The following is a 144179-nucleotide window of genomic DNA, read 5'->3' as shown; positions in this document are numbered from 1 at the left end:
GTATATTGGCCTAATATTGTGTTCAGCCACTGTCCCTGAATTTGGATATATTTTTGTACTTGAAATATCATTATTCAAAATTTTAAAAATTGATATAATAGCCACATAACCCACCTTGAATTTTTAATTATTATTATTATTTTAATTGGCAAACTCTATGTCACATCTCACCCACTTGATTATAAGTTTCTGGATCACAGTGGCTTCATCTTAAAACACATTTTTGTCACAGGCCATGATTTCTATGCCCAATGCTTCAAAAGAAAGGTCAATATTCAAAAGATCAGAGTTTGGAGCAAAGAAAGTTTTATTGATCAAGAAAGCCTAGTTAGAGATAATGGGAGAACTAATTCTCAAATCCATCTTAAGAGACTCTGGAAACCAGCCATCTTTTATTGTAAGGGAAGGGCAAGGGTGGGTGGTGTCCACAGACATGTGGGCATCCAAAGGGAACCTAGGAAGAGTGGGAAAGTTCTAAGTCCCTTTGTTCCTTGTTGGTTGGTCCATTAACCCTCACTGATCTGAGTCCAGTTATGGAGACTCCTGTGATTATTTTGTGCATATTTCCCCACTTCTTTGCTGGCAAGGGAACTGCTGAAGCTTCGAGTGGAATTCCTTTAGTTAATTAGCCAGTCTATAGGAAGAGCTATCAGCCTGAAGGCCGTGAGGGAGAGGAAGCATTTCATATTGTTACATTTTCATCTCTGAGTACCTTTTACACTATTCTCCACAGCATAGGTTGACTTAAGCCAGTTTCGGATAATTGGACATATGAAGTAATGAATTACTGAATTTTGATAATTATTAGATATTCACATTCATGACCCTAACCCCAAAAAGAAAATTAAGTTCATCATGCATTTCTTTTTAAAGTCAGATTTTTATTTCCTGAAGAATTTATGTCCTTCTATATTAATATTTTCTAGATTTTAAGTCATATCACATATGCATGTGTATATATATATATAACAGTTAAAATAGAAGAACTGAAATCAATGCTTCCAAAGATTCCATTAAATAAGAATATTATATAAATTCATAATGATAGTTTGTAGCCATTAAAACAGTGGTGACTATTTTTAATGTCCTTGTCAACTCAACTTCATCTTTGCCCCTCCACCATCTAGTGGAGAAAGCAGAAGTTTATTCCCATAATCCCTTTCCAGAAATGTTTTAAGGTAGATGTTGAAGGCAAAAAGCAAAACCCTTGTTTTCTAGAGGCAGTTGCCACAGCATCTTGTGGCTTGGGAGGCCCCACCTGAGGTTCACCCACTTCAGTGCTGAGGCACCCAAGGTCTTTGGCAGCTTTCAGTTGCTCCTACACATCCTCTTCTGAACCCCTCTTTTGGATATTGAGATATGACTGCAATCACTAGAGTCACTTTTTAAAAAATTATTGTTCAAGTACAGCTGTCTCCACTTTCCTGCCACCACTTTCCCCCGCCCCACCCACCCCTATCTCCCATCCTTAATCCTTTCCCCCTTTGGCTTTGTCTATGGGTCCTTTATACATGTTCCTTGATGACCCTTTCCCTTCTTTCCCCCTTATCCCCCTATCCCCTCCCTTCTGGTTACTGTCAGTTCATTCTGTTATTGTCAGATTGTTCTTTATTTCCATGTCTCTGGTTATATTTTAATTTTCTTTTTTAAATTTTATTTATTTATTTTTAGAGAGAGGGGAAAGGAAAGATAAACAGAGGGAAAGAAACATCAATGTGTGGTTGCCTCAAGCACCCCCAACTGGAGACCTGGCCCACAACCCCTGACTGGTAACTGAACTGGAGACATTTTGTTTCCTAGGCCAGCACTCAATCCATTGAGCCACACCAGCCAGGGCTCTGGTTATATTTTGAGAGTCAGGTTCTTTACAATCTTCTCACTTCCAGCTTAATGTGGCCTTCCTAGTTTTCTTTCATTCTCCCTTCCCATTGAGCAGCACTTAAGCCTGCAACTTCTTACATCTTTTTCTACTCCAATTTCCTAGACTAGCTCCTGCACTTCTGATTGCATCTCGAATGCTTCATCTAATTTTATCATACATTTATATCTGAGAATGTGGCAAGATATTCACCATACATTATTAAGTGGAAAAAATTACACAAGATATAGAGTAGTTCACATAAAATGGTACTGGTATCTCCTTACCTTTATTTGTATTAATTACAACCAGTGAAAACATCCACTAATTGCTAACAGTGCTAATGTTTTTTTCTTCCTTTTTCTACATTTGAATAATTAGCATGGAATAGTTGTACAATAAAAATTGAGAGGGAAAATGACACTTAAATATATTAAGACGCAGTTTAGTATTATTTGTATTAGTATTATATATAAGTATGTATTTTAATATATTAGTATTATATATAAATACATATTCATACATAATTGTTTTAACTTAGAGAAGTAACTGTATGCTGGGAAATGTGCTAAAGTACAATATTCAACCTAGATCAGCCTGAGAGTAATAGATGTCCATTGATGTGTACCCTTGTAGCATTTTCAATTTACTTTGTGCTTCTGGACATAAATACTTTCTGTGACATACGAATGATAGATTAAAAATATATCATAATTTTAGGAACACATAAAATATTGATTTTTGGTAATTGTAGAACAAATATTGATGAATGACAGTCCTGAACTCACATATTTTCTTAGAAATACTCAAATTATTTATTTCACTTTAAGAAATTGAAAATAAGTATCTTATGATTAATTTGTTTTGGAATAGAAGCAAGGATATATATATATATGTATATATATATACATATATATATATACAGCCATATATATCTGTGTGTGTATATATATACACACACACATTATATATGTACATATATGTGGCTTTTTTTGTTTCATGTACATTATTAAAGTCAATTTTGTTTATTTTTCTTTCAATTAATTTTTTGGTAGATGAAATAATAATCTGGTAGCCTTTGGGTCCCTTTTTTTCAGTAAATAAGAACCTAAACCAAAAATGTCTAAAAACTATAGGTTTTAAACAGGTGCCAAATTAAAAACAATACAATATTTGTCATAATATAGTTCATTAAAAACTTAAACTTCTACTTTTACTAAAATCTAATCAGGCAGATATCTCTGAAAATATTTCTAAAAGTTAATTTCCTACAGAATCAAATTAAGTCAGAACACAATTATATACATTATCTTTTTCAGTAAAACATTAAAATTTTGACTAAATCATTTGAGAACAGATATTTTACATTAATACTTACAAATGTTTCCCATTTTTATATATATTTTTTATTTTTAGAGAATTCTTCCAAATATCTTATTTATAGCTACTTTGCAGAATAATTTCATAAGGGTTTTCACAAAATACTAGACAGATTTAAAAGAAAGAAATGAGCAAAAATTCAAAAGAATCCTACTGTACTCTAAAAGAGTAAAAAGGGCTATTGTAAGTGAGGTATTATTTGCAAATACCTAAGGGGTAAGAGGGGTAATAAATTCTCCTTTGTGGCTGAAGAAACTTGAGATTTTAGCAAGAAAGTACTTTAACAAAGGTAAGTGTAGGAGTTAGTTGAAAAGCAACATAAATGTATTCCATGTCAGAAACATAGTTGAAATAGATTTTTCTTCTTCTTTAGGAGAAACAGCCAAAGTAGCAACCTGAAGTGATTCATTCGTGGAAACATCTGGGTACTAAATTAATTGTGTTTGTGTGTATGTATGCAAAGATATTTTGCTAATACAGCTGAATAAATGCTAAAGCCAAAATTAATGTAGAATTAAAATATAAGAAAAACTAATGAGTTAAATCAACAACAGTGTATGGTAAACATATCCTCAAGTAGATATGACTTACCCAATTAAAATAAAAATTTTTAGATGTAAGGATCATCATTTTAACCAACTTTATTGTAATAAGACTTATAAAGTTCTCAAAATATAAATATTAAACTGAATTCAGGAAGAATCATGCCAACATATCTTAAGAAGTTTGTTGTTATTGGTTTTAATGAAATGATAATAGGCTTTTCAACTGTCGTTAGAAATGCCTACTCATGATTTAGCATTATGCTCTGCCACGCCACGGAATCCAAGTCGGAACTTTTATCCTATTGCCCGTATGACACACACCAGCAAATTCATAAGTATAGGCAGAATCAGATGAATGTCCCACCATTAGATTAAAATCACCACGACTCAGTGGTTTTTATTTTGCGTAGTGAAAACTGCAACACTCCTTACATAACTGCTGACATGCAAACAGTTTACATAAGTTACTGTCTCTGAATGTCTATTCAGATAGCAAGGGCAGTATCTCCATGTTTCAACTGTTTGACACAATGATGGATTATTTATTTACTGAACAGCACTGGTGGCCAGAAAATCTGATTTCCATGCATGAAATCCATGAAACCTCAGCCACTGAACAGTTTCTTTTACATGTGGCAAAGGTCACCTATCAAGGGATTTTCTCACGTTTTGTGTGATTGGTCATGCCTCATTTCCTTCAAGAAAATATGATTTCCCTAAAGTCTGTGCATTTTCAAAGACTCACAAAAGGCCCAGAAAGTTATTTCCTCTCTGTTTGTGATAAGCACCGAGTATAGAGGCTAACCTACAGGGAATGACAAGCAACTGTTTGTAGCTAGAAACCATATTTAATCCTATCATTAGGAAAGCTTTAACACTCACCAGGTATAAAAGGGCTGCAAAATTAGACACTTAACCTTGTCGTTTAACTTTGCAGAGTTTAATCACATTCAAACTTTAATAAATATATTCCACAGACCTGCCCCTACATATTAGAAAGGATTTGTTTCAGTTAACATTTTTCAAATTTCAAGTCACTTGGTGAAGGACTGTGTGAAGATTTGGCTACTTAAAAAAAAAATCACCATTTCCATTTTTGATCTGAAAAAAATCATTGAGAAAGAACGGTAAGGGATCATGGTTTTTAGTAAATTTTTTGAGAACAATACATATGAAACATGATGAAAATCATGAGCAAATTAAAGGAAACTTTAATTGTTTGCCTGAAAAGAAATAATGAAATAATGCTTGAAGATTAAAAAGAAAAAAAAAGACCTAGTATCCTAATATAATTATGTTTAGGAAATATTATCTGGGTCACAGTTCAGAAGTATTTAGTGCAAATGTCCCAGATCTCTCAATGCTGCACGGAGGTTCTATCTGAAAACTTCCGAATGTCAGACGGCTACTGATGACCCAAAGCACATCCAATCCTCCCTCACAATGCCCATATATTCAATTCAGGCAGGTGATGCGGGGAGGTCAGGAATAACCTCTGAGTAGTAGTGCTATTGTGATACATTATGAAGACAACAATGATACAGAGTAGGCAAAAAGATATGGTAAGTGATATGTATGTATCATTTACTTTGTATGTAATTTTGAATTATAATTTTGAATTATTTTTCATAATGAAGGCATCCCTGTTATCTAAGATTTAGGCACTGAAATCAAACCATACCTGGATTTCTTTCTGTTTTTAACTCCCTTAAATAATGAAACATTCATTTGTCTGCCCAAGAGTATTCAATGTTCCACTGGGAGGACAATGAGTAAGAGGTTGGGAAAAGCATACCTTGTATACATGTTTTCACAAGTGTGTGTGTGTGTGTGTGTTTGCATGTGTGCTTTCCATTAAGTTAATATTAACTTGTACTGAGATCTTCTTAGGAATGAAGGATGTAATTATTGGTAATAACTATCACAGTTAAAGTTGGGTATAGACAAAGTGGTACAAAAATAACAATAAATTTCCGTAGGGAGTTGCAAAACAAAATCAGTTTTATAAACAGATAAATGCACTATCTTACACACTGACATTAAGATATGAGCAAAATGTGTTAATATTCTTTATTTCTTTCAGTTTTAATTACAACCAATTTTGTAGAATTTGTGAATCACTCTTAATTTCTTTATTTTATAAGTTATGGATCCTCTTTGTTCACTAGCTATTTTGATGTACTAACGTTAATAAAATTATGTAAATGCAATATATTTTCATATACATATACACTTACATATATACACACATATCCTATCTTTACTAAAATCTATATGTTATTTATGTGTGTGTACATTTGTGTGTGTGTATACAGAACTTACGACTAAATAGCAACTCAAGAAAATTTAATTTCTATAGAAATACAATTTTCAGTTACTAATTTTACTGTGTAATTAGTAATTAAACTATGTAATTAAACTGTGCTGGCAAAAAAATATTTTTTAACTGACTAGACCATATATAAATATTTTCTGGCTTAGTCTTAATATTAAAATCAATTATAGAAATATTTAAAGTTACATTTTTGTTAATTGTTGTATATAATTCAGTGTAAAATATTTCTGACATCTCTCCTAAACCTTAAGATCATATTATTTCTGAGTCTTTTTACAATATTTTCATTTTTTGATGTAGAACTTCTGTCAAACATTGCTCATTTCAGAGAGAAGAGAATATGGAGAATTTGCTACAAATAATAAGAATATGTCTTTAAACTATTTTAAAATTCACGTAGTTCAACTATATATCCTTAAAATTTTAAATGAATAATTCTGATGGCAAATTATATTTCTACCTAATGTTTAAATATTTGATGCCATTAGTATTTTAAATTATAAACAAGTGTTTTGTCATTGCCATTATGAAATAAAATGCAGTTTACACAGCTACCGATGACATCCCTGGACTATAAAAATGTACCTTTCTTTTGAAATTATAGATAGTATATACAGACTTATGGGTTCTCTCTTTTATGATTATATGGTATATTTGAGATACACATTCCATTATAATAAATCACATTAATATTTAAGCTATATAGATTTATAAATACATACTTTGACAGTTAAATGGCACAATTTTATTAGTTGTGCTTTAAGGACCTACAAAAGTGTTCATCCAAAGAACTATTTGGTATTTATTTTCCAGTCTATTTTTATTAAAAGTAGATTGACACTCTTTTTGTGCTTTATTTACTTTTCATATTATGAACAAAGGAACATTTCTTAAATGACCAGTCCTGTTCAATGAATTTTGGAAGTAACACTTATTACTTGTTAGAAATTTTGACAGTTTAAGGATTACAAAAGTCAATTCTTATAAAACCAATATCTAGATTACTTTTGAAAAGAAATCTGTTTAATTTCTACTAACTACTACAGAATTAATTTTTAATGTTTTAGTGTAAGAAGATGACTATATTTAAAACATTTTACTGTTTTTATTCTGTAGTTCATCTATTTAACACATGAAATAAAATATAATTTCTTTTTCAAAGTAATGTCGGTCACTAGAATTGATCATTAATTGTACATAAATGAGAGCAATGCTTAGTAATTTGCTGAGCATTTAAAAACAGAACTACTTAGCTTCCCCTTATCACTTGTAAGTATCTAGAGGTCCACAAGTGGGGCTGCCCCCATGGAATCCAGCGTGAAGCCCTGAAGATGAATCTGTGGAATAGCTCCACACTGCAGCTCCTAGCGCCTTACCCTCAGTGTCCTGTAAATGTTGGAGGCCATGGAGAACCAGTGAATACAGAAAATCTAAACTCTGAGAGAGCATTTGTTGTTTGGATGTTATAAATTTCAAATGAAGATGCATTAAAAAACTAGGCTGATTGTCTTCCTGGAGTGGAGTCGAGTGAGTTCTTTATATATTTTGGAGATCAGGCCCTTGTCTGAGGTATCGTTGGCAAATATGTTTTCCCATACTGTTGGTACTCTTTGTAATTTGGTGCTGTTTTCTTTAGCCATGCAGAAGCTTCTTATTCTGATGAGGTCCCATTTGTTTATTCTTTCCTTAAGAACACTGAAACACCAATCCAAAAGAATCTGTGCACCCCAATGTTCATAGCAGCACAATTTACAATAGCCAAGTACTGGAAGCAACCGAAGTGCCCATCAGCAAACGAGTGGATCCAAAAACTATGGTATATTTACACAATGGAATTCTACGCAGCAGAGAGAAAGAAGGAGCTTATACCCTTTGCAACAGCATGGATGAAACTGGAGAGCATTATGCTAAGTGAAATAAGCCAGGAAGTGAGGGACAAGTACCATATGATCTCACCTTTAACTGGAACATAAGCAATAGAAAAAAAAAGCAAACAAAATATAACCAGAGACATTGAAGTTAAGAACAATCTAACAATAGCCAGGGCGGGGGTGGGGGGTGGGGGCGGGGATAGTGGGAAGAGGGTATTACAGGAACTACTATAAAGGACACATGGACAAAACCAAGGGGGAGGGTGGAGAGGGGGGAGGGAGGTGGGTTCACCTGGGGTGGGGTAGAGGGATGGGGAGAAAAGGCATACAACTGTAATTGCATAACAATAAAAAAAAAAAAAAAAAAAAAAAAACTAGGCTGATTCAATTGCTACAACTAAATACAAAAGTAAAAAAATAAGAACACCAAAATTCCCGACATGCAAAAATTTCCCTCTGGTGAAAATAAAAAGTCTAGTGCATAAAAGACAAGTGGAATTCAATTTTCATAATCATTTCTGCTTCACTGAAAAAATGCAGAGTTCACTTGAGAAAAATGCAAAAGTTTTCATCAAATAAATGTAAAATATGCTAATATAGTGATTGTAAAGTCAAGTGCAGATGCAGGCTGACGCTAGGGATTGTGATTTCTAATGTTACAGTTTGTGACAAAGATCAGGATTATCTGGTACAGTAATTAGGTGCCCTTTTTGTTCAAGCTCAACAAAACGATCTGTTATATTTCCCAATGCTACCATTCCCTTTTCTTTTTCTTTTTTTGTTCATTTCTTTATGGATCAAAGTTTTGGGATTTCAATAAATAAACCTAAAAACTCAGCATTCTAAGAAATATTTCTGGTTCACTTATGTTAGATTATCAGATTTTTCTGTGTTATTGTGAATTAATATAATGCTCTTATTTAAGCATAATAAAGTCAAAATGCTATTATGATAACTGTGAAATAATTGAAATCATGTTACTTCATAATTATTCAAACCCCAATGCTTGAATCATTTAAAATAATATAAATGAATAAAGAAAGAAATTGCTTTTGGTAAAGAGATTTGGGTAATAGTCTCAGACCTGTCAATGTGGAGGACAAATTATAGGTGACTATAGATGAATAAAATTAATGCTTATTTCAAAATATAGAGGACATCTGGTAATTTAAATTTGGAGTCTTAAATAGCTTATTACACTGAGAACAACTCTGGCTGTATGAGTTTCTATTTTAAGGAGCAAAGAAACATAAACCTACATTCTGGGAACTGGGAATAAACTAAGTGAAAATATTTCCTGATTACAAGATACAGAGGGATAGTCACACAACCCTGGTATCCCATAAAGTTCTATAAGGCAACAAATTAATCACATACCTAAATCACTCCCAAGAACACTGACATTGTCCAAACTCTTAAGGTTTAACTTCTTTGGCTTGGTGAATATTCAAGCACAACCACACTTTTTCCTATCCATTGTTTCCTAATAGATTTCCTCCACTGTAATCAAGTCACACCCATTATTTTTTCTCTCCACGAGTGCCTTTGATTTTGTTGTTATAAAATATATATAGTGTTTTAAGTTTCTTTCAAGCTTTTTTTCATCCTTTGCAGAAGTTAAGCTATAAAACAACAGAAACGTTGTCAGTGTTCTTGACCAATGGACTTCCATGACCAGAATAGTGCTTGGAATATTTAGGTGGTTAATGTGTTGTTTCATTGATAACAATAAAGGAAATATTATAATCAATCAAAAGTCATAATAATAGCCTTATAAATACAACAGTTTGGTGAGTGCATCCCATGTGCAAGGTTTCTAATTTACTCTTTAGTTCTGACAATGACTGTGGGAGAATAAGGCCACTCTTCCTTAAAGCCCTATGATTAATTTGACAGTAATGTTTGAAGATATCATATACATGGTCACCTGAAACCTTACTTCTTATTCTTTTTGTGTCTCAATGTCATGTTCTTAGCTTTTATTGATAGTTGAATCAAGAAATGACTTTTTATATTTTCTGCAAAACTGGTGAACTCACTGTTCATCACAACATGGATATTCCTTTTGTATAAGGTCCCCCACGAGAAATTCCTTTAAATATAGGTACTAGAAAGAAAGTCATCTCTTGAAGAATGGATTGTTTTTAATTATGTTATTTCTTTATCTGACATGTTTGAACTAAATTGGATACTTAATTAAAATAAGTCTACTACCCAGTTGGCCAGTATATTTGCTTGTTTCTATTATGAAAATAATAGCTATCACACTTTGAGGAGTTACTACTTGCCAGGCATTACGCCAAGTGCTTTACCTTCATTATTTCACTTAATCTTCACAACAACCCCCCGAGGCATTACCTCCATATTTCAAGAGTGTGAAAAGAAAACAATGGCTAAGAGATATGACTAGGTAGTAACTCAAAAGCAGGTCATCCTGACTCCCAACATCATTGCTCTTAAACTTGACTCTATATTAACATTTTGCATTTGGGTATTTGATTGTATTCAGTGTATTTTAAGCTCATACAGATACAAATACATATATATGTTTACATATAATTGTATATTTATGTATGTAAATTACATATTTATGTATATATATTTTATATATACATACACATATATATACACACACTTTTTTATTAAGAGACATATTAACAAATACATAGTACCATAGGGTCAGAACAAAGAAAAAGCAAGTTAAGTTTTAGATAGTGGGACTTTCATGTGACTTACTTTCTTCTGTTATGTTTACCAGAATTTTATTCATTCAATAAATGAAGCAATTAGAAAACATAAAATCTTTATTGCAAGGTGGAGGGGTTTTAACTATAACAACAAAGTGAAACTGAGGCTGAGGTAGGGAATGTATGGTGCCCTGGGTACTGGACACTACGCCCCGGAACTCTGGGATTTGGATGACCTACTCCATCATTAATTTTTCAGAGGGCAAGCAAGGCTCAGTAGCCACCAAACCTTACCTTCTCTCAGTGTATATAGCAAAACGGAGGTCCTGAGGGTCACTAAGGTCAGGCTGGCTTTGGCTCCACTGCCATCCTGGAGGAGGGCTCATCTGACTTTGATCCTGCAGCAACCCAGAATTAGTCCATTGCAGACCCCCATTGCTCTGAGCCTCAGATCTTCGGCAGAGACCTGAACCCAGAATGACTTTATTACTCTTGATTAGCAGCATCTAATTGTGATGTTACATATTTCTCTATTACCACAACTCACCACGAATTATTATTGCTCTCTTTACTACTAGAAATTGAATCATAGTGCTTTAAATATAATCAAATTACAGAAGAAATTCCAGAAACCTCAGGACCAATTCTGAAAACTAATACTTAAATTTCTAGTCCTCTAGAACCACTCTGGGTGCCAAAATATGGATTAATCAGGGCTTTACAAAAAAAAAAGAAGAAAGAAAACAACAAAGGGTAATGTCTGTGTGTGTATGTGTGTGTGTGTGTGTGTGTGTGTTAGAGGTGATTGGGGGAGAGGAGAGAGAAAGAGGAGAGAGATTGAGAACTAACCACATCAGGTGCAGCTGAAATTGGGTGTGAGCAAAAAAAGATGGGTTTTAGAGTTTCAAAATCTGTATCTTTAGCCCTGCCAATGCTGTCTCTGAGCCGTTAGTCTACATAGTCTAATAATCATCTCAGAGGTGACATACCCTTATTAACAACACATTCTTTATTTTTCCTATCTGCTTCCAGCATTTTCTTTATTAATGAATGACACCAATGTTTGTCAATTTGCACAGCTTATTAAATGGGAATCATTCCAATTCTAGTCTTTGCCCTGTACAGTGTGTTCTCTTGGCTTTACCTTCAATATGCATCCTAAACCTGGATGTTTTTCCTCAATTTTGTTGCTGTCATTCTATGCCAATTCATTATCAATTCTTGCTGAACAAACTAAAATAGGTTGTAAAATGAGCATTTAAAAGTGTGAATCAGATCTTGCTGCTCTTGTGCTCAAAAGAAGCTAATGTCTTTCCATCACGATCTCAACAAAAGTCAAACTCTGAACATAATCTGACTCTTTTCTGACCCTGGAAAATCCTCTACTATCTCTTCTCATTCCCTCATTTGTTGTACTCCACTCATATTTTATTACAATGTCTGCTTAAATGTCACCTTCTCAGCAAACCTCCCCAAGATCCTCTTATCTAAAATTGTCCCTCCTTTCCTGACCTCCTATCACCATATTCTATGCTTCACCCTGTTTTAATGGTTTCATAAATTTGTCAATATCTGGCATTATATTATACATTTGTTTATCTGTTAGTTTTCTCTCATCAACAAACTGTGGTGCTTCTAGCCAAGAAGGCAAGAAAAAATATAGCAATCAGACAAGGAAAAAATACAAAAGACATACAAATTGCAAAGGAGGAAGCAAAACTGTCATTTTTTGCAGATGACATACATAACGCTTTTTACATAGAAAACCCTATAGACTCCACAAAAAATTACTCAACCTAATAAACGAATTTGGCAAAAACAGTGGGATACAATGTCAATACTCAGAAATCAAAGGCATTCTTGTACACCAACAATAAAATATCAGAAAGAGAAATCAGGAAAAAAAATCTCATTAGATACAGCAACAACAAAAATAGAGTACCTAGGAGTAAACCTAACCAAGGAGGTAAAAGACTTGTACTCAGAAAACTACACAGCCCTGAAGAAAGAAATTAAGGAAGACACAATCAAATGGAAGCATGGACCATGCTCATGGATTGGAAGAATTGACATCATCAAAATATCCATACTACCCAAAGCATTTTATAGATTCAATGTAATCCCTATTAAAGTACCAATGGCATCTTACACAGATACAGAACTAACACTTCAAAAATTTATATGGAATCATAAATGACCCCAAATAGTCACAGCAATTTTGAGAAAGAAGAGCAAAGTAGGAAGAATCACAATACCTGATATCAAACTGTATTACAAGCCCACTTTAATCAAAACAGCCTGGTACTGGCATAAGAACAGACACATAAGAACAGTCTATGTGTCTGTTCTGGAACAGAATAGGGAGCCCAGAAATAAACCCATGTCTCTATGATCAATTAATATTTGACAAAAGAAGCAGAAGCATAAAATGGAGTAAAAATGGCCTCTTCAACAAATAGTATTGGGAGATCTGGACAGCTATGTGCAAAAAAATGAAAGTCTCTGGTTGCTGCCAGAGGGAAGGCGGGAGGGGATAATGGAGGGAAAGAGGGGAAGGGTTTTCAGGAACAACTATAAAGGACACATGGACCAAAGCAAGGGAGGATGGAATCAGGGGAGGGAGGTGAGGATGGCTGGGGTAGGAGAGAATGGTGGGGGGTAAATGCAGGTAACTGTACTTGAACAACAATAAAATAATTGAAAAAAATGAAACTAGATCATCAACTTACACCATACACAAAAATAAATTCAAGGTGAATAAAAGACTTAAATATAAGTCATAACAACATAAAAATCCTAGAGGAGAACATAGACAAGAAAATCTCAGATATTGCATGCAGCGATATTTTTACCAATATGTCCCCTAGAACAAGGGGCATAAAGGAAAGAATAAACAAATGGGATCGCATCAAAATAAAAAGCTCCTAATTGGCTAAAGAAAACAGCATTAAAATGAAAAGAGAACCAACTGTATGGGAAAACATTTGCCAATGACACCTCAGAAAAGGGTTTGATCTCCAAAATATATAAAGAACTCATACAACTCCACTCCAGGAAGGCAAACAACCCAATTAAAAAATGGGCAAAGGTCTTGAAAAGACACATCTCCAAGGAGGACATACAAAGGGCCCAGAGATATATGAAAAGATGCTCAGATCACTAGCCATCAGAGAGATGCAAATTAAAACCACTATGAGATACCACTTCACACCAATGAGAATGGCCATTATAAACAAATCAACAACCAACAAGTGTTGGAGATGATATGGAGAAAAGGGAACCCTAGTGCACTGTTGTTGGGAATGCAGACTGGTGCAGACACTGTGGAAAACAGTATGGAATTTCCTCAGAAAATTGAAAATGAAACTGCCTTTTGACCCGGCAATTCCACTGTTGGGATTACACCCTGATTAAACACTGATTAAACACTGATTCAAAAGAACCTATGCACCTCAATGTTCATAGCAGGACAATTTACAATAGCCAAGTGTTGGAAGCAACCTCAGTGCCCATCAGTAAATGAGTGGATCCAAAAACTATGGTATGTTTGCACAATGGAATACTATGCAGCAGAAAGAAGGTGCTCCTACCCTTTGTGACAGCATGGATGGAACTGAAGAGCATTATGCTAAGTGAAATAAGCCAGGCAGTGAAAAGCAAATACCATATGATTTCACCTTTACCTGGAACCTAATCAACAAAACAAACAATCAAGCAAAGTATAACCAGAGACAGTAAAATTAAGAACAAACTGACAGTTACCAGAGGGGAAGAGAGATGGGACAATGGGGGGTAAGGGGAACAGTTTTCAGGAACATGTATAAAGGACACATGGGCAAAACCAAAGGGGTCTAGAATCAAGGATGTGGAATGGGGATCGCTGGAGTTGGGGGAGGGAATGGTGGGAAGAAAATGGAGACAATGGTTGAATAACAATTAAAAAAAACACCCCCCCCAAAACTGTGGTATGTGTGCACAATGGAATACTATGCAGCAGAAAGAAAGAAGGAGCTCCTACCTTCCTCCACAACATGGATGGAACTGGAGAGCATTATGCTAAGTGAAATAAGCCAGGTAGCAAAATACAAATATCATATGATCTCACCTATGAGAGGAACCTAATGAACAAAACAAAGAAATGCGCAAAACAGAACCAGAGGCATGGGAACAAGGAAGAGACTGGCAGCAGCTGAGGGAGAGGGGGACAGGGCTAAGGGGGAAAATAAGGGGAAGGGGCAAACCAAGGAATATGTATAATGGACCCATGGACCTGGACAATTGGGTGGGTGTTGACTGTGGGAGGGGAGGGGTGGTGCCTGGTGTGGGGGCAGGATAGGGAAAAGCAATGGAAGAAAATTGGGATAACTGTAATAGAAGAATAAAAGAAACACAAGATATTCATTTTTGAAAAATTTAAAAAATAAAATAAATACATTGGAAACAAGGGAGGGAGGTGGGTTTGGCTGGGGTGGGAGGGAGGGGTGGGGAAAAAATGCAGACAACTGTAATTGAACAACAATAAAGTAATTTAAAAATAAATAAATAAAATAACAATAAATACAAATAAAGATTTTAAAAAAATAAAATAAATAAAATAAAAACATGTAAGCTTTATAAGGGCAAATTTTGCCTTACTCTTGTCTTTAATAATTATGTCTAAAAATAAGACTCACATACAATTGCTCTAAATAAATAGTTTCTGAGTGAAAGAATTGCTCTTGAATTTAGATGACTGCAATAGAGTTTAAGAGGAAAATTTAAATATTAGAGCATATTTATGTATAACATGACAGTAATAAAAAAAAGATTCATTCAAAAATATCCTGGATATTTTTTCAAAACATGTAAGCAAAATATTTGGAGTATGTAGTTACCTTAACAATTAACTTACAAAAATTATACAATGTTAAATTTTAATAATAATGTGATTATTCATTTATACAGACCTTTAAGTACTAAGGTCTTTTTACCTAAACAATCAAGTAAGGATGAAATGTCACAATATTATACATACATGTGGTATGTATTTGTTTATATTTGTTTTATAAATTAAAATATACACTTATAAAACTTCTTTACATGTGTATTTCTTATTTTAAGGTAAAAAATGTACACAATTACTCCATTGTTTTAATTTTTTTCTTAGTAGAATTACTTTTTATTCCTTTATTCTTTTAGCTCTTTTTTATATCAAAATGTTGGCATCTTAGACTCTATGCAATTTTACCTCAATAAGTATGTGCTAAATACATTTAATTAAAGACAATAGATAACACTAAAGTTTGAGGCAGGTTTTATGCCAGTCTTCTTATATTAAAGTGTCCTTAAAATAACCCATATGGAGATCAAAACAAACTGACACCAGAAAACATTCCTCTGGTTTTAACAGTGTAAATTTTCACTTGAATTCATAGCTTATTATTTGACATTCTCAAGGGGAAAACAACAGCATTTTAATGTTTATTTGTAGTGCAAAAGAAAAAGTGGATGTCCTTATATGTAACCTTGACATTGAACTTATTAAAATAGTCATTATTATTATGTTGATATTTGGCTCCTGTTTGTAACTTAATATTTATTGAATGAGCAAATAAATAAGTTGGAAAGGAAAAAATCTTCACCCTTTGCCTTGTGAGTGGTCTAAATTCCATCCAACCCAATTTTGGTGAAGTAGCTGGAGTAGCTAGACAAGTATTCTAAAAATTGTTCCAAACAGTAAATTTCAGACCTTTCCTTAACAATTTCATAAAATCATCAAAGGCAGTCTTCCTATTATAAAGTTAACCTAATAGCCTATTTTTGCCTATTGTTTACCCAGTCTTCTGTTTATTCTTAATTATATGGTTTTAGACAATTTTACAGTGTATCCTTGGCTCCCCTGAATTCAATCCCCTGAATTCATAGGAATGCTGTTTGAGAACCCAATGGTTCGAGATGGTAGACGTTCAAGAACCAAGGTTTGACGGTATATAAATTTTTCTCATAATAGAAAAAATTATATACACCTATAGTTCCAGAACTTAAGGTGTATCTTCTTATTAAAATTTAATTCTTCTTTCCTAATTGTTGTTATTTTTATTTCTCCTTCATTGTCAACTATTCATCAAAACTTTTCCTGTTTAGGTCTATAATCTGCATAAGTTATCAGTGAGATCAGATATTGCAAATCACATTTTTTTCAAAAGGCCTGTCTCCTCTCTGATGCATACCCAATCTGATTTCTGCTATTAGTTCAGCTCTTTTTTAGCCTAATTTGATTTCAGGATCCATTTAACTATTAAGTATTTCAATATTATGTTCTGTTATATTCCTCCAAGCACATTTTTTTTTCAAATTGAACTTATTTCTACTTTTTTTAAAAAGCCAGGGAGAGAAGCTGATAGTTTTGAACAGCCCTCGATGCTATCTTCAGCCTCACGGTGTAGCATCATCACCATCTTACATCTGCATAACACCGTCCTGCACAAACCTGCCACCCCATATGTTGCAGCATGCGAGGAAATTACAATGGGCTCGAATTTGGATTTCAGTCAGAGACATTCCACAGGAAAAAATACTGCTTAAGCCAACATTTAAATCTTTGCTTAGAGCTACCATCACTTCAAAGAAAAATATAATGAGAATGTAAGCGTGAGCCCCCAAATTAAATTGCCACATTTTTTTTTCCTTTTGAAGAGTTTGTACTGTTCTTGTTGTGATTCCTTTCTGTTGGTACTGGCAGTTGCCAGATGGGCTTTTTTTTTTAATTTAAATTCTGTATTTTGTGGCAGTGTTGCCCATTGCATCACATTCAATGCCAGCTCTTTTTCCTTTACAATATATATACTTGGCACATCCATAAATCACTAAGAATCAGAGACAAGAAACTTACATAAGGGAAAAACAAAAGTATACATTTCTATCACTCTAATATTAAGAGTAACTGAAGCGTAGAATGGTTATTAAAGAGAATCTTTGAAACTTGCTCTATGTTTCAGTCACAACCAGTGGATAAATACTGTTCACAATATACCCCCAAATAGTGAAATCTAGCAGAAAATAAGCTGTTACAGTGATTCAGTGATACAGAGAACAAGGATAACTAGAAAAACAAAGTTGATATGCCGCAGTGCCGATTTGTCTCTGTTCCCAGCAGGAGCAATAATGGGCAGACACTGGAAGGGAGAGAGCATTAGAATTTAGAAATGCATTTACTAAGAGCAAAAAAAAGTATTCAACTTGAAAATGTAAGTAAAAAAATTATCCATTCTGTAAAAATATTTTTTCTTATTTGAGTATGTTGACATATTAATATTTATTTAAAATGAATAGAACATATTGTGGTACATATATAAATAGTTTTCAATAATATTCTTTAAATCTAGTTTTGTAGACCAGTTAATTTAAAAGTTAAAACTATATATAAAGGCGTGTTCTGATAGCCCAACACCAGTTTTTTTTTGTGTGAGCAAATCAGAGCCACAGCTGGAATCCACGTTGAGTAAACTGGCTTGTCATTATATTCTCAGGTACTGAAAATTATTTCTTTTTGCAATGTATTCAGTCCAGTGGCCAATGGTAAGTACACCTCAATTCTGCCTCTCATCTTCAGATAAAGTACTGGCAATTTAAATGTTTTAGAACATATTTTGCACGGAAAGCAGAATCATTGGCCTCCGAGCAGGAACCAGATCATTGTAAAAATCCATACTCTAATGTGTGTATACTCCTTAGCAATTACTTTCACCGTTGCCTTCACCCACTCCTTCCCAAAACTCTCACTTCCTAGAGATACACTTTTCTCTTTTCAAAACTCAAATGATTCTCTGACTTGCAGAGGCAAATTTAGATGCTTTCTTCTCTGCTTTGCCATTTCATTTCTATTATACCTCTTATCTGCTTTATGTATTTCCTTTTATTTATTTTTTACTGACTTCTAATTTATTTTTAGAGAGAAGGGATGGGAGGGAGAAAGAGAGGGAGAGAAACATCAATATGCAAGAGCAATATTGATCAGTTGCCTCTTGCATGCCCCGAACCGGGGGCCTGGCCTATAACCCAGGCACGTGCCCTGACCAGGAATCAAACCAGAGATCTTTGTTTGTAAGCTGGTGCTCAGCCCCTTGAGCCACACCAGCTGGGGATATGTATTTCTTCTTAATCACATTAAAGTATAAGTATTAATGAGAAAAGGCAAAATATGTTTATCTTCATATTTGCCAATAATAATTTACTACATAGTAAGAGCTGAGTAATAACTAGTCAGTGCAAAATATGTCAATAAGTAAAGTTCTTGCATTTACCACTGCTTTCAATATATTGTGTTTTATAAACAGACCAGAGGAAAATATGTGAGCATTAGAGAAGCTTCAGGGACTAATGATTAGGAAATCATTAATCAAAGCCACAGTGCTTTGATTAATAATAATAATTAATGATTAATAATAATAATAATAGGCTAGAGTCATAAATATGAGGCAGAATTTCAAAAGTAAATGTTGAATAAAAAGTAAGTTATAGGTTATTAAGACAGAAAATGATCACTGAACTTCAAAATTACTACCTAAAATCATCAAGAATATTAATGTAAAGGAGTAAACAACAAAGAAAAAAAAAGGTAGACATTTGCCCACTTGATTTTACCATTGTTAAATATGACAATAGGGAGAAACAATGAAAACTATCATTAATTAAATACCATGGTGTTAGAACTTTGGAGTGATAAAGCTGACATTATAAATAGTGACATTAGGAGACTAAATTTGTTTTAAAAATGAGTGAATCATTCATAGTGAAATAGTGTGTTTTTGGTCAAAAACTAACTGCGTAGGTAATGCTTTTTAATTTTTATAATGAAATGACAAAAATAGTAAAAGAAGTGTTGTCCCTGTAATTGTTGCTCTTTAACTAAAGAAGAATTAATGTTCATGTTTCAAAGTTTCTACAAGACTTTGTCACTCTATTCTCTCCACTGTTGCAGACTCCGGCTTACGAAGCTCTCCGGACAATGTGGGGAGAATGAGACAGAGCAGGAGCCTGACAGTGCGTTGAATAATCGGGCATCTTGAACCATCTAGCTGACCACTGAGAAGGACAGTTAAGTAAGATTGAAAAAGGACGATGGTACTATAAACCTTGGAAATTTTCTCAGGTTTGGTAAAATGAGGCAGCCAATGCTTCTCTTTGCACTTCAATTGTCCATTTTTCAAGTTTTTCAAAATCAAGAGAAAGACTAAAAAGTTGAAGACAGTGTTTCAACACAATATAGATAATATTGACATGTCATTTCTCCTTTATGCAGATTTGTCCCAAAAGCCCAACGAGGTCTGCAACTAAAAGAGCAGAGCAAAACTTCTGTACTACAAATAAATGGTTTGTGAGATTTTATTAATATTTTATGATTTAATGGCAAATTAATCCTTAATGACTTCTTTGGTTCGAAGGTCAGTCTTATAATAATGAAATGAAAAGAAAAAACTCCATTCACCATTTGCCCTCATAGCCCCAGTTGCCATTTTCCTTGACTTCTAATTACTTTATAGTTAATAAAGGAAAAATAAAACTTTTGCTCACAGCTCAGGGTTTGAACTCATACTGCTGATTGTAGTACTTGATCTGAAAAGGGAAAAGCTAATTACAGCTTACAAGCAGTTCTAAAATTATTTTATTTACTTGGTGACTGATAAAAAATCTTGTACTCTGAGGAATAAATGAAAGAAAATTGAATTGAATTTTGAGTAGCAAAGTTTAGTGTACATAATGCAAATATATTTTTAAATGGAAGAACCACTAAATGTTGATTGTTATATATCTGCAAAAGAAGGAGAAATTATGCAATGTTTAATAATTTAAGTTAAAATATGTAAAAATTGCTTATAAAGGTCCCATGGACAAAGCCAGAGAGGGGAAGGAGTGATGGGTGGGAAGTAGGTGTGGGCGTGGCAGGAGAAAGTTGTGGCAGGAAAACGGAGACAACTGTGCTTGAACAACAATAATTTTTTAAAATATAAATCTAATGGGTGAAGAAAAAAAGAATCACGCATGGTTCACTTTTTAAGATGACTTTTATAAAGAGGAAGGCTTCCAAATTTGTTCCTAAATTAATAATGGGATGACCATCTTTATATATGAGTTAATGAGTTATAATTAGAATAAGATCAGAGTAGTAATTAACACAAATTTACATATAAACACTTAACATCCTATACCTAATATAGCTACATCTTTAATTAATTAATGTAATTATCTAAAACTGAATATTAGTATATGCAGTTTTCTCAAAAGTATGTCTCCTCAATTTTACACAGCACTATCATATACACTATTTATACACTATCATAAAACCCCAAAGAAAACCTGAAGATGCTATCAGAAAGACCTTTGTTCTATTGAATAAAGTGATAGAGAGAAATACAACTTCATGAAATTGATAAGATGTAAAATAAGAGGAGTTAACTTAAATATAGCTGACATTCAATTATCTAGTATTCTCCCTTATCTTTTAAAATAAATTAAGCACTTTGCATTTACAGACAATCTTGTGTCGACAATTCATTTACTCAAAGTTTCTCATCAAGTGCATTTACAACATATTTTTCTTGCCCTGACTGGTGTGGTTGAGTTGGTCAGAGCATCATCTCATTCACCAAAAGGGTGTAGGTTCTATTCCCAGTCAGAGAAGGCTTCAGTCCCCCTGGATAGGACCCTACAAGAGGCACCCAAAGTTTCTCTTTCTCCCCCACTCTCTCTTTCTCTCCCTCTTTCTCTCCCTCTTCCTCTCCCTCTAAAAGCAATGAAAAAATGTCTTAGGGTGAGTATTAAAAAAAATAATGTTGCAGGGGAGAGGTTAATCAAAAATTTAACCTAAATTAGAGTATTTTTAAATGATAGTAATTTTACTACATTGAGTAAAGATGTGAGAATCATGTGAGTCAAATCAGAAGACCTAATGCAACATGTATTTTAAAGAGTAAATCACTATTTATCTATGTTTCCCCCTAGAAATGGTTCTTCTCACAGAGAATAGGAGGGTAAAACAAGAACAAACAAACAAAAAAGCAAACAAAAGGAAGTCTATACAATCTTTCTTGTTCTTATTCTTCTCTGTGTGACCTGATCAGTTCCCATCCCTTTCCTGGAAAGTTCCCGTTACCCATTTGTTAGGACAGCCTCTTCATTCCCACTGGGGGCCATGGTGCCCTTACTCACATCGTCACGGCCAGTACTCTTCCCCCAGGAAGCCTCAGAGGGCTCTGAGGGCAATACTCATAGCTTATTAATATATGTATTCCCGCAGAATATATGATTAAAATTATAACGGTAGGAATTCTCCTGTTAAAAATGAATGATTAATGTTTTCAGTGATTAAAATAATGTGATTAATGACTTTCCTGGGCAACAGAAATATTGCAAATTACTTGGAGTGACTCTAATGATAAAATTAAGGACAAGACTTACATGTATCATGGTATAACACTGGAAAACATGTTTACTGAGCCAGGAATAGACACAGTTTCTCCTAAATCATATTTCCTAGGTTTCGATCTCTTTCTACACATTTACAGTTCCTGCATTTTCCCTAGTAATCAAATAATAAGAGAGTTGATCATTAGCATAAGTGTCAAGATAGAAAAGTGGAGTAGTAGACACTATTTAATTTGGTATTTTTAATATATGTATTCAACAATATGCAAAAGATTTCTAGGTTCATACTAAGATGAAATTTTAAAAGGAAAATTTCATAATATTTTAAAATTCTATGGTAATATAAAATGAATTGAAAATCCCCTAAATGGTAGTCAATAAATACTTCACATCTGTTATTCTAAAATAAACATGTTATTACAACAGCACCTATTTAAACTATAACTGAAAATTAGGCTAAATTCTCTATCTGTAGTTCAGCATATACACATTGGGGGAGATAAAAAATACAAGAGAGACAAAGAATGAACATCTCAATTCCCACGTCATCTTTGTGTGGTGATAAGCCCCTCTGGTATGCACGTTTTAGATTTGTGAACAATCCCTCCATTGCATCTGACAAGTAGCTGCTGGATGGCTGTGGCCTGCTGAGACAGGCCAAGGGCATCTTAGTTTTGGTCACTCAGCCATCTGGTTTCCAACTAAGTTTTCAGATTTGTGGTCATCTTGAATTTAAGTGTAACATTTCAATCCATTTCACAGAAAAAAAATATACCTAAATCAGTCCCTCAGGGATAGTCAGATCAGGTTTGTGTCAACTGAAAAGTGGAGTACTTAAGGGGCTGAGAGAAGTGAATGAAGTTCACGGAGCTTTCTTTTATTTCATCTATAGGAAAAGAAATGATGATCAATTTCCATATGAAATGTATCATTGACACTAAAATATTTCACTTTAAACCATCACAAATTGCTCACGATCTTCATTTTGAAGTGTGGAGATCATTATAAAAACATAGCAAATTAAAAAAAAATCTTGAGGTTGTCTCAATACCTCAAATCATCCAACAGTGCGGACACTGATGCGTCAGTGTGAAGAAGAGAAACAGCAGACCTAGATGACTGTTGTCTGCATACCCTTAGACAAATGCAGAAGCAGGGTTAAGAATTGAATATTATGTGAGAAATATGCAAAGGTACTTTCATCAGTCTGCTTTTTGCACACTCACCCCTTCTCTCCTTCTCCCCCACTCATGTATGGTGCTTAGTGCTTTGATTCTACAGAATGTCCCTGCACAATATTGATCCTGATTTGAACACGATTAATTGAATTACAAGTTAGATATTGAATGTGATTCTGGAAACACATTTATATTTTTTAAAGAAGGCAAGTTTACTTTACTGTGGTAAAATGTAGGTGTTGCAATACACAGATAACATCAAGTTATGTTACCAAACCTCAAGTTCCCCAAACTTCAGAGTATCACCTCCCCTTTTAATACCTGGAGAACACAGGTCCTCACACAAAGCCTTCTTCCTACCTGTCAGCAGGATCCAAGATTTCCTCCTTCACTCCTTCACTCCTTACCCTTTCCCCTTTCCTCCCTTCCTCTGACATAACTCATTTTCTATTGCTGAACATTCCCCGAGTAACCTCATTAACTCAGATGGATTGCTGTCATCTCTTGTGGATCGCTGCCCTAGGCATCTCTTTGGGTCAACTGTTACATTTTCACATCTGCTTTCCCCTCCTACTGCAGGTCTCACTGGTTTAATTTTCTCTAAACAGAACAAAGTAGAACTAATAAACCTTTCTGAAATCTTAATGAAACTGCAACCTTTACAGTGTAGTGAAGAAATGGTGAAAAAAAAAAAAAGAAAAGAAAATACAACCCTGTGAGTTTACCAGTATGGCCATAATTGCCACGTCTCTCTCTTTTAAAAAAATATTCTATTTATTTATTTTTAGAGAGAGGGAAAGGAAAGGAGAAAGAGAGGGAAACATCAATGTGTGGTTGCCTCTCACGTGTCCCCTATGGGGGATATGACTTCACTTGCAACCCAAGCATGTGCCCTGACTGGGAATCGAACCCACAGCCATTCGATTCGTAGGCCAGTGCTCAGTCCATTGAGCCACACCAGCCAGGCCAGTGCCATGTCTCTCTTTGACTCCTTGGCCTGTCAGTATTTTCAAAGATCTTACTACTCACAGTGCCCATGTGCAGGAGCTTATTCTCAAGCCCACTTTATTCTTATTCAAGGCCCACTGTTGCAGCCAGAGGAATACTAAAAATTTACTTACATTATTCTTTTAAAAAATTGAACTGTATCCCCCAAATACACAAAGATTTAATTTTTAGATGAAAGGGCCTGCACTGCATTAACTCACTGGTAAAGCATCTGATAGTTGTCCACTTGCACTACATCTGTGTAACACCACCTTCCCCCACCCCACACACAACCACCCATCTTCCCAGAACTGGGCCAAAAACAAATTGTCAAATATGAATTTTATCTAAGTTCATAAAGACTTTTATATGATCTTCAGAAGGAAATTCTATAGTCAACTAATTTAGAGCCCACTCTCATAACAGGGAGAGCATCATAGTTCTTTCCAGCAATAAACATCCCTTCTGCAAACAGACAAAAATATTTAAATATATATAAAAATAGTGCATTACCAATGTGTACTCAGCATTTTAAAGCCATGTTTCATTGTGATATTGTTGCTTATTGCCTACATAATTTTCAGGCATAAAAATACATATGCACATACACATATATGCTATTTACTGGTGCTATGATTCCTTTCACTTTTCCTTTAATTTGTGGTTAAAATGATCAATGTATTTAGACAAAAGGCAAGATGTTCACATCGCTTTCTTTGGTAAATGGGAATTCATTTTGTTTGAATTTGTGGCTGAGTGTCTATGTTGCTTCAGGGACTCTCGGGATTTTACAATTATTGCTTCAAGTGAAAATTGATCAAGGTTGAATATCAAAGGATATAGAAAAAACCTTTTAAATAAATTTAGTTTTAGAAACTTCAAAAGTATACACTAGTAGGTGCTATTTCTACTTAGGATTCAGTATCTATTTCTTAGTGTTTGATAACATTCAGGTTCATGAACAATAATTGATATGACAGTTGAGGTTTCTATTAGGAATATCAGCTGATAAATATATCTTTATAAAATGTAATGGTTTCCTGAGTGGTGGGGAGAAAATGGAGACAACTGTATTTGAACAACAACAAAAAATATTTACTTATGTTTCCTTTTCTACTGAATTTAATGTTTGGTTTATTTTCCTTTGTGATTTTTTGTTTGTTTGCTTACTGTAAGATGTAAAGATATAGTTATTATAGTCAGATACTTACGTCAATTGGTATTTACACCAATAATATATGAGCATTCATGTATTGTTGTTGATTGAAAAAATTCAAAGTAAAATGGGATTTTAACTTAAATAACTGCAGTGCTACTTGTTTGCATTCTGTATTATAGCTAAGCATGATTTTTTCCCTTTGAGGTAACCTACAGTTAGTCACATCATGCTGTATTGTTTCAATAGGGGTTCTATCTCACTGTGACTAAATATTAAACTATGAACATCACTTATTAAAATCAAATGGTTTTTCATGCATGCATAAGGCAATTGTCATTGGAAATTATGCAGTCATGCCTATAAGCAAATGAAAACATGACTAATATATTATATTTAAACCGTGCAAACAAAAAATAATAATTGAGTTACTAATGTGCCATCATAGGCAAAGAATAAATTGATTATTCAGCAGTTGACCCACAAGGTGTTTTTTCTTTTTTCATACTTTTGTAGAATAATATATCAAATTTGATTAAAAATCATAATATATCAATGTATTTATCCATAAATGTCCATGGAAAATCCATGTTGCCATGAATGAACAGTTTCCTTCTCATTGATATAGATATAACATGTAAATATTGTCAAGACAATTCTACTGGGGACATACGGAAAACAGGTCTTAAACTTTTTTGGTAAACAGTACCTAACCTGGATCACTCGAAAATCTTAGTTTGTGGGGGGAAAACATTTAGACTGACGCTAATAGTCAGAAATAGTCACATGCTATTGTCTCACTAATTTGTTGAAATAGGTCAGCTGTAATTTGCTACATGACATCTGTGTAGCACTACAGAGAGGAGCTGTATCTGACCAAGTTATGTGAGAAATGATATTGTAATCACCCCTGATACTGCGCGTGTAAAAACAGCCTTAGGTTGTTCTCCTAATACATCCTGTTAACACTGGTATATTGGTATTACATGAGATACTGGCAAAAAAAAATGCAGTGTTTTACCCATTAAAATCCAATTATGGAAATTACACAAATTATTTGTACCCAGGGCTGGCCCCAGGCAAAATCCTGAAATTGGCGCTTGTTCTAGGTCCTGTGCAGGGTTTTATGTTGAATATCTATGGACCCCATGACATGCAAGGTACAGAATGATAAGGGCTTAAGGTGGCACGTCTTCTAAAAATTCCAGCATTTTTATAAAAGACTCATAAAGCAAATGCTTTATAACATTTTGCGTTATCTCCATGAATGGTGTCACTACCCACTCATTTACCTGAGAGAACAAATGGACATTCTTGATATCTCTCCTCCTTCACCACCATGATATGCAATTGTTCAACAAGTGCTTCCTCCTTCTCTTCACACTTGCTGCCAGGACTTTAGTGCAGGTGTTCATAGTATTCCAGGGGACAGTAGCAACAGCCCTCTCTGCCTCATTTCTGCCTCATCTCCACCTCTGGCCTTTTCTATTCCAACCCATCATCTATAGTTCCTTCAGAGCTGTCTCTCTAGAGTACAAATGTGGCTTCACTTTTTTCATTTAATGTCAGCCAGTAGCTTCTTACACTTTCACAAAATTTCCTCAGTTACCAGGTCTAATTTTTCTCCTATATAGACCCCTCAGCTCTACAGAAAAACTGGGCCTAACCACATCCAATGTTCTCTTTCATTTCTAACTTTCCATGGTTTTTTGTTTGTTTCCTCTTGTGCTTGCTTCTTGAGTTTTATGTTTCCTCTGCTTGGGAATTCTCATCCCTTTTTCCCTTCTTGTCAGTCTGAGTTGAAACTATTCAAATGTAACACATGCTGTAGACTCTGTGTGACTGAGTACATGTTAGTCTTCGGATCTCCAGCAATTGTGTTTAAGACATTGAATGAATGAAGTAAGGATGAGTAGACATATAAAAGGAAAGACTTTTGAACAATGAACAGATAATGAGAAACCATCTAAATCCTGTCTTGGCATTGACCAAGTGCTATAACATTACAGTAAATGATGCTGTGATTAATGGTAGTGCATTTTCAAAATAAAAATAAAAATAAAACAAATATGTCTGGACCACATATAAGCATGCGTCTAAATGACCAAATGCAGGAGAGGTATCCTTGTGCTTCTACTGAAGGTAGTTTGAGTCTGTGTTGCATGGAATGGCTAAGCAGGTTAGTGAATTGTGAGTTTACTTGTTTCAAGCTGAATGGGTTCTGTGTCCACACTTCCCGGTACCCATTGTGCCCCTTATCCTTCTCCTGCTGGATCCCTAGGAGTATGGCAGCATGAGACAGACTGACATAGATAAAGGAGGGAGAGATTTGTGAGCCAGTGTTTCACAAAATCATTAGAAAAGCAAAGGAATTGAATGAGAGATTATCTATTGAATGAAGCATATCTATTGAATGTCCACTCTCCTGAGTCATAAGTACAAAGGCATGAACATTTAACAAGTTATTTAACCAAATTATTTTTTGTTCATTCAATTACATGATTCAGTGTCCTTCACTCTGATAACATAGTTACTTATGCCAATCTAGTTTGACAATTAAGAGATATAAATACATTTCTTATTATATTTCTTTTCATAATTTTTTCAGCTAAAAATATGTCATTTAGTAGTTTTGATTCAAGAAAACATAGAAGTACTAATATTTATGTGATTATTTTATTATTATTTTACTGTTGTTCAATTACAGCTGTCTGCATTTTCCCCCCACCACTCCCCCTCCCACCCCAGTCAAACCCACCTCCCTCCCCTGCTTCCACCCTCCCCCTTGGTTTTGTCCATGTGTCCTTTATAGTAGTTCCTGAAAACCCTTCCCCACAATGTCCCCTACCCCCTCCTCTCTGGCTATTGTTAGATTGTTCTTAATTTCAATGTCTCTGGTCATATTTTGTTTGCTTTTTTCTTTTGTTGATTATGTTCCAGTTAAAGGTGAGATCATATGGTATTTGTCCTTCACCACCTGGCTTATTTCACTTAGCATAATGCTCTCCAGTTCCATCCATGCTGTTGCAAAGGGTAAGAGCTCCTTCTTTCTCTCTGCTGTGTAGTTTTCCATAGTGAAATGTACCACAATTTTTTGATCCACTCATTAACTGATGGGCACTTAGGTTATTTCCAGCACTTGGCTATTGTAAATTGTGCTGCTATGAACATTGACACACTAATATTAATGGTAATTTTTGCAACTGCTAAGAGACAGATTGGATTATTCCTTACTCTACCCTTTATTTCACATGCATTCGGGTACTTACAATGTCACATATGATTATGTGCATGTATGCCCTTTTCTTTCTTCTGAGATATCTCATTTATTTTCTTACCCTGAATTCCGCCTATCATAAGTAGAGGAACAGTGCCTAACAGAAGTAGAGAAATTTTCTAGCATGCAAGGCTTGTCAAGAGAATGTGTGAAGGGAGAAGAATCAGGGGAAAAGAGATGCTTAGAAAAAGCACTATTTCAGACTAGCCTCCAGTGATTTTTCAATCATAGTCTGTAGCTTTTGCTACAGTCTTTTCAGTACATTCTTTTTAAAAATTATTTTATTGTTGTTCAAGTACAGTTGTCTGCATTTCCCCTCACTACTCCCTCCCACCCCAGCCATCCCCACCTCCTTCCCCTGATTCCATCCCCCCTTTCTTTGGTCCATGTGTCCTTTATAGTTTGTTGTTCTTGAAAACCCTTCCCCTCTCCCCCCACCATTATCCCCTCCCCCCTCCCCTCTGGTTACTGTCAGATTGTTCTTAATTTCAGTGTCTCTGGTTATATTGCGCTTCTTTTTTTGTTTTTGTTCAATACATTCTTCAAAATTGCATGGTCTTTACATTTATTGTAAAGGAACTTCTTCTGGAGAAAGTTCTCCAGAGTAGCCACTGTTTCTTTGCCCTCTCCTCACAATTCTCTGTGCCGTTTTGGACAAACACATATTATTAAGTAAGCATTTGCTTAGTAAGTGACCCTCTTACTGTTGAGGGTTACTGCTAATATAAATGTTGGACAGGGAACCTGTCTATAGTTTGGCTAAACCCCATGATCTTGACTACAGTTGTCTACGTCTGACTAAGAGCAGCTAAATTAGCTTGAGGAAAGTCATATAATCAGGCAGAGAGTGTATATTTTATAAATCAAGTTCCCAGCAATATTACTACATTTCTCTAGTGAGTTTACTTACTACTTTCCAAGACAAACTTTCACCAACTCGTCATTTTCTTCAAATGCCCCATGTTAATTTATTCTTTCACCCAAGCACCTATTCTGACAGGCTCAGCCCCTGTCATTGAACCTTTCTTCATTGATGTGAAGAGGAATTGATTGAATTTTCTTGTTTTCTCAACATTATAGCTACAAATCGTCTATGACCTGCACCCTGTATTTTCTGTTATTCTACTATTCAATGAAAGAACTTCATCTTCTCTCAAAGCTTAGTCTCTTGATTTGTGTCTAAATTTCATCCTCTTCTTTTCTAGAATGCTTTTTTTCTGCATTATCATTTCTCCTATTCCACTGGACCACTTCCATTATAGCAGACATAAAAACAACAACAAATCCTTAAACCTATACAGATCTTAAAACTAAAACTGATTTTCTGCTCTCTGACAAAGTGAAAAAGTGCATATTTGAAGCCATATTTATGTTTTCTATTATTTCATTCACTTTTCAATCCATTCTTCTTTCCCACTCTTCACTCCAATAAAACTCTGATGCTTTTGTTCTTGCTACACTAGAATGTAAGCTATATGAAGCATTACTTATATGTATGTTGTTTATAATATCAACTTCAAGTTGTACAAGGGTCCCTTGCATATAAGTAGATGCTTGCAATAATTGTTCATTAAATGCATGAATGAGTACATGCACTGAGATTTTTTAACCAAAATTAAACAGTTTATCTTTTGCAATTTTTAATATTAATATATGATATAAACTAATACATACTCAAAGAAAATTTGGATAGTAGTGAAGAGTACTTAGAACATTTTTTTACAAGTGTATAAATTTCACTGCATGGAGATTATCATTAAATTTCAGATTTTCTTTCCATTATTTTCTATACATTTGCCACACATATTTTAATACTTTATTATCACTTAATATAAACTAAACAATTATTCTTAAAAATATATGGTGAATATAATTATATGATTGTATTATGATTTATTTATGGGTATACTATAAATTATACCCACTTTTTTACTATTATAATAGACATGTCTTTCATATTTTGATTATGTCCTTAATTTAGACACCAAAAATGGTATTATTGGGTAAAGGGGAGAAATAAAAATACTTTGAAATGTTATTATGCTGCTTTCCACAATATTTATAACTGTTTCTACTCTCATAATCACACTATTGAAAGTGTCCTACCTATGAACTCTTTTGTGGAAGAAACATCTCATAATATTTAAATCAATGTTTAAACACTTAAATCTAAAATTAAAATGGTTTCTCTATATTCATTGGGTACTTTTGTTTACCTTTCAGGCTATTTTTTTGTATTTATATAACTCAGTGTCTTAACTTTCTCATAATAATTTGAATAATGTGTGCAAATATAAGGATGTTAAAATTTGTCACATTTATTTTAGTACATTCCAGTTTTTGATGTGTATTCAATTACTTATGCTGGCATACAGGTAATTTTATATTTAGTGTACACCATTTTAAAGTTTATTTCTAAAATTACTATTACTTTAAAATGTACACACACATTCAGACATTTCATTAAATTAGTTTCTATTCTAGGTTTTTCTTATTTGTTTAATTACTTTATATTAAATTTCTAGTCAACTGTAATTTCAACTGAGCTATTTAGGCATTAGAAATATCTCAATTTCATGATACTAATGTATGCAAATATGTGAATATGCTCCCTTGACCCTGAGGGTTTTTAGGAGATCGATTACCTTATTCAAAAGTGACTTTGTGTTGGAAAATGTGGGGGGAGTGGTAGGGAGAAAATGGAGACAACTGTACTTAAGTGACAATTAAAAAAAGTAAAAAAAACCAAAAGTGACTTTCTAAATCAGAATTCTCTTTCTTTGTAAAATATAAGAAGGGCTCCAAAATGAAAGGCAATTTTGCAGACAATGAAAGGAGATAACACTTGGTGGGGTGCCTCCAGTAGATTGTCCTGCAAAACACGAGATTCCTATTTTAGGAACAGCTTCCATCAATCTCCCTAGTTTTAGGATTTGTTCTCTCCTTACTTTTGAATACACAGATTTCCTCAAAACTCTGTCCCAGTAAGCTGCAAGATCACCTTTAGCTGAATGGGAGAAACTGAACATTGGGCAAAAGGATAGTACAGGGAAAGGAGGAACTGTTTGTGTGCCTGTGTGTTTGTAAATGACCCAGCAGAAGGGTTTTTATAGACAAATGGTTAAGAGGTTGTTCACATTTGCCTGTAGTTTATTTATTAATGGCCTTTTTATGGCAATTCACATGCTTATTTGTTAAAAAATTTACTGTTATGGTGACAGAGAATGTAATCTTCAAAATAATTTGGAATTAGCACATTATCAGTAATTAAAAATGAAATAAAATATAATGAATTTAAATAAGTAAGCCAGAAAATGTGACCTAATCTCCTAATAATTTCAGATCCAATGGACAGAGGAATCTCTAGTTTCTTAGCTGCAATGGGAGCTTTTTCCTGTCGCTGCCAGGAAGTGAATTCCAGCAGCAGCCTCTTTCTCTTAGTAGGCCAATCATGTCTGATTCTGCCATTGTGCTCATTGCATACACCTGCTATGGAAATTTAATATACCAAACAACATGCCTCATTTTTTCTGTTGCTTCCAATTGGATCTCATACATTTGCATTAAACTCGGAAGGCTGTCAAATTATATGCAACAATTTAGATTCAGCATGGTTTAATCACATCTAAAGATGATTAAAACAAAATTTTAATCATCCATTTTCTTAGTTTGACCTAATTTCTTAAGTCAGTGCTTTATCTTGTATTTCATTTCTACTGAATAATCTATAAAAGGAGGGAAACTTCTTTAGAAATATGTTAATATGGTAGTAATAGGGATGCAGTTGCAAGAGCTGTGCAATCATTCTCACTCCTTCTGTAGATGGCACTGTTCGTAACAGCCGCTCTGACCTCACAAGCCTCACACTTTCTCCTCACAAACATTTCTTTCTCCCTCCTCCTCCAGGCCGCTAAGCTGAGGCAAGTTGAGGCATTTAACATCTGCCTAGAGCAGAGACCCTGAAGTTCTTTCATGAACCTAAAGTTTTCTTGATGACAAAAAGTATAGATATAAAGTATAAAGAAAGGCCATTTTTTAAACAAAAAGAATTTGTTGTTTTCTGTTTTTTTGTCCTACTTTGATCACATTTTAAAAATATTATCTTTTATGTGGTTATTTCCTCGTTTGATTTAATCTGTGCAGTTAATTTTATCTCTATACTTTTCAAAACTGGAATTTTTCAAGACAGTTTTGATAGGTTTTCTTAGGCTCCACAGAGGAAGAAATGCCAATCAGCCACAAAATTAGGCGGTAGAGAGCTTTATTGGGGTTTGTGCACCCGGGTGAGGTTCCCCGGTCCACAGAGCGGGGCCAAGGAAGTCACCGTGCAAGCAGGGAATATGGTGGGGTTTTATGCACCAAATTCTGGTTGGCTCCCTTCGGAGGCTAGGGATTGGCCTCCTGGAACAAAGCAGCAATCCATCATTGGTGGTTCCCCTAGGGCTCAGGTTGCCAGGCAGATATCCCCGCCCATCCTGACAAGTTTAATTTTCATTAAATTAAAATCAGTAGTTTACCTATACCTTCAAATACCATATCAAATAATTGCTCTGTAAGGTGCAAAGGGCATAACATGAGTAGTCCAGAGGTAATAATATGTGTGTGAAAATTCATGTAAGATATTCAGCTGTACTTACATGTGGAATCTAAAGAAGAAAATAAAGGAACAAACAAAATAGAAACAGACTCACAGATACGGAGAACAGACTGCTGGTTGCCAGAGGGGATTGGGGTGTGGGGGCTGGGTGAAAAATTCAAGATACTAAGAAGTACAAATTGATAGTTACAAAATAGTCACAAGGATATAAATGATGACTTACTGTAGTCAATAATATTGTAATAACTATGTATGGGAGCCCCCCAAAACTCAGAATTCATTTATAAAAATTTTGTATTTCTTCATACATGATTAAACTTCGGTCACCTTCAAAGTACTGTCCATTTGATACAATACCCCTATTGAGAGGTTTTTTTTTTTTCCTCACTGCTCAAAACAGTTTTTAACATTTGATTTTGATGCCTTTTAGTGCTTCTGCTGTTCTTTTTCACCTCTCCCACATTAGCAAATCATTTCTCTTTGAAACTTTTTTCAGCCAGGAAACAAAAAAAGAGTCACTGGGGCCAGATCGGTTGAATAGGGAGGGTGGGGTCTGGGGTCATGCCATTTTTGGTCAAAAACTGCTGAACACTCATCGAGGTGTGGGCAGGTGTGCTCATAAATCACCCATCATGACATGGGCAAATGCCTTGAAAGAGTCTTCAAAAAAAATTCACTGAAGCCTAATGCAGCCTCTTATACCATACCAGCTGGCACACTGATGCCGGTGGGTTCCTAGAATACTCACCTAGCAGGACAAGTCTGTAGAGCAAGACGTGCCCTCCAGAAGGTAATTCTGGGATTTTTGGTGTCCCCCTCAGATAGTTCCAGGTGGGTACTGGAAGTATCTGGAGGAATACTTGGTAAAGTATAAATGATTGCCCAACCACTACACTTTAAACATAAAATAACACAAAATAATATTGAATGCCAACTCTAATTGAAAAATAAAATTTAAATTAAAAATAAATATTCAATTGCTTTAGAAAGAAATCTACTTTTGAAAATGAGATATTATACCTATTCTTACTGAATTGCCAAATAATTAAGAGAGGAGAAAAACACCCTCTCCCCCTTCTGTGCACATTGGCTCTGTGTGAAGCTTTCCTTCAGCACTTGGACAGGCCACTTACTCCTCCGCCATTGCCTGAACTTCTTGCCTGCACTCATTGCATGCACCTAGAGATCACCCAGCAGGTTGAATGTTGAAGGTCCTTTCGAATCCTTTTCTCAATAAATGCCAGAAGCATGCCCATGTCTCTATGAAGCCCCTAGTACACACAGACAATTTTAATGCCTTAATGTACCAAAGAAATTATTTCCTAGGTTTTCCTCACTGGCTTTTAATACTCTTGTAGGATGATCTAAGGCAGCGACACCAACCATTTTGGCACCAGGGACCAGTTTCGTGGAAGACAGCACAGGGCAAAGGGGAAAGGAGTCTCAGGTGAGCTTCAACTGCTCATCCTCTGTGGATGTCTGTGGATGGGGGCCTGGGCAGGGGCAGGAAAGGCAGAGCTCAGGTCAGCTTTGCTGGCTAGCCCCCTGTGAAACAGAGGGGAAGAGACAAGGGGTGGAGCTCAGGCGAACTTCACTCCTGATTTAAGGGAAAAGAGTTCAGTGCCCCTGACTAAATAGTCAGGCATTGCATGTATTAAGAATAATTGTGGCACACTGGTTGAAAATTGCTGTATTAGGTTGTCAAACAATATATATGTTTGACATATATGTATATATTATATATAGTATAGTATATATATTATATATGTCAAATATATATATATTTGTTTGATATATATATGACATGAGTTGTTTGGCATATATCATATATACAATATATGACACATATGCTGTATATATTACATATGCTATATATAACATATTGTATAATTGTATATATACAATATGACATACACATATGAGATACAAAATTGTCTATATACAATATAATAAATAATATAATATATCACCCTATACTTTAATATAGTTATATAATCATATAATTACACAATTAATATAATATATGATATATGATATGTGATATGTGATGTATGATATATATTTGTATAATATATAACTATATAATATGTTTATATAATATACAACACATTATATTAATATAAATCTATAAATTCTAATGTGTAATATATTATAAAATATGTATCATGAACTATTATAAAATCTATATTATGAATATATAATAATATGTAAATATACAATATGTAATTAATATAATAACTAATACAATCTATATTATATTAATATAGATTATACACATATATCATATATTATATATTACATAATAGCAATAATATATATTAATAATAGTAGTAATTATATATGTATGTATATATATATCTATCGCCAACACAACTATAGCCTTTCAGTGGGAATAAATCAAAATTGTACCTATTTTTTGCCAGATCATCAAAACTAAAACATTTTTTGTTTTAGTTTTGTTGATCTGACAGAAAAATTTTAGTGATTAGTTTATGTGTGCCATGAAATGCAAAAGGTTGAAAATCACCCTAAGATATGGTGTTTCCTAAGGTTTTACTCTCTGGAGGCCCAGCCAAATGTCAGAGATGCTCAGTAACCTATGTCTTATTCAGACTTTAACAGCCAGCCCTCCATTAGATCTATATATTCTGGCATAAATGATCCCCATTCTTATGCCATTGAACCCCTACCTTAATACTAATATAGAACCTTCATTTATAAATGAAAATCTATTGGCCTTTATCAGCTTATTTCTCCTTTATCTTTTCTAGAGATATATGGGCTCCATGAAGCAGATGAAATGCACTGTATTGGTTTGCTACTGATATGTGAGAAATCACCACCAATTTAGTGGGTTTAAAAACCACACGTACACAAATGCATTATCTCACAGTTTCCATGGGTCAGAAATCCCACACAACATGGTTGGGCTCTGACCAGGTTGAAATCAAGGTGTCAACTAGATAGTTCTCATCTGAAGACTCAACTAAGACCACTCTAAACTCCAACTGTTGGAAGAGTTTATTTCTTTATGGCTGCATGACTGAGGTCCCTATTTTCTGTCTGGCTTTAGGGAAGCACTACCCTCAGATCCTAGAGGCTACTATGAAGTCCATGAGATGTCTTTCTCTCTATTGGCCTTCTCATACAACCAGTCTCATGTTGACTCATGACTAATACATGATAGGTATGCAATAAAAATATGTTGAATCAGTGAATACCTCCATGATAACATTTGGACAGATTGTAAGGGCCTTCTACTTAACATTCTTGGTAGGGCTGAACTTGCTCACATTAGACTGAGTCCTGCTGTAACTAACAGTGGGGGGAGAGCACTACCTGCTGGACGCTGCAGTAAAACATATACTGACTGCTGTAGTGTGTGGTCTTTCTGTGCTAGTTCATGAAACTACCTCCTTAATTACTGAAAACAAGAGTGTATGAAATTTGAAGGTCAAGTTTGGACTCATTACAATAATAATGCCTGGAAAGTTCTCTGAAATCTAGGACATCCTGGATAAAGCAAAAGGTACCACATATCGTAACCATAAAACACCATCCTGCTATAAGAAAGATGATGCACTTTAGATGCAAGGTTTTGAGGAAAGTGAGTAGTAATTATGATAACCACTTAATTCACATTATTTCATGTCTAAGATACTATTATATTCTTCTTATTTTGCTGTGGAGAAAATTGAGTCAAAGATGGGGTAGAAGACTTGCCCAAGGTCGTACAACTAGTAATTTGCAGAGTTGGTATTTGAAGCCAGGAACTGAAACTCCAGAGCAATCCCACTCTTACTACACTGTGCATGGAAATAGTAAGAGGTAAAGCTTTTCTTTTCCCCTAGAGTAGGCCCCATTAGTATAATAGTATGCTTAATAGGGAGATGCAATTAAATCATAATTTCCCAAGACGTATCCCATAAAACACTAATAACTCTACACAGTCTGTGAAGTGAAAATATTCTAAAGTAATATTATTTTAAGGAAACCATATAATTATGATGCCTTTTAAAGGCAGTCCTGTTTCATATCAGCCATAGAAGAGCTCTTCTGCCTTGGAGGCGCCCCAAAGTACTGAAACAGAACAGTCCCACATTACTTTTACAGTGGAACTCCTCCACCCTCCTTTCAGTGTGTGTTATACTTACTGATTTCCCAAGAGACAAAACTTACTCTTGGAAGTCCTTTTTAAGATAAATCCTTAGGACACTTGAAACTTGAGAGAATTGACATGAAAATGTAAAAAAAAAGAGAATGAGGACCAGTATGTTGCACGTACATCTATTAATGACTATCAGGATTGGCAGACTGAAAACTTGTAGTCCCCACTTCACTGGTAGGCTGTTAATGCACAGAGAAACAGAGCAACATGTGGTATACTCATATGAAGTAGGTCAACAACTTAGGAACAGAGATCTCTCTGTGGGTGCCCATATGGGCTGTGAGAGGGAGAAGCAGGGCAGCTAAGAGGGAAAAATGGCTTAGTTACACACATATTTACAAGTCAGGAGGACGTAGTGCTTAAATTGGGGGATTCATTATTCCTGTAATTTTACTGATTGAAGGCATTATGTGGGTGGGTTAGTCAGTGCTGTGCTATTGCTGAGCAGCAGGTAGACAGTAGCTGCGGTTCTTTCTGCAGCAGGACAATTAAAATGTAATCAGCTTTTAAAACTGGAGGGTGAAAAATGAATACCATAAATAGACATAGATCTAAATAACTGCCTTGCGAACATACAGTCATTGCACATCTCCAGTATTCAAATAAATTCTTCTTAAAATCTGGAGAAGAGTCAGATTAGAAAAGATAATTTTTCTGATTGATCATTGCATACAAAAAGCCTTGACTTATGCATTTTGCCACAGAACACAATGTAAAAGCTGAAAAATAACCCATAGAATACGATGCTGGAAATTTCCATGTTACAGCTGCCCAGAGCACATAACAAGGAGAATGCTAGTAATGTCCAGATGCACATAAGTCTACAGGGATGCTCTCACCAGCAGCAAAATGAAAGGAATGACAATGTCAATCACATCCAGTAGACTATGTTAATGTTTTCAAACAGTTCTTTCACACTCCAAAATAGTGCTCATTAATAATGGATGGTACTGTAGGAAGAGGAGGGAATGTTACCTGCAAACGTGATGGAATTCGCTGTTCATTGCCCATCTCCTCACAACGATGAACTGCATTTCTGCGGGCCGATTTTTCTTTTGTCTTCAAAATGATTTCAAAACTTTTAAGCTAAATGAGCCTTTTTTTTTCTGAACAGTTCATATGTGGCATTAAGACACTGACTGTCTTCAGATTTCCCTCTTCATCCTACCTGTCCCTATTTCAAGTCGCCTCCTTTTAAATCATAGTTTTTGAATAGTATTGCTGAAATGCGCAAGAAAGTTCTCAAGCTTTCGAAATTGCCTTGAAATCCCGAGAGTAAAATCAAGATTGAGGGTTTTTTTTTGGTTTTGTTTTTGTTTGTTTTTAATTCTTCTTTTTCCTTCCTCTGCTTGGCTGTTCACATAGCTGTCAGTAGGGCCTGTGGACTCGCTGATATATTTGGATGTTTCGAGACTGTGCAATCAGATACCAGAACTGAAAAATCACCGAAATACGGAAAGGTTCCCAACCCCATGGAGATTAATTTTCTAATAGACCACTTACTTCAGGGAAGATCCTAATTATCTCTATTTTACTAAGAATCCACTTGGAGTCAATTTTGTATAATGACCTCCATTTTTAATGTTTTTAAGCAAATGCTTTTTTGAAATAGCTTAGAATATCACACCAACTCCCTATATTCTTTTAACATTAAAAGCTACTTTTTAATAATAATACATCCACAAAGCCATATACAGAAATACTCAGTGAATACAACTTACAGCCATAGAAAAATTATATTTATACTGATGATAATATATTTCATGTAAAAAAAGTGAATGCCAGATGAAAAGGACAATTATGTTAAGACATATAGCAATAAAAGAGAAAAAATTCTCTCTTTGGACATAGATCCACTTGCCAGTTAGTTGACAAATTCAAGTTTTACCATCTCTACAATTTATTACAGGGGTGATTCCCTGTCAGTTGGTAGTTACTTATTTCAGTAAAGTTATGTCTTATCAAGGGATGAGAGAAAATGCCTAAATGTTTAGTTATTTCAGATCCAAATAAGCAAAGAACTCATATGTGATAGGCAAAATAATTGCTCAACTTCCCTCCACTGCCAAAGTTGGTTACCTACCAAAGGAAATTAAGTTTGCAGATGGAATAAAACTTGCTAATCAGTTGCCCTTCAAGTAGGAGATTATCCTGGATTATCTGAGTGTGTCCAATGTAATAATAGGAGCTTTAAAACTGGAAGAGGTGGCAGATGAGGAAGTCAGAGTAATATCCTTTGAGAAGGACTCCACTCTCCATCACTGGCTTTAAAGATGAGGGAAGGGGGCACTGAACCAAGAAATGCAGTGGCCTCTGGAGAATGGAAAAAGCAAGGGAACCAATTCTTCCCTGGAGCCTCCAGAAAGGAACTGCATTCTGCCGTTAGCTTGGTGAGAGCTGTGTTGTACTTCCCATACAATTTTGTTTTAATTTGTTACAGAAGCTATACAAAACTCGTACATCATGTATCTGTATTTTGGGGTATAGCCCTTTAAAATGAAACAAATTATAAACCATAAAAAAATTCCAACAGATTTACACTAAAAATTTCTGACCTCAGTAAGTGTGAACTGAGGAAAGAAAAAAGAAATAAGGAGAATAGGAAAGTATTTATCTGACCTCAGGCTCTCTGAATCTGATGAGTATTTAAAACTGATTAATAGATACTTCCAAGTGTTCTTTGGAGTCTTCCCTGCTGAGTACTTCTGAAGGGCACTCCTTGTATCTACCAGGGTTCACCCAGTGAAAAAAACCAGTAGGAGATATAGGGATATATGGATTATTACAAGTATTGGGTTGGCCAAAAAGTTTGGTTTTTCCAGTAAGATGGCTCTAGTAAGCATTTAGTTGTCTTTAACTTCATCTGAAACAATTCTGTTAGATCATGTAACAGTTGTCATATCAGCTTGCATATAAAAAAATCAAAATTGTTGTAATTTTGTATGCCATTGTAATATTGAAGATGGAATAAAATACATAACATTTTGGGCATAATATGGTTTACTATTTCAAGAAAGGTAAAAATGCAACTGAAATGCAATAAAAAAAAAAGATTTGTGGAGAAGGTGTTGTGACTGATTGAACCTGTCAAAAGTGGTTTGTGGTGTCTTGTGCTGGAGAATTCTCACTGGCCAGTGCTGCATGGGCAGGAGACCAGTAGAAGATGATAGCGATCAAATCAAGACTTTAACTGACAACAATCAACATTACACCACACAGAGATCGCATCGCCGACATACTCAAAGTATTCAAATCAAAAGAAGTATAGGTAAAAATGGGAAATATTTATTTTAAGGAAAAAACTTAAAGGACTTTTTGGCCAACCCTATAATTGTGTGATTGTGGGGGCTGGCTGAACAACTGCTGAGTTAACAGAGCAGACAATCAGGGAGAAAGATCACAAGCAGATGGAAACCTTATGAACAAGGCTGGTGCCTGTTACCCACTAATGGTCCATTCTTTCTTTTTCTTGGGGAAGGCTTATGTCTTCTTTTACAGGAAAAAAAAAACTCATTAAGTCAAGTCTCTTCAAAATAGTCTGTTAAATTAAAGTCAAATGATTGTAAACTTTTACTACATCTGCAACATTCTTGCAAAGCAGCACCTAGATTCTTCTTAGATTGAATAACTGAGAGGTGTGTTTGTGTGTGTGTGTGTGCAATAAAAGTGACTGTTGTCCCTTTTCCTTCAAATTGTTGCAAGAGAATATATATATGTGTATATATACACACATATAGTAAAGGATATATATGTGTATATATATATGTGTATAATACTTTATTTATTCATTTTTAAAGAGAAGGGAAGGGAGGGAGAAAGAGAGGGAGAGAAACATCAGTGTGAGGTGGCCTCTTGTGTGTCCCTTACTGGGGACATGGCCCACAACCCAGGCATGTGACCTGACTGAGAATTGAGTGAGCAACCTTGTGGTTTGCAGGGTGGCATTCCATCCACTTAGCCACAGCAGCCAGGGCAAGAATACATTTTTTAAAGTAGGGTTAATTTACTTGATTTTTTTGTATAAACTTATATAGTGACCACAGTTGGAGACTGGGTCTTCTGCACAGAAACTCAGGTGTGAGTTTTTATAAGACGGTCAGTGAATTCCTAATTGGGTGATGGTGAACAGGGTCTATTTCTAGAGTTGAAGCTTGACAGAGCTGTACGTCTTAGGTAAGGCATCAGAGGTGACTTCAGTGAAGTTGCTCAGAGTGGTGGTGCAGCCCCTGTTGAGGTGCAGCAGTGGAGGATACCAGCCATCAGCAGTAGCTTCCTGAGCACTGAGGCTGAGTCTATGCCAGTGCACCTGGGGGTGGGGATGAGGTACATCAACACAGAGTCACAGCAGCTGGTCACTTTTCAAGGGACAGTGTGGGGCTTGCCAAAGTTGTTTCCCAATAGCCTCACTACACAGGGACAATAGAGAGCTTGGCCAGGATGATGACTCAGTAGATGGCAGTGGCTAGTTCCTTGGAGTGCTTAACACCCAAACCAATATGTTCCTTGTAATCCCCAGTGGTAACAAATGCCTTCAACCACATTCTCTGACCAGCATGGGTCTATTTTGTATGAACATAATCATCAAAACATGGTCCTTGAGGGAAGCCCCCAGGAAAAAGTCAGTGACTCAGATTCATAGATGGGAAGAGGGAATGTGTAAATACCCTCCAGGGACTTGATCTTTACATCCTTTACCAGGCAGGATAGCTTGGTGATGCAGTTCCACTCCTGGTCCTTGTCCTTGCCTCCAGCTGAACCCACTCCAACGGTGAACTCTGCCAGATGCTGTTGCCGAATCCTCCACTGAAGCTGCTGTAGCCTCACGTGCAAGGGACCAGGGGACCCCAGGCCCTCCCACAGCACAGGTGTCATCAGCTCTTTGTTGTTCTTTTGGAGAAGAAGCATGAGAATATCTTTTGAATGGTGTTTTCTCCCCCAAGGGACACATCCTAGAAGGGAATTCTTGGGGATGTAGTTTAGCCTAGAGAAATTAACACATCACAACATCATTATTAACACTCAATTTTGGATATGACTCTGCTATCCTGCAACTTTCAATCTCCCTTAGACTTCTATTCCCAAGAAGATATAGCTTCTTACTACCAAGTATATTTTGTTTCTTTTATAGTACCAGAGATACCAAGGATAATTTAAATCTCAAGTGTAACAGGTGGTCAGAGATGGTGAGTACAGTTGGCCCTTGGACAATGCAGGGGTAGGGGTATTGACCCCCCTGTGCAGTTGAAAATCTTTGTGTAACTTGAATCACTCAAAACTTGAATAACAATAGCCTACTATTAACTTGAGGCCTTACCTACAATAGTTGATTAACATATATTATGTATGTATTAAATATTGTATTTTTATAATAAAGTATGCTAGTGAAAAGAAAATGTTAAGAAAATTATAAGAAAGTGAAAATATATTTGCTGTATTTATTGAAAAAAATCTGTGTATTAGTGAACCCACACAGTTAAAACCGTGTGGTTCAAGGGTCAACTGTGTACTATGCATAGGTCTTCATAATAAACAAAACAGAAAATGTTTAAATTTCACTTTCAGTGGGATCCTATATCTTCTCTAAATTTATCTCCTTGCCACTCATCTTTTTCACTGCCCTTCTTGCTGCCAAATGGAAAGCTCCTGTCTGTGTCCCACCCAGTGGGGATCACTTTGCCCATACTTATCCCTTGGCCTGGAATGCTATCTGCAGGATTTCACAGGACTTTCTCCATTGCTTAAGTGAGATCCAGTCTATACTCACATGTGTTGTTCAGTTTTTATGTCTTCATACTACTTTATTTTTTTTCCCAAGAACTAATTACCACCTTACATTTCATTATATGTTTGTTTCTGTCGTTATTTCATGGTTTCCTTATAAAATTACAACTCCTTGAAAGGAGGAGGTGTCTCTTTTTTGCTCAACATGTACATCTAGAAACTGTCAGAAAGATATTATTCATTCAGAGGTTTAGCTTGAATGAATATGATTGAAAGTTCTCAAACATTAATGGGAAAATTCCTAGGACTTTAAATATCTTAGTATGCATAGATAACTTCAAAATTTTCAATGAATAAATATTTTACTAATGCTCACAAGATAACCAAGCCAATTTTTTCTTAATATTAAAATGATAAGGATCACAGTTAATTATATTTTGAAAACATTTTGGAAAGATTATTTACTTAGTAGTGGGAGTTTTCAATATGAGATACAGGAACTATGAGATGGACAATTTCAGAGACTTGAGTGGGATCATAGTTCCACTGCTTCTCAGCTGTGTGACTTTGAACAAAGTAAGAATCAGATTTTTCATCTTCCAGGTGAGGATAATATTGGACACACAGGTGTTAATGAGGATTGCCTGAGGCATAATAAATTGTCATTGAAAGCTGTCTGTCTGATAATGTCTCATCAGTGTAATATAGAGAGATTTCACTCATGTATTACCTCACAGAAGTTACATATAATCTCATTAAGCAGTCAGTATTTAGCACTGGCTCTCTATAAAATGAGGACAGTATTATCCTCTCATTAATTTTTTGATATTAAAAGATATGTATAATTTTATGTTTTATTAAAATATATTTACATGCATAGCCACAAAAACACTAAATTAAAATAATCTAAAAAGAAAATAAAAGGAAATGTCACTGTCAAATGACAAGAATATGAAGTTAACTATATTCTTGAAATAACAAGAACATAAATACTCACCTGGATGCCATGTCCCATCTTGCTGTGATACTGCAAGTTTACTCCTTTTGTTATGGTTCAAGTAGTATCATCACTTTTCATTCTTAAAGATATCTTGGTTCGGCTTATAATCTATATTTTTGACCTACTGCAGTTTTTGGATTATAAAATGCACCTAGATTTTAGAGGAGGAAAATAGGAAAACAATTTTTGAAGCAAAAAATGTAGTAAAATATTTAATAACATCATTTAAAACAGAAATCCTTTCCTGCTTTGACATCTTTCCACAATTACGGTAGATTCAGCAGGAGACTACGGTATACCGTATCTCTTACTACAAAATATAGTAATGACAGAACTATCCACACTGTGTCCTTCATGTTATGGGGGCACTGTAGCTGCGAACATCAGTGGATGACACACTGTCATGGGGGGATCTGCTGCTGACACTGTTATGGGGGAGATCTGCTGCTGGAGGGCCACAGGTTGTGCAACACTCTTGTATGGGGACAGCAGTGTTGCACAGCCTGTGTGGCTCTGCAACTGTTACCAAGTTACAGCTCCCATCATCCCAACTTGCCTAAGCATGATGGGAGTTGTAGTTTTGCAACAGCTGCAGGGCCACATTGACAGATGACCCTGCAGTGGAATTTGCCTATGTTAATGTTAATGGGTTTGGGGGGGACACACCAGTCACGTGATGAAGGCAAGTAGGGGAGCCCCAGGCTTTCTTCTCCTAACGTGCCTGCTCTGCCTGTACCCTCATCCCTAGCAGTATGCCTCAGCGGGGACTCGGCTCCTGCCTCCCTTGCTTCACACTGCAAGGATACGCCCTTCTCCCAGCCTAGGGCCCCATTACTGACGCCCCCCCCCCCCAGGGCTTCCTGCAGCAGTGACCCTGCTGTTCCCTCCTGTGACCTCGCTCCACTGCCGCCCCCTCCTCCCCATCCCAGCGAGCCACATAAGCTACATTTGGACTGTGAGGCGCACCCTCATTTTCATTCCAAATTTGGGGGCTAGTGCATATTATGGTCCGAAAAATATGGTAATTGAAATAAACAATATGAAGGATGGAAAGAAAAACTTAACTATAGGTGTTTCAGAGATCAAGAAGATAAAAAACAATATTGTGAATAACTGCATACCAGTGTATTAGAGCACTTACATGAAATAGATATATTAATTTAGAAGCAATGTATTCAAATTTACATATATACACACATATATATCCTGAGTAGTCCTGAACTTATTAGAGAAGTTGAATATAGTCAATATCTTCCTGCCAAGAAAATTCCTGACTGAGATGGTAACATCCAACGAATAAATGATTCAATTCTAATTTTAACATACCCCTTGTAGAGATTTAAAAAAAGATAAAAAGAATAAAAAACAGTGTGGCAATCGCAGGTTGGGGGAGTTGGCTGGTGGAGGTGGAATACGGTATAGGGAGAATAAATGGTGATGGAAAAATTAATTAATTTAAAAAAGAAATCTCACAAACTTCATGAGGCAAACATAGGTTTAATAACATTAGATAAGCATAATATGATAAAAAGAGAGAAACTAAAAAACAATCTTTCTCAGGAATGTAGGTATGAAAATCCTAAACAAAATATTGGTAAAGTAAACATATATATATCTTCATATAAAGTCAAAAGCATGATTTAATAGACATATATAACACATAATATCCCCCAAATAAAAAAATGCACATTCTGTTGAAGACCAATGTGTTTATCTCCAATCGAAGTCTTTTCCTTAATATAAGTGTACACATTAAATTTTTTACTACAGCAGTTTCATTAGATAAAGCCATGGGTCCAACCAAATTCTCCAAAATCTTCTAAACTGCATTTATCATCTATGTAATAAATCTTTCTAATATTTTATTTTCCCTAAATTAAGCATTCACCAAACAAGAAATGTTGAAGGCAGCATAAACTACTTCTGTTCCTTGCTCAGAGGATTCCAGTGTGTTACTGCGTCCTGCCTGTTCTGTTTCAACCTGGTTCTAAGTGCAGCGCTCATTTTTCCATTTTCACTGATAATAAGTTACGCCCTCGTTGTCAACATTTAGACTACTACAGAGCCTTGAATGTCGTCCTCCTACCTTTCTTCTAATCTTGAGATTCCTGAAGATTGATGTCTTTAGTACATGTTATCTGATCATCATCACTCTCTACTTAAACTGCTTTGATGGGTTTGTATCCTCTTCAGTGTAAAACCTAATCTCAACATAACACATACTGGATTTCTGGCCCCTGCCTTCTAGATATTTCTGTACACCAAGTTTTCTCAATCCAAATTACTTCTAGCACCTAAAAACCAACATATTAACTTACGTTTCTTTGCTTTTACAAACATTCCTGGCATATGCACTCAGTGAAGGTTTGTTGAATAAGTGAACACATGACTATAAAAAGTAGAATATGAAAGCATACGTACACATATGTACACTTAAATTTTTGAAAGTGATTCTTTGTTTTGACTAAATATGAGATAATTTTTCCTTTTAGTATCCTTCTAGTTTATAGTTTGAGAACTAACATATACAGTATACAATTTTTAAGGTGGACAGATAATATGGCAGTTCACTGCTGAATAAGATAAAGTATGTGTTGGGCTTCTTGTCTTCCTTTTTGAGTAGCTTAGAAACTTTAATATTAATTCTGAGCACTTGAAAGAAAAAGAAACAGAGTAATCAGTAAGAACGACACCACTTTTTGGCATGTGGTGTGCATTTGCTGAGCAGAAGCCTGCCATATGCCATACGAGCTATGCCACCCAACTTTGCCATCGTGTCAGTGAATGCAGTTCTATTCTGCAGCCAAGCCACATGGGCTTGACATGCCTTCCCCTTCAGCATTTATACAAACAGTTTTCCACTTAATTCCGCCACACATGGTATCCATAATCTGTTGGGAGGAGTTCTGCCCATTTTGTCACCTTTAACATCTGAGAGCTCTTATGATGGTGCCAAATTGATTGTTCTTCTGATTTGACTCAGATGTGAGTCATTCTGGGTGAACTTTCTAAAAGGGTTTCCAGGAGTCACTTCATCATAAAAAGTGAAACAAGAATAGGTAGTGGCACATACAAGAAATCACTCGGACTGTTGCTAATTGTGTAGGCAATTATTTTTTTACTCTTACACTCATTCATTGACCAAATTTTATTGAGCCTTCATGATGAGCCAAACACTGCTACATGCTGAGAAACAAAACAAAACAAAAAAAGAAAAAAAAAGAGGAAGAGAAATAGAATAAAGAACCTAAACCAGTACACTCCTCCTAAAGAAAGCTGGGGAATTTTTAAAAAAATTAGAAATCAATTTTTATTTCAGTTCAACTTCTCTTGTTATTTAAAAATGATTTTATTTGAAATTCTAATTTTATTTTTTATTATACAATTTTGCAATTGGAATCGATATAATTTTTTTAGAGTTGTTCAAGTACAGTTGTCTCAAACTCTAATTTTCTTCTTGCCATTTTGCAAAAGAGAAAAATTACAACTTATGAACAGAGCTGTCTTTTCCAAGGAAGAATGCCATCTATATAGCAATTTAGAAGTATAAGGAAGAATCAGGAAGTTCTGCATATATAACAAAGCAAAGAAAAACTGTGCACCCCCTTTTAATGTGAATATTTTCAGTAAAAGTCATTTTTGGGCTTTGGAAGAAAAAGAAGCATGAAAAACATTTCTTTACAGGTCTTTCATTATTTAATTTGGGGACAAAAAGAAAAATTTAAAATGATTTTTTTCTTATACATGTATTTAGGTGGTATACTTTTAAAAAGTGATGCCCTTAAAAGAAATAACAAATAAATACTTAAAACATTCTTCATCTTGAAGAAAAAATATTATATTAGTAAGTAAATGTGGGGGGGCTCCACCCGCAGAGCTCCCCCCCCCCCCGGCCACCATGAATGAGAATAAATCCACCAAGACGTGATCTGCTCGGGGACGATAGGTGGCCAATCTCTCAAAGGAGAAGGGCCAAGAGCCTTTTCCTCAATGGGCTTTTATTGGGTTCAGTTTGCACAGGAATACAGGTAAAGCTCATTGATCATTGTCAGGCAGTAAGGATCAAACAATAGATAACAAACAAAGAATGCTTAGGGCTTATTCTGAGTCAGGGTCAGTTAGCTAAAGAGCTATAAGACTTTGGGAAACAAACTCATTTCATACTTGGATCCTTATCAGAAAACTGAGGACATTCTTAGCAAAGCAGGTTTCACAGAGTTTCATGCATTCTTTCTTAGGCCTGATCTTCCCAGGGAACCTGCCCTTTCCAGCACACGGCCACACCCACCTCTGGCATTGTTTCAGGCTTAAGTCAGGCAGGGGAAGTAAGGCAGCCAAGAGATTAGGAGACTTCTTGAAGACAGAATGAGGACTCATGCTATGTCAAAGCTGAGGGGTGAGGGTCCATCACCCCCTTTTTCTATAGCTCCCTGAGTCCTTCCCTGTGGGCCTCTTCATGACCATGCCTGTCTTAGGTCATCCCTCCCTTGAGGAATCTTACCTGTCATTGGCTAACTGGTCAGGCTCAGGGCCAAGCAGGGTAAAGTAAAGTGGGAAGAGGTGGTACCCCTGCCAGGGAGATAAGCTTTGTCTACTTAGTGGCTTATGGTCCCAAGGTCTCTGACTCACCCTTAGCCATGGAGGGTTATAGCTTTTGAAACCAGGCAGGGTGGTTCCCAACAAGTAAATAACTACAGACTGAAATAATGGAATAGGTAATTTTCAAAGCTATTTTTTAAACCAAAGATGAGAATGTGTGTGAAATATCAAAAGTAACCAATGTTTATGAATGGAAAGGAATAATTTTCATAGACTTTGGCATTTGCATGCCAATTATAATTGAATTTTTGAATATAAAAACTTTGGTTACTATATTCCTGTAATCATTCACTCAATTTCAACTATGTGGGGTTTATTAAAGTTTGTCAGCATGTTTCATCATAATGAACACTGGATGGGTGAAGCTGAAGGTGTATTTTTTGTTTGAGTGTTTATTTTTCCCATCACAGAAATATTAATAAAAGTGATTGTTTAATTTTATATCTTCCAGAGGTATAATATATATAAAGATATCTGACAGTCTATTGCCTACTAATAGGTTCTTGATTATAACATAGCTAACACCATGTAAATAATTTTTAAATGTACTTTCCTGGATTAATTTTGAAATGAGAAAGCTATTGAATTCAATGAGAGATAAGAAAAGAAGTGAGATATTAATATTTTAAGAACATTATTATTTCATACAAAACCCAAATTGCTCTAATATCAGTTTGATATAAATAAAATCGAAGTGTTCTCTAGAATCTCACAATTTTGGAAACTATTGTTTGAGTAGATATTTATATTAAGAGGTAACTTTATTACACAAATGTGTAATTTCTACCTGTCTCTAGTACCTCAAGTCAATTTTATGCATGATACTAATTGAATAAATAATAATATAGGTGCCATAGACAGGAAATACTTAAGTGTGTTTAATAAAGATGGAAGCATTAAAATGAGTGTTATACACATGGACAAAATCAAGGGGGAGGGTGTAGGTGGGGGAGGGAAGTGGGTTTGGCTGGGTGGGGTGGAGGGATGGGGAGAAAATGCAGACAACTATAACTGAATAACAATAAAAAATTAAAAATAAAAATTAAATAAATAAATAAATAAATAAATAAATAAATAAAATGAGTGTTATTGGATGATAAAGCAACTTGCAATGGCCATGGCTATGGGACTGGCTAAATCAGACCTCTGTCACAGACCTTCATGAATGGTACAACTTAGTGAGTTTCTATTGCTGTTACAGTGAGCACAACATTCATGGACTTACTCTTTTTTTATTACTGTCTTCTTTCATGAATACTATTTGTCAACAAATATTTTGGTGTTGCCTAAATAAACTAATGTATTAAGAACACTGACTTGTGAATTGTGAGACTTGCATCCTTGATATTAAATATATGTTAGGATTTTGGAAAAATCACCTTCTTGGAATGTTAATTTTCCATTCTGCAACATGTGGAAACATATTGTATCTAAGGTGCTTTATATCTCTAACACTTTAAGTATATTGATGATCAGAAAGTGCTTTGTGGTAGTATTATAGTACTATTAATATTCATAATAATATCAGGTTGATACAGGTAGACACAGCTGCAACCTAAGCATTTAGAGTCTCACCCTCAATATTCAGTGTGCTAACCCTACTTCCTTTCCTTCTTTTCGCCTAGTTTTCCCTTTCTCCTTTCTTCCTTCTTCCCTCCCTCCTTCCCTCCCTTCCTTCCTTCCCTCCCTTCCTTCCTTCCTTCCCTCCTTCCTTCCTTCTTTTCTTCCTTCCTTCTTTTCTTCCACATCAGAATTTTATTTATTTATTTTTTTGTGTGTGTGTACCTGTGTGCTTATGTGTATGTGAGAAGGGACTGACCACAGAAATTTGCATCAGCCTTCCCAGTGGTGATGTTGAAAAATTTTAACCCCACATGAAGCTTTCTGTATTACTATGAAAAATTTCCTCAATTCCACACATTCTCAATACTATGAGTATCTAATTCTCATCCATAGCACACTTAGACACACAGAAAAAACTTTTTTCTATTCTTGCCTAAATTTAAATCGGATACTTTCTGCTGAATGTGTATAGATGTATCTGACGTCACATGGAAAAGGAAAAATCCAGTCATACTAGGGAATTTAAATGATTGCTACAGTAATTATTTTTTCCTGCTGTACCAGAAGTAAAATTATTGAAGAATTGAAGAGATACCTATTTTTGAAGAACTGATCAATAATTGCAGGTTTCTGAGTGGGATATGAAAGAAATGATATCTCTTTAGGACTTAATTGATTTACTGTGGTAAATATTTACATAGCCCCATTTGTAATATTTTAGTCAATATTTTGTATTTCTTTCTAAAAACTAGCAATTAATTCTTGCAAGAATAGTTCAGCTTTTAAACCATAATATAAGGAAATATTATGGTAATATATCTCTGTGTCTGTTGCCTGCCTTTGCCCTCCAATGAACCCAGGCCCATGTTTTTTTTTGTTGTTGTTGTTTTTAGGGTAAATACACAATATGAAGAATTATCATTTTTTCTGCGACCACATCCACCTGAAATAACAGTGAAAATCATCAAAAAGCCAAGAGTTTATCAATGAGAAGAGTCAGCTGGGTCTGGATTTGGAGAGTAGTAAAGGACACGTGGTAATTATTAGCAGACTCCATTCACATGGTTAAATTAAACTTAAATTAGTGTCTACCTATGTAAGGGGTGTCAAACTCATTTTCACCAGGGACCATATCAGCCTGCAGTTGCCTTCAAAGGGGAAAATTATACATTTTTCAGGACAAATAATACAAATCATGTAAGATACATATTACAATAATCAAATCAGTGGTGTATGGCCTGTTTGAAGCAAATACAAATGTATATATGTCTTGAAAATATCATGATTATATCTAATGTTTTCTTATAGTTTTCATTCATTTTGATTTTTTAACTTATAAAAATATCTTTTGCTCTCTCAGACTATTATAAACACTTAAATGTCTTTAAAAATATTTACATATGGGAACTCCAAGACAACTAATGGGTGAGAAAATGGTTCAGTTTTTAGATTTAGAAAAAGAGGTTTATTTTCAATGTTAAATATAGGAAAAAACTAAGAATTTGAGAAGTTAAATTAGTTTACTCATATTCAATGTCCCCTTGTATACTTTTACTGAATTGAATCTTAGATACATAGAATTGAATGAAACACAATCTTTGGTTTATGGGCAGAAATAAAAAACTCAAACTACTTTTTATCTATTTATTATTTTTCCCCACCATGGCAGGCCTAAATAGTTTGCCCAGGCTGCAACCACCCAAACACACAACCCTTCAAAACCAACTGCCTGCTGTCTCGCTGGCTCTCCGAGCTGTGGATGACGCTGCTGTATTGTGGCTACCACTCTCTCCTCTGTGGTTCTTCCAGGGAGATTTGACAGAAGCCAAGGATAAATCTCTTTGTGTCAGGAATCACAGTTGGGCTTCTTTCCTCTTTGTTCAGATTTATATGTGTAAGTTTTCTTTATTTCATAAAATAAACATTGGTTAGTGTAAATATTTTTAAGTGTACTTTTTGGTCTCTTCTTTCTATTTGCATTAGACAAAAGAACTCCTTCAATACAGAGTTTGACTGTTTCACTACAAAACCCTTTTCTTCCCTAAATTAATATGACAGTATTTTTAACTGTGGTATGACAAAAGAAATGGAAAACATCTGAATATGCTTTCTATGAAATTCTTGTGTACACACTGGAAAGCACCTGAATTTTTAACAGCTATGTCTTACAGTTATGAAGTAAACGATGACATAATGACTTTCTCCTCCTGAAATCAATGAAAGCTAAGTTAACCAAGCCACCCTTATATTTCTACACCTTTCCCTCAGCTCCAATTATATTCCTAGAGGAACTGAAAAAATAATTACACCTTTCAATCAGTGATGGCAGATCAATCCTACTATGCCTACTCCAGGTAAAGAGAATTGTCTTTTGATCCTGGTGAATTTCTTTTCCTTTTCCTTTATTTTTAAATGTTTATTTAATTTATTAGGATGACATTTGTTAATAAAATTATATGGTTTCAGGTGTACAATTCTATAATACATCACCTGTACACTGTACTGTGTGTTCACCTCCCCAGGTGAAGTCTCCTCCCACCACCATTTATCCCCAGCCCCCCTCTTTCCGTTTGCTAATCACCACACTATCTGTGTCTATCAGGTTTTTTTCTTTGCTTAATCCCTTCACCTGGTGAATTTCTTACTAAATTGCATTTAATATTTGTTTAAGCCATCACTAATTTATAAGTTGTCTACTTAACAAATACTTTAAGAAAAAGGTTAAATAAGTGCTCTATAATAAAAGTTATCATAATGTCTCTTTCAGCCATTTATAAACACAAAACAATACTGCTTTTCTCCATTTCTCTCTCTCTCTCACACACACATACACATACACACCACAATCTACAAGTACCAAATGCAGTTTTAATTACTTTCTGAGTGATAATTGAAATGAATTTGTAGTGATCCCCCAAAATAAGCTCTTCTGGTAAAGTTTTCTGCCAAGGGCACATAGGTGAGAGATAGCTGGCTAGCACTTGGCAGGTAGTCTGTTCTCATGAATTAAACAAACTAATTGGATAATTCTGGGTAGAAATTCACTTTGGCTTCATTAGCAACAACATCTCTAGAAGTGGTTCAGAATTCATAATTGTGTGATTTCCAAACTTGTGAGCATTTTAATGATCAATGATTGTTCTGTGCATGCTATTACGTAGTGAAAAACAGAAATAAACACCAAATAATTTACTTTTTCTATATGTCTAAATGTACCATATTTTGCCATGTATAATGTGTACTTTTCATCCAATTTTTTGAGGGAAAAATAAAGATGTGCATTTTATATGGGTAGTACCTGAAATACCTTGTATCTGTTATTGTATTTTGTAATCATTTATCATACAAAATTTCTTGTACCATAATATGTTCAAAAATAAATGCTAAACTTACTTTATAATACAAAAACAAGTATCTAAATATAAATAAATAAAAGTTGTATTAAAAAATTAAAACATTTTTTTCCCTGAAAGATTGGGCCAAAAACCTGGGTGCCCATTATGCACAAGAGTGCATTATATGTGTCTATACACAAAAATGAATCATGTATTTGAAAGGGTGAGAGTAGTTGGTTCATTATATAAGGTAAAACATTCACATCTGAGAAAAATTAACTACCATTCAACACAACTAATAGTCATAAATGCATTCATTGACAATTCAGAAAATCAGTTCAGAGTTCCTCCTATTGACTTGACTAAATGTTAGTTCACTAAAAATTTCTGCCTAAGAAAATAGCTAAACAATGTTTTCTGCTGTTAATTATGTGTATTTTAATACAACTGTTATATATTGTACATTTTAATACAAAGTTTGTTTTCAGCTTTCAAAAATTTGGTAACAAAGGGACTTGATTGATTGTTTATGGCTTCTATAAACAATTTTTCTTTCTCTTCACCAAATTCAGATATGTGAAATGAATGCATTAGTTCAAGTCTACCAGCAAAACCAATGTATGGGAGGTGAAACATTTTTTATCAAAAATACATAATATTTTGAAGTGATTTAAACCATTTTGTGAGAAACTACATGTATGTTTAAGTCCAGTTCTTTTCTGAATAAACTGTTTCTTTGCTCAACGCTATTTCTTGTACATTGAGTTCAATTGTTATATCATAAATTCATGATACACTATTTTAAACTTAATGTTTAGAGATTTATTTTTAAGGAAATGTTTTATAAATCAGTAAACATTTTATAAAAAGAAATTTTACATTTATGGAGTGCCAATTATATTCCAGCTTTTGCTATGTTTGGTAGAAAACTATTGTTCTCGCATGTCAATATCCATTTTTTCCCTTCCTCTCTGCTGTGCTTAGTCTCACTGCTCCTTAGTCTCCCCTGCTCCTTATGTCCTTTATCTAAGGGGCATTATATTCACTCTGTGGAACTCTGCATTATCCATTCTATATGCATACAGTCACTCATTCAGGGATTGGCATGTGACAGGTTCAAAGCCAATAAGGGCAGGGAAATGCAATCCTGGCACTTATGTTTCAATAGTTGGGGGATGGTAGGCTAACTTTTATACCAACCAACTACCTGAGAACAACTAAAATAGCTGGAAGGCTAATATAAAGCATCTGTTTAAAGAGACTAGGGAGTTATCAATGCAGCAAGAAAATTGCAGAAGGTGAGTCTGACATTTGGCATCACTTTCTTCTCAGATATTTGCCAAGTACAAGCAGAGAATGGGAAGCTGAGAAACTGTGCAGAAAGAGGTGGGTGAGAGGCTAAGATACAGAAGAAAGCTTTCATCAGTTTCATAAGGCTGAGGGCTCAAAATAGGAGTGGCTCTGGAGTTTTATTTGGGATAGTAACATCTGGCATAGGAATATTTTAGGAGAGAAAAGAATAGTTCTCACAAGCACAAACCAAGCTTTAAATTGACTCAGTTTCTAATGGGTTAAAGAGTGGTCCTTTAGCAGAGGCCTTGCTAATAAAGCCCCAGGGGATAGTTGGCCTATATGGAAACAGATTTGATTGTAGAACTTGGGAGAATGCTACTGGCATCTAGTGGGTAGAGGGGAGGGATGCTGCTAAGCATCCTGCAACGCACAGTACAGCTTTGTAAGACAAACAATTATCTTGTCCAAAATGTGAATAGTGTCAAGGTTTAGAAACTCTGGTTTAAGGTGATTTTTATTAACTTGAGAAGTGGAAGAAAAATTTGGAGGAATTTATCATGGGTTTCTTGAATTTATCACTACAATTTTATACTAAATTTTCTCAATCAATAATCAAATCAAAATAAAATGAAGAAACAACTAAACATTAAGAGAAAAATAAGTCATAAAAACAGGACAATAGAGATTTAGAAATTGGAATATTCAGACTCTAATTTTAAAAGAGCAGTGAATATTTTAAGAGTTTCAATGATAACCCTGGTTGGTGTGGCTCAGTTGGTTGGAAAGTAGTCCTGCTTTGTGGGTTGCAGGTTCAATTCCCGGTCAGGTCACCCGCCTGTATTGCAGGTTTGATCCCCATTCTGGGTACAGAAGGCAACTGGTTAATGCTTCCGTCTGCCATCAATCTTTCCTTCTCTCCCTTCCTCTCCCTTTCTTACTTTGTAAAAGCAATACAACAGTGTCTTTGGGTGAGGATTAAAAAAAAAACTCAATGACAAATAAATGCTGACAGAAAAAATACATGCTATATAAAATAATCAAAGAGATTCTGGAACCAAAAAATAATAGAATTCTTAAAAAGTAGATTTTCACACAGAAAAAAAATAATCAGGAAGCATTTGAACAGCAGAAGATTTGAACAGCATAATTACCTAAATTTAGAACTGAATTGGCATACATACAGACCACTGCACAAAACTGCAGAATACGCATTTGTTTCAATTGTTTCTGGTGCGTTTATAAAGAGTAACCACACACTGCTCCACAAAGCAATTAAACTTCGACAAGCTTTTAAGGATTGAAAATATACATAGTCTGATCTCTGATCACAATGGAATTAAGCTAGGAATCAAGAACAAAAAGATAACTAGAAAGTACTCATATATTTGAAAATTAAGAAGTATTCTTATTAAATATTTCACACAATGCTTGGCATATGTTAGATTTTTACATTTATTGTTATTATTACTTTGTAGTACTCAACTCTGTACTTTGTATTCTAAAGTTAAATAAAATTACATGTTCTATAGGACCACATCAATGTTTCCTTATTTTCTCCACTTTTCAATTTTGTTTCCCATTAGTTGGATCCAGTCTTAGGAAGTTTCATGCTTTGTGTAACATGATGGTTGCCTGGAACCACATTTTACATGCTCACCCCTTGGCAACTTAAGTTGATACAGACTTTGTATTCCTTAAGATTTTAGAACTCTGTCACTGTACTGGGAAACATATCCGAAGATTATATGAGTAGGCAACTTGGGAGAGGGCCATTTTAGGCCTGTTATGTTTGTGCTGCTTCTGCACAGAATCCAAGATCAGGTTTTGCCACTTTTGAAAATAAGGGTCAATGTCCCATTGATTGAATACCCTATGTTTTCTGAATGCTTGGGGTCACTTTGTTCTACTACACATGAGGCTTCTGTTTGGCACTAACATTGATTTTATTACTTGTATCCCACCTCATTTTTCCTTCTTAATTAGTTATAACATATTTCTAATTCCATTTTTAAAATCCAGAAATCTCTTTCAACATCCATGAGTGTGCAAAGATTGTATGTGTGTAAAAATGCAGCTTGGGTATATAGGACAGAGAAGTGTATGACTGAAATTTGTAATCTTGTAACTTTTTCCCCAAAATGGAGAAATTAGCTTTATATTAATTAAATTTAGCTAGGCTAGCAAATAATTTAAATATGTTGATAAAATGATTTTAAATTAACAGTAATTTTTTAAAAATGTCTCTAAATTGCTTCAAGTAATGAGAAAAGGCTTTTATTTCCATGAAATTGCATAAAGTATATCTTTTAACAATTTTCAATATTAACATAACATACCATATAATTGGTATAAAACATTGTATTATCTTTATTTAGAGATAGTAGGAGAGAGTAACAAACTTGGAATTATCACAAAGTTCAAATTAATAAAGTTGTAGTTCCTGAATTCTTACTATGTAATTTTTTAAAAACTAAAATTTGAATTTTGAGGACCTTCATTTTAAACAGATACCAGAGGGTTATTATTCACCCTGGTTTCTAACATAGACTAATCTAATACATACAGCCATGTAGAGGGCCTTCTCAAATTCAATGAGGTCACCATGTGTAAAGGTGCATTGCACTACTGAATCAGTCGAAGGCAAGACAATCTATCAAGCAAATCATTAGGAATGTGGCAGAGTTTTTCCCAGCTGTCAATTTTTCTGTGCATGTGTTACAAACATGTCTGACACTGACTATGTCTGTTGTAGCTTAACATTCATTTCCCCAGATACATTGGCACTAGAGTGAAACATGGTAGCCTGGGACAAAAATATTTGATGTTCTTAGGGTAAATCACCCCACACTGGCTACTGATAAGCACCACCACAAATCATGGCTAGTTGGCAAGGCCCTCTGCCCTAATTTGTGTTTTGAATTTTTATTCAGGCAGTGTAACTTCACTGCAAGCAAGACCACAGGCATTGTATGACGGAGATGTACAGCCAAGGAAGACAGCCATTTCAGATTGCAGAGAAATCCCTTCTGTTGCAGAGTGTCTGCACTTTTCTCCTTAGTTTGGGAAAGAAGATTTTTATGATATAACTTTTTTAAAGACACAGATTTTTTTTGAATTTCTCCTTATGATTGGATAAGGGAATTTACTGCTGGGAGTGAAGAAGCAGCTAGCATTCATTATTATCTTTAGTCATGGTTTCCATGAAAATTAATATGTAAAATCTCTATTTCATATCCTTGCTATTATTCTCTAAACATAGTTTTCTTTTGCCTGATAAAAGGAGTTCATCAGATTGACTCCATGTGAGAATATACATAGGGACGAAGTGCTGGGAGTCCGATGGAAAAAGAATGTATGTGTCAAACCCCCTCAGCCATACTGTTGACAAACCAGATCTGGTCAAGTACAGGACAGCTTGCTTTCCCACCGCGATGCCTCTCGCTCTTGAGCCACACCATTAACACTTGGCAGATCAACTTGTAACACTGACAGAAATGTTGTTGCCTATTTACTATTGCTTGCAGAGTAAACAGTCCAACAGAACTATTAAGAAAATTTGATACTCATAAACAACTTATAGAACTTTAATTTGGAAAATTAACTGAAAAGTTCTTGAATGAGAGCTATTCAAAAGAGAACCTATTTCATAGAAAATTATATTTCTTAAAAAGAGAAGGCATTTAAAATAGCATGTGATTTATTACTTACAGATATTTCAAAAATTCTAAATTTCTTTTGAATTCGTGTTAATAATAAAGATTATCTCAATCACTCTTAAAATAATTAACTTTTCTGCTCTACAGTTGTAGTTAATGTTACCTGACATGGTAGAAATGTTAGAAAATATTATAATCTGCTTTTATTTTTAAAACATAAATTATATTTTGAAACACAATTAGATTTAATCCAAAGCTGAAATAGAGTAGTTTACACAGAAAAGAAGGTCTACCTAGTAGTAATTACAACTTCACTAAAAGTTTCTTAATATTCAACTGTATGTTTTGAAGTTATTTAGAGTCGAATCTAGGATGCTATGTGTATTTTATTCTCATGTGCTTTTCATTGCATTGAGGAAAGGACCTTTTCTGCATTGTAACTGCCCTTCAGTTTCAACCTAGAAATATGACTCTAAATATAATGCAAAAGATGGTTTATTATAAGTTCAGTGAGTGTTTGATTCATGTGTCTCTTAAAAACTTGTCGGTGATATGACCAATAAGTAGTCAGTTCTCAACTTGCAGCTCCACAGTTCCGGGTGGGGGCATCCTGAGAAACGCTTGTGGCAGATGCGTGGGCAGCATCTGCCCTGCAGGCCCTCATTCTGTGGGGTACCCAGGAGTGGTGGACTTTGACTATCTTTGGTATTTTTTTTGTATCGATGCAATGAATCCAAATTGGCAACATGTTTCATATTCCCAGGAGTGAGGGGCATTGTTACCTCTTATAACAGAACAAGTAGACATGTTAAAGTAGAAAAGAAGTTAATATTTTTGTTATGTCTATTTCAGTCAAGCCAATTTTTTTCATTCTAATACAGTAAGAATAATAAATATGTTATTGTTACTTTTGGGTCATTACACATATTCATTGAAAATCATGCTTTTCAAGGTTATTAGTTAAAATAGCAATTATCTTATTAAAATAAGTTTATACTTGTTAATTTTGTTAAAATTAATAATAAAAAGTTAATAAATAACATAAATTAATTTTAGGGACAGCAAATACAAATAAATCATATTAAGAAAAATAACACAAATTTTATTTCTTTGTAGAATATGTATATGTTCTCTCTTTTGCCTTTTCCTCTTTCAGTGCATTAAAGAGTAGTGCAGTAACCCAAAGATGTGCAATTCTTCTTCCCCCGCAAAGTAAATCCATTTATTTCATTATTTGATAGTGAGAAAAAACTCAGATACTTCAGAGAAAATGCAATCCTTACAATTGTTTGAATTTTAATTGGCTACTGTATTTAGATTTTCAATTTTCCTTCTTTTTCCTTTGCCAGTTTTGAAGATAGTTCATATGCCTCCAAATATGCCGAGCCCAAGATGATCAGCCAAGTCTTGGCTTCTTTGAGATCTTAAACCCTTTAAACTCAGTCCTCTCTCCAGCTGGCAGGTCAGCAGCCCTGAGCAGACCCTGCAGGTTTCCGCTTAGTTAAGTTCCCACAAATGCAGCTCTTCTTATTCTTAGTGAGACGGGGGAAGAGTATCTGCCCCGTGAATAATTCTATCCATCTTGCATTTCTTAGCTCACTGTGTCTAATCTGCTTGGCACTGCATGCTTTTTCTTGTTTTCCTTTTATTCATAAGTGTTTGATTGACATATATTATTAAAAAACAAACAAACCCAAAATGTTAATGTTTTTTCACTCCTGAAAGCATATTTACTTCTCATGAAATCTGCAAATGTTTCACATATTTTCTCATTTTCCACTAATAGACATGTTTGACAAAATAACACACCATAGATTTACTATTCAGATGTTAACTTTTGTATGGAGATTAAGGTTACATTCTTCATGTCTAAACTCTAATTCAGACATTTACTCCTTAACGCTTCAACTGTTGTTCAAACACTGACATCTTTTCTGAGGATTACAAAGATGAGTCGAAGTAGCTAAACAAAGTTTGAATGTTTGTTTATTCTGGATATTTTCTTTAGGTCATTACTATAACCTCAACATAAAAAATAAATGGGATTTAAGGTAGCACTTAAGTCAACTAACATAGCTTGTGAATGAAAAAAACTCAGTGTTCACTGAAGTCAAGTTACATGTGTATTAGATTCAGGATGCAATTATTACTTCACTGCATATTTTTGATTTTTATACATATTTCCAAATGAAATTGCTGGTTTGAATTCATTTTGATTTGATTAGTTAGTTGATTTTTCTGTGGTAGAACTCTGTAAATGGTTAACAAAAAATGTAATAATACCATTTATTATGTGATTATTGACTTAGTTGTGAGCACAATAACAACTATTGAGTTTGGCTTTATATGTAGCAAGAGGCTCATAACAATACACTTTATTTTAAACTGACTATTCTGTATTTTAAAGCCCTCCTTCAGCTGCCATTTATTTTAGATTCATAGCTGAAATATATTTTGTTCTCCTGCACTTAGGAGAAAACCAAACATTTTCCATAATTTCTTACTTTTATTTTTTGCCCATCTGAAATATGTAGTTTGCCCTACATATTTTGTTGTCTTAATTAATTAAGGATTTCTGACTCTGGGGGTTTTAAATATCTTTAGACAAGTAAATGATCCACATCTGTGAAATTACTCTATATTTTAGATTTTATTTAATGGAATGGCAAAATGTTAGGAGGTTGGGAGAAGAAACACTGGAAAGTTATCACTGAGATGGAAAACTAGGTTCAGAAGAATTGTGATGAAAGTTGCAGGCCTTTATAATAAACTTCTGTTTAAAGCCACATTTAGCCCTGGATGCTATGGCTCCATGGTTGGGTGCCAGTCTGTGAACCAATGGGTTGCCATTTTGAATCCCAGGCAGAGCACATGCCTGGGTTGCTGCCAGGTCAGGTCCCCAGTGAGGGACATGTGAGAGGCAACCACACGTTTATGTTTCTCTCCCTTTCTTTCTCTCTCCTTTCCCTCTGTCTAAAAATAAAAAAAAAATAGAATCTAAATTCTTTTAAAGTTACGTTTAATGTTAATAAGGATGATTACATTAAACATTTCTATTTTTTAAGTTTATGAGGAAATTTTAAAACCTATTTTTTCCTCAATACATTTATCCAGCTTAAATAGCTATTTGATATCCATTGTCCCTCTGTCTCTGCAATAACCTGAAATCATAGTGCAGAAAAGATTTCATTTTTGACATCACCAATAGGAAGCTCACACCTGAAAATCTAAAATACAAAACTGAGGTGTTATAAAATCAGCTCTCAAGTTTTTGTAAAAATGTGACTTAGAGCAGAAACTTTAAAGAGAAAAATAACCCAACCTACTTATCGTTTAGTCTTCTGGAAGGTAATACATGGCACATTCAAAAGGGATGATTCACAATGGATTAATATTGGGGTTTATTTTTTACAAAGGTGTTTGCAACATTAAGGAAACCCACAAAGGATGGTGAAGCATGCTATCATTTTTGTAGAGAACTCTGTCCACCTCCATGAGTGAAGAGAAAAGGGGAAAAGTTGATACCAGAAGTGTAACACCTGTAGCTGTAGGGGAGGCCTACCTGATCCCTAGGGAGGTCTCCTCTGTGCTTAGCTGACAGCCAGGCAGTGGGAGACCCAGCCTTCTAAATACCCTTGATTGGTCTTTCTTTTTACTAACACACTATTAGTAGTTCCCATGGACCAAACCAACTGGAAGTCAGAGAGCAAGGGACTTCAACTGATGCAATTAATAAAAGTCAGCATTCTCAGGGGCAGAGCAAAGTGGAAAAGTGGATAGGAAATCTGAAGGACTAAGCAAAAAAATACCCAGTTCAACTAACAAACTAAAAGGTACGAAGAATTGGGGTCATTGTCTAAATGACACATGTCCAAGTAAAAGGGTGGTATCCTCAAAAATACCACAGCACAAGAAAGCATGCATCTCCATGGAGAATGAAAAGTTGTTTATTCCCATTTCACTAAATCATCAGGAAAGGTTGTTTCCCATTAGGTATTAATGATTAGGTTTTAAATTAGTTTACAGAAAAGAGAGGCTAACTTTATTAAATAGGCAACTCTAATAACTATATAATCTTAATAACTCTATGTAGCAGCCAAATGTTTACCATAATGTAGAATAATATCATTGTTTGTTCTGATAGCCCATATAAATTATTCAATCAAGTGAGAATTGATTATTAGTAAAGAGTAGTTATCTAGTTATTGAATATAGCCTCTATATTATGCAGATACAAAAAAAGGATGCTAAGTTGATGAGTCATAGAAATACAGGGAACTAAGGAGGAGAACAATGTTTAGTTACTAATTCCTAGTTAGTCAATTCAATCCCAATCGTTTTAGGAGCAAAAACCTCAACTTCACTGTAAACCCAACTCTGTATCTCCGTACTTCTGTCAGTGATATTGCCATGTTTGTAAGACTTTTAGACCATTAATCAATACACTATCTTTTCTCCTACCCTATTTTTGTCTGGGCTATGGGCATGTGCATTATTTCAAAACCCATGCCTTTACCAGACATTCCTACAGCAAATGAATACACACAGAAATACAGCCACACATGGCACATGCACATTCGTGTGTGAGGGCATACAGGTGCTCTGAAGAAGAAGATGTATACTATGATGTTCATGGAACCTAAATTAATTTCAAATAGGATTAAAGATTCAGAGAGAATAACGTAGACAAAATTGTACAGTGATTGGAGCTAATATGACCAAAAATTACAAAGCAGAAAGCAGCACTTTTAGCATTGATAGGAAGTGGAAATATAGTTAAGAATAAAAATGAAATTATATTTTACTCTTCATCTTAACTCTGGTGAGAAGGAGAGTTATTACTCAAAGAATAGCTGACGCTGCTTGCTGGTGATTAAAATAAGCCTCCTGTGTTATCTTTTCACATAAATTATTAGTGCCTTTCACATTTACCAGGCAGTTTTCTGATCTAAGACTTAAACCTCAGATGCTATATAATAAATTCCTCAAGGAAAAAAAATAAGTAACCTAGCCATACAACTTCAGATATACTGGTCTTAGGATTCTGCGCTTTCAGAGTCTAATTTGACAGAAAGTTTATCTGACTTTTCTGAGGGTTGTGTGTGTGTGTGTGTGTTAGGGAAGGACCAAGATATGCCTTTCACAAAAATAAATATGAAAAAAGATATCTATTAATGTATTGTCTTATAATGTTATCCTTTAAGTCATTGTGTACTGTTTGTGTGTTGTGTTTAGAGAATGAAACAGGAAGCAGGAAATCCAGGAGGCTTTTTGAGTAATGTCCACGTGTAAGCCTTTTGGCTATATTTTGTATTCTTTTCTACAAGTAGGTCACCTGTACAGGATAATTCCCCACCTAAAAACACTCTGGATAGTCAGCCCATGTTTGAGCCCAATGATAATTTAGTAAAATTGTCTAAACAGTGTTTTTGTTTCATTTTAATAATCACTCAGGTTTTGCTATAGGATTTTGTGTATTAATGTAGATTTTCTATAATCTGTTTAGTCTGCTGGCTTCAGCCAATCCTCAAAGAAAAAATCTCTAATAGGGACTGAGAAAAGCTAAAGATCCAAAGTTTTATTTTAAGGAATTGAATTACAGCTACTTATGTACTTGTCTACAAGCATTTTTTAAAATGTGAGGGGATACATTGGGCTCCATAATTAGAACACACGTATTACCATTTTGTCAAGTGGGAAGTGTATTTTGTCAGATCAATATACAGTGGATCAATTTATTGCCTCTTCTTTCAAGATATGTTTTCAAAAGTAGTTCCTGATTATGTACTTTCTCATGAGAGGAGTGAGCTGCCGCTGGGAATACTCTTACCAAAGCCATCAGAGTGGTAGCAATGGCAACAAGACAACAAACGTTTAAATGCCTGCCAGTTGTCAGACACAAGGCTCAGTACCTGAGATGAAATTTCTCCTTAATTCTTACAGTACCATATTTTGACAAGAAGTTTTACTATTGAAATATGAAAACATTAGCAATCATTTAAGTGTACCGCCCCAGTCCCCGATGGTAAATGGACGCAGTCTGATCCCACTGGTTTAACTCAGGGCCCCACTCTGGTGCTTCCTTAAACATAACTCTAACAGTGCTTTTTTTTCCTTTCTTTTTTTTAAATGAGATTGACCATCAAAAGCCTTTAGAAATTAGGATTTATTATCAACAATAAACCCAAAAAGTATGGAGAAATTATTGTTGACTCAGTCTCACATAACAACAACAAAACATACCCTGGGTTGGGACTCAGGTTTTAATGTGAGGGGCAAGTGCAACCTGACTGAATAATGGTTTTCTACAGTAGCCTATGAAGTAAGGAAAGGGAAATCGGTAGGCTTGAGTGTTTGCAAAGTGCATTCATCAATAAACATACAGAGCCTCTATAAACAAACTCAGGAAATATGTGTTAACTTATTCTTCAGTAGAAAATGGTAATAAAGAAAATTATTCCATAATTTAGGATGTTAGTATTCCCATCTTCTAAAGTCAAAAGTGAGAATCCGTCTGTATGTCTAGCAACATGTGTTTAATGTTTATTCTCTTCTACAGTGATACTCTTTAAGAAAAGTACATAACCATATTTTATTCAAACCTAGATAAATAGTCTCGTATTATTAGCATATCATCAATGATGTAAAAATAAATACATCTTAAATTTATATATAGAAGAATAACAGCCCTTCTTCTGTTTTTTATTAATTAATTTATACCTGGTCTTTGTCAGAAAGTATTACATTTCTATGGTGTTTTATTAATTTAAGATAATTAGGAAACATCAAATCATTTCAAGATTTATTATGTTATGCACTAATTTATAAGAAACAAGATATTAATACTCTAGAGCCAAAATGAAGGGTTTTAGAGATTTCATATATATCTGAATTTTTCCCCTTATATTATTTTAAGGGCTGATTGCTATGTCACACATACTATAAAGGTATAATTTGAAGGGAATTAACATAGATTTTGCTATTTGCATGCTATCTGTAACTGTTATCATCCAAGAACAAAACAATTGTGCTTAGAAACTAAAGGAGAAATATCAGCACAGAGGATATTGTAGCTCTTAACTTGTTGATCAATAGCCCAACATATAATTGTAAAAACTCTGTTTATTTAGCTAATAACTCTGCATGAAAGCTGTGGGCCACATCTCTCTTTAGCAACCATCAATGAGTAGTTTGCCCCACAGGGGAGTGAAGGTATTTCCAAAGAATACCTAAAAACAGATCTTGGAAAAGTATTCTGTTTACAAATTTTCTGTATTAGCATTCAAGGATCTTAACTGCCCTGGAAAAATCTATAAATCATAGAAAAATATATATGATAATAACATATATTATTTTATAAAACATATATATTATAAATTTATATTCTGTTTCAGAATATTCAGATGGATTTTATGATCTTCCAGTCAGTATTAAAATTTCTCCCTCTTTCTAAATTATAGGTGATATGATTGAATCATAGGATAAGAAAATTGTTCTAAATTTTTAAAAATGTTTTAATTAGTTTTTCAGCTGGTTTTGTTTCTGAAGCTTTTAAAAAGAAAATCAAATTAGGCTCACTTCAATGTCCAACTGTAAGAAAGAAAAACTCTTTATTGTTTAACTTGTCTTTTTTGTTGTCAAGTAAGGATTTTTTATATACAATTCTGTGTTATTTCAGATGATTCAAATAGAAAAAAAAGAATATTGTATTAAATTGCCTTTGTAATATGAGAATGCATTTATAGAAACTAATAAAATATATACTATATAAAAAGAGAAAATATTCTATATTAGCACAATCCATATTGCTTAATTGAAACATACTGTAGCATATGACTAAGGGGTATATCTTTTAAAAACATTTATTAAACATCTATTCAATATTATTTATATGCAAACCTTGCATTTTGATCCTACTTCTTTAATTATATTATTTTATAACCTTGATTTTTGAGCCTGTATCTTATATGTCAAGTGAGATAATTGAATTAGGTGAACTATAAAATACATCAAATACATGTTAGAAGAATTTATTAAAAATAGTTGTACATGACTATACTTTCATTTTAAATCTATTAGAATCATCATTGCTTGGACCCAGTCCAGCTATTAAACTTTTGATGTTTAAAAGAGGTCTTATTTACATAAACAAATCCACAAACAAATGTTGGAGAGGATGCGGAGAAAAGGGAACCCTAGTGCACTGTTGGTGGGGATGCAGACTGGTGAGGCCACTGTGGAAAACAATATGGAATTTCCTCAGAAAACTAAAAATGGAACTGCCCTTTGACCCAGCAATTCCGCTGCTGGGATTATACCCTAAGAACACTGAAACACCAATCCAAAAGAACCTGTGCACCCCAATGTTCATAGCAGCACAATTTACAATAGCCAAGTACTGGAAGCAACCTAAGTGCCCATCAGCAAACGAGTGGATACAAAAACTATGGTATATTTACACAATGGAATTCTATGCAGCAGAGAGAAAGAAGGAGCTTATACCCTTTGCAACAGCATGGGTGGAACTGGAGAGCATTATGTTAAGTGAAATAAGCCAGACGGTGAGGGACAAATACCATATGATCTCACCTTTAATTGGAACATAATAAATAGAAAAAAAAAAGGAAACAAAATATAACCAGAGACATTGAAGTTAAGAACAATCTAACAATGCACGGGGGGGGGAGGGGACAGTGAGGAGAGGGGATTACAGGAACTAGTATAAAGGACGCATAAAGGACACATGGACAAAATCAAGGGGGAGGGTGGAGGTGGGGGAGGGAGGGGGGTTTGGCTGGGGTAGGGTGGAGGGATGGGGAGAAAAGGCACACAACTGTAATTGAATAACAAAAAAAATAAAAAAAAATAAAAGAGCTCTTATTATAAGAAGGGTTGACCTGTAAAATAGAAAAATAGCTCTGTAGTGAGGTTTAGAGAAATACATGCTAATTTTAGGCAACATATTGTGTGTTCTCTTCATTCTTAGAAGAGAGCCAGCATAGGACACTAGGCAGGTTTACAATGAAATCTAGTTAAATGAGAGGGTTTACGTGTTTTCAGTGTATGAAAGGGAAAGAAGAGTGTCCACGTGGAGGACTGAGTGAACGCTGACCTTAAGACTAAGAATGTGTGTTTCAACTGTTAAAAGATAGAACGCCTGTATAATTATTTCTTCTCTCTTCAGAAAGTCTAGTGAAAATTAGTATTGCCTGAACCTGCTGGACACGGTCAATGATTTGGCACACCATATTCTTATTCTGATCTACTTTTTGGCTTTCTCAATGGATTCATCTCATAGCTACAGATTAGATGTACGAAGAATTTGACTTCATTAAGGTTTTTTAACTTGTACTATATACCCTAATTAGCATTTCCATGAACTTACCTCATAAATAAGTTCATATAACTTTAGCCATGCTCTTCCCACTTCAATTGGTATGATCTCAATCAGAATGCAATAGAAAAATATTAGATTTTCAGAAGCATAACACTTTTCTCGTTTTTTTCTCTATATCATTCATATTAAATGCTGAAATGTCCATTTTCTTAGTTCTCCCTTTCACTTACCACACTTGATTATCCCACTCTTTCCAAGTAGTAACTACCATGTTTGTTTCTTTTCCAAATAAGATCTTCATGATATTGTACTGGGTGTCATGATTTTCTGTTCACAGCTCCCTTCAGAACTGAAAGAAAACATCCTCTGCTGCTGGAAATGCTTCCAGTTGTTAGCCCACCAATGAAATCGTCTCCAGCCAGAGAGTATAGCTTCATTCCTGGAGATGACCCTTTGAAAGCATATCACTGGTGGAAGCACAAGTATATAGTCTCAGACCTCTTACCATAAAGCAGGATGATTCCAAACTGTTCTCCTAGACTCTCTATTCCATGTGGTCTCAGCAGACGCTTTTAAGAGTGAATTGTAGCCCAACTTTCCCCACGCCCATTTATTTTTTCTTCCCTTCCTCAGGTGCTGATCCTGCACACTAGCCTCCATTACAGATTCAGCTTTCGTGGATCCAAACTGAAAAGATATTGAAATTATTTATTATCTTTACACAGTTTTTGGTTTTATACATATATAGTCTTAGTCATCAATATTCCTGTAAACAAGAAAGAAAATATATTTATTTGCTAGAAATAATTGAATATAAATATAGTATGCTCTATCTGTAATAGATTTTAGAGTAGAGGAATTAGCCATATGTATTTCCCAATAAAATATAGTTAATATTAAATATTTTTCATTTATTCTTTTATAATTATTAGTTCCTTATGTTTTTCATTAAATTATATTGGGTGATAACTACCTTTGAGTGGACACAAATATAACACTGGATTAATGATTTACCTAAGTGTTTCTATAAGCAAAAGAAACAAAATTAATAAAATCAGTCACTTGATATATTTTCACTTATTAATTTAAAATATTTTAAAACACTTGATCTCATATTAACAAAGGTGTTTTCCATCTTTCCCTCTCTGTATTGTACTCAACTATTTAAATATCTTCAACTTTGATCATCAGATTATCCTGACTATTCTTACATTTGTCACATGTATAAAACAAATGTAAACATATTAGAAAGATGTAATAAAATGTTAGCTTTGTTTTTCAGAATCAAGTATTTAATTTAAACTCTCTCCAAGTAAGTTTAGTTTGTGGAATAAGAAAATGATTTTAACCTGAGTTTGGCATATTATACACGAGATCTGTTGAAAATCAGAATAATAGGAAAGACAATCAAAAAGTGAGCAGATATTGAGAATACTAATTATCTAATTAAATCAGCTTCCTGATCCTAATCTGGGCATGTATGGGAGGCAACCAATCGATACTTCTCTCTTGTATCCATGTTTCCCTCTCTCTTCTACTCTCTCTAAAAGTAATTTAAAAAATGTTCTTGGGTGAAGACAAAAAAAAATTGAATGAATAGAGAATGTAATGATACATGGAAAACAGATCTAGAAGTTCAAACAAGTGAAGGTACAGAAATAAAAATAAAGAGGATACACAGTAAAAAATACTTCTTAAAACTGAAAAAGATTCTAGACTGAAAGGGCACACTTAGTGCCAAGCAAGTGAATGTTATGGCCAGAACTACTTGGTGAAGTTTCAGAATCCAAGAACAATGTAAATAAAATTCCTGGAAGCTTTCACAGCCAAATCTCTGCCTCTCTACAAATAAGTATCTGACATTTCATTAGTAACTCTGACTTCCAGGAGACAATATAATAAAATCTTTAAAGTTATCAGGAAAAACTTTCCAAATTGATAACTACTGTCCAGCAAAATGGCATTCAAAAGTAATAAAAAAAAAAAGATTTTGGTCCATTTCCAATAGAATTTTAAAGGAAATGCACGAAGACACAGTTCATCAAAATTATAACAACATAAAAAGTAAAGATAAAGAAAGATATCCTTAAAAACTAAAAAAAAAAAGAACACAGAAAACACACAAGCAACATTTTCCACAAAACTATGTTACAAGTTACCCACCCCAGCCCCCCACAACAGTAAGATCTTCACAAGCCCCTCATGAGTTTTGTTCAATGTTTTCTGCATTTATTGATAACATCATATGATTTTTATCCTTCATTTTATGTATATCGTTTATCACGTTTATTGACTTGTAGATATTGTACCAATTTCTCATCCCAGGAATAAATCCTACTTGATCATGTTGAATGATCATTTGTTGTATTGCTAGATTTGGATTGCTAACATTTGATTAAGGATTTTGCCACCTATGTTCATCAGAGATAGGGGCCTGTAATTTTCTTTGTAGTGTTTTTATCTGGCTTTGGGATTTGGATAAGACTGGCCTTGTAAAATGAGCTTGGGAGTCTTTCCTTTTAAATTTTTGGAGTGGTTTGAGAAGGAGAGGTCTTCTTTGAATGTTTGGTAAAATTCACCCGGGAAAGTCATTTTATCCTGGACTTCTGTTTGTTGAAAAATTTTTGATTATTGCTTCAACTTCATCAGTTGTAATCTGTCTATTCAGATTCTCTGATTCTTTTTGATTCAGTTTTGGAAAATTGTATGTTTCTAGGGATTTATTAACTTCTTACAGATCGTTCAATTTGTTCACATACAGTTGTTTGTAATATTTTCTTACAATCCTTTGCATGTCTGTGGTATCAGTTGTTACTCCTCCTCTTTTACTTCTGATATTTTATGTTTGGTTCTTTCTTTTTCTTGATGAGTCTGATTAAAGGTTTGTCAATCGTGTTTAGCTTTTCAAAGAACCACTTATTGGTTTCATTGGTCTTTTTTATGTTTTTTGAGACTCTCATTTATTTCTTTTCTAATACTTATTATTTCTTTCCTTTCTCTCAGTTTGGGCTTTGTATGTAGTTTTTTTTCCAGTTACTTTCAGTGTAAAGACTGTTTATTTGAGTTTTTTCTTGTTTTCTGAGATATGCCTCTAATGCTATGATTTTCCATCTAAGAACTGCTTCGCCTTGTCCCACAGATTTTAGGTTGTTGTTTTCTCATTTTCATTTGTTTCAAGGTATCTTTCAATTTCTTCCTCGATTTCAATATTAACTGCTTCATTGTTTAGTAACATGTTATTTAGTTTGCATGTCTTTGTGTGTTTTAAAGTTTTGTGCTTGTGATTGATGTTTAGTTTCATACCATTATTGTAAGAAAAGATGCTTGGTATGACTTAGCCTTCTTAAATTTATTGATACTTGTTTTTTGTCCAAACAGGTGGTTTATACCAGAAAATGTTCAATGTGCACTTGTAAAGAATGTATATTCTGATGCTTTGGGATGAAATGCTCTGAATGTGTTAATTAGATCCACCCAATCTAATGTGTAATTTAAGAATACTGTTTCTCTGTTGATTTTCTGTGGGGAAGATTTATATATCAATTGATGTCAATGAGGTGTTAAAATCCCCTACCATGACTATTCTTGTTCTTTATGTTCAGCAAGATTTACTTTATATATTTATATCCTCCTATTTGGGGTACATATATGTTTACAAGGGTTACATCCACTTTTTGGGTTGATCCCTTTGTCATTATGTAACATAACTTTGTTATTACAGCCTTATTTTAAAGTCTATTTTGTCTAATACAAGTATTGTTACTCCAGCTTTATTAGAAAAGATTTTATTTATTTATTTTTAGAGAGTGGGGAAGGGAGGGAGAAAGCAAGGGAGAGAAACATCATTGTGAGAGAGAAACATGAATTGGTTGACTCTCATAAGTGCCCATACCAGGGACTGAACCCACAAGCCAGGCATGTGCCCTGAGAGGAATCAAACTGGTGACCTGTGCTTTATGGGACTATGCTCAAAAAACTTAGCCATAAAGGTCAGGGTCCCCAGCTTTTTTTTCCTCCTTGCATGAAATATCTTTTTTCAATCCCTTTATTTTTCAGTCCGTGTGTATCTTTCATTCTGGGGTGGGTCCCTTATACACAGCATGTAAGAGGTCTGTCCAGAAGGTATCCAGCCATGTGACATGAAAAATAGAGACATTTATTAAAGAAGATAGAAAATACAAGAAACACTGTACATAAGACAATGACACCTCAGTCCCCTTCAAAGTAGGTGCTTTGGGACCTCACAAAGTTCTCACAGTCACCATCAACTGCCCGTCTTATTTTCCTAAATCTCATCAACAGTCTGAAATCTCTTCCCTTTCAAAGCTGATTTTAGTTTTGGGAAAAGCCAGAAGTCATAGGGCACCAAATCTGGGCCGTAGAGGGATTGAGCCACTTGGGTGATTTGATGTTTAACTAAAAAAACTCTGCATAAGATGTGATGTATGAGCAGGTACATTTTCACGATGAAGCTGCCAATCACAAGTTGCCCATATTTGAGGCCTTCTAAATCATCCAAATCGTTTCTGCAGAAGAATGTTCAAAGTTAATGCAAAATTTGATGCAGATTCATTGCTATTCTCACTCAGTCATTTTGAATGTGATGGCCACACAGTACACATGCTTACTCAGTGACATCTGCCACCCTCACTGACTAGTACAATGATGTCATCATTGTTCACACATACAAATTCCAGTCCATTCTCCTTGGCTTCCAGGTTACGTAGATGTCATGTAAATCATTCTTGTTGTATTAACACTGGTTAGACTTTTTCTGGGCAGAAATCATATATGAGTCCTGTTTTCTTATCTATTCTGCTACCCTATTCCTTTTGATGGGAGCATTTGATTCATTTACATCAAAAATTCAATTTTTTTAAATGGGCAAAATATTTGAAAGTAAATTACTATAGAAGCGATAGATGTGTCTAGGAAGCACATGAAATTTGCTCAACACTGTTGTCATTTGGATATGTTAATTAAAACCACGATAATATGCTACTATGTGTTTATTAGAATGATGAAAGAATGTGATACCAATGGTCGGCAAGTCTGGAACTGAATTTAAAGAACTAGAACTCTCATACGTTGCTGGGGGAATACAAATTAGTACCATCATTTTGGAAAATATTTTAGCATTTTCCTAAAAATCTGACCATACAATTACCACATGACTTAGCTGTTTCATTCTCAATTATTCACTTAAGAGAAATGGAAGCATATTTTACATATAGATCTGTATATGAATTTTATAGCAACTTTGGCCTTAAAAAAACAAAAAAAACCACCAAAACTAAAGGAAAACAAAAACCTGAAAATGCCTAAATATCCATACTTAAAATAGAATGCCACTATATAAAATACAACACAAACAACATCAGAGTTAAATATCCAAAACAGTAATAAGTGAAGGAGGCAACACAAAAATGAGTATTTTTATAATTATATTTATATAAAATTATAAAAAATGCAAAGTAACCTATATGGACAGAAAACACAGTAGTAGTTGCCTGGGAATTGGCTGGGCAATGAGGGAGGACGTGTAAGAAAGGTTATAAGCAACCCTGAGTGAATATTTGAAGATGATGATATGTTCATTATCTTCAACATAGTGATTATTTCTTATGTGTTCAGATATAAAAATTTACCAAAGTCTACACTTGCATATATTCAGTATATTATATGCCAATGATACCTTAATCAAGTTATTAAAAAATAAATATTGTAAATATGTAAATTAAGACTACAATTCAGGAGGAACAAATAAATAAAAGGTAAAATTTTCAGACTAAAGGAATTAGTACAGATGGCGGCAGGAATTAGCACCCATATATATCACTCATGATTTTTTTCCTGTTTTATACTCGGCACTAGGTCATGCCACTCATTCATTAAAGATATTGGCTCATAATCTCCCGAACCCTAAATCTTACCCCTGGATGTTCTCCAAACCCAGAGTGAGAGCCATTGTTTCTCAATTACATAGAGTAATTGTGGCACTATATATATATGTTCCTACTAATATTTAATATTAATATTTATTAACATAATATTTAAATTAACGTTGAATATTAATTAAACTTCCTTTAATATGTATGTCACATATTTTATATCTATTTAATAAAAATTATACATTATCTTCTATATTTTGCTTTCATTTGGACACTCAAAGGCTAAAACTGCATAAGGCTTATGCCTATCTAGAACAAAGAATATGAGGATTAATTTATCTCCATTTTAGATGTAATTCCTTTTTTATCTGGTTAAAAATGAACCTTATTATTGTCAATAAGTACATACTGATTCTTGAATAAATGTGATAACTCAATATCATAAGCATTGCAAGGAATTGGAAGATAAAATTTTATAAAAGAGTCCTTTTTCATGAGGTTGATATCAGCTGTCACAAAAACTGTACTTGGGTACAGAAGTATGATTGTTGAGAAAAAATATCTTGAAGAGTGTACAATGAGTCCTTAAGATCTTATGCTAATATGTGAAATATGGCTAAGCTCCTTTTTATAAGGATTTAATGGTACACTAACATAGGGCTAAAAGGAATGGTACAAAATATAAAAGAGAAGGGGCTGCAACAGGGTAAGTAATTAATATTGTCTAGTTGCCTACCCTTCAATTTTAAGTTCTTTGTGTTTCTGTAAGGATTGAATTTATATACCATAGCATGCAGAGTTGATTCAGAAAATAAACCTATTAAAGATAAGCCAGAACATGAATAGATATATGACCAGGAGACATTTATAGCATATTTTAACCACACTTATCCCTGTTTTCTTTCCTGCATACCAAGAATCTAGGGAGATTGGGTTTGTTATTATGGTTTCTACTGTACGAGGGGGGATTAGAACTATGGAATTTATATCTCAAATGAGCAGATAACATCATTTAACCCTCGGCTATACACATGTGTAGCAGATATAGGAGTAGATACTGTTAAATAAATATCCTGCATGAGTTTTCCTTTCAGGAAATATTTGGGCTAAGACATGTGGTCATACTAGGAACCAGGGATATAAAATGACTAAGACAGAGATTCTTACTTGAAATGGTTCACACTCTTGTTGGGAAAATGAAAAAGAATAATTTCAATATGGAAGACCTAAAAGATGATAAGCAACGGTGGTTGTGCACTAATATTAAATTTTTAAGAAGGGAAAACAAACAATTACAATAGGTCTTGATTTGGAAATCCTGGTTTTGTCATGGAAAAATAGCATATATTTCTAATACTATTGGGGAAAATGTTGTTTAGTTTTTGTTATATTCTATCTGGTACCTCTGTATACTTTCTGTTTTATTATTTTTATTAACTCTGAACATGATATATTTTATCATCTATTTAATTTTTAAAATAATGTATCTGAGAAGAAGGGTGACTAATTTACTCATTAAGATCCTGCAGCAATTCTGCCATGGAATTCTAGCCAGTTATCCACTCCTTAGCCACATAGTTATTTCTCTTATGTGGCCTATATTTTGTGTAACAAAGGAGAAATAAACTGAACTACAGGACACCAAATTTCTTAAGGAGTACTTATTTAAAACTACAAAAAATGTATACTCTTGCTTTTCAAGAAGATACTTTTCTATGAACCTTTGTGCAATTCACACATGAAAATGCATTCACACACTTATGCACACATAAGTTTCTACTCAGTCAAAAATATATAACTTTACAGGATTACCATTTATTTCCAACATCTTGTTTACAATGGGATATTCATTTTGTGTAAGCTTTGCAGACAGTTTGGCTTCTGTCATCATCCAGGACTGTTACAAAAAGATATAGACCACTGGTCTTCACTGCATTCCAACACGTGTAGTCAATGGCCCAGAACATTGGGACCCAAATAAAATATGATGCAACATTTCCTCTCAAGATAAACAATGTAACAGGGATAATTTAGTAAGGATAAGTAAAACATAATTTTAAAATATATTTCCAGTGATGACAACTACAGTAATCTCTCTCACAAGTATATACGTAGGTATACGTATATATGTATGTACAAGGGAGGATCCCCCCAAAATGGGATTGTCTTCTGACTGGTGGCCCCTTGTAGTACAAGATTCCCCTACTAGGTAAGTGTTCTTGGAACCCATCTCTATCAGTGTACCAACTGGCATTGTTGTGAGAGGCTGTGTTTGGTTTCAGTGAATTTTTTTGAAAACTCTTTCAACATGTTTGCCCATTTCATGATGGGTGATTTATGAATGCACCTGCCCACACTACACTGAGTGTTCAGCAGTTTTTAACCAAAAACAGCATGACCCCTGTGTCCCTATTCATCAGATCTCACCCTGAAAGACATTTTTTTTAAATTTGTTGCCTGGATTAAAAATGTCCTCAAAGGGAAACATTTTGCTGATGTGGAGGAGGTGAAACAAAAACAGCAGAAGTACTAAAAGGCATCAAAATCAATGAGTTCAAAAACTGGTTTGAGCGCTGGAAGGAAAAAATGCCTCTATAGGTACTTTAAGGTGACTGAATTTTAAACATGTAAGAATAAATACACAATTTTTATAAATAAATTCTGTTCAGTCTGTGTTTATATGTGTATATTATACATAATATATATGTATATACATCAATACATGTATATATATATCAAGGTATACATGCACACATCTTCTATTGTATATGTGCGTGTATAAATATATATATGAAGGAGACAAGTCTGTGTTTTGATCGCATGAAGTGTAACAAGAAGAAACAATTACAATATATATACACATGAATTATGAGATAAAAACTTATATTTGTTGCCTGTTAAACCACATGGTATGAGCATAAGCATTTCTCTTTTTTCCTTGATGAATTTCTGATGTGTCATGCTGTGAGTTGTTAAAATGCACAGGGTATCAATAATGATATTCTGTTGCTTCTTTTCATTTCAAAAATCTTCCCATAATTAAATTTTTCCCTTTCTTAAATTACCAAAACATACCGCAAATACTATCCTACATTTTACTGCTTGAAAGAACACCAGATACTACTACCTATCACTCAGTCCTTCCCTTTTTTTTCATTTTCAACAAATAAACCCTATATGTTGAAAAATCATCTGTATTAGAAAACATGTGCCTTTTCTCTGCAGTTGCATTGTCTTTCCCAGCAGCCTCCTTCTCAAAAGGAATAGCGGACCCATTCCAGGGAGAACTGAAACTCTTCCGGTGGTTGGTGTTGGCTTGAGAGTGTCAGGCAACCTTGCCTTCTCTTAGATTGCATGAACGCACAATGGGCAGCAGTGTTTCCACATAACCTCCTTTCTGTTGTTCTCCATTCAAGATTCACACACACATCAGGCAAATATTATAATGTGTATATGTATTACTTGCACTGACACTATGCATGTGTGTGTGAGTGTATAGTCGCAGAATACAGGCCATGAGTTGAAGGTTTGCTTCATAGGTGGGCTGGATAGTCTCTGGAAAAAAGTGGGAACTTAATATCAAAGATTTCATGGGAAGTAACCTAAGAAAATATCCTGGTGAAGAGAAGGGCTTTTTGTGATATGAACAATTGTGCAGGAATTTGAAAGATAAGAAGAGAATTATGCATACAAAAGAGCTGGCTAGTTACTGCTGTTGTGTGGTGCCCTGCAGAAGTATGCTGAGAGACCGTGGGATGGTAACATGCAGTTAATGGCTGAGGATGAGAGACAAAGTGCCTCTGTGGTAGCCTGTAAAGAGGCCTGCATCTCCCAAAGTGCATGGCTGTTGTCCTAACTGTTAGAGTCACAAAGTTTGAGAGACATTTAAATGCTGAGTCAAGGTCAAGTTACTTAAAGTCAGGCTCTGGTGGGGGACACCTGGGACCATGAAACATGGGTCAGGTAGATAAGAATTCCTCTGAAGATGCTGATTTTTCAACTTACCCTGGACTTTCTGAACTTGTCCAAGGAACCACTTTTTATAAAAACAGCTAGCACTTTTGCTGTGGTGGAAATGTTATAGAAATCAGTCCCACCTACTCAGGATCTGCTTTCAGGGGCTCTCCTGGCTGTCAACCTAAAAGGTAAGGAAAATTCTAGGATAACCTGTCTGGGAACTTGCTTGGTTGATAAAGAAAGAGAGAGACCATACTTCTAAATAATTGCAAGAACTAGCTGGAATATAGTGCCATGAGTGGGAGTAGTACTCATGGACTATTTATTTATTTGTTTATTTATATTCACCCAAGGATATGTTTATTAATTTTAGAAAGAGAGGAAGAGAGATAGACAGAGAGAAACATCAGTGTGAGAGAGAAACACCAATGGTTGCCTTCTGTCCACATCCAACCAGAGATCAAACACACAATCTATGTGTGTGCCCTGACTGGGGATGAAGCCCACAACCTTTCGGTACATGGGACAATACTCCAACAACTGAGCCACCCTGCTGGGGCTGTGGATTGGATTTTAATGATAGTTGATCAATTGAGCCAAAATTTATGACAATAAGCAATAATGCATTGACATGGAGACATTTCATCAAAACATGGGATTTAACCTCCTGATAAGGACCTCAGGTGACTCTTAGAATTTTAGAAATGTATATGTTACCCTGTAGGTAATAGAGAAAGGAATAAGCTGAGAAAAATGGGCATAAAAGAAGAGGTATATTATGAAGGGCTAGAAGGACACCACTGGGTTACATTCCATGAGATGATTATATTGCAAGTGTCCGTCTTAGCAACACAGTCCAGCACTCCGTCTGTAATAAGATCTTATTTCTTTAGATGTCCAATGGGCCACTTTTTCGCAGGTTGTCTGTATTGATTCCCTTCTATCCTGGAAGTACCAGCCATTCATTCTGATGGGGTTAAGTACCTATTTTAGGAGTGAGTTTTTCTTGTCCGCCTGCAAATCCTTGGCCATAATGAATATCTAGGGCTTATAGAATGCCTGACCCATATGTATGGACAAGAACCACAGTTCATGGTGAAGGAGGTGGGGGAGGGGGCCAATGGCCACAGATTCATTGGTTGTATCACATACCACACCATGCTCCTAAGAGCACTAGAATGACCTTCTGGAAGTAAATCTGAGACTACATTAAAAGGATGTGTCGCTGTCCTTCAGGACAAAATGCATTCGTCAGATCAGAGAACCCTTTTGTGCTAATAAAGATGTAAGCTGGAGTTGCCCCTGTTACTAATGACCCACTGGAGGATTTTGCGCTTTCTGTCCTCTTGGCTTTGGGCTCTGTAAAGTGGGAGCTCTTAATCCCCAAACGAGGCACTTGCTTACCGGGAGGGAAAGCAAGAATCCACTTTCTAAAAGTTAAAGCTGTTACCAGGGCATCTGGTGCACAGGAATAGGCAAGCAGGAACTATCACCTTCCTGACAAAACTAATTAACTCTGAACCACTGCTTTTTTGTTTGTTTGTTTGTGTGTTTGTTTATTTTGTATGGATTCTGTTACATGAAGGGGACAGAGAAGAACATGAGTTAAACAAAGAGGATCTACTTGGGCACCACCTTGTATTACATTGCCTCATTATGACTGTGAATGGTCATGTGCAGAACTGAGAAGAATATAATTACCAAGGATAGGAATATGTTAAAAATGGAAATCACCACCTGGTAAACAACAAGCACCTATCTGGGCTATAACAAATAATAAAGGGGATTCAGAATGGCTAGTGGAGGAGAAAGACCAGGACTAGTAATAGGCCAGAGATCAATTGCAGAAATAGTTGTGGTTTATCACAATAAGCTTCCCTTTGGGAAGAAAAGCCCCCAAACCATGCTTCCTACAGCTTCTTGAAGCCAGTATCTTAGCATAGCAGGTTGTTAGCAGTAGGTAGTCCCACACCTGGAAGAAACGGGTTTTCTGTGATGGCTGGTCTGTTTTGCATTCTCCTTGAGAGCCTAACCAAATTTTCATTAGAATCCATGGCGGACTACAACACTTGTAGTAATTATCCTTATTCTCTCCTTCTCTTGGGCCAGACTTGCATTGCTGTGTAACAACACTCCCAAGCCTTTCACAGATCCATCCTAATTTTCTCTCCCAAGCAATTCCCTTAATAAAGTTCTTGCACATTGAATTCCTTTTTAGATTGCTTCTTACAGTAACCGTATTAACATAAATTGCAAAATTATAACTCCAAGTGTGACTTTGGTCTCATTCATAAGATCAGTTCTATCCAATATCATAATTACTTGTTTCCAATGCTATTAGCCTATCAAAGTAAATACTTTGAGATTTCATATTAGAGTAATTATTGTTTAATTGACACTACTGAAATCCTGAGAGTTTAAACAATTTGAGTAAGATCACACAGCTAAGAATTTACTCATCCTATGAATCCTATTGATTTTCTACTAATTGCTTCAAATCCATTAAACATAATTTTTATGCATTTTTCACTCTTTTTGAAGTGCCAAACAGGGAGTAGGGACAAAGAAATCATTTGAGGTCCCAGAAATGATAATAAACAACTGGCACTTTGGATACACTGGGAAATATCTCATAATCATTTCCCTCTTCTATTCTATAACTCCTTCAATAAATCTATTGTTTAAGATTTTACTATTTGTCAACCCCAAAAGATTTATCTTGATGATATGAGGGCTATAGGTCTATGGGTCTGAAGTTAAGACATGAAGTTGATCCACAGTCCTGAAGCCACTGACCTAGGCCGATATGCTGACACCGATGCCGTCATGTTGTACTGAAACTCTCAGGGGATGGAAATGGCCTTTCTTCGCCTCTCACTTCCAAAGATAAACATAAAATGAAAGTCAGAGACATAGGAAAAGTGGATGTACATCCCAGCTTGTGAGAGTTTTTATTTTCCCCATTGTTCTGATGTCATTATTAAGAGCACATGCTTTACTCTCAAAAGTAACCTAGCTTTGAAGATAAAGTCTGTGATCACCAAAATATTAGAGTAATATAATCCGTACACAGGATGTCTCAGTCATAGTGCTGCTGAAAATAACATTCCCACTTGAAACTGCCTACCCAAAGCTTCTGCTGAAGAGAATCAGACAAGCACTGAGCACAAAGATAGCCATTTTTCAGACCAGGTTGAATATCTGATTCACATGTAGATCACAGAGGCTGCACTGTGACCCAAAAAGAGCTCTAGGCATTAGGCTTCTAACCAGTGAACTAAACCAACCCATCTGAACAAGAGATTATGAAGGGAATTGATGAAGAAGGAAGAGAAACAAGAAAACTGTATATAAAGATAATTTATAGGATTTGAAACAGTAGCATAAGCTTAAAGCTGTCTCAGCTTCTGAATGACTCTGTTTCCATACCATATGAATCATTTTGTTAAAATATCCTTTTCCTTAATATCATCTCAGTGAGTTTGTAAATGCTGAACCGAAATGTTCTTACCAGCATGGCCAACCACAATTACATTTGCTTCCTTCATATAGTCATCTCCCCATTATCCTTATACATCTCCCATTCCTCTTCCCTCACCTTAGGTTTTAATGCAAATGAACCCTTCTATGTGTTTAAGAGGGCACCGGTACCTCCAGGTCTACACCACTGCCGTAAGAATTATGTTGCTCATGTATACAGATTACACATTTTCCCCATGTCCAGCAAAGAAAACTGAACAATAAAAAATTATAAACTTGAAATATTCTTCAGCTATTTAGAAAAGGAAAGAACTATATAGACAAACAACAGAGCACTTCATGGAATCAATACTTGGTTTTGAGTTCTAGTTCTCCCACTTGCCACTGAGCTTGATGTTTAGAGGTTTAAACCATTCTTTTGCCTTGTACTCCCCATCTGTAGAATGGTCATTACAATTGTCCCTGCCTCCCTGGGATAGTTGTGAGAATCAAATGAGATGATGTATAATGCATAGCTATTAAATATGTGCAATCCTCTTTTCATTTCTGCAAAATGAATGCAATATTGTTGTTTAAACTCAGTTATTTACAATAATTAATAAATACTTTATAAATCTTCTTTAGCCTAAACACTTAAATTTTTGGAGAATTCAGTCTATACTACATTCTGCACTGAATCTTTAAATACAGAAAACAGGCCATGATTTAACCTATGTTAGATGGTTCCTTTACCAATGCTGTATTTATTTTGGTAGTGTGATTTCAGTGATGACTCAATGCTTTCTGCTCTATCAGTAGAAGGTAAGAGTCTCTTTAAAGGCAGCCAAGGAGACACTCTATTGTACTTTGTTTTAAATCAGTGATTGATTGTTCTGAGCCTGTCATTTTTCTTCTTTAAGCATGTGTGATATTTAGCAGCAGCCACCAAAATACCCAGTCCTTATAGTTACTGTTTTTTACTATTTATAAAAGGCTAGAGATATTGTACAAGCCAATGTGTCCTACATGAACTAGATCCTTGTATCTCAACCTTTTTCACCACGTGTTAAAGAAAACAATAACAATCACACTTCCAAGGTCCGCCAATACTCCACTTATTACAAGAATATTGGCTGTACACATACACTGAAGGAGTGCTCTGCAGCGAAACTTATGAGGGAGTCAGGGTACTAAAGGGGAAAGACCTGGGCAAGGCATTGTTTCAAATAAGTCTTTACTTGTCCCAACCTACAGAGTGAGTAGAAATCTCTAGAGTACAGGACTTACTTACCAGAGTTACATCTCCTGGAGATAAGTGGTCAGCTTTCAATTCACATGGATCTGTCATTGCTTGTTGGTTGCTTCCAGAACAATGGTAAGTTTGTGGGGTGGTTACCTGCTGGGAAAAGGGGCGGCCATTGGCAAAGAGGCATTCTCCAGAGAAAAGGGTCAGTTGTGGGCCACTGGAGAGGAATTTCAGTGGGACACAAACAAGTAGATAACTACCTACCCACAATTCACAGATGGGAAAGCTCAGAGGTAGGAAATAGACAGTTCCACTAACCTGCTGCAAGTCTTGCATCTTGAAACTCATACTTTCAAGCCAGTTTTCTCTCACCAGGGCATCGTGAGAGGGCTTGGTCACAGTGAACCTGGCATGTCACTTCATACAGGGAAACAAGGATTTCTGCATGGACTAAGGAGAAAAGAGAAGAATGGGAAAAATGGAGACCCATACTGGATAACAGTGACTACACTTTATTCTAAAAAGAGGAACATCAATGACAGAAATCAAAGAAGTACAAATATAGAATAATGCTTAAAATAATTTTACCTCAGTTCTTATTAAGTTATATTTCAAGAGAAAGAGATAAGGTGAAAATATTTTGGAGCAAGGGGAAAAAATCCTTAAGAAAAAATAATGAAAGAAATAAGATACCAAAAGGAGGAGACATTTGAAACAAGCCTACTGGAAAATATACATTGATTTCAACTATGGAAAAACATGTCTGTATATGCACATTTTCAAAAGAAAGACTCACTTGGGGTGGACAGATTGAACAAAAAAATGAGAGAAAGAGAGAAAAAAATTCATGGACATGAACAACAGTGTGCTGATTTATGGGGGAAAATGGGGGAGGTGAAGAAGGGGAGAGCAGGAATAAATGGTGATGGAAGGAGACTTGTCTTGGCATGGTGAACACATGAAAAAGTGTACAGATGATGTGTTGTGGAACTGAGCACCTGAAACCTGTAAAATTTTGTTAAAAGTGTCACCCCGATAAATTCAACAAAAGGAAAAATAAAAATAAAACAGAGACTTGATATACTTATTTTAAAAAAGGGGGAGGGAGGGTCATGGGCCTACTAATATAGCATAAGAATTATATAATTTCTGTAGCATCAATAGAAAATAGAAAACAGTTTTTAAATTTATTTGAGAGTTATTTTTCAAGTTAATGTGAGACATTACAATAAAAAAGCTTATGCTTAATTGTAAAATTGCTTAGTGTATAAATAGTTACTTAGAACTAACTCTAGTATCTGCATTTTCTTTCTAAAAACTCTTAATATTATTAATTTCCAAGTACGGGCACTTAAAAAAATTTTAAGACATTGCCTTTGTCCCCATACACTTGGTCATCAGCACTTTTAAAAAAATAATCCCTTAGCATTCTTAATCAAACCTTCAGAAGCTTAAATTATTATTGAGCAATTTATTTAGGATTATGGCTTAATTCATGATTCTAAATGAACATACTATCAACCTCTAGGAGTAAAATCACAAGTAACAGCATAATTGTCTAGACAAAATAGGTCTTGAGCAATTTAAAATACTCAGGATTTGAAGGAATTAATAGATAAGAGGATAGATTCATTATGTGGTCAAGAGGTCATCTCATAAAAGTATTTTAAATTAAAAAACTAAAAACTTTTTGGTTTTAAGGCTGAGGATAAAATGGATTGGCAAGAATTAAAGAAAATGTTGAGAAAGACTGAAAATTATGCACCTGATTGAAGGGCTAATTAAAATTATCTGGAAGGTCCTGGAAGTCTTTTTTATCTTTCAATATTTTTTGCCTGTGGATGAAATGTTCTTTTATTGTTTTTCAAGGAAAATGTGCATGACAACCTAAATAATTATCTTTCTCTCTTTCTCTCAGAGAAATTTCAGGTGGTTTAAAGTATGATTTTGTTTCCCACTCCTATCTCTGGACAGCATAACAACCCAAAGTGCTAAGAGTGTTGACAGCCAAAGGCTCACAGCAGGAGCATTCTGAGAACTGCCTTGAGCCTAGTAGGGCCAACCTTATGCAGAAATACTTAAAGGCTATGCCTTCATTCTAGAAGTGCAGTGATTTAGAAGACATAAATCCTATTCCTTTGCTTCAGGTAGATACTGCAGATTTCCCCCTAGGATTCAGATTTGTGGCTAGACTTTAAGTGAACTCAGATCTTTTCCAAAATGCACTAACTCACTTCTCTACAGATTTCACCTTCAGAACACTCCTTCAATAAAGTATCTGCAAAAGAATTCCAATATCAATCTATGTTTCTATTATATTAACCTATGCCGTAGGCTATCTCAAAGTTTAGTCTGTAGGGGGGACTTGGAAAACTGATTTCTGATGCAGTAGATATGCAATGGAGTTTAAGAATCTGAATTTCTAACAGTTCCCTGGGGCTGCTGCTACTCTCTGGGTACCGTGTTGACATTGTTCTATGACAATCAACCTAAGACAGTGAGGAAATACAATTGTATGCCTCTAACTTTGATTTCTTGAGTAAACTGAAAATCATAACACATTAAAGTAATTTAGCATTTTAATGTGTAAAAGAATGTAAAAGACTAAAAAGTTAAAACTACTTATAAAGGTTAGAAAAATATAAAATGTGTGCTACATTCATTGAACAATTTTATTCAATAAATATTTAATGATTATATATTCTGTCTTAGGCAGTTGCAGCCCAGTAGTACAAAAGACAGAAAATGACCCCTCCCAAGAGAGTTGCTAGGGGAAGCAGCAGCATGTAAAAGCCAGACTTCACCTAGCACAAAGGGATACAAAGAGTGATAGTAGAAGGTATTTGTTTGTTGATTATTGACCAGGAGGTATAGATGGAAAAGTGATATGTTTTCAAGATATGGAAAGGCAAGAGAGAGAGAAAGAGAGAGAGAGAGAGAGAGAGAGAGAGAGAGAGAGAGAAAGAGAGAGAGAGAAGGGGTAATATTAGCAACCTTATAGGAATTAAGGCCCAAGATTTAAAAGGTGACCTGGGCTTCTCTTGGAGATGGACATGAGCAAGGTCCAGGTCCTTGATGAAACTTATGCCTGTTGGTCTCAGTTAAAGTACTGATGGAGAGACCGCTACATAAGAAAGAGGAAGGGAGCAGGGGGACACTGTTAGGAATACAGAGTTCCAGGACATCTGTACATAGAAGGCTCTAGAGATATAAATTAAAATCTACAACTAAAGATCTTTTTAAAAAAATTTTACCAACGAAAACCTCAAGGTCAGAACTTGTAAGTCTTACTTCAACTAGGTAGACACTCTCTTGACAGCTGTGTATAAAAATCTGTAAGTTGAGAATCTATTTCAAATGTATGATTTAATCCTTTTTATATAAAGTCAGTATGAATAGCTCTTCTCAGTCTACCACCTAATTTATAACTTGATATATCTCCTTTCTGATAAAGAAACCTTTAATTTCAATGTGGTTAAAGGACATAAAACTATAATTGAAAAAGTAAAGAAATAATCCATGTTTGAAGATGACAAAATGCAATAATGCAAAGATATCAATAATTTCCCAAATTAGGCTTTAAAATATAGAAAGCAATAGTGTATTCAGAGTTTAACAGTGCTTCAAAAATAAATATGGAAATTCTTGTGAATGAACATGAACATATGTATAGAGAAAGATTATAAGATGCCAGACTTAGAGGACCTCGCTAAGGTTCCATGCTCTACAGGCAGAATCTATAGAAGCATCAATATCACTGAGAGAGAAGGACTTAAAGAATCATCACTTACCAATGAGACATCAGGAGAGTGAAGAAGTAATTCAATTGTTGAAGAACTGTTAGTGTGGCCTCTGGAAACCCAAGAGATCTCACAAAATTGATCCTTCCTTTGGTGACTTCTTAAGCTTGAAAGAATATACAAAAACGTTTGATGTTATAAGATGCAGCCCATCCATGTAAACACTAGAGGCACCCACAAAGAAAATAAAATATGTTCACTTAGAAGAAGTTAAAAAATTTGAGTATTTTATTCAGTTACTGCCCATTCCCCAGTAATTGGAAATAAATGTCCTGCCTCAAAATGCATATTTATATTTATGCAAGCCACTGATCAAGGACTGCCACCAACTACCAAAATTTGAAAAGGCAAAGAACAGATTCTCCCTTAATGCCATCAGAGAGAACAAGACCCTTCCAACACCTTGATGGTGGCCCAGGATACCAATTTTGGACTTTTGGCCTCCATAACAATAAGAAAATAAATTTCTGTTGTTTCCAGCCATCAATTTTATGACAATTTGTCTTAGTAGTCTTTCTATTTGTCATAGAAAATTAGTACAAGGTCCACATGAATAATCCAGAATAATCTTCATATTTTTCTACATAAAATAACTCAGTTTTTCTACATAAGGTATATTCACATGTTCTAGAATTTAGGATATTAATATTTTTAAGACAATTATTCAAGCTACTGTATTAGTCAATAAATTATATTAGAAATAGTCCTATAATATTTGTTTTTGTACTGTCTTCATTGGTTCATGATGTCAAGGCTAAAATGTAAGGCTAAATAAGGAGTTTCCCAGACAAAAAGGCTAAAAGAATACACCTCTGCCAAACCAGCATTTCAAGATATGTTAAAGGGACTGTTTTAAGAAGATGAAGAAAAGAATGAGAGAGAGAGGAACACAGTCACAAAGTGGGTAAAATGGCAATGGATAAGTACCTATTAATAATAACCTTAAATGTGAATGGATTGAATGCTCCAATCAAAAGACATAGGGTAGCTGAATGGATAAGAAAACAGGACCCACACATATGCTGCCTAAAAGAGACCCATCTCACAACAAAAGACCTACACAGACTGAAAATGAAGGGTTGGAAAACATGTCCCAAGCAAACAGACAGGGAAAAGAAAAAAACAGAGTAGCAATATTATATGAGACAAAATAGACTTCAAAACAAAGACCATAAAAAAAGACACAGAAGGACACTTCATAATACTCAAGGGAAGAATGAATCAAGAAGACATAAATATTGTAAACATATATGCACCCAACATAGGAACACCCAAATATGTAAGAAAAATCTTGGAGGACTTCAAGAAAGATATTGACAGTAACACAATTATAGCAGGGGATTTTAACACCCCACTGTCAACAATGGATAGATCGTCCAAACAAAATATCAACAAGGATATTGTGGAACTGAATGATACCATTAGATCAAATGGACTTAATTGATATATATGGAACCTTTCATCCCAAAGAAGCAAAATTAACATTCTTTTCAAATGCACATGGAACATTTTCAAAGATAGATCACATGATAGGACACAAAACAAGCCTCAACAAATTCAAGAAATTTGAAATCGTATCAAGCATTTTCTGAGACCACAAGGACTTAAAACTAGAAACCAACTTCAAGGAAAAAAACTCAAAAACATGCAAACTCATGGAGACTGAATAGCATGGTTTTAAACAATGAATGGGTTAATAATGAGATCAAGGAAAAATCAAAAAGATACTGGAAACAAATGAAAATGAACACACAACAGTCCAAAACCTATGGGACACGAGGGCAGTCTTGAGAGGGAAGTTTATAGCCATACAGGCCTAAAAAAGATAGATAGTCCATGAAGAAAAAAAGGGAGAAGACCCAAATAAGTAAAATCAGAAACAAAAGAGGAGAAATCACAACTAATACCATGGAAACACAAAGGATTGTAAGAAATTACAATGAACAACTACATGCCAAGAAATTTGAAAACCTGGGTGAAATGGACAAATCTCTAGAAAAATATAATCTTCCACAACTGAATCAAGAAGAAACAGAAAGCCTGAACAAACAGCTGGTGAAACTGAATCATTAATAAAAAAAATAAAAAAAAAAAACACCTCCCTGCACACAAAAGCCCTGGACCAGATGGTTTCACAGGAGAATTTTACAAAACATTTAATGAAGAGCTAACCCTATCCTCACAGACTATTCCAAAAAATCCAAGAAGATGGAAGACATCCAAACTCTTTTTATGAGGCCAGCATCATCTTAACCCCAAAACCAGATAAAGACACAACAATGAAAATTACAGGCCAATATGCTGATGAACATAGACACTAAAATCCTCAACAAAATATTGGCAAACTGCACCCAGCAATAATACATGAAAAAGATCATACACCATGGTCAAGTGGGAATCATCCCAGGGATGCAAGGATGGTATAATATTTGCAAATCAATAAATATAATACATCACATAAACAATAGTAAAGACAAAAATCACATGATCATATAAATAGATGCAGAAAAAGCATTTGATAAGGTACAGCACCCATTTATTATAAAAACACTCAGCCAAGTGGGAGTAGAGGGATCATACCTCAACATAATAAAGGCCATATGTGAAAAATCTATAGCCAACATCATACGCAAGGGGCAAAAACTGACAGCTTTCCTTCTAAGATCAGGAACAAAACAAGGATGTCAGCTTTCACTACTTCTCTTTAATGTAGTATTGAAAGTCCTAACCTCAGTGATCAGACAAGAAAAATAAATAAAAATCATCCAAATTGGAAAGGAGGAAATAAAACTGTAATTGTTTGCAGATGACATGATTGTGTACATAGAAAACCTAGTACCTAGTACCAATGTACCTAGTAAGTACATAGTACTGAATGTACCTAGTAAGTGAATTTGGTAAAGCAGCAGGATATGAAGTCAATATTCAGAAATCAAAGGCATTTTTGTATACCAACATAAAACATGACAAACAGAAATCAGTAAAAAAAAAATCCCATTTGCTATAGCAACAAGAAAAATAACATACCTAGGAATAAACCTAACCAAGGAGGTAAAAGACCTATACTCAAAAACTACCCAACACTGAAGAAAGAGGTTAAGGAAGACACAAATCAATGAAAGCATATACCGTGTTCATGCATTGGAAGAATTGACATCATATAAATGTCCATACTACCCAAAGCAATTTATAGATTCAACACAATCCCTATGAAAACACCAATGACATATTTCACAGAAATAGAACAAAACTTTCAACAATTTATAAGGAACTATAAATGACCTCAAATAGCCACAGCAATTTTGAGAAAGAAGAAGAACGTAGGACAGATCACTGATATCAAGCTATATTACAAGGTCACAGTAATCAAAACAGTCTGGTACTGATACAAGAACAGACACATAGGTCAATAAAACAGAATAGAAAGCCCAGAAATAAACCCACATTGTTATGATCAATTAATATTTGAAAAACTGGGAGGAAGCATAAAATGGAGTAAAATAGCCTCTTCAACAAATGGTATTGGGACACCTGGACAGCTACACACACACAAAAAAAATGAAACTCAACCTCCAACTTATACCATACACAAAAATAAACTCAAGATGGGTAAGAGACTTAAACATAAGTCATAATACCCTAAAAGTCCTAGAGGAAAATATAGGCAGGAAAATCTAAGATGTTCCATGCAGCAATATTTTCACCAATATGTCTGCTAGAGCAAGGGACAAAAGGAACAAATAAACAAATGGAACTTCATTAAAATAAAGAGCTTCTGCACAGCTAAAGAAAGCATCAGCAAAATGTAAAAGGAACCAACCATATGGGAAAATTTATTTACCAGTGATACCTTGGACAAGGGTTTGATCTCTAAAATATATAAAAACTCACAGGACTCCATTTTAGGAAGACAAACAATCTAATTTAAAAATGGGCAAAGGACCTGAACAGACACTTCTAGGTGAACATACAGAAGGCCCAGAGACATATGAAAGGATGCTCAGCATCACTAGCCATCAGAGATGCAAATTAAAACCACAATGAGATACTCAGAATGGCCATCGTAAGCAATTCATCAAACTATTAGTGCTGGCTAGGTTGTGAAGAAAAGGGACACCTAGTGCACTGTTGGTGGCAATGCAGACTGCTGCAGCCACTATGGAAAACAGTATGGAAATGCCTCAGAAAACTAAAAATGCAACTCCCTTTTGACCTGGCAATTCCATTGCTGGGATCATACCCTAAGAATCCTGAAACACCTACTCAAAAGAACCTATGCACCTCAATGTTCATAGCAGCACAATTTACTATAGCCAAATGCTGGAAGCAACCTCAGTGCCTGTCAGTATGTGAGTAGATCAAAAAACTGTGGTATATTTGCATGATGGAATACTAAGTAGCTGAAAGAAAGAAGGAGCTCTTACCCCTGGCGATCAAATGGATGGAACTGAAGAGCATCATGCTAAGTGAAGTAAGTCAGGTGGTAAAAGACAAATACTATATGATCTCGCCTACAAGTGGAACCTAATCAACAAAACAAACAAGCAAGCAAAATAGAACCAGAGACAGTGAAATAGAGAACAAACTGACAGTTACCAGAGGGGAGGAGAGAGAGGGATAATGGAGGAAAATAGGGGAAAGGTCATCAAGGAACAGGCATACATGCATAGAAGACCCATGGTAAGCCCTGGCTAGTGTAGCTCAGTGGATTGAGCGCAGGCTGTGAACCAAAGGTTTGCCGATTCAATTCCCAGTCAGGGCACATGCCTGGGTTACAGGGTAGGTCCTCAGTGGGAGCCACATCAGAGGCAACCATATATATATACATATATATATGCATATACATATATATGCATATAACATATATGTATATATACATATACATTGATGTTTAAAAAATATATAATAAGTAAAAGACCTCATGGTCAAAGCCAAAGAGGAGAAGGATTGAGGGTGTGAGGTGGGGGTGGGTGGGGTCTGGACAGCCGTGTGGAGACAACAGTACTTGAACAACAATTTTAAAATAAAATAAATAAATAAAACTATAGTTGTTGCACCTTCTTCACTTCAGGCAATATCAGCTGGTATATTTGTTGGGAAAAAGGGACTGGACTACCTATAAATGTTTTTAAGCTCTATAATTTTTCTTCTTATGAGCTATCTTTACTTCCAAGATCACCCTAGGATAAAAGTGACAGCATAACTTTGTTCTCTTTAGTTCTTTCCTGGGAAAGAGGTTACGTTTTGTGAGATTTTGCCAGTCTTTGTGTGGTGTTTTCCTGGCCTTATAATTTGCATTAATGGATTCAAGAAACCAACTTATACAGCTTACCGATATGTTATAACAAAGTCTAGAGACATATGAGGACACATTTTCAGTCAGCTTTTGAAAATGTGCTGACACATTTTAGGACTGCATCTGTTTTGCTTGCAAAAACTCACATTTATGTGTGTAACATGAGAGAGCGAACGCACAAACAGGTGGTTTTAAATACTCAAGCAGAATTTTAATGGAGATGCTTATAACTTTTCTGGAAGCTATTGAAAATTCTTCCATATCTCACATTTAAATCAGTGACAAATGTCTTAGTGTTTCTGATATTTGTGACTTTATTCTTTCATTTCAAATAGTCCTAGATAAGGTACCTATCTGATGTTATTAATGATGCAGTATGTGAAACTGAATAAGATGTAAATATTTATACTTTAGTGTGTCATACATTAACTGAAAAGAATACATCCGTCTTAGAGTATGAGGTGGATCCTGGCCAGCAGGATCCATTGTGGTTGCTATATTCAAATACACATACACACGGACTACAGAAATCCTGCGGAGACAAAGGGGCTGCATGGCCACTCTCCAAGTTAAAGAGAGGGCCCCTGACCCCCGCCTGGACAAGCTTTTATTGTTTTTCTGGGCGCATTACATCGGGGGTGATCCTCATTTACCATGCACAGGTTCACCACAGGTGATTACCTTTTAAGGAGGACAAAGGACAGGACACTGCTAATTACTTCAAAGAGAAGGATGTTACAGCTCAAGGGGGAAAGTGGTTGAACTGGTTACACTCCATACTTGGGTGGTTTAGCACAGACTTTAGGAAGATGAAGATACTCAGTCAACATTTGCTGCCTCAATTCAGGGTGAGAGAGTTTTAGCAAGAGCAAGTCTCATAGCAGTCTAGGTACAATGCAGGCCTGATTTCCCACTGGAGAACCTGTCCATGGATGTGGGTCCTGCCCACCAACCTCGCTCCCCACTGGCTTTTCTGAGTGGGGGCTGAGCCACATTTTCCATGCTTGGAATGGTTCCCCACAAGAGTATGTATATATGTGTGTATATATGCATATATCACATATGTATATATACACGTATTATATACACATACATATACATGTATGTATGTATATTCTGTTTCAAAACCCAACATCTTTTAAAGAACTGTGGATAACTATAAGTAATATATAAAATAATGCATCAAAAAAGAAAAATTGTGTCTGTAGTCACATCCAGTAAATATTAAATGCACACACACAAACATATCAACTATTTGTTTAAAGCCCTATAGTGGAACAAATTATCTCCTAATTAATATAAATCAGAAACAAAAATAATGGTTTCTGCATCAAGGTATGTTCAGCCTATTATAAAGATTTCAAATAGATATTTTAAGAATTTCAGGTAAAGTAATAGAAATATGTAGAAAACAAGGGCAGTCACAGGAATATCATTTTAGAGAGAAAATGGCAGTGGAAGATGCATAAGGAACAATCAAGAGAGGTATTAAGGGGTCAGTAAAAGAACCTGTATGCATGACACATATACACAGACGACAGGGAGGTGATGGCCAGAGGGAAGGGGGTCAAAACTGGCTGGGGGTGGGCAAATGGGGGGAATGGGGGCATCTGCAATAATGTCAATAATAAAACTAAAGTTAAAAAAACAATGTCGAAAATTAAAAAAATGAAAATGAAAAAGATAGGTAATAGAAAATTGAGGTTGAACTGAATCCTGAAAGTTTGTGTGCACCTATATCTATACCTATATCTATATCCGTCATCTATATCATCTACATCTATGTATATCTATCTATATCTATATCATCTATATCTATATACGTCATCTATATCTATATCATCTATATCTATATCATCTACATCTATATTATATCGTCTATATCTACATCATCTAAATCTATATCTATATCATCTATATCTATATCATCTATATCTATATCTATATCCATCATCTATATCATCTACATCTATGTATATCTATCTATATCTATATGATCTATATCTATGTCTATATTATCTATATCTATATCTATATCATCTATATCTATATCTATATCTGTCATCTATATCATCTACATATATGTATATCTATCTATATCTATAATTTGCAAAAAAGTTTGTTAATTTTTTTCTGTAAGATGGCTGTAGTAGCATTTGGTTATCTTTAACTTCATTTGAAACAATTTTGTTACACTGTACTGTGACAGGTGTCATATCAGTGTGCATTTAAAAATAACTTTTCAAAACTTTAATTTTTGTGTAGCCATTTTAATATTGAAGATGGGAAAATATTCAATGTTTTGGCATATTATGTGTTATTATTTCAAGAAAGGTAAAAATGCCACTGAAACACACAAAAAATATTTGTGCAGTGTATGGAGAAGGTGTTGTGACTGACTGAACATGTCAAAAATGGTTTGTGAAGTTCCATGCTGGAGATTTCTTGCTGGACTATGCTGCATGGCCAGGTAGACCAGATGAAGTTGACAGCAATCAAATCAAGACATTAACTGAGAACAACCAACATTATACCACACAGGATACAGCCAACATACTGAAAGTATCCAAATCAATAATTGTGAAAATAAAAAACATGTCTTTTAGTTTATGGAAACAATACACAAAGTTTTTGGCCATATATATGTCAAATGAGAAGGAATGGCATTAATACAGAGGAAACATTGTAAACAAAGCTAATATTAGGAATTGAGAGAAAGACCTGTATATGTGATTGATTAAGATGATAGAATTTACATGACTCAATGATTTATAAGGATAAATCATTTATAACTCCAAGTTTCTGACTCAGGTTATTATATGAATAATAATGCCAAGCTTAAGGAATATAGATAATTCAATAGCTTTATGTTATGGAGGCTATGATTCCTGCTTTAGAACAAGACAAGATGGGACGTCTGTGAGTCCTTAGAGTGAATATGTCCAGAAGGTAAATAAGTCTATGGATTTGGAACTTAGAGACCCAACACCATGCTCATCAGGACTTCTTAGACAGTTTCCTGCTCCTCCCCATTTACAGAGACTATGGCCCTAATCCAAATCTGTGGACCTAGTATTGTGGAAAAGGGAAACTGGATTATAATTTGAGAACTTCTCCTTATGTTTTGATATGCACTCTAGATTTACATGGTTTCCTATGTGTGGTGTTTGAAGTCCCATGCATGGAGGGTACTGCCAAGAAGAAGACTGAAGACTAAAGACTGTATCTGAGAGACATCAGATTAAGATATGAGCAGATAAATGGAAGTAGTGAAGAAAAATAAGGAAGACTTAAAAGTAAAATATAATTAGGTTAAAGACTCATATTTGCTGATATCAAGATATTATCAACATATTCAAATGCCACAGAAGTATAATTGAAAAATTAAAATGAATAAACTGAATTGGACAATTAGAAGTTCACTAAGAATTTTGCCAATTCTGAGTCCATGAACTAAGTGTTTAGAGGAGGTCAAATATTCCTTAGAAGTACTGTCTTGGGCAGAATATGGGATGTTAAGGTAATGAAGATGGAGGTGAGGGGATGAGGAGACCTGGGTAAAGGGAGAATTCTTTAATATGGAAGAGTCTTTAGAATGTTTGTAGCCTTAGCTACAACTCTGATTGCTTCCAATCAGCAGAGATGGAAAGGTTGAAAATAATGAGAGGAGAAGAAATCGAAATGATGCAGTAAGATTTAAGAGAAGTTGAAGGGAAATTGTTAAAGAAGTTGTACCATGAAAATAAGTCTGTGCAAATACTAAGACTATTTGTATTTGGTTCTATAGAGGGTAGTATGTTCCCCACACCTGTTAGATGTCATTCTTGCCTTCTATGCAATTGCAGTATAGGGTAGGTAGCACTGATTCTGACCAAAAATAAAATAAAGGACGTATATAACCCGATGCCTAAATTAAGTGGTAAGTCATGAGTTCACAAGATTGTAGATGTGATGTGCAGAGAAATGTCCCAGGTCTCTAGAATGTAGATATAGATCCAAACCACAGTAAATATATACCTCTTTTTAAAGTATCTTCATCTTTCCAAGTCAAATACTAGTGAATATTTTTAAATAGTAGTTGAGAAAGAGTTACATTTCTCATAGCACCTGCCATTTTGTAGACTGGATTAACATAATATCATTTGGCCGCATTCATATATTCATGACAGTGCAGACTGAACAGACAATGAGAAGTACTTGAATTGCTTTTCCTTGAAAATCTCCTATCAATGTGAATGTCAGGGTGAATGAATTTTACACACAATATTAGCAGTTAGATCAACTAGCAGTAAAATACACCAAGTGGCACATACCCTAGCCCGATACAAAAGCAGTCATAGTTGGCCTGAATCACTTTTTTATGTTAATTTACAATAAAAGGTGGAAAATCGTAAATACTCAGTGTTATTTCCAAGAGGACTTAGTCACAGAAGAAATATAAGAATGCATCTAATTTCAAAATTTTGCAGTTATTTTACATTTCATGTTCATATGTCTTGCCTCTCTGACTAACTTTTAAAATCTGTGATGGCGGGGGATATGTTTTGAAAGTGGATATCTGACTAAAAGCTTTTCAAGGGCCCTTCGCCATCTTGGTCTCTGTTTACTAATTATATTGACGAATACGCAGGTAGATCTCCATGATGCACTGGGGGAGGGAATGAATAAATGGAATAATCAATTTATGTTGACATAACTGGTTTTAATTGCACATTATTTTTTTCCTAATGTACCATTATTTTTGCCATTAATGTTTTCCTAGAGCAAAGAAAACAATTATGGCAACCTGATTAAGTGTTGTGTATTTGGAGACTAATTTATTTATTAAATAAACAAAATTACTTATATGACATTTAATCTTCTCAGCCAAGCAGAGTGACAACTCAGAACCATAAAGGTATACGGACTACTGATATTTTTGCTTTCAGCTCTTAGATTGTCTTTGTAAAAGTTTTAGATTGTAGGGAAACATGGGAATTGTCTTCTCCTCAGCAATGTGTCTGGGAAACATCACAGCTGTTCATTAACATATGAATTTAGTAGAGTTTCAAAATTCCCCAATCATTGTTATCTCTGAGTATATTCTTTGTTGTGAAGGGAAGTGAGTTGTTATTTTATTTATCTGAAGATTGCACTGTGATAAGCAAAGTGTCAGGAATAATCACACCAACTGCTATCTACCACAATAGCATCCAATTACGCTTTACGTGTCTTTCATCAAGAAAAGAAGTAAAGTTGTTTTCAAATTACTTATGATTTGATGAGTTGAACATTTTAATAAAAATGCTTCAACTCTGAGTGAGGTCACTAGAAATACTAATAAGGTAGATTTAAGACCTTCCGTATGCCATAGCACCTACATTCTAGGAAAATTCCTAAAAGCTACAAAGAAATTTTACATTAGCACTCCAAGCCTAGAGGGCTTACATTAATTTGGGCAAAAGAAGAGCCAAGACATAAATAACTATAAGTATCAAACAGCTAACATTTTTAATGGGTCCTTTCATATCTTAGGGGTTAAGACTGAGCCCTCTTCATGACAATGTACACAACTCCCTGACAGGATCCTCTCTCATTGTCTTTTCCTTCTGTTTCATGGTTGCCTCTGATTTCTTCTTTTCTTCCCATCTCAACCACAGAGAGAATTCCTGTGGTCGAGGTATTCTGTCCATGGATCTTATTTCAGATAGTTATGGGAACACCTTCTGGGAAGAATGACAGAGCTAACCAGAACTATTACCTTAAAACAGGTTTATTGATAAATAGAAAACTGAAAAAAATAACAGCATTTTTATGTTCCTTTTATTTTCTTAAGTGGAGAAGTTGCATTATACAAGGCAACTGCAGTCTCTTTGAAAGCAAGTTTAACTGAGAATTAAGGAAAGTAAGACAGAATAAAGCATCTATTTTAATAAAATATTTTATTTCAAACAGATATCACTAGAGGGAAAACAAGAAGGCAAATGATGAAAGAAATTTATTTCCCATTAAATACATTTATACATTCAGTGTGTACTTCCCCTGGCAATCTGATATAATAGATGGTTCTATTTTAGTTTTAGTTTATAATTCATTAACCTCACTGTAACATTATAAAGTCTGTGAATAGTTGGTCTGAACACATCCCACCCCTCAAAGCCTACTACAGGTCATTATTTCTTCTAGAATGAAGAGAAAATTCATTAGTTTGAATTCATTAGCCTGGAATTCTGGAATTTAATATTTTCTCACTTTCATCTAATAGGACTCTCACACCACATGTGCACCTAGATGTGATTACTCACCACAATTGTCCTATTGAGTCAAATGACACATTTTCAAGAATTTTGCAATCTGGTTAGTAAACATTTTTAGCTTCATATAGGCCACAGTGAGGGTTACAGCAGAGAGATTGGCAAATTCCACAAATCATGCTTTTTATTTTTCCTTCAAAGTGTCATTTGTTATATATTTAGTAGCATACCACTGCTTAATTCTTCAAACACCCCACAGTCCACTGACCGCCTGCCTGTGGCTTTCTTTTGTCCCCGGACACCTCTAGTCTATGTTTCCCTGTTACATCCCGACTACTGCGTCCATCCTTCCCAAGATGCTACTTCAATGTCCTATTTCTGGCTCATATTCTGTTCTCTTGATGTCTTGTTTTTGTTTTGAGGCTGATCTACATGTGACGCGCAAGTAGCCCAAGTTCCTTACTGTCATCTCTCCTTCCCTAGTACTTGAGTCCTAACATTTGGATCACCAAGAGTTACCAGTCCTCTGTGATTGCTCTAAATTCAGCAATAAAAAAGGTCAAATTTATCAGCAGCTTATCACTTTTTGTACTCTTTTGTTTCCATCTGCTAGTACCTAAATTAGTAAGCAAAGCAAAATGTAGCAATTATAATGATGACAGATCTTTGCATAGTATGAAACTACTTCTTACCTTCTAAATTCATCTTGTAAAGTTCACTGTGTTGATGTGCTGGATGACATTTACTGAGGTAAATAATTTCTATTTTGAATTCTACCAGGAAGATGCTTCTGCTCCTTAGCACTCTGTCATTTTTTTTATAGCTACCTCCATTTGGCCTCTATAAAATGGCTACTTAGTGACAGCAGGTATTGATTAGAGACAAGCTCAGATTTTCTTTTAATATTTAAGCATTACATGCTCATCATCAAACACATTTCATTAATAAACATATACATGTATTTCTTGTTTGTATATTTAAGTGTATAAATTTAATTAATATAAAATTCTCTTATCTTTCACTTAGTTAATTTTTCAACAAATAAATATTAATCATGAACTCTATACCTGGAGCTGGGACCTAGAAGGAGCATGTCAAAGTCCCCATGTTCATGTGGATTCTGTTGTGTTGGGTGAAAGACACAATTGTCAAATTAAAAAAAAAATATATATATATATATAGTAAATGTTATCAAGGAAAATAAACCAGGACAGAAGAATTCAAGGAATTCAGTAATTAGACATCCCGTCAGGTCAAAATAACCAGTTCTAAAATGTCCTGTGTAACAAGCAGTTTCAATCTGTTAGCACCTCTTTTCAGTGGCCTCCCACAAGTGTATGAGTGTGTTATGCCAGCCCACATAGCTGCCGGATAGCAATGTTGCCCAGTTTCTTTATCTGTATCCTAACATTTAATCTTTCTGGCTTTCAATATTTAGGTGTTATTACCCCTATTTTGAAAATATTTTCTAGGTTACCTATAAATTAAAATACTGAACCACCAATCAAAACTCATTTAACTCTGTGTGATATTATGTTCTATATATAGCTAATAAGTTTTATCCAATTAAAAAGAAGGAGTCAGTTAAAAAAATGCAGTTGTGGTTATGAACTAAAACTGAGTTATATGTTGGAACAATACATTGATATTCCTGCTGACATGGGTTTTCCTCCATCTGTCCTTCTCTAACACCATTACCTTTTTCTCTTCCAAAAGGTAAACTATAAGTTTTCCTCAAGAAAATGTTCTTAGCTTTGGCCAGTTGACTCTGTTGGTTGGAGTATGTGGCTACACCAAGAAGTTGTGGGTTCAATTTCAGGTCAAGGCATAACCTAGGTTGCAAATTCCATCCTCATTAGGGGTATGTACAGTAGGCAACTCAGTGGATGTTTCTCTCTTTCTCTAAAATCAATAAACATATCCTTGGATGAAGATCTTTTAAAAATGTTCTTAGAAGTAAATACAATTAAATAAATTTAAGTCTTTGTCTTCTTATGCTCAAAATTTAAGGTTTGAATATAGTATTAACATAGTTTTAAAAGTCTTCCTGGCTGAGTAATCCCAGCTAAAATTGGAGACACAGTAAAAACTCAGCTCCCCTATATCATGAAATGCAATGACCAGAGAGCCTCAGTGTTTTATTTGCAGCCTTGATGCCCTGTGGACTGGAGTGTGGAATTGCAAAGATGGTTAATAGCCTCAAGTAGCCTGAAAGAGTGCCCGGCAACCTTCAGTATAGTCCAGAAGTGGTTCAAAGGGAGCTGGAGCTGGAAACACCTTGCTGTCAGCAACAGGGACAACACTTCAGCAACACTGAAAACTAGATGGAAACAAGCACGTTTTTATGAATGCCAGCATATAGAGATGTTACAGTTCAAGGAAAGACATTTTACTCAATGCCTTGAGGAGGCAAAGTCTATCTGGATATGGATGCCACTGCATGAAAACAGGTAAGAATTTGAGGCATGGGGTTATCCTTGATTAATCCACACATTCAGTTTCCACCTGATGAAAGGAAGACTTGAAATAGTATTGTTGCCTTTTTAAAAAGTAATGCCACTTTTTTTTTTTGCCAATTTAGTTTGGTGGACAAAGCTTGTAGCCACTGTAGAGGAAATATCTTAGAATTCAAATATTTTAAGGTATTTAAGAGGTATTAAACATTAAAAAGATAAGAGATATACAATAATATCCTATAGCATAAAATAATTGGTAGATGTGATAGGTAAAAGAAAAGAAAAAGATAAAAAAGCATTATTCCCAGCTTTTGGATTGCGAAGCATAAGAATGGGAATCCCAATATTGTTTCTCTACAAATTTCGGGAGGCAGACAGTGGTGTTCAGTATTCAAACAAAATGCTGGACTTGAATTAGTTTAGTCTTTATTTAGAATTTAACACAGAGGAGATTCAGAATAGGACAAAAAATAGATTATTGACCAGAACCTGCACAGAAATATTACCAGGGGCCAGCAAAGTGTCCCTATAAAGACACATCAAAGTATGCATGTGTTATAGACAGTTTCTACACTGAAGGAACACTGAAGTTCATGAACTTTGTCTCCTCTTTAGATCTTCAAGTTAAGAGAAAATGGGACCATATTTTTGGGTATCCATTGCTAAGAAAAGTGGAAAACAATATCATCACCCAAGGTTTCAAAAATTTTAATCACTTTTGTTGGCATTTATGTATTTACTGTTTGACTAATTAAGAACCTTTGTCATCGTCTTAAACAGTAGAAGATAACATAAAGTGATACTCTTTGCATCCTTATATATGACATGCTTTCCTTTACTTTTACCTAGCAATGCACTATTTCTTTAAATCAATGTCATTAGACAGAATTTGGTCCTAGGAAACAAAATTCTTATTTAAATAAGACAACTTAGCCATTTTCTTCTGAAGTTAAATGCTCTAGTATGATTATGGTAAACACACGTTTCAGAAGTCTCTTTTGTGTGCTGAAAAAAAATTGAAACAATTTTGTCATGTTGGCCTTTTTTACATGAAGAGAAAGAATGTCTCTCTGCTTTTAGTCTTCAATTTTCAATGTCATTTTTTTAGAGTGGAGATCCCTTGCAAAATGTAAGTCTCAAGCTACACTGCAGAATCTATTTTTATAGAAGGAAATATCCTTCTGTATGATCCTTAAATGAAAAGCTGTCATCCATCTTCTGAATAGGCTTTATCCCTCCTTCAATGGCTAGTTTTTGAAACTGCTGATGAGTAGAAGCAATTCTTTATAACTCCGTAAATAAAGACATCAGGCTATCAGCAAAAAACAGTACATGAGCTGGAAGGGGCAGCTGTCTCCAAGAGGGGTGGGAGGAAGAGCACTTAACCAGCTTAGTTAAAAGCTGCTAAATGTTATTATTGTGTATCGATGTGATGCATCCTTACAATTTAAAATGCTGCTTCAAGTGAAAGTTTCTTTTTCTTTTTAATTTATGCTATAGAAACCTAAGTATAAAATACTCCTGTGCAAAGAGTCTTACCCTACCATGAAAGGTAATTAAAATCGGAAAGGAAACTTCAAAGCCAAAATGAGAACTGAATCCTAAAATGATCAGTTCGTTTTAGGATTAAAGAAAAAACATTATTCAGAGTATCTTAGAGAAAAGGAAAGGTGAGGAAAAAAAAGTTTATAGTGCCTCATCTACATACACCCTTCCTCTCCTCCACCCTGTCTCTTTATTGTGCTTTTTATGTGAAATAGGATATATTATAATTAGAATCAATGAAAAGGTTCAGCGTGATAAGCTATTCAAAAGCAAATGGATACAGTGAGAATTTATCCTTCACATAGCTTGTGTATTTTCTTAGTAGACTCACCCCTATTCCCTCCAGTCCTTGGGAAGGTTTAAGGACTTACTTTTTCTCTCCCTCTCCACATTTCAAAAAATCATTAAAATGCACCTTGGAGTGGATCTTTTAAAAATCTGTTTTTGCTGGGCATATATTTGACTTCTTTAATATGTATGATCATTTTTTTCAGTCCCAGAAAATGTCCTGGAATTATTTTATTGAGTATTTCCTCTCTTCTATGTTCTCTTGTCTGTTTGTTAGGTCTGTTAGATGAGTTTCCTAATATTTGTTTATTTCCCCCAGTCTCTCTCTCTCTCTCTCTCTCTGTATCTCTCAGTGTATGTCTGTCTGTCTGTCACACACACACATATGCACAAACACTTCAGCTGTCTTTTATTTTAACCCTGATTTTAAAATATCAATATGATATTTGATAGTATGGATCTTTTAAAAATTCTCTCCTCACTTTTTGTGTAAGACATATGTATGTATGCATGTATGTTTGCATGTGAATATATATATATATATATATATGTATATGTGTACATATACACAAACGTAAAAATTTTAATCTGCAAAACTCAGGTTATTTTATTGGATCATTTACTTTTATCTTTCTCTGAAATGTGTTTATTTCTGGAGCTCATATTAATTTGATATCAGAACTTCTGATGCTATAAATTCATTGAATTCTACTTCTCTTATTTCTTTTGATGTTTTCTTTTTATTCTTTCTTTCTGGAATTTTTATTTGCTTCTCCTTTTAAACACTTTATTAATTTTTAAATTTCTGTTATTGTATTTTTAACTTGTAGGAGAGCTTCTTGCTCTTCTCTGATTGTTTACCTATTTTCTATAATAACTTGTTTTCTTTCATAGATAAAATATATTATCACTTTGTGAAATATGTGTGCATGTGTACAAATCCCTGCTTTCTCTATTGTTTTCATTTCTTGCAAGTTGTTTTTTTTTTCTCACTTTGTTGTTTGTTGCATTTGGTTGGTTGTATTATTCTCTATCTTACTAGAGAATCCAATCTCTATTCCGTTCATATTTGATGATGAAGCTGTCTGTCTCTATTTTGCTTGTTAGTTCAGTTTGTTCACTAGATTCCACTATGATTGAAATCATATGGTATTGGTCTTTCTCTGACTGGCTTATTTAACCTAACATAATAGTCTCTAGGTCTGTCTATACTGTTTAAAAAGGTACAATTTCCTACTTTTTTACAGCCAAGTAGAATTCCATTGTGTAAATGTCCCATAGGTGTTTTATCAACTCATCTACTGATGGACATTTAGGCTGTTTCCATGTCTTGGTGATTGTAAATAACACTGCAATGAACATAGGGACACTTCTGTTCTTTCAAATTAGTGTTTTCAGTTTTTCGGATATATTTCCAGAAGTGGAATCACTGGGTCAAAATGCACTGGGTCAAGATCCACTTATAATTTTTTGAGGTATTTCCATACTGCTTTCCACAGTGGCTGCACCAATCTACGTTTCCACCAATAGTGCAAAAAGGACTCACCTGTCTCCACATCCTCACCAGCACTTGTTGTTTGTTGATTTATTAATGATGGCCATTCTGACAAGTGTGAGGTCATATCTTATTGTGGTTTAATTTACATTTCTCTGATGATTAGTGATATTGAGCATCTTTTCATATTTCTACCGGCCATCTCTATATCCTTTGTGGAGAAGAGTCTATTCAGCTCTTTTGCCTGATTTTTAAGTTTAATAACCTTCTACAGTCTTCTTTGGTGTACATAAAATCTATCTAAAATTATTTTACTGATAATCAACTTTTTTGCAATTTTCAGGGTTAACACCATTTTTTACTGCATTATTACTATTACATATATTAAATAATATACTTTGGATGATACAAAATCAAATATAAAGCCTTTTGTCATTCTTCTTGTTCTATTTGATATTTATATTAAAAATCCTGCTCTTTATTTTTATATTTATACAGGGTGGAGCAAAGGTAGGTTTACAGTTGTAAGTATGCAAAACAAAGAATATTTTTGATTTATTGTTTATTAATTATTTTATCAATATGGGCAAGTGAAAACTTACTTTTGCCCCACCCTATAAGTTACTCTTTGTTTTTTTTTTTAATTTCTATGCATTGTAGAATGTGTAGAAACTTGCATTTATTTAATACTATTGCTTTGAACAAGTCTGAAAGTATTTGCCTTCTAATGGAGTTTAATTTAAATTTGAACAATTTATAATTATTGTCATACTAAAAGAGTTTAGATTAATTTTGCCATATTTGTTTATAGTTTTAATTTAGTCTTCATTGTTGTTCCAGTTTTCTTTCAAGTTTCTTTGTTCTGTGAACTGAATATAATTCTTAAGTATATTGTTTTTTTCCTTACAGAGTCCAAAAAATATCACACAAAAAAGCACTGATATGATTATATTTCAAATTTTTTATAAAAACTAACACAATAAAAAAGGAAATCAATAGGGTGGGAATGAATTTTTATTAAGAATTACTTAATGCCCTGGACAGTGTGGCTCACTTGGTTGGAACGTCATCTCATAGACTACAATGTCATGGGTTCGATTCTTGGTCAGGGCATATACCCTGGCTAGGGGTTCCATCATGGTTGGGTTGCATACAAGAAGGCAGCCTTTCAATGTTTCTCTCTCACACTGATGTCTTGCTCTCTGTCTCTCTTCTGTTCTCTAAAAGCAATGAAAGAATGTGCTTGGGTGAGGATAAGAAAAATAATTACTTAAGATTTTTTTATATGTATAAAAATAGCCTTACTATATAAAGGAATAGATAATATTAATGATATAAATGAAATTGTAAATTGTACATAATACTTAATTATACAATTACTGTTGCCAGTAATCAGAATGTAAATGTTAATACAGTTTTGAGGTAGTACTTAAAACCTTTTAAATTGCCCCAAACACTAATTAACACAATATTCCATGCAAATAAACTACTAAATAGAAAAAAACAAATATTTTAATAAAGTAGGTATGTAATCTTATTTTTGCTTGCCATAATTAGAAAGGGTACATTCTAATAGAATTTAAAAGGACAGATAACAGATGTTAACTTTATTTCCTATCTGCATGATATTATTTCTTTATGCAATAAATTAATGTCATAAAAGACTATTAATGTATCACTGATTAAGTACAATAAATGCTAAACAAAATGGAAATAGAAAAACAATCATACATACAGATATTGTGTTGGCCAAAAAGTATGTTCGTTTTTTTCATAAAAGACACATTTTTAATTTTCACCAATAACTTTATTGATTTAAATATTTTGAGTGTGGAAGCTATGTCCTGCATGGTGGAATATTGATTGCTATCAATTAATGTCTGGATTTAATCACTCTCAGGTTCAACTGGTCTACCTGACCATGCAGCGTTGTCCAACGCGAAATCTCCACGTGAAACTTCACAAACCACGTTTCACAGGTTCCATCAGTCCCGGCACCTGCCCCATCCTCCACACAAACCTTTTCAGTTGCATGTTTACCTTTCTTGAAACAATAGAGCATAATGTGACAAAATGTTGCATACTTTCTTCCATCTTCAATATTAAAAAGGCTAATATAAAATTCACTAACTTTAATGTTTTTTTTTAATGCACACTAATATGCCAGTTGTCCCTACACAATGTAACAAAATTGTTTTCAATGAAGTTATAAACAACTAAGTGCTACTACAGCCATCTTATGGGAAAAAAAACAAATGAACTTTTTGACCAACCCAATATTATGCATGTATAATTTATACACACATACTTAAATAAAAAAATAAAGCAATTAACAGCAAACTTTAATGTTTAGAATTTACCCAATAATGGAAAAAATTACAGAAGTCATTTGTTCTGAAAACAACACATTTTTAAAGACAAAAGTTGTTCTTGGCATTAGACTTTGAAAAGATTGCAGAATGCTTTTTAATGAATGTGAAGTAATATTTCAAGGGAAAACTATTCTTTAATAGAAAGATACTATTCATAGGAACTAATTATAGGAGAGGATTTCACTAATTTTGAAGGTGTTTGACCAAGGTGAAAAATTAACAATGAATCATATTGCAATTTGCTGATCACATGGGGATACGCCAGCACTGCACTGTGTGGGCCTGAGGTAGATTGCCAGGAGCTCACTGGCTTTCACCACAGACGCATTCTCCAGAAGACTATTGGCTATAACTTGTATGATGGAAAAGTATTAAATGGTATATTTAAAAGTCCTAAATTCCAATGAAGCTCTTTTCCTCTTACACTAAAACACTCATAAATCTATATGGGGATAACTAAGTAATTAATTGAGAGACTTTAGTTAATGTTGTGTTTGTAATTTCATTATTTAAAGAAAATGTAAATCAGTCATTAATAAGAATAATTATTATTATATTGATTTCTTTCAACTTAAATGTTGTCTTCTTTTCATTTTCTTCTCAGTAGAAAATATATAGACCTTGACAATGTTAAGTTTGCTAGCATTCATCTAAATACTTTCTGATAAAATCTAATTGAACTCATAACTTAATAGCTCAAAGAGGTTTTTGCGTATTCATTTGGTAATGTTTTGCCAAAATGCACTAACTTAAGTCTTGTGAACAAAAACTAAGAAACATTTGAAAATCATTATTGTTCATTTTTGTGCTAAAAAAGTATAAGTTTCTATGTTGGTAGTATATCTTGTTCAATAAAATAATGGCATGTTTTAAAAGGATTCAGAACCAGCAATAGGTTCTGCGTAACAAAAGAGGAAAATCCTAAATTAGCATTTTGAATAATAAACAAAGTAGCTGGTTAATATTCAATAAGTGAGATTTCTAAAGGAAACAGTCAACGTAAGTCAAAAGACAACAGTAACATTTTCTCTGTTGATATTGAAACTTTGACAAGCATTTAATATCATTTTTAAATATTTGATAAATTATGTATATTTTTAATTAATATTTTTTGGACAAGGTAATTTTTCCTTGAAGACATTTCCTACATAGCCAACATTTTTGAGAAAAAAAGATTCTGTTTGAAGAAGAAAAAAATGGGCCCTAAAATCTGTAATGTCTGTAAAAGAACATTGTCAGATTCTTATTTGTCACAGGATTTTCCTATATATATTGTGTGTGTGTTGTCTCACAAAAGGGGAAAAAACCTCAGTTAATATACTTGGAAGTGTCTGTTATTTTTAGACAGATTTCTATATGTATATATACTTCTTTTTATTTCCTACAGAAAGTGGTAAGTAAACTGGGATAGTGAAAAAGATGCATTTATAGGATCTTCTTTTATAGTAATAAGGCTACTTGTTACAGCAGTTCAATACTATGGGTTGATTAACTTGTTATGCATACATCATACTTATTAATTTACATTTAAGAATGTTTTCCAAATTAGCTCTCAAGATAGAAGGTCCTTTTACTGATGTCTTCCTTCATAGCTTTTTGCAATTTCTAAAAATCATTCTATTTTATATTCTGCTTGTGAGATTATTTCAAATGTACCTCCTGGGAAATATTCTCTTTGAAATTGGCAACAGTTAATGAAAAATATATACATATTCATCATTAAAAAGAAGGTACTGAAAAAAATATTACTGATATATAATCACTGTGAGCTGAAGAATTATTTTGAACATGAAAGAAATCATTAACTATAAATAACCCAGAGATGAAAGTGTGAGGGGGTAGTGGACCAGAGGGCAGACTCCGCACCCTGTGTGGGCTGCACGGAGGGGCTACCCGAGACAGGAGCTCAGGCAGGAAGATGCAGTGAGTGTGAGTGCGCCAAAGCCGAGATTTCTCTCTGGATAAGGCCGTGAAGCTTTAGAATTTGTGTCAGCTATTATAAGGAGTGGGAAGGAGCATGACTCTCGGTAAGCCGGTGTCTGCTTCAGCAACCGTGTTAATGATACGGAGCTGCTCTCTAATTCTGTGGAACCTGTTAATGAAAGAAAATAAATACATGATTTTGACGATTTACTTTTCTTCAGCAAGACACTTTAACTCCAATTAAATAACAAACATCCTACTTAGATGTATTTCTGGTCTTGCAGATTACATAGGCAGATTTAGGGTGGTCAAAACAGATAGTTGGACTCAACTGTGTCATTTTAGAATTTACATTTAAAACTGCCTCTACCGTTAACTGTGTGTATAAAGTTTGACTCATTTTATGAAATTTACCATTACATATATTTTTTCTCTACATGGTATTGATTGGATATAAATATATTAAGGGAGCTATAATTTTGTGACAGAGTTTTATAAAAAAGCACATATGCATTGTTTAAATATTTCTCTATTTTGAGAAATTGTACCATGTAGTTAGGAATGTATTTATTGTCTAGACACAGATTTAAACAGTTTGTAGTCGGCAGTATTACGATACATTTCTTGTATTACTCAGTTTTTAGGAGCTTAGAAAAGTGCATGAGAAAAGCCAAGTGACGAACAAACGCTGGGGTCTTTCAGGCTCGCAGTGGAAGTCAGATACACTGAAATGAGTCCTACTTTTTGCTATCGGCTCCATGGTAAACTGAAATATTAAAATAAGGGCTTATAAATTAAAAATATTAAGTGTTGGTATAGTTAATTAGGTTTATAAGAATCAAGATGAGATTCTTGAAATTATTGTATTAAATAGAGAGATAAACAGATAAACAGACAGACAGGGATAAATAGTCATGCAGAACTTCCAAAATAGTGGATGTGTTTATAAGGTACCATATGCAAACCATTGGATGCAATGGGCAAAGGTCCACATCCAACCCCCTGGTAACAGCTTTTTATAGTTTGAACCATTTCCAGTTATCCACTGGCCATTGTGATGAAATAGAAAGAACATGATCTTTAAAGTAAGAAAAGGGGATTTTATTTTTAACTTTGTTTTTTGTTAGCAGCTTGGTGAGCAATTCAGAGAAAGTATCTAAGCATGATTGCTGAAAATTTCAAAAAATGGGAATAGATGAGATTGGGCGTGTTCAGGGTTGTATGGCCATGCACTAAACATCAATTTGTGGTTGCCTCTCACGACACCCCCACTGGGGAACCTGGCCTGCAGCTCAGGCATGTGCCCTGACTGGGAATCAAACCTGTGACATTTTGGTTCACAGGCCGGCACTCAAACCATTGAGCGACAGCAGCCAAGGGTGGGAAATGGTGGTGGCTGTGGTGGAGGGGAGTGGTGGTGGGAAAATGGAGACAACAGTACTTGAACAACAATAAACAAATGTGAAAAGATAGCCTTGGCTGGTGTGTCTCAGTGGATTGCGCGCTGGACTGTGAATCAGAGGGTTGCTGGTTTGTTTTCCAGTCAGGGCACGTGCCTGGGTTGCCAGCTAGGTTCCCCTGTGCAGGGCACTGGTGCATGCAAGAGGCAACCACACATTGATGTTTCCTTCCCTCTCTTTCTCCCTCCCTTCCCCTCTCTCTAAAAGTAAATAAATAAAATCTTTTAAAAAATAGGAACAACAATACATGTTTACAAGGTGATTGTGGGAATTAAATTGTCATACATAAATTTCAGTGATGGACAATTACTATATGCCATATCAAGTAATATTTTCTTCCTTTTATTTCTAAAACTCAGAAGAACATCTGATTACCTGTGTCCAGGAATGAATTGACCTGAGAACAATAGAGGTGAAAGTCAGTAGGTTTTTCCAAACTATACCTCTGTCTATTTCCACTGTTATAAATTGACTCAAAGCATTCCATGATGTGAAAATTATTACTATTAATATTGCATCTCTAGCTGATATGATCAGTGAGTTTAACATTAAGGAAAATGACTCCAAGCTTGGATCCAGTCTTGATTTTTCTCCAGTATATGATCTTTGTGGCTTTTATTATGCTTTCCTTTTTTAAACATTGACCACAAGCAAAATGTTGCAACCACAATAAAATTAATGTTTAAGGTTTATTTATTATACTTAGTCTACTATGATCATCACTGAATACATTTCTAATGCTAAGGAGACAAAATGTAAAACTGGGCAACCATTTTATAACTTCACTCTTCTAATATGACAAGTTTACTTAGCATGGATGGAACTGGAGAGCATTATGCCAAGTGAAATAAGCCAGGCAGCAAAAGACAAATACCATATGATCTCACCTATAAATGAAACCTAATCAAGAAAACAAACAAATGAGCAAAATAGAACCTGAGGCATGGAAATAAAGAACAAACTGACAGTGAACAGAGAGGAGGGAGAGGAGAGTTGGGAGAAAAATAAGGGGACGGGTCTAGTGAAGGAACATGTATAAAGGACACACAGACATAGGAATGGAGTGGGGACTGACTGTGGCAGCTGGAGGTGGGTGGAGGAGGGGAGAGCAATGGGGGAAAATTGGGACAAGCGGACAACCATAGACGAACAACAATAAAAAAAAAGAGAGAAAACTTTTAAAGAGAAAAATAATCTTAAACAAAGAAGTAAATGCAGAAGCAGGAATGGACCCAATTTTAACAGGAGCAGTTTCTGTTTCCATCACATGTGTCCAGCATTGAGATCATCCCTAGGACTCTATTAGAAGCAGTAAGAAAAATTGGTCTGAAAGAATTGGTATTTTTAAGAAAGATAAATATATAAACTGTACATCTTTTAACACCTTTCAGACAGCCTGGTATTTTTGTAGTATACAGGGAGTGGGCCAAAGTAGGTTTACAGTTGTGAGTATACAAAGCAGTATATGCTTGTTTATTATTTATTAATTATTATATTTTTCCATACGAACAACTGTAAACCTACCATTGCTATCCCTTATATTTGGGAGATGATAAAAAATTAAATTGTTCTAAAAGGTGGGAGATCTTCATTTTCTTTTTAAAAGATTATTATTTTATAAGAAAAGACAAGTGCCAGGGCTATTTTTTTAATTTATCAAGCTAAGTTTCTTATCACTTTTACAACATCATTGCAATATTTGACCTATTCAGTATACTTTAAATTTAAAAATATATGCAATATAGTAATACACCCATAACTTAGTAAGAAAATTTTATACCTCTTCTTCGAGTACTTTTTTCATATTTGTTGGTGGTTCAATTGCTGATCTGTGACACAGACATTGGTTTATATTTTATTAAATGCAAACTTACATTTGAAAATTATTCTGCTCTCTTTCAGCAAATGTCTTTCATTCAGATTGTTAAGTTATCAAGATGTTATTAACATACCATACTTCATAGTCGGCATAAACATTCAACTGAGTCTTCAGCAATTAACATAATTCACTTTATTATTTTTAATTAGCATAGACTAGAAACTCAGATAAAAAGGGACATATCCATTTATGATTAAAGTTATCCTTAATATAAGACAAAAATTTTGTAAATTTCTTAAATGAATTGTGTTTTTTTAGATGGGACACTTACATATTTGGTAAAATGAACTCATGTAGTGATATTTTATTAAGCAATATGCAATTCATTCTGAGATCCTGCGGGATTGTTCTCTCAGGAAGAACTTTAGGGGGCACTGTGCTGTCAGTAGAGAGTTCTCCTTGGACAAGCCAGATCATCTTGTTTTCTTTCTTTACATATAAATGTATCTTAGCAAGTTTTTCAAAGAGATCATGTCAAAAGTATTAAATTTTCTTAAATTTGTGTTTTTCACTAGGACAGTGGGTGAAAGGATGATTTTGAATGGTATTGAAGAGAGTATATCTTTCAGAAACAAAATTTGGATTTAACAGCAACCTGGAGCTGAAGTTTGTTATCTCCAGTCTGTTTAGGAGTGAGGAAGCAAACTATCCAACAGACAACTTACACAGAGAAAAGCAGAATAGCATCTCACCTGAGAGGAAAAGTGGTGTGGTAAGAAATTTTACAATAATCTAAATGACTGTATAGTAACTTAAAAAAAAATTTGTGTTAGTTTTCTGGAAAAAAAGAGCAACTAGCCAGAAACAAAATGTAGTTAACTAGAAGGTCAGCAGCAAAAAGGGAAATGACAGTAACAACAGCAAAATGTTGCCAGTCCATATCGGTGTTTCCAATGGCTTAGCCCTGCAAACTCTCCCACACCCCCAGTGCTACTCCATCTATCATCTCTGACATGTGTGTCACGTTCTGATTCCTGAGTAGATCTTTTGTCATCTGGAGCAATCAAAGCAAAGGCTTCTGAAGAAATAATACAACCTGTTAATAGAAATGCTTCCCCTTTGCTAGTTATCTTTCAGATTGTCTGATTATAATAAACTAATTCAATTTCTTCTGACAGAGCTACTTAAACACTTTCTGTATCTTACTTCCTATTCAAAACTATTAGCTAAAGTAGTTGGATAAACATGTAGGGGTTATGAATTTTTATTTTAGGACAAATTAAAATGTTTCCCTCATATTAGAAATGTATCTTTAATATTTCTTGTTCTTAACCTTTCACTTATATTTGAGAGCAATACTTATAATACATGTGGATTTTATAATAAGGAGGGAGGGTTCATTGATTCAGAAGAGAAAACATATCTTTTTCATATATTCAATTCCCCAGGAAATATATGATTAGATATGAAGGTCACATGTGAGAAACAAAGCAAACACATTTAAAGAGATCACAAATACAAGAGGTGGCAAAAGTAGGTTTACAGTTGTGAGTATGCAAAACAGAGTTTATTCCTATATTATTTATTTATTTATGACTTTTCCATATGAAGAACCATAAACCTATTTTGCACACCACTGTATTGAAATAGAGAGAAATTAAAGAACGGTGAGGTTTTTTTTAATGTTAATTTTGTGGAAACAGATGAACACTAATGCTATGGTGAAAGCAAGTTTAGTATATATAGTTGATATATTCACAGGGATTTCTTAATTGACTTTTAGTATATTTCAATGGTTAACTTATTGTATTGTTACTCTCTTTTATTTTTCTCCACATAACTCTTATAGTGGTGGGATAATACAAAGATTGTGAGTAGGCAAATAATAAGCATTTAACAAGTACTTTGCTACTATATACACATGACACATATATATATTTCATATATGTATATATGAAAGTAACTATCTTAGCAGTACTGTTAAGGATAAAAATAAAAAATGAGAAATGTGGATGATTACTTTTCTGGAGTATATACATTTAGAACATAGTAATAATTTAAGTTAGTTCCTGGATGTTTCTTTTGTTAAATACTAAAAATTTTATGTAAATGACTAATTTTATTTAAATGCTATTTAATTAACTTTAAGCCTCATTTGTAGAAACACTGATGCTCCAAGTGAATTAATTTATTTTTTAGATTCTATATCAATGTAATTACTGGTAAAATTGTTTGCTATCAAGGTATTTAAGAATATGTGAAACTCTAAATGTGCATTGTTTGCGAATGTCAAAGGTATTCAGGGTTTCAGAATACCTTTTCTCTCCAGTATTTTCAAACACTCCAATTCTTTTAGGGCTTAAAGCAATGGGAGAATTAAGACAAGTAGAAGAAAGAATATTAGATAATCCCAGATTTTATATCTTTTTCAGTGTTCATTGGAAGAATTTTAGGAGATTAGCAACAGGATAAGTGGATTTCTTACTTCCTCCTGTGACATTTAATAATGTTCTTTATCTCTTGTTTATGGCTTTGAAGAAGTTCAACAAAATTTATAAAAGAATTTCTTGAAATTCTTTGCCACTTCCTTCCCACACAGGTATGTATGTAATTCATGAAAAATCCTGTAACATTTTAAAAAATTTCTTATTTAAAATGACTTTAGTAGTTAAACATATATAATGTCTGTTGCCTTACAGATTTTCTGATGCACAGAGTATATGGTTAGTATTTAACAAATCACAATCATAACTTTAATTCTGCTGTGCACTATAAAATGGATTTCAGATTATGTGTGAAACCCTCAGATGTTAATACTACCAAGGAGTTTCTACATCACAAAGGATGTGTATATTCTCTAGGGTGTAGTTTTATTTCACAATAAACAACATATTACATGAGTTTTTAAAATATTTGTTTGAGAGTCCAGATTTTAAATGTAAACTTTTTTCTTGATATTAAGTTTTAAATTCAAAAAACTAGACTATAACATCTTCTGTAAAGTTTGATTATTTTTTAGTTTTAAACTATGAAGCATATGTTTACTTTTATTTGCACCTGCTCCTTATTTATTTAGATCTGTTTATTTTCACCTGTTATTTTTCAAAGACTAGATTTTCTTTTGACAATCATACACTGAATTAATACAAAGGACTGTCATACATTAATATGCACATATATATGAATACATACATCAGTAAAAGAAAATATATGAAAGAGTTTAATATTTTGCAACCCTGAGTAAGGAAAATCCTCAAAATCAACAGTGTTTTAATGAAGAACATACTAAAAGTTTAAAGTTTGCTTAAAGGGATAACTGAAAATAGTTTTCTCATCTGTATTTACTAAGAGTACTCCCAAAAGTATCCTTTGATTTTATTTCAATTCAGAAATATTTTAAGAGTGAAAGAGAATTGTTTGTGGACATGGAAGGGTATTTCTATGTGTAGGGAAAACAGTCTTCCTTAGTATGAATATCTGTAAAAGAGCCCTTATTGGACTAAATTTTGTCAGTTTATATTTGTTTTTTCCATTTGTTTATGTAAGTTGTTTATAAAATGACAACAAAATCTTCCTCAAGGAAAATGCGTTTGCCTTCCTCTAATACCCTATTTTTTGTCTTTATGGGTGCCATCTGAGGTCTTCTATTCAGACTGCTCTGGAGCCAACAAGCATCCAAGGCCCCTGGGATCAGAATTAGGCCTCACTGCGTTGTCACAAGATCTCTGAGTGATCCCCATACCTCATTTTAAAAAATCAATAGTGGAAGGTAATGAAGTTCTTGAAGTAAAATTTAAAACCAATAACAAGAAAAGGCCAGGATAAAGTTAAGGAACCCAGTAAAACATTGGTAATCCTTACAATTTGTTCTCCCTTGTGTCACTTGGCTTTATTTATGTTTAATGCCATTATTCCCGTAAATATGCTATTTTTCTCCTATATGCTGTCATTTATCTAGAGATCCCATTCCCTGTTATAATCAAAATATAATATACAAATATCAAATTCGTAATAAGAAGTCAGTCATTAAACACTGTGGCATGTTGAAGGGTGGGAAATGCCACCCCTTCGACTCTAACACACACAAAAAGGCAATGGCTGCTTAGTTGATGACTTCTTTAAAGCGCACTAATGGAGTCTCCTTCTGCAGCAGTGCCCGGCTGGCTCGGCCACCCACAGCGTGAAAGTGGAGTACCTCATTTGAATGTTTCCAGTTTCTTAATTGAGCTATAATCATATAGATGCTGTGCTTCATAGGAAAGAAAGCTATGACTTTTATATGGTTTATGTTCACTCATTGGGAAATTAGAATTCATCATAAAAACTCAATGGGAATTTATTTTTAAAGGTTGAGTTATTTTACTTTCATAAAAGAAAAAGTTTCCACCATAATAGATATTAAGAAATATATGAATAAACACATAAACAATGTGCCCAGAATGTATATGTTATATATTGTCTTTTTTATCTTAATACCTATGAATAACTTACTCTAACATGTTACATGTAATATTGAGTGTATTACTGTCAATATAATATGGTAATTATGTTGAAACAGTGAGTATAGGAACACATTTCTGATTGTTTTATTAGATACTTACTTTATCTCAATATTGAAAATATTTCAGGATCTTCAAAAGATTCAAACTTTGTGATTAATGCCTTTTACCTTTAACATAAAATATATATTTTAAATCAGGTATTAGCAATCATTTTTTTAAAGGGCCAGATGGCCAATAATTTAGGATTTGTCAACCATATTACCATCTCCGTCTCAACTACTCAACTCTACCTTTCTAGCACAAAAGAAGTCACAGGCAAAATGGACATAAATGGACATGAATGTGTTCCAATAAAACTTTATATATGCAAAACAGCAGTAAGTTGGATTTGGCTTGTGATCCTTAGTTAGGTACCCCCTTTCTATGTATTTTATTTACAAATAAAATTTTGAAATAAAACAAATAAACTTATTTTAAAATCTGGGTAATACAAGCTTAGAAATAAAATAAATATATATATTTCCAAATTTCAGGAAAAACATTCATTTTGCTTAGTATCTCAGACTGGTGTCTAAAATTAGGTAATTTCCAAGCTTAACTAGGATAGTGAAGTTCAGACCTAAGAGTTTCCTAAGTTAAAATAATGTAGTATTTACAACTTGTCATTCCATGGGCAATTTCATTTTATTTAGTACCCATGAAAGGGGATTTGACCGGGAGGTTGTTGGGCTTGGCATGTCCTCTTTTACCAGCTAGAGCCAAAGAGGAACATAGAAGAAAGAAGCTTTCTCTATACAGCTCTGGACTAGTCATTTTGGTTAATTTTCCTCTTTCCTCTGAGCAGTTTGTAAAACATTGATTATTTTATCCTCTTTCACACTAGCTTTCCTTGCATGCTTATTAAGGATTTGTTGATTATAATCTAGAGGATACAATTTATAAAGTTTATGTTTTGAATATTGGTTTATTGAAAAAACTCCACATTCTCTACGATTTACCAAAAAACGAATATTTAAGTAAGTCTTATTTTATTTCTCAAATATTCTTCAATCCTTTTTTGAGTCAAGAAATATACCCCATGTGAATTGTATTTTTGAATAACAATATGAATAAATGACTTACTTGGTTTAATTTAAAATTTTCATTGTGCTGTTATAATTAGTAGGTAGCACTTTCAAAAACAGAAAAGGGTTGCTGACATATGAGTGAATTGTTTTATACTATTTTCCATGCAGAGTGGTATGAATTGATATTAAATCTGAAATTTAACAAACTGTGTATCATAACTCACCATTTACATGGTGATTTCTATTACAGGCAATGTTCTGTACAACCGCAGACTCGGAAGTGGCATTGAACAGAAGTGTGGTCAGTCTCCCGAACTACTGCAGGTATTGGAATACACAATCAAAAATTACTGTGAGACACCATGTCTTTCAAAAATACAAACAGATAAAAGGGAAAATGCTGCCAGAATTGGTTGTATTGAATTAATCCACTTAAATCTCCCACATTTCAAAAGAATCTCTATGTATTTAGAAAGCCTTTAATAACATTTCTGACTTCCTTGGGACTCCTGAAGAGCAATGTGGTAGCAATAAAAAGCTCTTTACCACAGGGATCCCTACAATTAAGAAAAGCAGAGACTGTAAAAGTTTGCTAGTTTTGAAATATTAGCTTGCCTCCTACTTAAATCTAAACAAAAGCACACTATGGCTTTAGGTCAGCCCAACACAGACAAAACCCGAACTCTGATTTGCCCCATGCAAGGAGCTATAATGGAGTGGAAGCAGCAGCTACTTAATGTATGAGTTAAAATTACCCGTGACTGAAGTGAGCACATCAATCAAAAGTTTTGGCATGTAGTGAGCCAGACAAACCAGCATGGTGAGCTTGAGGAAAGGAAAAGCCTCTGTTGTGCATTCAACTGTTTTCAAATTACCATGACATGCCTTTGCATACACCACCCGACTTCCAGCAGGTGGATTTTTGAGGCATTGTGCTTGGAACACAAAGATGGATCAAATAAGAGCATTTGAGATAGTTTCCTGTTTTGTGCCTGAAAACTAGGGTTGCAAAAAGCCTTCCAGATTCTTAGCATTTTTTAGGTGTTGAGGAAGGATAAACATGGATCCCTGAGAACAGAAAATGCAACAAATAGAGATGGAACAGAAATATTTGTAGGTGCTGATTTATGTTTTAAAAATTGTACGTCCACTTGAAACATCTTGACATACATGTAATTTGTCGGTTTAAGTGATTTCATTAAAAGTCCTCCTGTGTCTGTTGTCTTTACCAATTTCAGTTAATTTCTAAATATCTTGAAAACTGAAAGAGAGCATTTTAAAATAATTTATATGTCTACATAGGAATTTTGTACACACATGTCTAGGAGGACAGCTCAGTACATGGTTATCGCAGAATACATCCATCTAACAGAGGAGTGGAGTCATTAATCTCAGAGTGAATTCTGCCCACAGCTCTATACACTAAATCTCTGGGATTTTCTCTAGTGTATTTTCCACTAAATCTCTGGGAAGCAACTATTGAAACTGAAGAGGTATATCAATAAGAATATGTATGTCCAGAAATATGATTAGATGATTCTATCTGCTTGCCACTATGGCAAAATACAAGTAAGTAAGATACTATATTTTATAAAAATGCATTGCATTATTAATTTTATTAGACATTTAAAACAATACAGCTCCAATTTAGTATTAAAATAGTTGGAAAAATACTATAAAATTTAAATATTATAATTATAGAATAATAAACAGTCTCGGGTGTCTGATTAACTATAAAGCAAACAAAGTAAGAATCTGGCACACAATATATGCTGAAATGGATTAGTTACAGGGTCAAAAAATAACCAAATTAGTGAATGAAAATTCTAAGTTCTATTTAATGATATAAAACTAGCAGGTAGAGAATTATTTCCTTCAATAATTGTGAATAGACCCTGAATAGAAGAAATAACACTTTTGTAAAAACCCTTTTTTTCTGATCATTTTATCCCCTGTTTTGACCATTTGAGATGACTGGGAAGTTAACAACTAAATGAACTTAGATATCTATGTTCCAGGCCTCAAATGGCAGGGGTTTTGAAGCATGCCTCTTTTTTCCTGTCCTTCAATAACTGCATATTTTAACAATTGAACTATGCACGGTCCTAAGAGGGCAGACATGTATAACTTATTTTAATAATGAAGAGACAAGAGAAGTTTTTAAAGAGATATTTCTACAGCTTTAGTTCTATTCACTAGGTAAATATTCTGTCTCACCAATTCATATATGGAAAAATGAATTAGCTTAACATTATAAATATATTTTCCAGCATAGGACAAAGTACTTAAGGTATTTAGTGCCATAGTTTCTATATTTCCAATGATGTCATTCTCTAGCAATATACATTTTATAATTTGGCTTTAGAAAACATGAAAGACAATTATAATACAACTCACATTAAACTTTTGGCAGAGCTAACTGACACACTTCCAAAAGAATTTAACATTATCTTACAGTACTAATGGTACAAAAAGTATAGGCTCATTGTCTATTATAGCAAAACATTGAGAATATGGTAACTTTTCAGTAGTACAAGACCATTTCATAAATTGTGATATATTTACAAAACTGAGTATTATATGATGTTGAAAGTGAACTGTAAGCAATAATGTGAGTGAAACATGGGAACATTTTGACTGAAAATAAATGGAGTTCAAGGAGTCAATATTTAGTAAAATGAAACTGAATAATATATTACTTAGTTTGGAAACTAAGAAAACACACAGGAACATTAAGCAAAAATATCACAATGTTGAAGCCAATACAGGTGAGCAACACACAGCCCGGTACCAGTTATTGCAATTAAATAAAGAAAATAAAAGATTACCCGGCAAATGGCAATTGATAATAGTGGTTAAGAACCAAAATTATGATCAATCAATTCTGTGTGCTTTAGATCAACAAGTAAAATAGCAATTTCTGCATGTAATTGTAACCATGGGCTGCCAAAACAAAATATCACAGACTGGGTGGTTTAAACAACAGACATCTCAGAATTCTGGAGGCTAGAAGTCCATGACGAAGGTGCCAGCAAATCTGGTTTCTGTAGGGACTTATTTCAAGGTTTCTAGAATCCTGCCTTCTTGCTGTGTCCTTATGTGGCCTCTTCTCTGTGTGTTCAGAGATGCTCTCTGGTTTCTTTTTCTTCTTATAAGGAGAATACTATTGGATTAGGACACCACCCTATAACCTCCATTACCTCCCTAAAGAGTCCATCTATAAACTCCATCACTTTGGGGTTTAGGTCTTTAACAGATGAATTTGAGGGAGTCATAATTCAATCCATAAACCTGCATAATTGTGAGAATATGACACTCAGATTTATTTTTATATGTAAAAGAATTTAGGAAAAATAAAAGCTATATAATTGGAAATATATTTAATTCTTAAATATAAATATAAACATATATTCATAATAAAATTTAAATATTTTTCTTATTTAGAAATTCTTTCTAAAATAAAAAAAATAGTCAATTTTATCCCAAAATCTAAGTATCTTGCCAAGTGTACTGGAGGAATGAAGGTATGGGAATATTACAATAGAAAATGATGTGATTTTATTAAACTGAAGATAAAAAACTATACATCTAAGTAAACATTACTTTCAAGTAATTTACTGTATTTAAATGATTCATGACCTCAAGTAGGGATAAATAATCCTACTTCAATGGTCTTTTTGATTTAAAAAATAGAGAAAATTCAATTAAATCCAAGCATTTTCAGATGAATATAATGTTAAGAACATTACTTTGAAGTAAAAAGAAATGAGAATTATACTAAATTATATTTTAGCTTCATTATTGAATTTATTTTTCTATGTAACTAATTTGAGATAATAATGGAAAATAATGTAAGTTCTCTTTGATTAAAACACAACTTCACACTTTGTAGATAAAACTGCTGCATGTAAATAGTCACTGACAGGATCTTCCCTTTATGTGAAAGAGTAATATAAGGCCAAGTTTTTATTCCTTTGAATTTACCTATTTTCAGTACAGAGAAATTTCCAAGCAATGTATAAAATAACATTTCTTCAAATTACAGATTTTAAATTTTGATGCCCTATAATTCTGCATATTTATCAGAATAAAATTAAAACACTGAAATATTGCATAATTAAAACACTATAAGATTATTGTTTTAAGATTTATTTAGCATCAAAAAAAGCTATTTAGAATATTTGCATAGGATAACTTTGTCTTCATTCTTAGTTTCTTCTTTAAGCTCTAGATGGACCTTAGCCAGGATGCATATTTGTATTTTTACAGACAAGCGAGCACATATACTCATTTATATGATTACAGCTCATCAGTCTAGCTACTTTTCTGCAGCTTTCTTTTTAATTATACTTTTAAAAGCTTAAATGATTGTAGAAGAATACTTGGCCAGTCTTCTAACCTATTGATTATGACGCATGACCTAGGGCTACACTTTGTGTTCCTTTGCTGCACTTTTTGTAAAATTACTTATGCAAATATAAAGGGCAAAAACAGGGTTTACCCACTTAGAGAATTGTGTCTTGAAATCATTTCCTTATATTTGGTTGGTGCATCTGTTTCATGGAAGGTTCAGTGAGGTCAATGAGGACTTTGAACATGTGAAGTTTTGGATCCATGCTGGTTTATGCTGAGCTGCTCTAGGTCAGTATCCATAGAAGCTTGATGAAGGGCTGGTAGGAGCAGCAACAAAAACTCATTAGTGATGGAGCTTTGGTCCAGAACACGGCAAGACCAGGCTGCATACTCTACCATGCCAGTATTTCCATGTGTGAGACTTCCAGAATGGAGTTGTGAGGGATGAATGCAGGGTATGACAATGCCTGAATGAATAATCACAACTCAAAGAACCCATAAGGCGAACAATATGTTTGCAAGATGGGAGCCAAGTTGAGAGTGGCCTTGAAATGTAATTAATAAAGTTAATCAGATTACTTTCCCTACCATTTTCTTGAATAGGTTTCACAGATTGCAATACAATGAAGCTCTACGAAAGCTCTTAATTGCACGTAATTGAATGCCAACTCTCTAAGGTAAAACCTGAGCTTTTCAGAAGCACAGATATCTGCTTTATGTACATGCTCCTATGTAAAAAATTCATTAGTATTTTCTTCACTGTCCTATGACTTATTCATCTTATTTTACAGCACTGAACTTTGCTGAGAGTGACTTCCTCTCACAGAAAAACACCTGGACACCTATGTTTTCCTATGGCAGAACTATTTGAATTGGGGACTGTGTAAGAAACTTAACTGATTTATATTAAATTCATCTTTAGTGTTTCACCAGCTTATATTTTATGAGATTTCATGTCTAGAATTTAATTTTCTTTTTTTGCCTTAATTTTTAAATAATCCACACTAAAATGAGAACCTTTAAGATGCATTTTAGCTGTGGACTCAAGATTCAAAGAAAGAGACGTGTGTTTTAGACATTATATCAGGGCATGAGAAAGACAGCCAGCCCCCCAGATTACCCCATGCAGGCTGACACTATTCAGTTTTCAAATAACATCAACTCTTTTGTAAGGACGATAAGAGCTCTCTAAAGCACCCTCTCACCAAACTAAGGGTTTGCAACCATCTGGACAGTTGTCCAACCACAAGCTTATTAATTCATGAAGCAAGTAGTTTCACTAATTAAAGGCTTTTTCAGGGCTTTTTTTTATATGTTAAACTGAAATCTAGTACTTGTTTTTCACCTTTCTCTCCTGACATGTTTGAATCACAGAATAAGCTTATCCTTCCTTTCTGTAGTAGTAGAATAGATTGACCTATCTGAAGGAAGAAAGCATGACAGAGTTGGAAAAAAATATTTAGTCAGGAATTATTTTCTTAACCAAATGGAATAATGACAACAATCTCAAAAGTAACTCTCAAATAAAATTCTGTACCCTGTTCTAAGTATGTCACATATATTAATCCATTTAATCCCCACAAAAACCCTGTGAGTTAGGTATTATTACTATTATTATCATCTCCATTTTACAGATAAAGAAATTTAGGCACAGAGTAGTTTAAAAAATATGCCAAAAGTACAGAGCTACTAAAGAAAGTAAGTAGTGAGATTTATTAAAAAGTCTTATAAATTTAAAGTGTGTATTTTTTGTAATTTTAAAAAATATTTATTTATTATTCTGGCTGATGTGGCTCAGTGGGTTGATTGCTGGATTGTGAACCAAAAGGTTACTGGTTCGATTCCCAGTCAGGGCACATACCTGGGTTGTGGGCCAGGTCCCCAGTTAGGGATGTGTGAGAGGCAACCTATTGGTGTTTCTCTCTCACATCAATGTTTCTTTTCCTCTCTTACTCCCTCCCTTCCACTCTGTCTGATAATAAATAACAGCATCTAATATGAAAAACCAAGACAATAACAGTTGATCATTCCACCATATTTCATGACTCTTCTTTTTGAGGGGAATATTCACAGATCCCACTACTAAGTAAAGCAGGGGTAAGTTATAAATAACAATCCATCATGGTGAAAAATGAAATATTTTACCAAAGAAAGAATAAAAAGAGAAAAATACTTTAAATAAAATGTTTTGGATATTTTTGGTGTTTTTTTTTTTTATCAATTGCAGTCAATCAAGCTTTATAATGAAAATATACATAACCAAGGATGCAACAAACAACATGGGTGCCATATTCTGATCAGGTTGAAGTTCAGGGTTAAGCATGATTGATTTTTCAGTACTATTCTTACTTATACAGTATAGTCCCTTAACTATAACACACAAGCATGTGTTAATTTCAAACATATTTCCTCCATTTTTGCTTTGTCTCATAAATGTTTGATTAGATAATAAAAGCAAAAGGATAAGTGGCTTCATAACCTAAATATATTAAACTTGAAAATACTTTTGAAAAGTAATAAAACAAGATAAATATAAAATTGTTTTACATGTAAGGTTATTTTTTGACTTCTCATTTGAAAATACTATCAATATATTAATGAAACTATATTGTTTCTAATATGAGATGCTTTTGGAAATTGACAATTTTTAACCTTCCATCAATAAGTATTGATTTTTCACATAGTGAGAATAAATTGCACTAATCCATTCACAATCTTCTTGAGTCTCAGCAGTAATCCAGGACAAACATTATTAGTCATAATGTTATTCAGAATAAATGGGTAATAGACCCAGAAAAAAAAAATTTCTAGATTTATTTTTGACACTATAAATAACAGTAACTAACTTGTTAAACCATGGTTGTAAAATATATATAAATTATGAAAATGTATGATATATATTTACTATTGACAATTTTATTTCCTTATTATTTCAAATAATACTTACTGAGCCCAACACATCACAGATCTCACTTATGGAGAGCATGAATTCTATGTGTCATCCTGCTTTCTGAAATGATGTTGTTAAGTATCTGTCACTTACATATTTAAAGATTAATATATTTAAGCTATGAAGTCATTTATCCATTTGCTTTTACTATCTATTCAACATTTATGAGACTAGGCAAACATAAAGGAAATGTACATAAAATTAACATATGCTTAAGTATTATAGTAGGGGACCAAGACATTTAGGTAGGAATTGTATTAGAAATTAATCATACTTAAGTAGAACCTAGCCCTTGTTCTAAAGGATATTAGAATCAAGTAAATAAAAGTTTAATATAAATATTAAATGTAAAAATATTGTATGTGTATGTATATAGTATAGTCACAGTGTACAAGAGAAAGAGAGAGAGATGAGGGAAATTGTAATCCACAGTCTATGTGTGAAAATAAGGACAGGAAACTATAATAATTTTGTAATAATAAAGAACAACTTCACCAAGGAAGTGTCTTTTTAATTAAGTGGAGAAGTTAGGGGGAAAGGGGGCATTTTATTGAGTAAGAATGATCTGTACATAGTCATTGAGAAACAAAAGTGCGTAAGGAGATCTTGAACAGGCAATACTACAGACATGCGGAGGTATGGGGGGAGTTGCTGGGGTGAGCTTGGAGTTCTCTATTAGTTATGGCATCCCAGCTATTGGTTTTAAGATATAACAGTATTTACTTACTAGTGAGAAGGAAAAACATCAATTACACTATAATACAGGGTTTCTTATCAGTTGGAGTATATGCCTGTATGTCTGTGTATCTCCTTCTCTATAATAGATTTCTGTTTCACTATAGATCATATCTAGATATTTTATTTATGCAATGAACTCTTAAATTCAATCATTGGTTTTTATCATGTATAAATTATGTAATACATAAAAAAGTTACATGAGTAAAATAAATTGTGTAAGCTATTCTAAAATCATTTTTATGTTCAAGCTTGTTTTTCCAGAAGCCATTCTTCTGAATAACTTTGACTCATAGGTATCAAAATCCATATTTTCTATGTAATAGTGTTCTCTTTGCTATCAAAAGTAATTTCTACCAGAATGTTCTATTATCATTTGGAGGATTTTCTCATAAAAGCTTGAGCCCCATTTGGCAAGTTTAATGTACCCATGAGAGAAAAGGCAGCCACATCACAACTGTTGCTGATGACATGCTGCTTCATGATGTTACAAAAGGAAAAAATAAGATTTTAATGGCGAAGGGTCTTAGAAAAACTTCTCATTATTTTCAAGATGGCATTTTTCTATCTTGAGAATAATTAAATAACAACTTAAAAAATAAGTACATGTCGGCAAGTACTTGTCAATATATATTTTCTTGCTTGGATAAGCTTGCATAATTTTACAGTCATAGGTACAAGTGGCTGGATTTTGTTATCTTTATCAGCATCCAAAATGTTCCAAAATTTTATTTACCACTGCCAAGGCGGGCAGTTTAAGTTTTTCATAATCTGATTTACCTTCTACCTTGTGTCAACACAGTTATTGACAAGTGTTATAATTAAAAGTAAAAAGGATAACCTCTAAAACATCCAATTAGTTAGGAAATTATAAATCTATATTATTGAAGACAATTTATAAAAATGAGGGCCAGTAATGCTGATGTCTGCTTGGTACATTTAACAAAGATGGCCTAACCCCATAACCACATTTTATCTAAGTAAATTCTCTTTTTAAAAGGGAAAAAAACGTTACAATATCATTGTCCTTATGATTTTCTCTGATTGTGAAGCTCCACAAAATAAATTGCATATACTCTGATATTAGCCTGAGGACATATAGTCAGTATGGACAATAGTCAATGAACAATAGTTTCACTGGTAAGGACATAACATAGATGCATGAATATGCTTCATAAGACTCCCTATATTTTTTAAAGCCTTGATTTTAAGATCTAAGCATAGTTAACAATATCAAATAATTTGAACATTGATGTTGAGATTGATGGAATGACTATATAGATGATAGGTAGACAGACAGACAGACATATCAATAGACAGCATAGAGCTAGACCTGATAACAAACAAGTGAAACACTGAAGGGCACACTCTGTCGGTGACACTATGTCACACAACATTGAAGTCATCGGCATAAAGCTTTTAGAAAGGACACCAAATGTGCAAGGGGGTGCTATTCATTTTAAACTAAGAGCACAGTGTTTAAAATATAAAGATAACACAACATCAACAAGAGTAGCAGCATGAAAAGCATTTCAAAACATAACTTACAAGAATAAAATATTGCAGGATATGTTACACAGTATTAGTTGGGTATTTTTGAATAGTAAAACAGTAGGGTTAGGAGTCTTATTTAATACTTGATCTTGATATTAAAATATATTTTTACAACATGCTAGCTTTCTTCAGGAGCTCAAACTTGAATGTAGGGAGTAAGAATCCTTTTAAAATATATGTTCTAAAATTTTCACTTACAGAAAATACTGTTAATATCTATTTGAATGTCACTGCATTTTAATTTATTTTAAATACTTTTGAAATTATTCATATTTTGAATATACTCTATATAGCTGGTTTCCATTTCCAAGTGGAAAGTTTATAAACACTTCAAGAAAATTGTGTTACATTCTGCTACGTGACACCCATTTTGGGAGAAAAGACAAATCTATTCCTTGAATAAATATATTATGGCCATTTTCATTACTCCTATGTCTCATTAAAGAGCTGCAATTGACTTCCTCTCAATAATTTACTCATTGTGAGAATAAATTCAATACTCAAATAATTCATATGTTTAAATAATATATTTTGTTTGAATATATGGGCAGCATAATTTAAAAGATTTATAATTATAGGTCTCTAAAAATATATTTAAAAACAATTCACACACCATTAAAAGTATTGGCAGTTTTTCAGGAGAAAACAAAGTTGAATATTTAAATCATTATTTAAAAAGTCAGGAAATTATGTAATATTTATTTTAAAATGGCAGATACTATATATTAATTTTATATTTAAAGCAGTGCATCTGGCTCAGAATCAAGGTGGTTTTCCCTAACTCAACTATAAATTAAATATAAATTACTTTTGGTTTTGTTAAATTCAGTAACATGTGATATAATGTTTAACTAATTAATTATTATATTCCAGGAAAAAGTTTTTTAATGGACTGGGGATTAGAAACAGTAAGATTAAAAATAAAATAAGCAAATGATCACTAATTTTTAATCTTTCTAATAAATGCCCAAAGGTCTGACTAAAAACACTGCATGTACAGTTTCCAAGTGCTTTATGAGAACCAAAGAGAGGTCACAAATTGAGAGAGATTATAGCTGAAGTGGAAAAAGAAAACAAAATCAGACTGTAACTTCAGATGCCAGTTTCATTAAAGTAAAAGCTCCTGATAATGAGAAGTCTGCTGATAAAAATACTCAAATCTACCAAATAATTGGGTCAAAAAACAGATCACACGACATATGCAGATGATGGGTAAATGAGATCGGAAAGGTACTTGGGTATATGGAGGAACAGTGCAATTCAAAATATGAAAGGAAGTGAAAAATCAAACGAAACAGACTAAGCCTCCACTCTCCTTTCTTTCAAAGAGAAGCCTGGCACGACAGAGTTTATTTCAGTTTTGGCCAAGGAAATTGTCCCTTTAAGCTATGGGAATGAATTGTCTCCTTTTAACTGCCTTTTCTCCCTGCAGTACATAATCACTGTCTGTCACACTTTGATGTCATAATCATCCGCGGAAGCTCCACCGTTGAAGAGTAAATCTGCTTAACTCACAAAAAAAAGGAGGAAAATTGCACAGAGGCGCTTGCTTTCCTTGCCTCAATGGCAGCCCATTTGAATTACAGAAGTGCAGTATTATGTCACTTTGGTATTACGGGTGCCATTTCAAAAGCCAAAGCCTATTTTTAAAACTATATCTTAATCAGTTCAAATAGAAACAGCATCTATTTGCCATTAAATGAGCATAGTACTTGTGTGTGTGTCTGTGTTTATGTGTGTGCAGGCATGCATGCGTGAGCAGCATGAAAAAGGCATTAAGCAGCTGAGGAATGTTAGTGTATCTTTAAGCTGCCACTTTCCAAAGGAGAAGAGCTCTTACACTTTGCATCTACTCTTTCCTATTTGAAGAAATATTTTGCATTAAGTATTCACTCCTTAAAGGGTGTTTCACAACTTGTCCTCTTTGTACCAGATGAAAGAAGAATTTAACTAACATTTGAAATAAATTGAAAGTAATTGAACAATGATTATTTGTATGGTGACCCAATACGGTTTTTAAATTTAATTTTTAAATGAAAATCTGAAGATTTATTCTTGAACTTGGCTAACCTGGCTATTGAATAATGTTTCCACAAATGATACCTGGTACATTTCTGGTCAGAACAATTGCAATATCAGCGAAGGGAACTTACATCCCCCCACTATTTTCTGCGCTCTACCATTCTGCAGCTGGATGCCATGTAAAAAAGTTCACAATTTCAAGAAGCAAAATCAGGTTTCCACATAAGTGTGTTACATTGCCTAGTCTGCAAGCATTTTTTCTGGTTGGATTCTAGATTTCTTTGAGTTATCACATATTCTACAGTAAGAATTAAAATCAAAGCTTAAAGAAAGAAAAAATCCCTCTATAAGCTTTATGTCAATAATACTTTGTTGCATGATAGCAGCTATTATACATGTTGAAGAAGTCCCACAGGAAATTGTATTGTTCTACTTTTTTGTATAAAATACTAAAATCTTGTCTCGTTTGGAAACAGGCATTCAAACCTGTTTCACTGGTTCCCTGCTGCTGCCCATGCTCTTACCCCTTTAGCACTGATAAAGAACTCCTCAGAAAAGAAAGAAATCCCCTTTCAAAGATGATTTTAAATTAATTTCCATGGTAAAATGTTAACAAAAAAAGATTGTTTTATAATGTGAGGTTTTCTAAAAGCAGGTAGCGAACTGCTGCATTGGATCCTCAATATTTATTTGATATGAAGTGAATAATCTTAGGTTAATTTTCAATTCTCTAGGAAGGTGGTAATGTCCTTTTGAGTTAACCTTCTGATTTAATTGGTTTTAGTAATGTGTTTTCCTTCACTGTGGTATCTCTAGTCATCATTTCTTTCATACAACATGGGAATGTATTTTGATCTTTTACCCTCAAATTTCCTCAGTTACATGATTTAAAATTAGTTAGGTCACTGTCCATGTAAGATGAAAGAGTGAATGCATTTTATTGTCCTTATTATATAAAGTTTTGTTATTTAACAACCCACATACACAAACTATTAAAATATGAAATATTTACTAACCATCAATCTGTCTCTATACCATCATACTCACTCACCACATTTCAACCTAAACTTGGCTTCGTTCATAAAATCTGTGATGCTGGGGATTCTTATTACAACCTTTCAGTTACAAATTTAGGTGATTTAGTCAGAAACAAAAAAGCTATATTAAGAAAAAGAGATACTACTTATCATAAAATGAGGACAATGTGCTTTCATAACTTGATCGATGACAACAATACCAGCCTTCTTGAACATAATTTGTCAGATTTTACTTGTTTTCCCTATGATACCAGGATACGTTTTTGGAAGTTTGCTGATGGATAATTAGTCTAAAAGAGAAGCTTTAAATTATATATGGGAACAGATCCAACACCATTTTAAGTTTGCCCACTCTTTGTTCACACCAAAAGCAGATGCTATTCACTAACGGGAGAAAGGCTTGACACAGCCCTGTGAATCACAGTTCACCCAGAGCTTGTGCAGCTGCAGAGGCAATGCACCTCCATAAATCAGGACATTTGGGGCTTACTTCCTACTATCTCCACTTGTTGAGATTTGTATTGTCTGAGTTGCAAAACAGCATGCTCTGTACATGAAAGTCATGAGTTCCTCATTCTATACCACATCCCTCACTTCTCACCTCAACCTAGCTCAGAGACAGGGCCCTGTAGACTTAGTAAATGTGAGCATTTGTAAGTGAAGTAAGATTTGGAAGTTATGTTAGCAACAGCTTAATCACATCAAATAAGTTTTCTGAAACTGTTTAGCAATTTAAAAGACACAATGTTAGTAGTAGTAGTTAGTAGTTAGTAGTAGTTTTCCAGCGGATGGAGGCTTGGGATGTAAAAACCATAGTAAATGTAAGATGGATGACTATATATATAGTCAATGAATATGAAGCTCTATCATTATTTTCCATATACCTGATTATCTGTATTTGGAAGGAAAGAATAAGAGAGATGACTCCATGAACCATTGTTGATAGAGAGCAATTTTGTAGAATTATTTTGCAGTTTGTACTCAGGGAAATAATGGTCTCAGTGTCACATTAAGCATTTTGGTACTGACATTCATGATGAGAAAAGCAATGTGAGTGTTTCTGAAGTTCAGAGAGGGGACATATCTGCAGGCTGCTAGGATAATGGCTTGGAGAGAATGATAAGGGGAATGCAGGGAACCTAGTCAGAAACTAATAGCAGAAATTCAGATTTGTAATTATGAAGATCTGATTTACTGATTCTGCAGGAAAAATGGAAAGAAACCAGCAAAACTGGGAACATTCTGCAGGATGCACTGAATAAATTTAGGAGCCAGTTAAAAGTAGGAGGGCAGAGTTGTTTTATTTTTTGTTTGTTTGTTTGTTTTATTATTTTGTTTTTTTCCCAAATCCAAGGATTTTGAAAACAGAAAAGATAAATTTGTACTATGTGTGGTGATGTTAGCTTTCTAGCTTGGGTGTCTTAGAGGATGGTGACAGTGACTGAGACACTGTTACAGGAGGATGAACCGTGCTAGAGAAGACGAAGAGCATGGTGTTGGAAACTTGAATCTGTTGCTGCACTCAGTGACAGGATTAGCAATAAGAAAAGGGTTATATCATTCCATTCATATTACTTTATGTTTGCATCTTCTCTCTAGCCAATAGAGTCACCCTGACCTTTTCTCTTTTTGCAACACATTACTCCCATGTTGACCCCAATCACAGAAGGGAATTTCGATCTCTATATGCTTTTTAAGGACTTCCAAATACCTGTGTTCTATTTTCCGTCTAGTGAAACTCTGTTCATCCTTCAAGCCCCTGATCAAAAATGGTCTCTTCTTTGAAGTGATCATTTCTGCTCCCTTCATCTCCAGGTTCATAGCCCTTGATTCACACTGCCGAATAGCACTTTCTCCCTGGGATGACAGGAGTTGTATTTCAATCTCTCTGTCCATTCCTGCTTAAGGGATGAATACATTGTGAGGTCTTTAATCATAAACTCTGTTTCTTATTCACACTTGTATGTCTGACACACGTTAATATGATGGGACCTACCTCAATCATTGTCCATTGGATTGAACTGAAGAGATGAAATATGTTGCCCATTAGACAAGAACATTGCATAAGAATTTAATAATCACATTGAAAAACTTCACCTTATACTCTGTATCTTACCATGCAAGCTATATGTCACCAAAAGTTTCCCTGACCACTGAAATGTAACTGTTTGTTTCAAGGATGCTTTTCCCTTAAATCATTCCCATTGCAATTCCAGAGAATTCTCCAAGATTTCTCTGGTGTATTAAAGGCCTTAGGATGGCCTTAGGTCCTCATGTTTAATTCACGTCAGCATCTCCATGTCCGTGGGTCTTTTATACATGGGGGAAAGAAGGGGAAGGGTCTAGTCAAGAAATTTGTGTCTACTGTATAATAAGAGTTTAAGAACAGTAAGAATTTTTGTATTTTATAATAATACAGTTTATAGTTTATTTTATTGCAATCTCTGATAGTTATTCAATTTCAGTATTGTTTTATTGCTTATTATCTTTGGCTTTATCATCTCTTATTATATACTCTTTTTTAACAGAATACTCATAATATAATTTTTTGTATCTACTTTCAAAATCCCTGGGTATGGGAAGAAAAATGATTCCCTACCTTTATTATCCTCAAATATTTAAGTTAACATATACTCTTGCACTTGTGATAATACATTCATGTACAACTATATTTTCAACTAATTTTAAATAACTTTTGTCTTGATGTTATTTTTAAGCTACCTCACATTTATCCTCAATATAAAATTAGGAAAAGTAACTATTACTCTCTTAACTTCTTGTCATTATCCATGATGTACTTATCCTGACTCCCACGGTTTATTTTTGTTTTGAAAAATTTGATGTTTTATTTTCTAAGTTATGATTTTATGATTCAGTTCCTACACAAGTTTAAATGCTCTGGATTTCATATTTCAAGCTAAAACTTTTCCACTGAGAAATCATTGAAGTACTGCAAAACCAGAAGTCATTGTAAGCCCCCTACATTTTTCAATCTTCTTTTTCTTATTGTCATTAGATCAATATCTATTTGTCTCTTAGACATGTGGTTCCCAGCCACGCCACTTCCTATACCACATTCCAGATACTCCAAACCCTGTTTCTTCCTTCACATCTCTAACACCCTATCCAAAACAAACGATCCTTTCTTCTTCTTTTAAAAACATATTTTCTCTTGTCCCTGTGGGCAGATACTGTCTCCTACTTGGTGGGTCTGAAGTGTTTTGAGAACAGATGCTGTAAGAGAAATAATCTTGAGAACACAAAGCTGTGGGAGGCATAGAATTTATTACCAGAATGCATCTCTGGACCTGGCTGTTCCTTCACTACTTTTATCCTTGACCCTGCATGGCAGTTGGGCAGTGTCTGTTTAAGTGAACTATAAGCCTTTATGGTCAGTACAATGCTTCACTGTCTTAAAGTGCTTACAGGTGTTTTTATTACTTACTTAAGAGGCTCCTGTTAATAACTAAGATCCTGATGTTAATAATAAAGCAAAAATATTGAATGCAATGATGGCTACCCATCAAAGGTATACCTGATTGACAGTATGCAAAAGCTGATAAACTGTGATAATCAAACTAAAATGTTTTGAGAATAGTCCAGCTTGGAACAAGAAAAACTCTTATATCTCTATAGGGAGAACCTGGCATTTTTCAAAGGAGAGGATTTAAAAGAATATATCCTAGGTGATTCTTAAAGTCAGAGACATAGGTGAAGTTTGATTTGTTGCAAGAAGTGAAAAAGACAAAACTGATGGCAAATATTGTTTAGAGAGTCATTAATTCTGCTCACTAAGAATCCAGCTTCTTCTCCCTTGCAGGCACAAGACAGGATGATACTTCCTACCCTCTTGTATTTAGCTGTGGCCAGATGTCCTGCTTTGTCCAGTGAAATTTAAGTGGACACAACTCACTTCCAGATAATAACTTTAACAGCCCATGCACAATTTGCCCCATTCTCCTATTCCTTCTGGCATGGTGATGAACACCATTTGAGGTGATCACTGCACCCTCAGCCCAGGTCTCTAAAGACTTCGTTGACAGGAAAGCCCCACTGCCACATAATGTCATGCAGGGTGGGAAACCACTTGAGGGACCAGTGTTTAGTGGTTGGTTGCTATGGTGCCATATCTTAGTCCACTCTGTTTGACACATTTGATTTTTCAACATTTTTGCATATGATCCTCCATGCAAAAATATCCCTAAACGCAAAAACATAAATGTGATACCATTTACATTTTATAGATTGTTAAAACAAAACAAAACAAAAAACCCCTTTTCTTAACCCTAGATCATTCTACATGTTAAAAAGCTAAAAGGCAGAAGGTAGAAGTTACATCATAACTTTATCTTCACCAGTGCACAACATTATAAGGAGTCTCCCTTTGGAGCAGGACATTTTTTATTACTTTTTATAGATTATAAAACTGGAGGGGGGAACCCCCCTTTCTTTACTCTAAAGAATTATACATAGCTGAATAAGAACATTCAGACAGAGGTTATGAAAAATGCTCATAAAGAATAGTCTTGCACAAAAACATAAAAGCTAAAAAAATAAAGTTTTCAGTGATCTGAACAATTACCTCTGAAAGTATTTTATCAACAACTGACTAATATATATTAATGAAAATTCAAGTGAAAAATTTCTTCCAGAACAATAATTTTTATTTGAATATCTATTTAGAATTTTGAAATTGAGTTTTAAAAATTATGTAATTAAAAATTTAGATATTATTTTTTATAGTTTTAAGATGTTGATATTTACCTCTTAATAAGACAAATATCTATTTTAAAATGAAAATCATCTTGTACAGCAAATACTCCTCTCTTATTTACTTTTAGTAAAGTTATTTCAAATACATATTTGTTTTTTAAATAGAACATTTAATTTTTTGTGCATTAAACAAGGTTTGACCAACTTTTGATTTAAATGTAATGATGTATATAAAATTATATAACATGAGTTACAACTTCAATGTATTCACTACAAGAAAACATATAAATATACCAGAAACCTAGATATATAAATAATGATGAAATGCTATAAGAATTTGGAGAAAAACTTAAAACATTAATAGAACATATGTCTTTTCTTAAAGAGGTGTATACCCGAACATGGTTAGGGAAACTGTGGAAATTCTTAGAGCTCATATCTAAACTATTTCCATAGATCTTTGCAAAATTAATATAATACAATAATGATAAAATATTGAAGCTAATAAAAAACTAAAATATTAAAAACCCTAGTCATTGATGCATATTTTTAACATATTTTCTAAAGTCACTGGGTCCTTTCTTTTCAGTAAGTGAGATTCTTTTAAACTGGCCCTGGAAGGAAGGTATCATGTAACAACTGTTTCCCTCTTTATAGATACCCTATACCCCTCAGATTAAATTCCATGTGATTGGTGGGCAAATATGTGCATTTGCAACTGCCTGATTTTTTCTAGCTGCAGTTATTTTGCAGAATTATAGCAATACATTCCACAATATACACAACCACACAATATATAAGATTTGGAAGAAAACAATTCTAATAATCAGTCATCATCTGGTATCTATGTTTACTTCAACATGAGGACCACTGTTGAATATTCATTTACATAAATAAAAATAACTATGTGTTCTAAACTTGTAAGAACTCAAAATATAGTTTTTTTCATTCTAAATGACCTTCCACACTACCTAAATATGCACATTAAGTACAAGAGCCAAAACCAAATAAAATAATTTCATAAGAAACATGCATTATATCCTAGCCCATGTATGATGTATTTTAATTTATTCTTTCCTGTTGTTCTAATAGTAATTTTTGCATAGCAAGTTTTAATGTATTCAAATTATTAAAATTTAATATATTTCTATTTTCTGTATCAATTTCTTCCATAAATATATTCAAGAGAACTACTCTTACATGTGGAATATAGTTAAAATTGAAAAAATATGTGACTACTTAAAAAAGATCTTTCATCTTTGTAAAGCAGAAATAAAATGTGATTCTTTGGATTTTCTCACACTTCTATGTATCTAAAGGTCTCACACATAACCAGGTGCTGGAGAAAAATGTCCATTAGCCCCGCAGTCAGGCTGAAGCTAAGGTGACGCTCTGTAGGCAAAGGTATGTTATTAATAAAAGTACTGAAATACACCTGCCAAATGGCCAGAACAATGTTATGTTTTCTGAAGAAGAGGTGGAAGAAAATCTTGCTCTCAATCTAAATTTTCCGTCGCTAAAGTTTGGAGAGTATTCTAACAAACAAGAAATCGCTTTCTATCTGAAGGAACACTGTTATAAAGAATTTTACTCAGTCTTATTTCAATAGTTTTTTTCTTGGTAATATGGAGGATAAATTAAGTTGATCACAAAAGACTTTCACTACTCTGAATTACCTGTTTCACCTTGGAGAGCCACACAAAATGAACCTCTTAAGCCTTTTGAAACTGACATTTTTTTCCTCAGCAATGATTTATCTTTCCCTCCGAAAATCCGTTTTACAAAAGGGAGTATGATTAAAGGAAGCCAACCAGCACAAACACTTGCTGAAGATCCTGCTTATCTGGAACTCACTTGACAATGTATGTTTTGGGGTTGGGAATGCTGCAGGTTCAAGGGATAATTCTGCCTTTCAGGCACTTCAATTTATTTCAAGCCTGAGCACTGTCATTGTACGCAGACAAGATGAAACGCATCGTTGTGTAAAGAAATTGAAATGGAATCCTACTTGACCCAGCAGGATGAGGCATTATGTTTGACTCACTAGTGATTCCCGGGATAATATCTAATTCCAGGAGGAAAATTTCTTGATATGGCCACCTGCTGTGAACGGCTTTGTCCAGGGATCACAAGTTGTTCTGGGTGACTGGGTTCAGGACATGCCTAAAAGAATGCAACTCATCTCCTGCTGGCATTTAGATCTCTTCATTTTCTCCATGCTTTCTATTCAGCAGGAACAACTGAATGGAACAAGGCGGGGTTGGGAGCATATGAAGCACTGCACACTCCGGTAGCAACGAGAGTCAAGGCCCACTTGACCCAAGATTCTTATTTATTTAATTTTTTAGAGAGCCATCATTATTTCTTCACAGGGCACTTTTTAATTTTTACACTTCTCGGGCCAGCCCCTTGCATGTCTTTCTCTGTTCAGTGTGTATGAAGTATTTACTTTGAAAAGGCTGCACACCAATAGATTAAATAAAATAGGAACACTCTGTGTCTCACAAGAGGGAATTCTGCAGACAGCTTTATTACTTCTATCAGAGAACAAAGATTTTTCCCAGCATGCAGAGGATTATTAGGCCAGAAGCAAATAAACAGAATGTGTGATGTGAAAGCTTCAAATGAGATCAAGAAAAATTGTCTAATTGATTTTGCTGCAATTATAGCTTTTGCAATGTAATTTCTCATGTTTTGCTTCTGAATTTTTAACTTTTAGAATGTTAAAAATTTATCTGGACACAAATATAAGAAATAATCCATTATTCTAATATCCTCTCACTGTCCCGAAATCTAGAGAATATAGAATCATTGAATAATTTATAGGTTAATATGGTAATTATCAACAATTGACAGTACACTTCTCCCCTCTTTATTTTTTTTAAAGAATGATGAAGCCATTACATTTCATTATCTAAACTTCAACATTCCTTACCTCTGTCAGGTAAAGTGCATTCAATTAATGACAGAAAAATTGTTAGTGGATTTTTCTATTTTACTTATTTTCTTAACTTCTCTCAGGATATCAGGTTGAAATTATAAAAATTAACTTATTGTGGAGCTTATTTTCCTTTTCTATTTCATTTTTGCTGGTTACTTATGAGAATAAAAATCAACAATGATTGATTTCCCAAATAAAAGGGCATGTTTTAAGGCTCGATTTTTAATCTAATTAAAATGAATACTCCTGAAATGACCGTACATTATAAATATGTATTAACTGTGTGCATATATAGTCACAGTACATATCAAGATATAGCTAACTATATATGCTTGATACACACAGGCATATCTAGGGCAGTATACATATCTCTTTACACCTACCTGTCTATCTATGTATCTATGTATCTATGTATCTATCTATCTAGTAAGCCTTTTATGTAGAATATATTTATGTGTTGTTGCAAATGATTATAGTGTTCCAAGTTTTGTTTAATTGTAAATAACTTCCAAGATTATAAACTATTTATAAATTACTTACTTTTTACATTATAAATCAGTAAAAATAAAAAGGTATTTGGGTAGTATGTGGGAACAATTTTGGTACTCCCTTATGTGTACAGAATTTTTCATATGAGTTATACAAGAATGTATTTCTATAAATTCAACTAGAAAATCTGAAGTCATTGATCTTGTGTGGCTTCATTCTTTAACAACTGCTTCAAACTAAGAAATGTATGCTATAAACAAAATTTAGCAGTTGGTCAAAGATTTTAGAATTTAAAAAATGCACTATTTTGAAAGACACAGTGGCAAAATGTATTTATTTTATTAAACAAATTATATTTGTGCAACTTTAGAATGCATGGTATATTGTATAAAGAAGAGATGTAAATTTTCCAAGTGGCTTCTTTCTTTTCCCTGTCTGTTGCTTTTCCTTCTCGATCAGTTTTACTCTGACAGCCACTATTCAAGGCTGCGTATGGTAGCGCGGGGCACAGGGATTGCTTAACCACTGTGGACGCATGTGAGGGGCGCAGCTTAAGCAAGCATGTTGAGCAAGACCTCCACACAGAGCGGTAGACTGATCAGAGTATTAGGTCCAGCTGGCATAAGGAGTGTTTTCCTGCCGAAGGCAGCCAGAAATTCTGTGTCAGAGTGCTGGCAGGATGAAGAAGGCATCTGTGTGGGTGGTGGCTGACTAGGAAGGTTCTGTGCTTACATGGGATAAAAAGGGCACCCCCAGAGGAGAGAAGATGCAGTGCAGCACAGGGTGTGAGAAATCAAGAGGAGTGAGGAGGACTTCTGAGTAAGAAGTCAGGTACAAGGTTTCAGAGTCAGTGCCCATGTTTTAGGGGCGGTGGTTTAGCTCAGGGTAGGAATAAAGAACTTCCATGTGATATGGTGGGGGTGTGGTCTGTCAGGTGCCTTTGAGCCAAGCTAGAGATGTTGGCATGGAGACAATGGCAATGGAAGTTGGTTTTATAGAGGAAAATGTATTTAAATGAGTATATTTATGGTAAGGGTAGTTATGGGAGATGGAGGATACACATGAGAAGGGAGGAAAGAGAATAAAGATTTTTTTGTGCTTGTGGAATTTGAGTTATTGGAATGCAGTCTAAGTTTTCAATATACAGGGTAGGGAAAAGTAGGTTACAGTTGTGAGTACATAAAACACAGAGTTAATAAAGCTATTGTAATAGTCAAAACCTGCATGTCTTTCAACACAGGACCAACTGTAAAACTACTTTGCCAACCCCCTGTATATAGCTATTTAGAAAAGTAAAATATATGAAAATGTCACGTAACAAAATATGTAACAAATGTTACATATATTTGTACATGCAAAATTGTGTACATATATGCACATGAAAACCACACACACATACACATATATTCCCTAACTCTGCCAACTTCAAAAGCCTAGAAACAGCAGCACTTATAAAACTAGGTACAGTTAGTGTCCAGGTCTCGGTTTCTATATACCACTATCCACTGAAAACAACCAGAGCACCTCAGAGAAATACTGTATTTCAGGGCCAGGTAAAGAAAATAAAAGATGATCTAGAACACATGATTTTTATAGAAATGATCCTCTGAGAATAATATGGACATGTCAAAATGCAAAAACCTGCTTAAAATGGCTTACATTTGGCAACTCTCAGATGATTTGATTATTAAAATAAAAAATAGCAAGAACAATTATAGGTCATTGAATAAAATAATAGTCCATAAATTAATAAATAAATAGAAACATTTATTAGCAACAAGATAACTTCACAGATCCTACTTACCTCTCCACAAAATTATTATTAATTTTAAGATAAATAATTTTAAAATGGAGAAGCTTGGCAAACCCTATATTATCCAAGTGATGAAAATTAATACCAACAAAGATGAGTACTTCCAGGAGGATGGAGTAAAGACCTCTGAAAATGTGATCCTACATACAAACAATAAGGACAAAGGACAAATTGTGAAAATTAGCTTTTTTAGCACTCTGAAAATTAACTAAATACTTTTAGCAATTTGAGGAGTGTTTACTCAAGAAAAATGGTCTAATCTCTACATAATGGAATACTACTCAGCTGTAAATAAGAAGAACAATTTAACCATGGCAACAGTATGGATGGACCTGGAGAACATTATGCTAAGTGACATAAACCAGTCAGAGGAAGACAAATACCATGTGATTTAACTTATATATGGAATCTAATGACCAAACTGAACTAATTAGCACAATACAGACAGACTCATAGATATAGAGCAAGATGAAGCTAAGGGGTGGGGGGAGGTTAGGGGTTGGGGGAGACATGGAGAAAAAGGGAAAAGGACTCATGGACATGGACAACAGTGTAGTGATCGCAGGGGTGGGGGCATAAGGGAGATAAATGGTAATAAAAATATAATTTAAAAAAACTTAAAAAACAAACAAAACAGTTAACTCTGTGGAAGTTTAACTTACCATGGTTCCATTGCTCCTTCATAGGTCACCGGGAGCATAGACAATGAGTAGTCTTACTGCCAAGGTCACGGGAACCTAGCCGCCACTAGAGATGGAAGAACAGATTTGCAGAACCCCAGAAAGCTCCATCCCCATAAATTGTCATTATCTGACCTGTCTGGCGGCTCCCTAGAACAGCTGCATTCAAAGACTTATCTCTGTTTGACCGGATACAGAGCTTACTCAGTGGGAAAGCTCTAGCCTCTTGTGTTTGTCTAAAAAACACAAGATTTTATATATGTGTGTGTGTGTATTTTTTTTTCAAAGAACTAAAAGAAACCATGTTCACAGGACTAATATGTAGTAGAAAACAATGTTGCACCAAGTAAAAATATAAATAAGATAGTAAAGTTAGAGGGAAAAAATCCACATTAAAATACTAGAGTTGAAAGCTATGAAAACTGAAATAAAATTTTTACTAGAGGAGATCAACAGCAGATTTCTGGTAGCAGAAAAACAAGAATAAGTGAATCTAAAAATATGTCAAATAAGATCATCTAATCTTCAGGAAAAAGAAAAATGAAGTAAAGCAGCAGACAGAGGCCTGGGGGATACCAACAAGCACACCACTGTATGCATAATGTGAACCCAGGAGCAGAAGAGAGAGTGAAAGGTATAGAAAGAGCATGAAGAAACCAGAGCCGAATCCTCCCAAATTTAATTTAAAGAGTATTAATCAACACATCCCAGATGTGCAGTGAAATCAAAGTTGTGTATTTTCAAAAAGATCCACATCTAGGCACAACAGAATGACATTTTTAAAGAAAAAAAACAAAGAGAATCTTTAAAACAGAAAGAGAAATATGACTCATCACACACAAAGTCATGGAAACGTTAAGAGCTGAATGCTCATCAGAAACTCTGAAGTCCAGAAGGCAACAAAATGACATACTGAAAGTGCTGAATTAAAAAACATACTTTCTGCAAGAATTCTTTATTCATCATAACTCTCCTTCAAAACTAAAGGAAAAATTAAGACATTTTTAAAATTTCCCCCCCAAATTGTGGCTAACTATCACCTGCCCTACAAGAATTATTAAGAAAGTTCTCAGGCTGAAGTGAAATGGCACTAGATGGAAACCTGAACACACACACACACACAGGCACAGTAACAGTAACTACACAGGGAAATGTCATAGCCACCTTAAAATAGGTTTGCATGTAGACCTTTTCCTCTCCTGCCACATTTATAAAACATGCATAAAGTAATAATTATGAAGACATGTTAGTGTGTTTATAAATAATAAAAATATAATTTGGGTAACAATAACAGCAAAAAGATTTGAAAAGGAAATGGATCTCTGTTGAAAGAGAGTTTTTATGTAGTATTAAAATTAAACTGGTATTAATATGAACTAGATTGTTTATATTAAATGTTAATTGTATACACTAGGATAACCAAATAAAATAACTCAAAAATATAGCAAAAGGAACAAAAAGTAAAAGGATAGAAGATATTACAAGGAAATAGTAATTTAAGAGAGTTGGAGGGCCTATACTAATATCAAACAAAATAGACTTTAAGACAAAAATTGTTACTAGGTACAAAGAAGAACATTTTATACCGACAAAAGCATTATCTATCAGAAAGTTATAACAATTCTAAATACACACACACACACACACACACAACTAGACTCCAAAATACATGAAGCAAAAACTTGCATAATTGAAGGGAGAAAGTGATAATTCCAAATAATAATTTGAGACCTTAATATCATACCTTCAATAAAGTATAGAACAAATAGGCTGAAGGTCAATAGGAAACAAAAGACTTGAATAACTCTATAAACAAGCAAAAACTAACAAGAATTCATAGAGCTTTATACACAAGATAGGAACAATACAGATGATTCCAAGTGTACCTAGAACTTTCTCCTGAATAAACCATATATTAGGCCTTAAAAAAAGCTTCAGTACACTCCAGAGAACTGAAATCATACAAAATATGTTTCTTGATAAAAATGGAAATATAAATTATATAGGAAAAGGAAATATGGACATTTCACAAACATATGAAAATTGAACAACACACTCCTGAGTAACAAATGGTTCAAATAAGAGAAAAATCAGTGAAAATAAAAAATATTTTGAGATGAATGAAAGTGAAAAAACAAAATACCTGCACTACTCCATGGCACTAAGCTTACATAGAAATGCATGCACTAAAGGTTTATATTAAAAATGATGGACCCAGCTGGCGTGGCTCAGTGGATTGAGTGCCAGCCTGTGAACGAAAGGGTTGCCAGCTCGATTCCCAGTCAGGGCACATGCCTGGGTTGCGGGCCAAGTCCCCAGTAGGGGACATGTGAGAGGCAACCACACGATGATGTTTCTCTCCCTCTCTTTCTCCCTCCCTTCCCCTCCCTCTAAAAATAAATGAATAAAAATCTTAAAAAATTAAAAAAATAATAAAATAAAAATAAAGAAAGATCTCAAATCAGTAACCTAACCCGACAGTTTAAGGAACTCGATAACTCAGACCTATCTGTTGAAGATCACGGGGCAGTGGACTGGAAGTGTGTAAAAATTCAAGCTCCAACTAATAGTAGAGTTTTATTTTGCTCTTTCCACCCCACATTATTTATTAAAATATAAAACCAAAGATAAAAAGAAGTACACGTATACCAAACTGGTTGATTTAGTATACTGATCTCTTTATTCTACTGAGATATGATTGTTCTTTCCTTTGTGACGGTGAGCTAAGAAAACTTCCATTAATTACCCTTAGTGACCATTCTGCTCAGCAGACTGAGTTAGCCATTGCTATTTTAATGATTTCCCCTTTCTGACTTGTCCCGTCTCTGTTGCTCATCCTCTGATGTTTATGCTAAGGACTCTGACACCTTACTACAAACATCTCCAAAGTTTTTTTTGTGTGTGTATAGTCTGTTAACTCTTCTGCTAGAAGACCCTGTTGGTTATATTTAGGATAGCTCCTTGAATTTTCCTAGGGAATAATGGCAGAGTAATCATGAAGTATGGCGTCCCTTACCTTCTGTCAACCAAGTTCTAAGATATAGTGAAATTCAATTTATTCTCAGTTTGTGCTACTCCTGACCATAGGTAATCCTAGAAAAACAAAGAGTAGCCCACCCTTTATCCTGGAATAGTAGGAATTCAGATATCCTTGGTGCTTTGTAAAATCCTTCTATTTTCTTCATATTTTTGTCTCCCCACTGTTCATTTTTATAATGTCATTCTTGCAAATGAAATACTTCAATACCTCCCAGGGCACAGATTTCTTTCTAGCAATATACCTTAATTTCATAAATAAGGTTCAAATGGCAAGTTGTGAAAGACAACTAAATAGTCCATCAAAAAATCAGATATTCAATTATCCATTCATTAAAAAATTACCTATTGAGGAATACTTGTTTTATTTCAGGCATCATGCTGGGTGACTATGAAAAAGACAGACATGGTCCTATTATTGAACAAAAATGGGGGTTCGGATGGCTGTCACCACAAAAGCCAAATTCATAAGGTAGATGTTGTTGCAAAAGGAAAAAGCTTTTATTCATGTGCTGCACTGTCTGGGAGAATGGTGGGCTCATCTCCTCCATAAGAACAAATCAAAAGCCAGGATCCAGAATTCCTGCTCCAATTTAAAGTCAAGTCTTATGGAGCCTGCAGGCAGCTGCTAAGCAGTCATAATTAACATGCAGGTAGCATAGCTTGTTCCCAGATGTTTTTTTTTATTTCATGCTTTCCTCTGGAGCTTGTGTGTGGAGCTGGAGAAGCCATCGGCTGTGTATCTGCTAAGGCTGCAAAGTCACATGCTTCTAGGAGAGAGAACATGAATGTACTGGTGAATGTAATACCAGGTGGTCAAGACAGAGAGAGAGAGAGTGGCTCCCTTCTGGAGGCCATGGGCCATGTGGTTGCTAAGGCCACATGGCCCGTGGACAGAACAGACAAATGCACTAACTGTACCCAGGAGTGCAGGTCAGGAGCACCCCAACCATAAGCAAGAGTTGGAGAGCTTTCTTTGTTCCTCTGGGATTATATTAGTTTGGGTGTGAGACAGATCAGACCCTTTCTCAAAATGATGAATCAATTTCCTAAATTTTTGCATGTTTTGTGTGGGTCCACCTCTCAGCCAATCCCTTCTTT

The sequence above is a fragment of the Desmodus rotundus genome, chromosome 11, assembly GCF_022682495.2.
Source record: "Desmodus rotundus isolate HL8 chromosome 11, HLdesRot8A.1, whole genome shotgun sequence".
NCBI lineage: Eukaryota > Metazoa > Chordata > Mammalia > Chiroptera > Phyllostomidae > Desmodus > Desmodus rotundus.
Note: the sequence above shows the minus strand (reverse complement) of the source record.